The 143505-nt window shown below is 44.8% G+C and overlaps 1 protein-coding gene across 2 annotated transcripts; it reads left to right on the forward strand.

Annotated features, from left to right (window-relative positions):
* Positions 1 to 6206: 6206 nt before the first annotated feature.
* Positions 6207 to 100074, forward strand: LOC147885749 (kinesin-like protein KIN-14I). 2 transcript variants are annotated; one of them, XM_087396117.1, is made up of 25 exons: positions 6207 to 6422; positions 6568 to 7407; positions 10027 to 10113; positions 10521 to 10593; positions 16865 to 16993; positions 17084 to 17322; positions 18206 to 18533; positions 41175 to 41274; positions 67473 to 67654; positions 67848 to 67963; positions 68070 to 68172; positions 86123 to 86275; positions 86386 to 86532; positions 86633 to 86842; positions 87055 to 87219; positions 87312 to 87458; positions 87821 to 87958; positions 91159 to 91353; positions 91466 to 91592; positions 93470 to 93672; positions 93788 to 93970; positions 94079 to 94174; positions 98523 to 98720; positions 98879 to 99150; positions 99252 to 100074. In XM_087396117.1, the coding sequence occupies exons 2-25, from the start codon at positions 7271 to 7273 to the stop codon at positions 99424 to 99426; spliced, it is 3903 nt and encodes a 1300-aa protein (XP_087252243.1). In that variant the 5' UTR covers positions 6207 to 6422; positions 6568 to 7270; the 3' UTR covers positions 99427 to 100074. The 2 variants fall into 2 exon arrangements, with proteins under 2 accessions (XP_087252243.1, XP_087252244.1); XM_087396118.1 differs by lacking the exon at positions 10027 to 10113 and having other exon boundaries at positions 6207 to 7407.
* Positions 100075 to 143505: the final 43431 nt, after the last annotated feature.

A 143505-nucleotide genomic window follows, 5' to 3' on the forward strand; every position in this document is an offset into this window, starting at 1 on the left:
GGAAGTGCTCTCAAAGGTGAGCTCCCTACTATAAAAGTGCACAATGGTATGCTCAACGACACAACCAAGTGGCTTTGTTCATGTGCAGTAGTGGGTGGCCCCTGGCCCCCTGCTATGTTTCTAAAAGGATGGGTAAGAAATTTTTGGACACGTAAAGGTCTAAACATGACAAGTATCCGATTCTCAAGGAATGGGTACATTGTTTTTTAATTCAAAAATCTAGAAATGGCAGCAGAGGTGGTACAGAAAGGCACTTTGATGATTCAAAATCCAGTACTCTTAGTCCAACTCTGGGAGTCTTTCTTTAGCCTAGAGTTTGTGCCTCCCTCAAAATCCCCAATATGGGTGGAATTCCCTGATCTCCCTTTATTGGCCCTTTGTCTCCCTCTAGGACAGTTTCTAGGACTAGAAATAGAGAGGTTCATTAGTCCGAGGAGTAACCCTCAGGCTTGTGTACTGATGGATTTGGTTGTAGAGCCTCCAAACACTATTTGCATTCTGGATGGGGATGGAGCTGAGTTAATCCAAAAAGTGTTTTACAAGAATATTCCCAATTCTTGTTTTGTGTGTGGACTAGGCAGACATTTCATGAAGGACTACCCTTCTAGAGCTAATTGTAGAAAGGAGATGCCAGTTGAGTCACACTAAGAACCTCAACAATCAGAGAGGGTAGAGACAAAGGTCCCAGCAGAAACCCATCAACAAGAAGAGAAATAAGAAAAGACAACAGAAGGACAAAGAGACGCAAGAAAATAGATAGTGGAAGAAGGAGCTTTGGCCAGTGAGGAAAACATGGATGAAAGTTCAGGAGATGAGGAGTTTATGGCCAACATACTAAACTTTGAAACTCAATTGGAGCAGGCGAAGCATGCTGCTCTCTCAGAGGATGGGCAGGAATTCACAGTGGTTAAAGAAGACAAACAATACAACAAGAAAAAAGACTCCTACTCCTAAACTCAGCAAGCTCCTCAAAGAAAATCTTGGCTGAGAGAGGAAAAAGGAGGATGTCCAAAGGATTTGTCTTATCACCTCAAGGCAATCCAATTAATTTCAAGAAGTCAAGAAATAAAAACTCCACCCAATGATGATGAACAAATCACAAGAAAAATTTTCATTTCTTAGCATAAATGTTCAGGAGCTCTCCAACGATCTTACGCCTCTATTAGTTAAAAGATGGTTGAGAACTAATGGCAACTTCTTAGCTCTTCAAGAAGTCAAAATAGGAGGAGCAAGGTTAAGGTGGCAGCTAAGTCAGATAGATGACAAGAGAATGTGGACAACAGAATGTGGATCACAACAAACCACAAAGAAGGAAGAGGGGATGCAACATTGGGTATCATAAATCATTTAGCCCAAGATGTTGGTAATATTAGCACAAATTTTGGTAGCTACGGAGTGGGTGTTGTCTTCACGCATCCAAATCTCTCCTGCCAAGTGTTTTCCATCTACCCTCCTAACTCCACATTGAAATTGTGACTATCCTAAACCAACACAGTGGTTGAAAATGTTTTGTTTTGCTAGTATCTTATTATATATGACTGTATCAAACCAACCCAAGGGGTGAAATTGTTTTCTTTTCCCATAGGTTGATTAGTTTAATTAGACCACATTTTTGCTCATACTGTATTTTGTTTTGTTTTCCTCATAGTAGTGCAAAAAGGGGGCCTGCATGTTGGGTCAGCCAAATGGATTGTATCTCAATTTTATGGATTAGAATCCTGACATTTCAATTGGGTAGAGGAGCTTTGGGCATTGGAAGCCCTGGTACATTAGGAAACTTAAAGACAGGAATGTTGGTTGTTGCCATTTTTGCCAAACACACATAGACTTTGACCTATGCAGGCAAGCTGTGAATGACTTGAGATCTGGTTATATTGGAGCATTGCTTCATGGGGATGGATGCACCCATGTCTACCCAATTAATGTGCAGTCTGCAGGCCACCTCGATCCTCATCATGTGTCACAAGAAAGGCCACTTGGATTCTCATCATGTGTCCCAAACAACCACCGCGCTTGCTTTTGTAAATCCCAAAACATAGATTAACCCCATGCTTGTTTTTAGTATATCCCAAACAACCACCATGCTTGTTTTTAGTCATCTAATCGCATGCCATGGGATCCAATTACATTTTACTTAGTTGCACACAAGGAAAATAGCTCCCACAAATAGGCTGGTTCTCTTTAACTATTGTCAGATTTCAACCACTGGGCTGGTGAAATATTTGAAAATGCATTTGTTTATGGCATCCCCTTTAGGCTGGTTCTCTTTAACTATTGTTAAATTTCAACCACTAGGTTGTGACCACAAATCCACAGATGACCACCGATCCTAAATGAATGAATTGCATACCACTCATCTTGTAATAAAGGAACAAACCACCGCACTGGTGGCAAATTATTATCCTAGTGTGCAACCAACCAGTGCAACCAACCACTGCACTAGCGACCACTTATCCTGACCATTTATCCTGCACTACCGCCTTGCTATCCTAAAACGGATCGTATTGTTGCAAAGTGCTATACTAAAACAGTCCCCTTTAGGCTGGTTCTCTTTATCTATTATCAGAATTCAGCCATCGGGCTTGTGACCACAAATCCTAAATGAATTGCAAGGTATAGAATCATATTGTATTATTGGAAAATGCCCATCAAATTATAAAGTCCAACTTAGGGAAACATTTTTAAATTATAAAGTCCAACTGAGTGAAGCAGTCATAAGAAAATAGAACCTTCAAATCCAACCAAATGCAAAATTTTCAAATTATAACGTCCAGCTGAGTGAGGCAATCATATTCGAGGATGGATAAATGGCGAATTATCACTTTAAAACTGAAGTTATATAGAAAAGCCCAAATTTATAGTCAGCCCCTAAAGTTATTAACCTGGGTAGTATACAACCAAGATTTACTCTTCTGTGTTTCAAAAAGAAACCACCATCGTATCTATGGATGGATAAATACAAAGAGAATCTACTACTTTTTTTTCTTCAAAGAAGACAATTTACTACTTAACTCAAGTTTTATTGAAAAGCTAACTGTATTAGAGGGGTGGTTAGCCCCTAAAAAAGTCTTGGGTAATATATATCCAAGATTCCAAGAGATCAAGTCCGAGAACTTTGAACGACTTTATATTGACACAAGGATTCCAGGACAAGGGCTCGACACTTTGCACAGTGGGAGCCTTCAACAACATGCTTCACAAACTATGGGTTGTTATAATATTGAAGGCCTTCCCACAGTTCCTCGTGCAATATGACCATCTTGTGAATGACACTCTTGGAAACTCTATGTTCCTCCTCCAAGCGATCAATCTCATCTACAACAATCTTGGGTTGCTAAGGGACCCCTTGCAAAATGTCTTCATCAACCTCAGGACAAGTGGCAGAAAAAATGTCATTGCTAATGTGGCTTTCCATCTCTATTCTTTCACTCGAGACTTGTCGGGTTTTTAGCCTACTTTGTTCTCCTGCTATCCAAGCTGTAATTGTTCACATATTCTAATCTGTCAAATAATCCTAACACCAAGTCCAGGTTGTGTAGTCACTTGCAGTAGCTCTCTATGGATATGCAAATTGTATTGGAGACATTGGATTATGTGTGAGAACTTAAGAATGAAGCTCAATGACTACGAGCAAATTTTGATTCCTCTATCTCACTTATCACCTCCATTTGTTCTCCGACTGTGTTAACATACTGTGGGGTCTTTACTCTAATAATGTTCATGTGGTTTGACCAGCAATAAAGGAGCCCTCGTGTTGGCATTCCCAGTCAAATCCACAATGCTCAAATCTACTGGTTTTGGAGATTTCCCTACACAGAGAGTCTCATGAGGCCACTAATGACACTTCTTTTCACATTTTACGTGCTTTCTTAACTACAAAGCTTCATCAAGCTCTTCTGCTACTACACAAGCATGGCACCATGTCCATGTGTTGCTCCATTCTTGTTTGAATTTGTTGCAAAGGCTTTGCCATTGAAAAATGGTGCCTAGACCTCTCATAGACAGGTAGAGGTTCATGTTTTGAACCATAATCCTGCCAAGAAAACTTAGAAACAACGAGGAAATATCTACAAGGGATGGCTTTGGTAAAACTCCTTACACAGTTGGAGCTCCTTGTAGGTTCCTTATTCCATGACGTTTACACCTCAAAAAGTGTTGGGAATACATGAGCCACGACTAGCTTTGAGTTTGCTTGTGTTGCTAGCTTTGTGTTTGATATTTAGAACACGACAATATGTGTTCTCGGCTCTTTGAGCTCAATGCTAGATACCTAACTACCACACCAAAGATCTCCAAGCCTCTTAGGAATCCCTTTATACTCGGTGCTACGTCACTACACTACCTGTTAACATTAAGCATGCTATGCCATCAGAAAGAAGGAGGTCCCAAACACCAGGTCTGCATTGGCCAACCAAACACATGAGCATAGACCCTGGTTGAGCACATCCTTGGAGGCTTGATATAAACGGCTTCGAATGTGCCACATGGCTTCACAAGATTTTAGAGTTTCATAAAACGCTCTAATGCTGGCCAAGTAATGAAGGACAATCGTTTCGACAAAAGACAGAAGCAGAAGAAGAGTCGCACCCTTCATGAAAGCATTGCTATCTGTATCCATAGTGTCTGCAGAAACCTCCATCGCTACAGACTTTATTTACCAAAGGTTTCACAAAATCGTTACCTTAGAAGCATTCGCCACTCCAAGTTAAATAGGGGAGGAGAGATTGTACAAGCTGTACAAATCGCCAACTCCAAACTCTTTGCAAATATTCTATGCAGGGCAAGTCGTTGAGAGAAGCATGTTCTTAGTCAGGAAGAATTAAGAAACATTAAACCGCAGAGAACCTACAGAGCAAGAACACAAAATTCTGCCGTTCTTGCCCATAAATCATAGTTTGCGACTAACTATCTCTGTTCAGATTCAAGAAACTCGTGGGATTCCGACTTTTGCCTATCATTCATTCCATCAATGAAGGGAGTATACATGGCTAAAATAGTGATGGGCAATGAGGAAGTGGTCAACTGGAGCCTCAATAGAGTAATTCCCACAACGAGTAAACAACGAGTGAGTAAACAACGTCGTATGCACTTACCTCCCTGGTCGTTCTACAACAACCTTTTCGTGTGAGCGCCCCTGAGGTCCTCCAGCGAGTAAAAACCATTGCAAGGAGCTGCTGTAGTTGGAAGAGGTTCTTTGCATGGTTCTCAATCACTGTGGAGTTTGAAGGTGAACAAAAGGCATGGCAAAATCGTGGTGGACCACAAAACAAGATTTCGCTAAGATTTGTCGAAGTCGCATGCAGCCTTACGTTAAAAACGATTTAAAGACCTTTGAAATCAACCAATACGAAAATTACACATTAAAAAATTATACAAATTCCCTATTTTCTGCTTTCAAAAACTAAGGACGACGCTAAGGCTACCTAGAGGGCAGGCCAAAAAAAGGCCTCCAGTTTTGTGATTTATTGAGAAAAATGTTTATTTCTTGGAACACACGTGAGGGAAAGGGGGGAGTGGGAGGGCACTTTTATGTGGGGAGGATCCATGGCCAACGAGTGAAGACAAACAAGCTATTGTGATTGGGGATAGTTAACAATTAAATTAAGCTGAATGGGCAGTTTCTTCCACGGCTATTAGTGGACCTTGGGATCCATCCAATTCATATCATCATCATCATCATCATCATCATCATGCGTCCTCATCTTAATATCCAAATCGAGTTTGAATCTCGTTCTGCAGATTGAACAGTTCTGATGTGTGATAACAACTCCTACTACATCGTTGCTTTTCATTTCTTCATCATCATCATCATCATCCGTCTTTGTCTTCTACATCCAAATTTTAGTTTCAATCTCTTTCTGCAGATTGAACAGTTGTGATGTGTGATAAAACCTCCGATTGGCTGATCCATCTTTTCTCTACACTAGGGGAAGAGATGGCAAACTGGGCAGTAAATTTGAATCTCTGTGTGGGGGAATAAGTTGTGTGAGTGTGGGTGTGTGTGTGGGTTGGGAGTGTTGACTGCGATGTGATCTGTGTCCCTCTGTTTCTGCATGCAAATTCCGATGTCTGTGTGGATGTAAACAGTAAAAATTGTGTGGGCGTGCGTGTTGACAGAGGGTGCATTTAAGCTCCTCTTCAAGATCTGTACCATTTGGTTCCTAATTCTGCAATTCTATACTAAAAGCACTCACGAGAGTCATAACTTACAAGCCCTCTGTGGAGGATGATCCAAAGAGATTGTGCATTCAAATCTCTCTGATTCAAGAGTTTGTCGTTGCCCATCTCTTTCTGGATCTCAAGAGGTTGTTTCTGCATTCAATTCTGTGATTCAAATCGAGTATTGTGCCAATCTCTTTGTCTCAAATCTCCTCTCATCATCCTCTGGAGCTCTACCATTTTTGTTGTGTATATTCACTTCTGTAAGTTCTGTTTCGAGATCCCTTCCCAACAATTGTGCTTGTGCTTTCTCGTGCTCACAAAACAAATCTTTCCCCTCCTCTGTTTCTCCTCCCCATTCTCTCTTTTCCTGTGCAACCCATTTTGGGTTTTGTTCTGTTTTTGCAGATTGCGCCTTTTCTTGTCCTGAATTGCCATCCATCGCCCAACCGTTGATCCCGATTCTTCCCACCATCACCTCTGCCGCCCTTGCTTGCATCCTTCTCCTTCATCACCCAAATCCTCAAATAATTCTTCAGCCTCTATATCTCAGCGCATCCTCCGTTCTCGCCTCTGCCGATCTTCTGCTCCATTTCAGCAGAAAACGAGCGCTGCTTCGAATTTGTTCTCTGGGTTCTGCTCCATCGCGATCGCATTTTCTCTGGGGCACTGAAATGATCTTTGCAATCATAGTTCAACCAGAGACAGCGCCAGTCAGTGATTGAAAATCTTGCCAGCCAATGGTTTCCTTCAAATCAAATCATTTCCAAGAACGCATTGCCAACTTGTGCCATCAGCCTCTTTGCAAATCGCCCACTGTCCCGGTGATTCATGAATATGCCGTAATGAGACCTTAACGGAACGAACTCATCACCTTCCCACATGCTCAGGATTTTCATGATCAATGTTCGGTTCTGCAAATATGAATTTTCCGCGGCGTGAGAAATATTCCAGAGTTCAGCCACTGAAACGGTGCGATCCAATATTGCCACACGTAAAGCCTCTTCCCAATCAAAAAACGATGGATTCACAACGATAGCGTAAACATTTCTCCTTCGGCACGTAGTGAAGAGAAGGTAAGCTGCGAAGGTTTTCCTTCGGATATCGCAGCATGGATGCTACAGAAAGTGCTGGTCAGGAGAAGGCTCGAAAGCCGCCTTCCGATTCGAACAACGGTACCCCTGCGCATTCGGGCTCCTCAGTAGCAGCTGATGACGATTCTGACAAGGACAGCATTGACTCTGCGCCGTAAGTATTTATGTCAACAGAAGTCACCCTATTCGGATGCTCCTTTTTCTTTGTTGCGAGAAATTATCACTACCTGATCTGATAATGAAATCTGACGTCCCATTGAATAACCAGAAACTGCAATATCAGATCGATAATATATATTTGAACAAGATGTCCAACCTTTTAAAGCAGGATCTGGTGGTAGTCAATTAGCTAACATTATAAGATGTATGGGAACTGCTTGATCCGTGAAGAGACAGGCTGTGCCAGCAATTCTTCACAGCTGTTTAGCTGAGTGGTTGATTTATGGATCAAAGGCTGATTCGCTACTCCTAGTTGCGTTAGAATGTGCACGTGCACCCATCAAACCGGCTGAACTGTGTTCCAAATTCTAAAAGAAGAAAACAATGTACTGAAAATATAGACGTCATATAGAGACGATTACAGAAGCAAGCCAAGTGTGCCAGGAAGGATCTGGAAGAAGAAATAAACTCCGAAGTCTCAAGGAAGTTGCTTACATATTGAAGGCCAGTCAGAGTGCTACCTCTTGTAAGTTGTGCGCTAGGGATTGTGAAAGTGCCGAAAAGAAACTGCTAATGTACAAGGGCTGAGTAAATGGTCCATGAAAGAAGAACAGATACAACGAAATGTGCGAGCAGGGAGAGTGGGTCCTTTTTGGTGGCTTGAACTCACGTATGATGTTGAGGAACGAATTTGCTACCTCACTATTGAGCTAGAATGCGCTCAATGTGGGCTCTCAGGCTAGATCCAACACTGTGGTAGTATAGGCAGCAGATAATGTGCGACGTCTCTTGCTGACCACACTTTCTTTGCCCGAGTGAGGTCAGACTACAGCTTGTGAGCCTGCCACGTCAAGGATTGCCTGAGTGACATCTGAAAATAGTAGAACATGGAAGAAGTAGGCTCTCGAAAGACTCTGTGGTTCCCGTCTTTCCACAGAGTCTAGAGTGCCCAATATCGAACCCACATGAGAAATAGATTAAACTCTGCTCGCCGTGGGTGAATGTCAAAGATCCAAAAAAAAGTTTAGTTGGAAAGTGAGCCTGGAGGCGCTGCTGAAGAAATAGTAGGTCACGGGTGACAGGTCAATTCCAAAAAAGTTGAAGCAAGGATTCCTTGGGAGCCAAACATTTGTGGCATAGTGCAGGAGCAATATGTCTACGTGCCAAGTGCTGGCCACTCGCCATAGAAAAACTTGTTGGCAAAGTGGAAGTTTGTAGGACCGGAGCTGCTGCAATCTTTTACGCCGCCGTTTGGCATTATGATTTGAAAACCAAAGCTGATTCGCATGATGCGATATCCAAGGAGGATGCATCAAAACCCTGTATAAAATAGCCACTAAGATATCAACCAGGCGTAATGGGCAGGTAGAAGAACCCTAGCGATGCAAGGACCAATCGGGTACCGGCCAAAAGGAGTAAAGCATCTGAGAAAGATAGTGCCAAAGGGGTCGATAAAGCATCCCTAATCCATACTATTTGACCGCCAAAGGAAAAGGGAATAGACTACCGTCATCATGAAGTACATCACCAACAAGTGTAATTCCTTTGGATGAAAGAAAATGCGAGCGCCTAGGTTCTTGCAAAGCAAGCGGTCGATCAAATGCCTTTGACTAGGGCAAGTTCTCAGCGCGCAAGGAATTTCGGTCCAGAGAGTCACGACCATGCCATTTGAGACGTGAGAGAATCTCCTTCCAGGCCAAGAACATTCTAGAAACAAAAGGACAGCCTTTAACCATACCATCAATATAACCTAGAATGAAGTCTCATAGAGTGGGGTGCCAATGCCCAAGAGCAGGAGTGGTCAATTGCAGAAGTAAACGAGACATCATGGCAGCCCAAGGCTGATCACTCTGCAAAAATTGTGCGCGTGCGTGTGGCAAAGGCACACACGCGCGTGCACACTTTTTTTTGGGGTGAAATTTATTTGTTTTAATATTTAAAAAAACAGCCCCTGAGAAAGTGACATGCGGCTACAACATTAGATCTCCTTATATGACAAGAAAGCAGGATAATCAAGATCCCACGGATGCAGGCAGCCGAAGAAGGATTGCCGTAGAGATGCCTGGAAGAAGTGGTACTTAGCCAGGGACGGATCACCAAAGACCCTATGGTTTTGGTCCTTCCATAGAGTCCATAATGCCCTATATCCAATCGTACAAATTTAGATTTTTTGTTGTTCAATATTAAATAATTGAGAATTTTTAGCTTTTGGGGCTTATCCACCCGTGTATACATATACATATACATATACATGTACATGTACATGTACGCATGCATATACATATACATATACATATACATATACATATATGTTTGTGTGTGCATGTGTGCATTTATAATAGAATGCATTAATGGTCAGGACTGGGCCACAAAAGGAGTTTTAGACTGGTTATCAAATTTTTATAGTACCATAAAGATCTTGTTTTGCTATTGCTAGATAGATAGAGCTACCCTGACAATCTATGCTGAAAGGAGAATCTGGTTTGATAGATCATATCAATGGTTCACCCAATGGATTATTTTCTATGTCAAATGAGAGAGAGAGAGAGAGAGAGAGAGAGAGAGAGAGAGAGCTAGCTTTTGTATTCAAAAAACAACTTCCTCATGCTCACAGTGAAAGTGCAGAACGTTCAAATGATTTAAAAAACGTAAGGTATGAAGGTGGCAAAGAGACCATTGATAGTCATGAGGCAGATGAACGGTATGGTTTACTTGGTTTTCAAAGCATAACTGAATATAAAGAACTCATTTATCACGTATTGGTCTGTCGAAGGCCAACATAATTGCATACCCTAATGAGATATGAAGCAGGGATGTGAACTATATTTGTTGTGCTTTAGTGGTTCACCCTAGACTGCTTTTCTTTTTGTTTCACTAGCATGTGGACTGTTTTCTTAATTGGTAAGTAGTAAACTTTCAAATAGACATTCATATTTGCTAATCCACAAAGGGTTGCAAGGAGAGGACACTGGACAACATCCAATTCATGCTTTTGATTACATATATAGGGTTTAGTTTGGAATTTGGATGTAAGTTTGAGATAATTATTGAAACTTAAAGACTAAGTACCTTGCTGAAATAGATTTTCTCATCGCTGACTTCTTGCAGATTGGCAAGCACCTTATCTGCAACATTACCGCCTGAACTTACTGGCATCATTCCCATTTTGGAAAAATTGCAGGTATAGCGACTTGTGTGAACTTTTGTACCTGTGTATTGTCTGCATTAAAGTATTGGACAATTGTACCATTTTGCATGTGGGTTTCAGATATTCAATTGTACTACAATTGAGTTTAATAATAAAGGCATATAAGTGTTTTCAATGTGCTGGCTACTTTGAGAACTTTGATTCATCATTCTGTGTAGAAGCAGAAGCAGTCTTGGGATTCTTTAGATGGTACATAGTTCCAGGTATTTCTAAAGTGGCTACAAATTGCTGGGACATTTGTAGAAGGTGAAAGACCCTACATGTAGTACACCATTGATGAGGTTTATGGGAGCTTCAAAGCCCATTTTCTTTTTGGTTCTTAGGTTTGTCCTATTTTTGAAGGTCATCTGCTCTTAGGTCTCTGTTTACTTTTTATTAGTGCTGCATGAAAGGTAACACTCTGCTACCACTTTTTCGAAAATTTGTCCTCCCAATCACTTTTTAACACACATCTCCTCCTGCCAATTGATTTTGGACTCCATTAACTCTTTCTATTCTTGGTCTCTCTCTCTCTCTCTCTCTCTCTCTCTCTCTCGCTTGTAGTAAAAAAGCCCTCCCCATCCTTGGGCAACAGGATCAGATTTTTTATTTGCGACAGGCAGTGAGAGAGCTACGATTGGAGCTGGCAGAAGTCAAGGCCCGACTTCACATCTTGGAAGGGCCTGGTAAGCAGGCAGTAATTGATGAGGCTGTAAAATCTTGTAAGGATTCCCCCCCTACCCCGCAGCTAGTCTCTACAGTCAAAGATCTTGTTCACACTGAAGTACAAACTGCTAGGAAGGAAGTGTTTGTGGAAGTGGACAACAAAGCAAGTAAGTTTGATATCCAAGCAGAGATTAAAGAACACGAAGCTAGATGTGATAATGCGTTGAAGATCAGAATAGGGGGGCTCCCAAAAGATTGGTACAAAGAGGAGGATACATATAGTGAAATATTGACAAAGATCAAATCAAGTTTGCCCAACATCGAATGGGTGAATGATGATGATGACTCCAGGCCAGCTTCTATTTTGCACTATAGAGGTCATGCAATCCTTACACTGAAGTCAAAAGATATGCGGATCAAGCTTCTTCGACAATCTTACAAGCTGAAGGGCACCAAAATATGGACAGCAGAGGAGCTTACACAAACTCAACTCAAGATTAAGGCAACTGAATTAGCTAAAGTCAGGGCTGCCAGAAAGGATGGAAAATGGGCAGTTTATCGTGAACGGGTAGCACTTATCAGAGAGTTTAAATCAAAACCAAAAGATTCTCAGTCTTAAATTGATGTATGGCTGTTTACTCTTCCAGAATATCATGTAGGTACTCTAAATTATTGGGGTTGCTTTTTGCACTCCTTGGGAGTTGCCATGTGCCCTCCCTAAAGCAGATGTACTAGAGGGTTTCTTGCTGTCCCATAGACCTTTTGGTCTCCAGTGAACGTTAATAGCTTTTCTTTCTTTCTTTCTCTCTCTCTCTCTCTCTCACGCACACACACACACATTTTTTTTTGGTGAAACTAAAAACATTATATTATGAAACATCCATTTTACAACCGGGCAGTGCTCAAGAAAAGAGCCAATGCCCTATCCATCAGAAACAGTAAAAGAAAAGCTAAATGCAAGAAACATCCAAATCTTCCTCATGCAAGGCATCATATAAGGACTGTCGCAATGAGGCCCGGAAGAACTCATAAGGGTACTGAAGAGATGAATTGAGAAATGCATGATTTTGCTGAAGCTAGAGGGTCCATAGGGCCCAGTATCTGATCCAATGAAAGAAAAGAGAATACTGTGACAAAGAAGCTGATAATATGCCAAACATCCAGAAAAACCTCGAGAACCTGTGTGCTGGAAATCTGAGAGATAAAAAATAGGAGATCTTGTCCAGAAGGTCTCTGGAATTTGAACAAAACCACAATAAGTGCTGAATACTCTCAGGAGTATGATGACATCGTGGACAAAGAGGAGAGGCAATCCTTCTTTGAGCCAATTTCACTTCCACTGGAAAAATACCAACAATACATCTCCAGAAAAAGAGTCTCTGCTTTAATGGCATTTTCAACTTCCATATCAATTTCAATTTTCCTTTCCACCAATTTAAAGACTTATTCAGATGCCAAAGAGCATTTGCATGATGAGCAATCCATGGAGGAGGTAAAATCAATCGATATGCCTGTATGGAAGTCAATAGATGCAAAGGCTGAGAAGATAATCCTGGACTTGGAGACTGAAGATGCCAATCTTGAAGCGTGTTTCTTACTTCCAAAGATGGAATCGGAACAAAAGGGAGTAAGAGATTTGCAATAATTTTCCATATGGGTCTATGATGCATCCCAAGATTGTATTTTTGACATGCTGCCGGAAAAGAGAGAATACGCCCCTGAGTATCTACCACATCATCAATGAACCGGATGCCCAAATTCATGAGATTGTAAGCTCTGATTGGTTGTTGTATAGCAAGAGGAGAGTTAAAAACAGCACTTCAGTGAAGGCTTTCCAGTTGAAGAGATGAAGTGATAGAAGTAGGATGGGGAGACCATTTGATGCGACAGAGCACCTACTTCCAATCCAAGGCAGTAGAAAATGGGCAACCAGGTATTTTACTTTGAAACTTGCCAAGTACTACTTCCCATGGATCAACTAGCCAATGCCCATAAGCATTTGTGCGTATGTGGCCACACAAAAATGCCAGCATAATAGACCATGGCTGCTTTTGTTGGAAAAAAACCCTAAGCATAGTGATCTTTCTTGCCAACACATGAAATTTGATGTTTAGAATATTCAAACCTCCATGCATTCTTGGAGAGCAAAGCAGGTCCATTTTGAGCAATCTCAAAGCTTTTTTATGAAGCTTAGTTTTCCAAAAAATCTCCATGGCTTGAGACATAAAAGAAGAGAGATCTCGAGATGACCAATGTAATAAAGGTAGGTAAAACTGGACATAAGCTAAAACAATGGACTAGATAATTCGAAGTCGAACATGCAAAGGCCAAGTGGAGATCTTCCAATATTCGAATTTTGTTGAATACCCAAGACATTTGTTGCTTATTTCTGATTTTCCAGCCAATTGGATAACCCAAATGTCTTACCATGTTCTCCGGAGGAATAATTTGACCTGGCCAAAGGAGAGCATGCCAGTCACAATGCTTGAGAGGCAAGAGTTTTGATTTTTGAAAATTAATATTTAGACCAGCTGCCAACTTAAAATCAGAAAGGGTATCCATCAATAAGCGAAGCTCCAGAGGACAATTCTTTGGCATGAAGAAAGAATCATCTGCATAAGCCTGTGCAATGAAAGGCTGTGAGCCAGGAATCTGAAGCCCCACTAGCTGTCCAATATCAACCAAATGATCCATATAAAGAAGCAAAGGATGTGAAGCAATAGCATAGAGCAAAGCACTGAGAGGGCATCCCTGTCGAACTAACCGTCTCAGAGTCCAAGACTTAGACAAATGATTCCCTATAAAACATTGAGCAGTGAAATCTGAGTAAAGCCAATAAATGACATTAACTATCTTTGGCCCAAAACCAAGTCTAGTCATGATTTGAGAGACATAATCCCACTGTACGGTATCAAATGCCTTTGCCACATCCACCTGCATGACCAATGCATCTTGATCTGAATATTTGGCATATTCCATTGCGATGAGAGTATTGGCGATATTATCATGTATATTCCTTCTTGGAACAAAACCATATTTCCTGGGATGAAGACCATCATGAAGAATATCCTTTATCCGAAGAACCAACATTTTAGCAATAAGTTTATATATAACAGGCATCAAAGTGATGGGCCTCTAGTCAGCCATAGTCTCACATAGGAGTTTTTTGGGCACAAGCTTGACCAGACCATGCTTCCAAGCTGAAGGAAGATGTTGATGCTGCCAGGCTACATTGATGAGCTTCAAGATTGGACCCTTCAATTCAGCCCAGAAGGCTACAGAAAATTCAACCGTCAAACCATCCCAACCAGGGGATTTATGTTTACCCAAATGTTTGAGAGCATCATCCAATTCAATATCTGAAAAAGACACTTCCAGCAATGAAGCTTTTGGCAAAGAAACAATAGGAGTAACAAGATCAATAAATTTGCTCCGAGCCAATTCAACGTGAGGAGTAGGAGAAGATGGCTCATAAAAAAGCAGCTGAAAATGCTCCAAACATTGTTTTTCTAGTTGAGATAAAGTTTGGGTCCAAATACCATCTGATGTTTTGACTCTCACGATAGATTGACTTTGTCGATATGCGTGTAGATTTCGAAAAAAAGATTTTGAGGAACAGCCCTTATCTAGCATAGGCTTAACTCTAGCCCTTGTCTGCCATTTGGAAAGCTTGCGTTTATCATTAGCATCAATTATGGAGGAAGCACAAGACAATGAACTCTGTTCAGAAGCAGAAAGGGACCTTTGATGGCTAATTTGTACCAAGGACTGCTTGTGTGATTTTGCCCACTGAATATGATGCCTGGTTTCTGCCATGTACCATCTTCCATATTCCTTGATGACATTTTGAATGCGGTGTACAAAAGAGTTCCAAGCAAAATCAATATCCTCCTGAGCATGAGATAACAATGGCCTGCAAGCCTCTTTCTCTCTCTCTCTCTCTCTCACACACACACACACGAAATAAAAAAGCCACCCCTCCCCCTCTCTCTCTTTCCTCTATCAACTATCGATCTACTCCATAAAAGTTAAAAAGGCAGCGCTGTGGCAGCGCTGTTGAGCACATCATGTGCTCCATTGTTTTTTCCCACCCTCTTATTTATTATTTAATATTATTTTTAAAATTTAAGTAAGTAAATAAATGAAAGCTAATTAAAAAGCAATGATAATGTTTGTTCCCTTGTGTTTGATTTTGTGTTGCATTTGTTTTCTTATATGTGCATCGGTTTATCTTTGTTTCCTTGTGTTAGCATTTTTATCTGTTTTGTTTTTTACCTTGATTTAACTGTCTCCCTCTCTCTCTCTCTCTCTCTCTCTCTCTCTCTCTCTCGCTCGCTCGCTCGCTCTCGTATTTCTTTTTATTTTTTCCTGCTTTGTTTCTTCCTTCGTATCTTTGAAGTTTTTGTTGTTTGGGTTGGGATTTCAAAGCTCAGTAAGCACTGAGTTTACCTAAGAGATTCCGGAAACTTTTGAAACCCAGATGGCAGCTTATGCGTGGGTACTGATGAGAACATAAGCATAGCTTTGCTTACGAAGTTATTTTTAAAAATTTTCTCATTTACTCATAATTTTGTTTACAAACTCCCTTCTTTCCTTTGTTTTTTTGCTTGTTTAGGACCAAATGTATTTACTGGACCAAGTTTTCCAGCAAGAAGTTGCAAAAGCCCCTGAAGAGCATAGAAGATGTTTTGCTGATGCCTGAAAAGGCTAGCTTTAGCTGTGCGGTTAGGTCCATATTCCTAGTCTACGAGCATGTTACCCTCAGCAGAAAAAGTGTTTTTGCTGGTGGATTAGAGAGATTGAGAGAGTTAGCAGAGCCGGGTAGAAAGGGGGGACCGGGGAGGGGGGAGAAAGTAGAGAGAGACAAAGTGTACATGTCAAATTTACAATGGATACCTGTCCTTTGAAGAGCTCCCAAGGGTTCAAGAGTAGTGGTAAACATCCACATAGAAGATGGAGGGTGTTGAGCTTGTCCAAATGACTGTATCCCTCCTTGATCTGCTGGGAAGCCTTGCTTGCTTCAGGCTTTTTATTGCCTTTTCTGTTAATAGTACCTAGCTCATCATGTTGCTCTCAATTGACATCTTGCTTGTTTTCTTTCACATTACATCATTTTGGGAGCCACTTGGCATAAGCAATTGGTAACCATGAACATTTTGGCTCTTCTTCACACTGCATCTGGTTCAACTGTGCTTGATGATCTCAAAGTCTTATTTTGCAGAGTCATCACCGTATTTTAGGATTTCGGGGATCTTTTTCCATTGTCTAGACTTTTGACTTCATGTAGTGTCTAGTTTTGAACTATGATTCTGTTTTGCTTTTATATGATCGGTCAAAAACTGCTGTAAGCAGCCGAATGGCAACTGTGAATGGGCCAAGCATATAATGCTCACTTGTAAATCTCAGTTTAAGCTTTGCACTTTTTTTGCTGATGGTGCCATACATTGCTTTGCTTATGATGAGAGCGATTATTAATGCAAAGCTTCTGACTGTTCATGAACAAAAGTGGAGCCTTTCAAGGCATGTTTCATGTTGCTCCCGTCTCTTACATTCTCTCAATTTGTATAAATTTAAGACATGAATCATTTTGTCTGTGTAGATTGAGGCATTCCTCAGATCAATGCAAAAACAACTCCAGGGAGGCAGGCGTAGCTTTTTTGGTAAAAAGTCCGTGGCTCCTCAGGGCCGAGACAAGTATTCACTGGAAGACATGCTATGTTTTCAGCGTGTATGGGCTCTCTTCCTGTACTTAACACATTTCTTACTCTCTCTTATAAATGTTGTTTCTACTCTTACTCTTTACTGAAACCCTCTTCAGGAGCCAATTCCAACTTCATTGCTCCGTATGAGCAATGACCTCATGAGCAGAGCTGTCAAGCTTTTCCAGTTGGTTCTCAAATACATGGGCATTGATGGTACCTCAGCCGCAGCTCCAGTGAATTCATCAGAGCAGATGGAGCTTCTTATGAAGCTGTATAAGCATACTTTGAAACGCGTGGAGCTGCGAGATGAATTATTTTTGCAGCTTTCAAAACAAACTCGTCATAATCCTGACAGGTAATCTTTCTGCATGTTTGAGGTGGGAAGTGTATGCTAGGATGCCACCTTACGGAACAGATATGCTATGTATTTCTTTTCAAAAAAGGATCATGACTTGTGAGGATTTGGGACTGTGGCAAGAAGGTAGCTGCATTCATAAATAATGGTGGCATGAATTTATAATGTTGGTTCATGTGATTATATACACAGTTTGCACTTGAATGGGTGCACTTCATTTATGCAAACTTACTGGGTTGTGATTGCATTTTCAAAGCGATTGTAAGTTTTTCATTGAGGAGTGCCAGACAGAGGTAGAAACACATCTGCCTCAGTTTTGCGTGGAAGAAAGGGATGAAAACTCTGAATTATGGAAACTTTGATCAAGTGCAATGGGAGTGGATTTTTACAGTCATACTTTATAAGCAGTTGGAGGCATGAAACTCACTCAAATAGCTTGACTATTCATATTCTTTCAGACGGAATGTCTAGAAAACTAGCAGCCTGACTGTTAAAGAGCCACCATCAACTACTTCTATAAAGTGAGAAGTTTGATTTTGATATCAATGTCAAGGAGAGAATGACTAGTTGGTTGGCTCAGAAATGCTAAGAAAATGCCAAAAGAAGGCCTTTAGTCTTCGATAATAAATTGTCCTTGATTTGTGGCACTTTTGATGTAGCCTTATTGCATTCATCGGAAATTTAGTGCAGTGGATAAATCAAGAATCATGTTTCTTCGTTCTCAGCATCTCAAAATGATGCTGTAGAGGAGACAATGCCGAATATGCTTACCAGTTGGAATGATTTGTGAATTAAGTCCTACTTGTATCGTTTCATATGTTGGTTAAATTGCTTTTATTATCAGGCATTATGTCTGTTTGACGGCACATCGTTCTCAGTACAGGGTCACTTTGCAAAAGGCATGGGAGCTGATGTACCTATGTGCTTCTGCTATGCCTCCTGGAAAGGAAGTTGCTGCTTATCTCTCTGAATACGTCCATGATGTTGCATATTCCCAAGACAGTTATCCTGAAGTACAGAAATTAGCTCTGAACACGTGGAATGCTTTGAAAAGATCTGTGAAAGCTGGTCCTAGGCGTTCTACTCCTGCACAAGAGGAAATAGAGGCTCTAATAGATGGACGGAAGCTTACTACTATAGTATTTTTCCTTGATGAGACTTTTGAAGAGATCACATATGACATGACCACGACTGTTGCTGAAGCTGTTGAGGTAGCCACTTCTTTCCTACCTTTTCTGTGGAAGTAAGGTTCACAAAGAAGCATAAAACTGGTTAATGAATGTTCTTCCTTAAGAAAAGAGAGGCCTCTTGTGCACGACGTGCAGTTGCCTGCCTAAGCTCTTTTCTATGTATATTGATTTTTCAAAGCTGAGTTTATGAGAAAGTGTGGTTTTGTTGTCATGTGCTTAGTTTTAAGAATATTGTTGCTTGTCATAATGTAAAATTTCTGGATGTTGTAGATCATTATCCAAGTATAATGATCGATTTATGCTGTTTTTTGTTTGTCTTTTTTGTGCCCACCTGCTAGGATTTGTCCAGAAGTGCACAATAGAATATATTGCATCTCATTTGTGGTGAGTGAGGGCTTCTATATGGGTGTGCCTGCCTAGAGAGAGGTATAGTCACATAGTTCTTTCTCAGTGAGTTAGCAGGCCTGGTAGAGGCTATTTAGGGCCTGGTATAGGCCATTATATGGGCCAGAGACCAGGCTAAATAATGGCCAGATTAAGGCTAACCCAGGACCCGGACCAGGGTTGGGTCAACCTACTTGACCAGGTTGGGTCAACCCCGCCAGATCTGGTCAGGTTAAGTTGGCCAAGTGACAGACCTGGTTGGTGGGTTGGCTGGCTGGGTTTCCACTATAAACGGGGTTGCCTTGCCACTCTTTAGGTGTTCCACTTTATCCCTACACACACCTCTGGTTGGCACTGTTTTCCAATGCTATAAAGAAAGTCATCTTGCCCCATTCTGTCTCTGTCTCTGTGTCTCTCTCAAGTTTATGCTTCTGCAATCTGCAACATTGACATGGTATCAAAGCAGTAGGTCGTCTAGAAGCTTGGGCTTGATTTGGAGAGTGTTTGGGGCTGATGCAATTTACTGCTGACAGGCATGAACAGTTCGGAGGCTGCTGCTTGCTGAATCCAGGATATTGTTGACTGCCCATATCCCACCCACCCTTAATTGCATCACGCATCATTAAAACCATCGCCTATGTCTTGATTGTGTGGTGATTGCACAAGATAGTGTACTTGTTGGGATAAGTATGATCAAGGGCTTGCTCTATGGCACATGTGTGCATCTAGGGGAGTCACATGTGTGTTTGTGTGTGTTGTAAAGGCACATCAAGTGCTATGATGTGTCTAGTGTGTGACCTAAGTGATGATGTAAGACAAAGGCAATCCCACTGATGTAGGAACTGATTCCCACTGATGTAGGGGCTGATTGCCACTTATGTAGGAAAGGTATTACCTTCTTTCCCTTTCTATAAGAGAGAGTCCTCTCTCTCACAATCATAATAGGGGTTTTCAAAAATCTTCACACACCGCACCATATTTTTGTATAGGTCGTAATGCAAATAACTGTTGCTCATCAGAAGCAGCCTTTTATTTGGCAATCTATCATTTTGAATATCATAGAATGACAGCTATAACCAAAGAGGAGCATGATTTGAATGTAGAAAAGCATAATCAGCCCACATACTACAAGTGAAGGCATCATGTTGATGTGCATTAAACATATACCAACAATCTAATCTAGCTCGATATGTGGACTGCACATTATGCTGAAAAGTATACCCAGGAAGCCAGGACCGTGTCTCTTTCTAGAGGTCAAGAAGACCAAATTGAGAGTGTAGAAGGAGCCATTGTGTTCTCTCAAAGGCAAGCATATGCATGTGTTGTCTCCTGGCTAAGGAGCATTATTGAAATCCCCACAGAGAGAGGCATTTTACCTCCAAGGATACTGCAACATATCCCTCCAAAGCAAAGCTCTGTGATGCGAAGATTGCGGAGTATAAACCGAAGCAAATTCAAAAATCTCTCCGTGCAATAGGCATTGCAAAACAACCCAACGACCATTCCGGTCATTCAAAGGCACAATTGGCTGAAGGGCATGTTTCACAAGAAGGACTACTCTTGAAAAGGAGTTATTATCCCACAAGATGCCTTGTTTGGCCTGCATAACCATGCTGGTTTGCTCCTGCAAGGCCACTATATCAGGCTGCAATCTCTTGACACAGGCCTACATAGTCTTCCATTTCCCCAAATCACATAGACCCTGTACATTATATGTTAGACATTGTATTTTGGCAGCATATTTACAGATTTACAATTATTTATAAACCATCAAACCCAAAGAAGAAATCAAGACTGCATGTGTGTCTTTGGATCCAAAGAATGATCTTGACAGCCAAGCGATAAGAGAGCAACTTCATCTTTTTGGAACAGAGTATGACTGGCAGTGACCACAGCCCAAGTGATGCCCATACTAGAGTTTTCAGTTGGGGTGTGCCCATTGGAGGAAGCACCTGTCCAAGTCTGCTGAGGGGGAACCGGCTGCCGTGCTGAAACAGTTTTCCTTGTGGTTCGCGAACCGCCATTTGAGGATTTTTCTTTTGCTTTTTCTTGAGGCACACGGGGCGTTTATTGTTGGTAGCAGCAACCTTAGCCTTTCCCTTGTCCTGAACAACAGGAATTGGCTTATTGATTTTATTCTTAAGCCTAGAAGTCCCAAGGGATCCTTGTTTTGAATAGGAGAGGGCATAGCTTCAAGGGGCATTTTATGTAAAGCGAGAGGGCATTGCGAAGCCATATGACCAAATTTCTTGCATTCAAAGCAAGCTCCTGCAAAAAGGCCCCATTTGAGTTTATCAAGTGCACTGCCCATTGCCACATTATTCACAATGACTAGATAGGACCATGGCATGGGGACATCCATGTCCCACAAGATGCAAAAGTCATTTGAGTTCCCATTCGGCCTCGGTTGGACGCACCACCTTGCCCAAAGAGGCTGCAATTTTTGGCAATAGTTTTTGCAGGCATTGAGGAGAATCCACCACCTCAAACCGGGCAGCAGTGCCCAATCAAAGAAGGATAATCCCGTGTGGGAGATCTAGGCAAACATGTACCATTTGTTGCCCATAATAAAGGGGGGAATGTATAGAAGCATTTGCTTGTGCTGTTCATCTGTCATAATCACTTTAAAGAACCCTGGGCTGTGTAATGAACTTTTTGAACAAAGCATCCACCCAAAGTGCGTGTTAGCCGGTTACCCACATCTGCAGCAACAACTGGCATACGTCCGAGGAAAAAAAATCACAACATTCTTAGCATATATTCTAACTAGATCAACAATATCATCCACATCCACGATATCCCAACCGAGGGAACGGGGTTTGAAAAATTCCTTTTGGGTGTCTTCAAACCCCTCATGCATAACTTCAAAAACCAGTTGGGTCTCAATTGATGCATTAATGGGGTCCTTCTTGACCCATAGCTTGCTTCATGTTTTATTATGAGCTATTCTTTCTTTGTTGTACGTTGAGTCGTACTGCTATGTAGCCATCTTTACACAGCAAGAAAACCTCTCAAACTGAGCTTTATGTCTCACAGCAACAAGGTGTAAAGACAATAACGACACAGAGAGGCAAAAAAATAGAAAAAGAAAGTAACCACAGAGAGAGGAAAAGGAAAGCCTTGACGTGAAGAACCGAAAACACACAGTAAAAAGAGACGGCAAAAGAGCACAAACACGACGACTGTATGAAGAGGAGAAAGGTGGCGATTATATAGCGTGCCAAGAACGGATTTATGAACAGGAAAACTAAGAGAGGAACAACCAGGGGGATTGGCGGTGGATGCACTGGCGAACATCAAAATGTAGCAAACGACTAAACGCCCCCATGGGCACACACACACACAACCCACGATGAGGGCATGAGAAGATGAGGGAACACACACACTCTTTTTTTAAAAGTGAAAACTTTGAGTGCTTTATATTACAAGATAGCTATCCAGAAAAAAACTGGTAAGCTGAAATAGTACATCAAGCGAAAATGTCCATGCAGGACAAATATAGATCTTGATCTATGCAGTGAGTTTGCAAACAATCGAAGAGCGATTGCTGCAAAGAACGATGGAAGAAAACAAAAGTAGAAAAGATTGGATCACCAAAGACTTTGTGATTCCTAGCTTTCCCGAGAGTCTAGAGTGCCCAGTAACGAACCCTGGTAAAGAACAAATCAAAGTTTGGCCGTTTAGAATAGATCCCAAACAACCATAAATGCTTGCCAAAAAAAGCCTAAGAGAATCTCAATCTCAATTTGTGCCGAAGGATGCCCAAGAAATTATGTGTCTCAGAGCAATGCCAAAAGATATGAGATACAAATTCCACGGGAGCTAAACAGTGATGACAGATAGCGGGAGCAATACGTTTGCAAGATAAAAGCTGTCCAGACGGAACAACCCCAGCAGAACATGTCATAAAAAAACCTGTTGGCGTAATGGAACCTTAGAGTGCCAAATCTGCTTCAATCTGTTTCTCCACCATTTGAGTGGACGGTAAATCTGATTGGCTTTGTCAGACACCCAAGGTGGTGATATCAAAAATTTATATAAAGAAGAGACTGTTATATGAGACAGCTTCAAAGTACGAATGGATGAGTATAAAGGAAGAAGGCTCCAATCCTGAAGCCTATCTTGAAGCTCTAAAAGTGGTACTGGCTGAAATGGTTGGACCATTTGAGTAATGACTTGCCATACTGTTTGATAGTGCATACCCAAACCATATTTTGCAGCAGCCAAAGGGAAGGATAAAAGAGTGCCATCATCATTAATAACATCTGTTGCGACAGTATAAATCCTTTATATATTAAGAAAATAAGAGCATCGAGGCTCCTGCAAAGCCAAGGGAGTAGAAAAAACCCGTGACCGATGGTTGTTCTCAGCTCGCAAAGAGTTACCTTGTAAAGAGTCTCTTCCATTCCACGCCAAGTGTGAAAGAATATGCTTCCAATCTAAAAACATCTGAGAAACCATAGGACAACCTTTGATTTTGCCTTCAATGCAGCCCAAAAGAAAATCCCACTCCGTGGGTTGCCAAAAACCAAATGCAGGAGTGATGTGAACCAGTAACGAACGCATCATAGCAGCTCAAGGCTGATCATCTTGAAGAAATTGAAGCATCATTCTGCCTTTGTGAGCTGAAATGTGCACATGCATATTAAGAATATTCAGCCCTCCATGCAATTTGGGTGAGCATAATCTCTGTACCGGAAGAATCCGCAAGCTTTTCTTACCATGCTTTGACCGTCAGAAAATTTCCATAATGGTGGACATGAAGGAAGACAAATCCTTCTTAGTGAAAAAAATCAATGGCAGATAAAACTGAATACAAGCCACTAAGATAGATTGAACAATGCGAAGACGGACATGCAGCGGCCAAGTAGCCAACTTCCAATATTCCAAAATTTTCATCAATATATTGAAGCATTGGATGTGTGGCTAGAGCATACAAGATAGCACTGAGAGGGCAACCTTGCCGAACATCTAAGTGTCCACGGCTCTGATAAGTCTCCAAATAAAATGCATGCGGCTTTGCTATCCTGATAAAGCCAAAAGATAACATGCTGCAATTTTTGACCAAATCCCAAAGCTTGCATAGTCTGAGCTATAAAGTCCCATTGAATGGTATCAAATGCCTTTGCAATATCTATCGGCAGGATAAGCACATCCTGCTACTTGGCATACTCAATCCCAACATAAGCATTTGCAATGTTATCAGTAATATGGCGTCGTGGAATAAAGCCATACTGAGCTGGATGCAGGCCATCGTGTAAGTATTTCTTTATCCGATCAACCACCATTTTGGTGATGATCTTGTATTTCGCCGGCATCAAAGTAATGGGCCTCCAATCAGCTAATGACTCACAAATGGGCTTCTTGGGAAGAAGTTTGACCAACCCTTTCTTCCAAGAATCCGGCATACATTGAGTTTGCCAAGCAGTATTGATCATATGCAGCAAAGGCATTTTCAGCAGATCCCAAAAAGCCAATAAAAATTCCACCGTGAGACCATCCCAGCCAGGGGATTTCCATCTACCACATGATTTAATAGCATCACTTAGCTCTCATTCAGTGAAAGGAGCTTCCAAATCCAAGGCCTGTGCCGGAGAGACAATTGGAATGACATGCAGTAATAATTTTCCCCTGACTGTAAGAGCCTCTCGTGAAGGTAAATCTGCTTTTCCAAACTGAGAAGAAAAATGTCGAACACAAGCTGCAGCAAGCTGTGCCCTAGAAGAAGTCCAAACACCATCTGATAACAAAGCCCTGCAAATATTTTGAGAATACTTTCTGTAATGCAGCCCTTTAAAAAAGGTTTTGGAGGAGTAGCCTTTATCCAAAAAGGCTCTTTGTCGTGCACGTGTCTCCCATTTGGCTACTTTTCTATTGTCATTGCATTGCATATAATATTTTGCCTGACATAAAATCCGATTTTCCTGATAAGAAAGATTCCTGAGGTGACTCAACTTTGTCAAAGATTGACACTGAGATTTTGCCCGAGCAACATTATCCCTCAAGGTCTTCATGTAGCTTTTGCCTTAACTACTACGAATGATAGCTTGCCTTCGTGTAACAAAGGCTTCCCAAGCAAAATCAATGCCAATGATAGCCTGTCGAGATAGTGGCTGAACCGCATCTTTAACCAGAGTCTTGTATGCTTCATGCTGCAAATAACTGTTGTTGACAATGAGCAATCTTCTGTGAACAAACCTGTCATCAGGTATCTCATGTAGAGCAATCCTCAACCACAAAGGGGCATGATCAGAATGTGTGAACGTGTAATCCACCCATAAATTGATAGTGAGAAAATCATAATGTTGAGGATCGACTCTATACCATCTATCCAATCGAGTCCGAGAAGCAGACTGAGCATTGTGTTGAAAAGTGTAACCAGGTAGCAGAAGCTGTGATTCTTTCCACAAATCAATAAGAGGGAGCTGACTCAATAAAGTAGACCAACACTGAAGCTCAGATGCTAACATATGAGTATGACCTGAGGTATTATCACCTGGTTGAGGAGCATTATTAAAATCTCCACAAATGAATGCATGTTGTTTCCAGGGATAACTTTGCATATCAGCCCAAATTAAATCTCTGCTACGAGAGGATTGTGGCACATAAACTGAAGCAAACTCAAGAACTTCCCTCTGTATAAGACATTGGATTATCAACCATCTACCTTGACGATCATTTAGAGCAACCACTGGTTGTAATTCATGTTTCACCAGGAAAACCACCCTTGAAAAAGTACGTTCTCCTACATAGAAAATATCATAACCAGAAAAATGCCCATAATGACCAGCATACATATGCTGATTATGCTCTAGCAATGCAACTATGTCAGGCTGCATTTGATGCAGATAACCATAAACCAACTTTCATTTCTTGGGATCACAGAGACCTTGTACATTGAGAGTAAGACACTTTATGTATGACAACATAGTTACAAAGTATTTACATTGGAGAACCCAAAAGATCAAGTTTGCATTTCAACCTCAGGATCCGGCTCCCTACCTTGAGATGAAACAATTGTCTGTGGAGAAGATAAAAGAGCAGCCACTTCCTCTTTAGGAAAGAGGGTACGACTGACTGTCACTGCAGCCCATGTAATTCCAATCCTTGAATTTTCTTGAGGAGTGTTCCCACTTGATGACCAACCATTCCAAGTATGTGATGGAAGAGGTCTCCTTGCTGTCATAAATTTTCTTGGACTCTGCCAAGCTTCCTGCAAAGTTTTTACCCTTACTTTCAATTGAGAAGTTGAAGGCATCGAGACAAAAACAGTAGCATTTGATGCAGCAAGAGCTTTCCCCTTATCCTGAGCTGCATTTGCTGGTTTAGGAGGAATGTGTCGATGAGCTAATAGCTGTCCAGATGGAAACACTCCCAAAAGAACTCGTTAAAAGAAAACCTATTGCCGAAGCGGTACTTTATAGGCCCAAAGTTGCTGTAATCTTTTCCTCCACCACTTGGTTGGGTGATGCATTCGCCAAATAGAATCACCTCTCTTTGAAAACCAAGGTCGAGGCAAAAGGATTTTATACAATGCAGGTACAGTAATCTGAGATAGCCTCAAAGGACGAGAAGAGGACCCTGGAGAAGTCAAAGTCCAATCTTTCAGCCGGTCTTGGAGTTCCAAAGGAGGAATCGGAACAAAAGGCGAAAGCATAGAAGTAATTTGTCGCCACAAAGGACAATAATGAGAGCCCAATCCATATGTAGTGGTTGCTAGAGAAAAGGGGAGCACAGTACCAGCATTATGTATAACATCAACAACCGAGGTGATGCCTTTAAACGAGACAAAGTAGGAACGTTGAGGTTCCTGTAAAGCCAAGGGAGGCTGAAAGACTTTCGACTAGTGAATGCTTTCAGCTCTCAAAGAATTCCCAAGCAAAGATTGCCATCCATTCCATTCCAGATGAGAAAGAACATGCTTCCAGTCAAGAAGCAAGCGGGAGACAAAAGATCAGTAGTGAATGCTTTCAGCTCTCAAAGAATTTCCAAGCAAAGATTGCCGTCCATTCCATTCTAGATGAGAAAGAACATGCTTCCAGTCAAGAAGCAAGCGGGAGACAAAAGGGCAGCCAGGTAAAGTGCCATCAGTGAAGCCAAAAAAGAAATCCCAGTGATCGAGTTGCCAATGACCAAACGCAGAAATACTGATATGAGTGATTAGAGTCCTAATCATAAGAGCCCAAGGTTGCTCACCTTGCAGAAATTACAGCAACATTTTCCCCTTGTGGGCAAGAATATGCACATGAATATCCGTGATGTTCAATCCACCATGCATCTTGGTGAAATCTTATATTTTTGTGTGGGAAACCCCAAAAGAGGTAAAAACCCACTAATAAGTACAAAGGAAAAATTTACAAGAAAAGCCTCAGAGCAAAAGTCATAAGGCAGCCAAGTAAATAGTTACATATCAAGCTGGAGGAGGTTCAAACACAACATCCTCCAGCTTCAGATTATTGCTTTGTAAAAAAATGATGCAGTGTAGAAACCACACCATCAATAAAAACAAGCTAAAGGGAAAGGAGCTAGATCAACATCTGTATCCTTCGACGAAAGAGCTGCATCTGATAAAGTAGGACTCAACATTTCAGCTTTACTCCGAGGGTCAACCTGAGAAAGAGCATGTGCAGCATCTTGTATGATCCCCTCTGCAAGGGGCACATCCATATTCTGAGGAGGAGGAGGCTGATGATGCTCAACAGGAGTCAGATCCTGAACTTCTTCAGCAAGAGAAAGATTGGCCTGTGATTTTTCTACCTTCCTCCAGTAATGCTTCGGAGCAGTAAAAGAAGGCTTATCTAGTAAAGCCTTAGCAAAAACTGGAGGAGAAGGAAGAGTAACCTTCACAGCTGAAGGAGGAGCAGGAGGAGTGGTCATGGAAGCAGAAGGGCAAGCACGTGCAAAATGACCAACCTGACGACACCGATAACAAGCTGTTGGAAAAGAAGCAAAATGCAGCCTGATGCGCATTGGATGAGCAAATCCCGGATCAAGATCGAGAGTAGATGGCATGGGCTGCATCATATCCCATAAAATACAGAGGTGAACATCACGGGTAGCCTGCAAGAAACCCTGTCTCGGAACATGGAGAGGCCTCCCCAAAAAAGCTGCAAGAGTAGGAAGATGCTGAAGAAGAGGCACAGGCAGCGCTTTGAGGGTAATCCAAACCGGACAGTGGGTCAGAAGAGAGGCAGACGGATCAAATAAGGGATCCCACGGCATCACATAAGCAAAAAAAACAGCTCCAGGAACACCAGCACGACTGACAAGACGCTCTATCACATCAGTCGAAGAGAAGTGGGCATAGTAAAATCCTTTGCCTAGAAAGACAAAGGAAGAAATACAATCCAGACCCACTGCAACATCAGCCCAATGACGAAGATGAACCCTGCCCATAAAATAGAGACTGACTCCAAATTGCTGAGCCTGTCGAAGACCGGAGACCAAAAGGGCAGAATCCAAGGAACAAACAAGCGGGGAACCCGATGAAGGAACTTTTGTGACAGAGGTAGAGCACAATTGGCGAAGAAGATCCACCTGGAGGGAAGAAGAAGGGTCATCAGAAACATCCAGCTTTGCCGATTTAATTGAAGGCGAGGACAAACCACCATGCTTCCGCCGAAGAAAAACACGAGTAGGAGGAGTAGAGGCAGAAGGAGGTGCTGAGGCAGAGAAAACAAAAGAAGCAGGTGTTGAAGCAGCAGGAAAGGAGGAGGAAGATGAGACTGGAGTAAAAGCCACCGAGGGTTGCAACACAGATACATGAGGCTGCGTAGATAACCGTATAGGTTGTATGGTCGGCCGTACAGCCTGTACGGATGTCCGTACGGCAGGCACTGAAGGAAAAAGAGGCGGAGTAGATGGCTGCAGAGAAGGCTGTACGGAAAGCTATACGGGGATGTGCAGGGAGCACGGGAGCTGTACGGAAGGCTGTACAGGGGCCTGCAGGGTGCACGGAACTTGTATGGAAGGCCGTACAGCCGACGGCAGCTGTACGGAAGGGAAGGTAGGCAGCAAGGACGTCGAGGGTGATTGCACGGACAGAAACGGGGAGGAAGACGAGGCTGGCAGGGCAGAGGAGGTCTCCATCGCACATACCTATTTATCCTATGTTTTGGCAGATACTCATATTCCTCTATTTACAAACACTTTTTTTTGGTGAGAATAATATTTTATTGCTGTGAAATAATTACATTCATAGGTACTCCAAAAGCGGAGTAACTACTACTGAACTGAAGCCATATACATCATGGTCAATCAAATGAGTCTGAAAGCAATCATAAAATGATTGCCGTAGAGATCGTTTGAAAAAAACAAAAGATGGAAAAGTAGGATCACCAAAGACTCTATGATTTCTATCCATCCATAGAGTCCAAAGTGTCCAGTAGCGCACCCAAACAAAAAATAAATCAAAACCCTGTCTAGTTGGATGAAAACCAAATAACCAGAAGAACCTGCCAAAAGTAACAGTAGGAAATTTTGCTCGAAGCCCCTGACGAAAGAGAGCGAGGAAATCACAAGTATGTGGACAGTGCCAGAAAATGTGAGGCACAGATTCAGCAGAATGTAGACATCGGTGGCAAACAGCCGAGGCAATATGTCTCTGCGCGAGTAACTGCCCAGATGGAAAAATGCCAAGTAGGACTCGCCAGAGGAAAACCTGTTGCCGAAGAGGGACTTTATAATGCCAAAGGAGACGCAGCCGCTTTCTCCACCACTTTGATGGGTGATCCATATGCGAAACAGAATTGGCTTTGTCAGAAACCCAAGACGGAGGTAACAACACTTTATACAAAGAAGGCACTGTGATATATGACAACTTCAAAGGACGGGCTGAAGAAGAGGAAGAATGGAGAGTCCAATCCTCAAGCCTATCTTGAAGTTCCAAACGAGGTACCGGCAAGAAAGGTTGAAGCATTTCTGAAATTTTGTGCCATAAAGGACGATAATGAGCTCCCCAACCATACTTGCTAGCAGCCGCAAAAAAAAGATAAAAGAGTGTCATCATCTTGAAGTACATCCGCCACAGAAGCAATACCTTTGAAAGATATAAAATAAGAACTCCTGGGTTCTTGTATAGCCAAAGGAGGGTGGAATACTTTGGACCAATAAATATTCTCAGCCCAACACACACACACACACACACATGTGCGAGAGCGCACGCATGCGCGCGTGCACACACACACAAAACTCTTTTTTGGGGGTGAAATCCATGTAGCATTACATTACAAAGAGCAGCCCTCAGATAGGGAACATGCAATTAAAAAATATCATTGTAAGGTAAGTATGCAAGAGAATCTATTTGATGAGCACATAGAGAATTAGAGAATGATTGCTGCAGTGGCATCTGTATGTGTATGCGCACACACACATTGATGCAAGGAGCTTCTTGCTTTTGCTATCATTCACGGTCCCGGAGTATTGAGAAGAGAGGAGGCCCAATAATATAAGGGCTGGCTGTCCCTTATTCGGATTAAGAAAAATTAAAAATAATTGAATGGTACAAAAGAGAATTATACTTACAAGAAGAGCCCAAAGCCTAATAATTAGTGGAACTGATATTGCATGTGAAAAATTTCAACCAAAATTCTAGAGCAATCATTTTTTGATCAAGAACTACAAGCCTAACCAAAAATAAGAGTTGACAATTTGAAAAATAGAACATCACGATGCAGTCGAAGTCATAGAGTCAAGCATGGGATTTGCTTTAGGAAGAGTGTTGGCTTCTCAAGACAAGGATCTTCTTCGTGACTGTTGATGCATTCCAACATTCACTATAGTTTCTCATACTTCACTTTGTATTTGCGGGTTTCTTATTTGTACCTTGCATGCTTTGCCTCTTAACTATTGACTATGGAGGAAAGGGATTGTATTTTTTGATTAATCAATTACAAGCCGAGCCAAAAATAAGAGTTTGAAAATTGAAAAATAGAACACAACAGCATACAACATCATCTTGCAATTGAAGTGTCATAGTCAAGCATGGATTTGCCTTAGGAATAGTGTCGGGTTCAAGATGGTGATCTTCTTTGTCATTGTTGATAGATTCCAACATGCACTATAGTTCCTCATAATTCTCTTTGTATTTATGGGCCTTCCATGCTTTGCCTCTTAACTATTGAATCTGGAGGGAAGGGATTATATCTCCAATATATGGGCACCTCTGCCCTCTTCCAAGGTAGTACACGTAGCATTAAATTCCTCCATATAAGCTATTTGCTTCTGTGTGAGCACCGTTGTATGTTCCTCTTGCTCATGTAAATGATCCTAAATATAGGCTGATAACAGGTCACCTATCTACTCCTCCAAACTAGCCTTGCCCTTTTCCATATCTGTTTTCTAATTTTGAAGGCGAGTTTGTTTCACCAAAATATTGGATTGTTTGATCAACCAAGCAGCCTTCTCAGTTTGAAGATTGTCCATATCATGCTTATAGCTTGCCAACTAGTGTTGTATGTGCTCCCATAGGGCCTCCACAAGCACCGACACCACCTCACATGGCCTCCACAAGCCTTGCTGTTCTACTCCTCCGTATTGATCGACTTCTCTGGTTGAGGATTAGCATGGTTCACCCTTAGACCTACTCCTCCTACATCTATATACCTTAAGGTGCACTAGGGGTAATGGTAGCCCTTTGGACCATTGCTATAAGTAGTTCACCTACTGAAAGATCTAGAATAAGCTACCATTTGAGATACCTATGTTCCAAGGCATTGTGTCCATGAATTTCACAAAATGTGCACAATGATGTAGAAGTTGTGACCTTGTCTTCTAATTGGCACTGCCAATGACCATGATTAGAGCCCTTGCACTTTGTAGACCTAGAGCATTCCTAACTTGGGCTTTAAAAGATGACATCTCTTGATTGCTCTCTTTTTCTTCAACTTTTTTCTAATTTGCTCCAATTCTCTCTTGAGATGCTGCCATTTAAAAGATACTGTCTCTCTTAGATCCGGGGCTAGGAAGCTATGGTGGCTCGAAGCTCAACTAAGAACACTCCATCTAACAACTTCATTTAAGAACTCTTGCAATTTGACTCATTCCAATAGAGGAAGGCAAGGCTCATGGAACCCTACTTCATGATTGTGTTGCTAGGTGGGGCAAACATCTTTGTGTCTAGCAACTTCAACCGAGTGTACAACTCAAACATACTCTCCCCAACTTCATCATGACAGTAGAAAACTCTTGGATTTGAACTTTTCCAATTTCAAAGTCCAGAGAAACTGATCCTTCAAATTTGGATTGTTTGGGAATGATGATGAGAAAATAGACTGTACCAAACGTATGTTGTTAGCATCCTACAAGGATGGTGGAAAGGTGTGCAAGAAATCTCAATCAAGACATTGAGTTGGGGATGGTAATCTCGACCTCACTAGTGAGTTGAGGATGACGAGCCTAATCTCACCATGGAGTTGGTGAGTTTGGTCTCAACCATTTAGTTTGCATCCATCAGCTCTTGTACATTGGTAGCATTTGGTGACCCCAATCTCACTAGTGAGTTGGGGATGGTGACCCCAATCTCACCATGACTGGAGATGCTGAGTCGTCATCTCTCGATGTGACTTGGTCTCACACTCTTTATAGCAACGGATTGGCTGAATAGTCCCAAGATCCGCTAGATGTTGCCAAAACAATGGCACTCTATTGATCGCACTTTCCCCCCTGCACACCAAGATCCTCCCAAGAACCAATAGTCTCCATCTAGCCATATGACCTCACAAGCACATGTGTCTAGTGAGGTTCTTTTTAGATAAGGAATTTCATCCTTAACAAATTCGGTGCATAGTATTGAATAGCAAAGGCGTGCACACACACACTTTTCCTAGTATAACTATCTTTTGCACTTTATTGTCTTTTTAGACCTTGATCTATTAGTTTCCTTTTTGGTGGGAATTGTTTGGATTTGATTTTAGACATTATGAGCCTTAATATGGGACTTAATGAATCATTGGTGTGTTTTTTTTAGTGGGTATGATAATTCACTCTAGAGGCTTTGGTCCATCCCTGCATTGATTTGACACCTTATGTTGCTTTTGAGCTGGTATTTTTTGACTTTTGCTGAGCTCATATGGTGAGGGCATAGAATAATTTCCAAATCAATGGTCAAGCCCCTTACTAATCCCATGTGACTAATCTAATTTATATTCTACTTGACTTCTAATATCTAATCTAGACAGGATTTTTAAGAATGTGGGCCTACAGGACTACCCACTTGATTTCTAAGTGACAGAAAATTTCTATCAAATCTGAGGGATAGGTTTTACTTCTAGTCAATCCTTGTTGTCTAAACTGGTTCTAAATCTTGATGGACCAAACCATAGGGGCTTGCTTGAAGTTGTACAAGGCTTTCTTGAGTTGGCATAGCAGATGCTCAGTCTTTCTTGCTTAGAACCTTGACGTTGCTTCATGTATACCTTTTCTTGCATGTCTCCATTCCAAGTGGCCCTTTTGACATTGATCTAATGCAGTCGACGAAGATCCATAGTGCAAGCAAGTAGTCGGATGGTGTTCAGCCATGTGATTGGTGCAAAGGCCTCATGAACATCTATGGCCTCTTGCTGAATACCCCTCCAAGCTTGCTTTCTATCTGCCTATAGTGTGAGCATCCTTCAGCTTCACCTTGTACACTCATTGCAGCTTATGATATGCTTGCCTTCAATGGCTTTCCTTAAAGAATGCCACTGCATTCGTCTGCTATACACTCAATGCTTAGACTTCACTGTCTCTTGGAAGTTAACAAGTTCTCTAACTTGATATATGCAACATTTGTTACGCTCTAGCCGAGGTAGCATGACCTCGGAAGAATCAATCGACATTTCCCTTAAAGGATCTATGTTTGTAATTATTTGTTTGCGCTTCATGTAAATGATCGAGAGGGAATTAATGTGAAGGTCCTAGGTGAGGGTTGATAGCACCAGACTAGGTGGATCTAAGGCTAAGGGCCTAATGCAAGGAATGTGCCTAGGGGCAAAGGATTTTAATGCATCCCAAGAGAGGGGTGAAATGTTGCATTAGGAAGGCCCTGTGATGATGACATGTGGCATCTAGATCCATCTAGGGAGATGGGGCTTGTTGAAGCTAGAGAGAGAAGAGAAGTTGTGATTTCACGTATGTTTTGATTCGTAACTCTCTGTCAGCTCGAAAGCTTCAGCAGGATTTGGCTGGGTGGATTAACTTCGGTGCTGCTCCTGTGATCTTCAGTACGAATAGATAGTTTTTGTATTACATTTGGTATCAGAGCACAAGGGAAGAGACCAAGGGAAGGGGTTCGTGAGCTGTGACGAAAGCTACGAACGGTGAATTGAGGGTGTATCACTTGATCGGTGATGGCGGATAATAGGCGTGGAGCGTAGGTGTGGCGACTTGACCACTTGTGACCTTCACGCGATGGACAGATGGGATCGACGATAACGGGCGACGACGAACTTGGAGGGGGCTACCCGTGACGACGAATCGCTATTGGTGGTCGTCCCGCACCGCTATCAGGATTTTGCTGGGGGTTAGGACTATTCGTGGGCTTACTGGTAGCTTGTGAACGGGGAGACCCTTTGACGCTGATAGCCCGTGACTGACGAAATCGTTGATGACCATCCCGTGACTTGGCTGTTGGCGCTGCCGTGATCTACGACGGAAGGTTGGCGCTGCCCGTAGTCTATGATGGAAGCGTGGGGGATCCTGTAGGGCGGTTGACGAAACGCAGGGTAGATGGATGCACGGGTGGTGGGTCGTGTACGTGGAGGCCTATAACGCGATGCGTGATCGCTGAAATCTGGAGCGGAGGACAGGCTAGGAGCGCAGAGGTGACGCAGGACAGCGTGGTGGCTCGTGTGCATCTTCGAGAAGATTTGTGGATGGGCAACCCGTAGCCAGAGAACATCTCGATTAGACAGCTACACCTTGGCAGACAAAGGAAGAGGCCACGCAATCCAAGAAGGCTGTGACGAAATCGTTGATGACCAGGGAGCTCTCTTTGACCTCCATCAATTTCGTGTTTTTTTTTCCTTGAATTAGTCGGTTGGTGCTCTGCTTTCATAGACAGGATCTCGTGAGTGATCAGCATGCATGAGGCTTTGATGTTGTAGCAGGGACAGATTATGCTTGAGGTTATGCCTATGTGCTATAGTTAGAGTTGTTTGCAGGAGCTTCCCTAGGATAGGGAAAAGCACTGTTTGAGATATATGCCTGTGTGAAATGCCTAGTCAGTGTGAATCTGGGATTGCAGGAATTCCCTAGTGTAGGGAATTGTGTCAGAGTGTCAGTACACTGAATTGCGTCAGTTTGTAAATACAGTTTTCTAGCGGTGTTATAAAAAAAAAAAAACACCCATTGGACTGAATGGAAGCAGAAGAAGGGGCTTCCAGGAGGGACCCTGGTGAGTCAGGAGTCCGGCCGACCCAGCAGGTATCGCACCCAATAGCTCATACCTTATCTGGCAGGATTGCATTGCTGGAGGATGCCTTGCAACAGTTGTTAGCGCAGTAGTTACAGGCCAATGCAGGGCAGTCTGAACTTAGGAGAGCGATACACAGTATGTCTGCCAGACCTTCTCGAGAGGAGAAGGGAAAGGCTCCAATGGAACCGGAGTCTAGTGTCCATACGGTCGAGCCTAGGAAGGCTAAAGTGCCAAATATTGCCAATTACAGGCCAAAAAAGTATTCTGGTCGGATGAACGACCGTAGCCCCGATGTCATTGAGACCTGGTTACACAAATGGGACAAGGTGTTCGCCATTTGTGAAATCAGAAATGACATCAAGAAGATCCGTGAGGCCACCCACATGTTTAGTGAGGCAGCAGATCGGTGGTGGATTAAACAACAAAAAGATGGTATAGCATCCACTACCTGGGAGGGGTTTAAAAGAGAGTTCAGGAAACACTTCTTACCTCCTGACGAAGCATCCTGAGCTTGGGATCAATATAGGAACCTTCGTCAGAGAAATTTATCGGTGGCAGAATACACTGATAAATTTCGAGAGAGTGTAATGAAGGTTGACGAACCCCTGCCTCAATCAATTCAAGTGAAAGATTTCATATTTGGATTGAATGATCGAATAAAAATGGAAGTTTGAGCTAAGTACGCGAACACGTTAGATGATGCAATAGCTATAGCCCTGAACTATGAAGATGCCAAGGGCAACAGGCCAAGTGGGTTTGCACAGGTCGGAACCCAGTATGGGTATCCGAAGAAATCTGGGTTTAAGAAGAAATGGATTAGTAGAGGGAGTGGTTCTCAGCCGAGTGGTCAAGCCAAGCAGGCAAAACCAGCTGAAACTCCTAAATCAAGTACCACCATTGGAGTGAAAAGGAAAGTAACCCCAATGGCAGCCCGGGCTTGGTCTAAGTCTCCCTTAAACCCAGAACAAAGGGAAAAAGCGAGGAGAGAAGGCTTATGTTTTGGTTGCCTTCAGCCTCATCAGTGGAAGGATTGTCCACGTAACAAAGATCGTCGGATGGCTGAGATGGTGATCTCGGAATGCGATGTGGAGATGGAGGGAAGTCCCAGAGCGGAAGAGATGCAGATTCAGCTAGCGGGATCTTCTCAGAGGTTAGAACCTTGTTTGTTATGTGTGTCTGTTGCTAAGCTAGTGACGAGTGCACCTGATAAAATCCTATCTAAGCCCGCAGCAACGGGGTATACAGCCTTTAATGATACGGAGTTAATTAAAATGAAAGGGCAAGTGGCCAATCATGATGTCATTGTGTTGTTTGACTCGGCTTCGATTAACTCCAAGCTCGTGAAGAGGCTGAAATTAAAGACAAGTCCATCTGACTATGCGTATACAGTCAAGATGGCAGATGGAAGTTCAACTGAAGTATGGGACCAAAGGGTTACCCAGTTGGAGCTTCGGATTCAGGACTATGCTGAGAAGCTTGATTTTGAAATGACCAAGCTTGCTCATGCAGATATAGCCCTGGGTATGGCATGGCATTCTAGGAAGAATCCAGCCATTGATTGGAAAAAGCACGTATATCAATTCAAGATGAATGATGTGCTTTATGTCTTGCGAGGTGAGAAAGATATACCTCAGGGACCGTTGGTTTCCGTGATGGAAATCCGAAAAGCTCAAGGAGAGTTTTTATTCCTTTGCACAGCATCGGTAGAGCCGGTTGATGATTCTTCGGCTAGCACTGATGTTATGCAAAGTGGTGAGAGATGGCCAAGTTGGCCAATCTCATAACAGAGGAGTTCTCTGAATGTTTTAGGGATGAACTACCTTATGGGTTACCTTCAGAGCGGAATGTTCAGCATAAGATTGAACTGATCTGGGGGGCAGAACCTGTAAATAGACCTCCCTATAGAATGAGTTTTACTGAAGAGGCGGAGGTGCGTAGACAACTGGAAGAATACCTCAAGTTGGGACAGATTCAACCAAGTTTCTCACCTTTTGCTTCGCCAGTGATATTAAAGAAGAAAAAGGATGATACGTTTCGTCTCTGTATAGATTACAGAGCATTGAATAATATCACTGTTAAGCATAGGTATCCGATGGCTCGGATTGATGATTTGCTAGATGCATTACATGGAGCCGTGATTTTCAGCAAGATAGATCTTAAGTGTGGCTACCATCAGATCCGGATTAGAGCCGAGGATGTGCATAAAACCACTTTCAGAAGCAGGTTTGGTCATTATGAGTTTTTGGTAATGCCCTTCAGACTTACCAATGCTCCGGCTACATTCGTCATGCTTATGAACGATTTACTACGTCCGTATATCGGAAAGTTCGTAGTACATTTTATTGACGATATCCTGATATTCAGTAAAAGTATTACTGAGCATCGTGAACACTTAAGAATAGTGTTCACTACTTTGAGGAAAGCCAGTCTTTATGTAAATAAAAAGAAAACTATACTGTGTATGGTTAGGCTTGAATATTTAGGATTCATAATTACTCCAGAGGGGGTAGAAATGGATCAGAAGAAAGTAGCTGCGATACTGACTTGGCCAATCCCTCAGAGTCTGACCGCGCTGCGATCATTCTTGGGGTTTGTCCAGTTTTATGAAAGGCATATCAAAGGATATTCTGAAATAGTATTGCCATTGACTGATCTGACCTCAGATAAAGTACCTTTTATATGGGGACATAATCAACAAGAAAGTTTTAACACCATAAAACAAGCTGTGGTCACAGGACAGGTGTTAAAAATAGTTGATCCCCAGAAACCGTTGTTCCTGGAAACCGATGCAAGTGGCATTGCGGTAGGAGCAGTTCTCCTTCAAGAGGGAAGGCCAGAAGCCTTTGAAAGCAAGAAGCTTTCTCCCTCTCAAAGGAATTGGCCAACTCATGAATTGGAGTTGTATGCTGTTATCCATGCTTTGAAAACATGGAGGCATTATTTGTATGGTTCAGAGTTTTATGTGGATGTGGATCATGATACTCTGAAACATTTTTGTAAACAACTTGACTTGAGGGGCCGCCAAGCTAGGTGGGCAGAGCTCATGCAGGAGTTTAATTTAACGATTCGGTACCGAAGAGGAAAGGATAATAAGGTGGCTGATGCGTTGTCTCGCATTATGCACAACCTGAGTTTCACGGTATTAGAGAGTGCTCTAATGACCGAGATTAGAGAAACTCAAAAAGTGGACGAGTTTGTCCAAAGCTTATGGCCTAAGGCTCATGTGTTAAAACCCGGGGAAAATGAAAAGGATGACCTGGCATCCAGAAAAGGCCAAACATATGCAAGATATACCATAAGGGATGGTATGCTAGAAAGAAATGGCAAGGTTGTAGTACCTAGTCAGAATGATCTCAGGCAGAGAGTCATTCGACAGTGCCATGATAGCCCGTGTGCGGGACATCCAGGGGTCGAGAAGACATATGATCTCGTGAAGCGAGATTTCTTTTGGCCAAAGATGAAAAAGCATATTCATGAATATGTGACACGGTGTTTCTCGTGTCAGGTAAGTAAGGCCGAGCGGGTGAAGCCACTCGGACTTTTACAGCCCTTGGAAGTACCACTAAGTAAGTGGGAGAGCATTTCCATGGACTTTATTGTAGGGCTGCCTACAACACAAGGAGGGTATGATTCTATCCTTGTGGTGGTTGATCGTCTAACCAAGATGGCTCACTTCATTCCGACTAGAGAGTCTGTTAGTGCCCTGCAAGTGGCGGATTTGTTCATTAGACGTATATTTCGTTTGCATGGATTGCCTAGATCCATAGTGTCAGACAGAGATGTCAGATTTACCGGTCATTTTTGGACAGCGGTATTTGAGACACTAAGGACCGAGTTGGGAATGAGTAGTGGGGATCATCTTGAGACGGATGGTCAGACGGAGAGAGTCAACCAGACTTTAGAGGATATGCTGAGAGCATATGTGTCATTGAGGCAACATACGTGGGACAAGTGGTTGCCATTGTTGGAGTTTGCCTACAATGATAGAAAACATTCCTCTACAGGGTTCAGTCCGTTTGAGCTGAACTATGGTTATAGACCAGCAAATCCAACTATAGTTGGAGTACCTTAGAAAGTGCTTAGTGCCGCGAACTTTGTGGTTTAGATGCGGGAGATGCTAGCACTTGCGAGAGCTAATATCCGCCAGGCTATGGATAGAGCCAAGGTGTATGCGGATGAAAACCGGTCTATAAGAGTATTTAAGGAAGGAGAGAAAGTTTTTCTCAGAGTTCCTTCGCACTCGAAGTCGTTGACTTCAGGAGAGTGTGCTAAGTTATCACCTCGATACTGTGGGCCATGGTTAATTCTAAAGAGAATAGGCAAGGTAGCCTATAAATTAGAATTGCCACAGGGGTGTAAGGTGCACCCGGTTTTTCATGTTTCGCGCTTAAAGAAATTTTTACATACAGGTGACTCACTAATCGAAGGTGTGGTTTTGTTTCAGGAGATAGAGGATAATGCGAGGCGCAAACCAACAAGAATCCTGGACCGAGGAACAATGCAAATACGAAATCGGAAGATACCCACGGTGTTGGTTGCATGGCATGGTCAGCCTCTATCCGAAGCTACCTGGGAATCCGTATACCAGTTGCGGAGAGTGTTCCCAGATTTTATCATCGAGGATGCTGATGTCTGAAGAGGGAAGGAATGTTACGCTCTAGCCGAGGTAGCATGACCTCGGAAGAATCAGTCGACATTTCCCTTAAAGGATCTATGTTTGTAATTATTTGTTTGCGCTTCATGTAAATGATCGGGAGGGAATTAATGTCAAGGTCCTAGGTGAGGGTTGATAGCACCAGACTAGGTGGATCTAAGGCTAAGGGCCTAATGCAAGGAATGTGCCTAGGGGCAAAGGATTTTAATGCATCCCAAGAGAGGGGTGAAATGTTGCATTAGGAAGGCCCTGTGATGATGACGTGTGGCATCTAGATCCATCTAGGGAGATGGGGCTTGTTGAAGCTAGAGAGAGAAGAGAAGTTGTGTTTTCACGTATGTTTTGATTCGTAACTCTCTGTCAGCTCGAAAGCTTCAGCAGGATTTGGCTGGGTGGATTAATTTCGGTGCTGCTTCCGTGATCTGCAGTACGAATAGATAGTTTTTGTATTACAACATTTGTACATAGCTTTTTGATTTCTACTCCTAACATTGAGTTATAAATCCAGATATGGCGGGGTAAAACACCTTGAGGATCTCTTTAACAAATGTCATCTCAGGTGGCAGCCATGCTGTGGCTTTGGACTGGAGTGGTTGGGGCATAAAAATCCCAGCCCATGGTCAGCAGTCAGGTTGGCAGTGCAGTAGATCAGACCAGGTTGGCAGATCTGGTTGGCAGGTCAGTGGCAGGGTAAGTGGTTGGCCCTACTTATGGTTAGTCAGGTCTGTCAGGTCGGCTAAAGACCAGGGTCAATCAGCCCTACTACAAGGCTGGTCAGCCAGCAGATTGGGGGGCCTGTAAATAGGACCTAACTAAATAAGTTTTGCATTAGATGCTGGCTACTGGTATGTGCACAGAACTCCTGTGTTAGCATTTTCTGATATTGTCACATTCTTCCCCTCCAGCTACAAGCGACAGCTCCACACTTCCAAGAGTAGAAAGTTCTGATTGGTTGATTTAGGGATTTTCGTATTTACAGTTGTAAAAGCATGCAATGTAACTAGCCCAGAAGACAAATGCACTTGGTTAATCTCATAAGCTATAATATGGACTTTGTCAAATATGGTATTGCTTACTCTAAACATCTCCTTGCTGCTGACTATTTTCTGCAATGTCTGGTTCTATATTGGAATTGTAGATATGGTTCTACAGGGTTTGAGAAGAGAGTACAGGCTTTTTGCTGTCATGATAAATAAGCTATCTTAATATGGTGTGATTTTTTCCCCCCCAGACACTGGCAGGACTGATGAAGCTTTCGTCATATGGTACTTTCAGCCTTTTTGAGAGCAGGAAAACATTAACTGGTTCAAAGGCTGTTGACAGTGGAAATGGTATGGTCTGCCTAACTCATGAGGCAAGCTTATGAATATTGGCATTCTTAATTGCAGGAATTTTGAGTGGATATCAAAATGAGATTTAATCTTCTTACTTGAGTGGTGGCTTGGTTTACAAGTGCATTGGGTTTCAGCAAGTTCTGCTTATTAGGCTTGGTCTAGAGATGACATTTTGAGGTTTGTTTTGTATTGTGTCAGATATGCTGTTCAAAGTATACGGTGTAGATGGCTTCTTTTTTTGCCAATCCTTGTCTTTCGCTAGTTCTAGTGTGGGTAAAAAGTAACTCTAATTATGGTTTGTCAGTGAGTAAGGAAATCCTCTGGCTGGTTTTTGTCTTGGCAAATCCCTTGTTCCCAATACAACAATTGAAAATCTTGTGTGGCATCTGGATTTGATGTACGGCCTTCTTTTCTTACAAGTACATGCAGAACATTTTCCAAACCCCCTGCCCCCAGTTACCAGTCCCCCAGCCCCCAAAAAAGTCCACTTGCTCAAAGAGGTGCTTTATGTACCTAGACAACAAACGTCTCACAGCACTAGACTTAAGATCTGATCAGAGCAAGATGAGAGGTCGTTCCTGATGGACTAAAAAATTGAGAGGCAGAAAGGGTATTTGTTACTCAGAGTCATACAAAGGGCATAAAAGAGAAAGGACAAAGCCATACGAGGTAACTCCAATTAATAATGGAATGTTCACAAGGCGAGGTTGTGGCTTCCGCTTCCTCCATTCTACATATCTTCACCACACTCAACCTCCTCTATTGCATCCTCCTGGCTTCCATTAGAATGGTCTCTCCACCTCCCTCCAGTTGAGTCTGTCTTCTACTCACTGTCAGCAGACTCTCTTCCCACATGGCCTGATGGAGCTCATCTTCCCTTACATGCATTGGCAGCTTCCCCTTTCCCTCTCCAACATAGGATACTCATGCATACTCTAGAGAAGTTGGGTGGTTTGCAATCAACTCCATTGTGTGGTTGATTACCTTGCGATTTCTCACTACTGACTTCTTTGTGGCTTCTCACTGCAGTGCAGTCATGGGTTGCTCACTAGTGTCAGTCCTTGTGGAAGCATGCTTTCCTTGTAAAGGTCAGCAAGCTGGCCTGGGCTCTTCAATTGTTTATCATGGCAGTCCTCATCTCCTTGCCTTCTATGTTCACAAGCCTCGTGTCTTCACTTGGTTAGTAAGGAATCCGCATGCCTTGCCCTTTATCTTGTCTCCATCTCCTCCTTAGGCTGTGTGGTCCATTGCCAAGTTGCACTTTGTCCCAATTGGCTCATTGCTAAGTCATTTGACCTTGTTGGAAAAGTTCCATAGCTCATTGATTTATCCTTATGGTGCTAAAAAAAAAAACAGAATGTAAATGCTTGGAAAATCGACCATACAAGTCAGCTATCCCGAAGGTGCTGGTCCAGGGAAAACAAAACAGAAAAACTGGCTGAAAGAAAACCAGCCTACTTCTCAAGAACCTAGATCACTACCTAGGGAATCTCAGGGATAGGGGCTAACAACGAGGGAGGAGGACTATACGGCCAGCGACTCCCTTGCAGCGTGAAAGTGTAGAAAGTGCCTCCAGGTCACGCCTTGTAGAACTGCTTCCGCCTTTCAGCGGTCACTCTAGAATGCAATGACACTCCCTCCCCAGTGGCGCAAAGGGTGTAGATGATATCGTGGCAGATAGTGATCAGAGTGGCCGTGGGTGGAACACGGTGCTCACCCATTACTAGGCTGCATCCCACAACCTAGATGTTCCACGCTGTGATGTTGGCCACTGTCTCCCACATGCCGTCCTCTAGAGGAGGAGGACAATGCCAAGTGGGTGGGATCGCCTCATGCAACTCAATCCGGTGAATACTCTATCCATTAATCTTGTATGTTGGGGAGACCTCATCGATGTCGAAGGCATGCCCCCCCTTTGTCAACCAAGCCGCCATGCCCTAAGTGAAATCTCGCTTAATACTCTGTATCTGGGTCACAATTTGAAGGGATCCCAGCTAGATTCTTTGAGCACTCGGCAATTCCATAGCTAGTGTGGAATCGTCCTCCTTCTCTACCCCCTTTTTTGTCTGACGGTAACTCAACCATGTTGAAGTCACCTCCAATCACCCATGAATCTGCAATGGGAGCCCAAGAGAGCAAATCCTTCCACATAATGACACGTTCTCCTCTAATGTTGGAGGCATACAGGTTGAGGAAACCAACCTTACGCCCTCCAATCAAGAGAATAATCCACTGAGCCCTAGAGGGGATAATGACTCCGTGTCCAACAACTAAGGGGAGAATCGACTGTGAAACTGAAATAGAAGTGCCTCCCCTAGTGCCCAAGGCAGGCGACCAAAATGTATGGCCCTAAAGCAACTTGCCTGACTTGGCACGATCCCTAGAATCCAGTTTGTGCTCCTGAATAAATAAGACATCAATGGAACCCCCAATAACACCTGGATGAAGCTGATCCCGAATCAGCTGTCTGCGGCGGCGATGTGGGACGCCACCTAGGCCTTGTATGTTCCAACTAACAATCCTCAGGGGAAAAAACCTTGCCACTTGACGAAGAAGCCTTGTCAACAGGAAACCCAATCCACTAGCTCACCAAAAGTAGAGGGCACAAACTCCTCCTCTGGGAGATTTGAAGCATTTGCTAGAGCTGAAAATGAGTTCCTATGAATCAGGCCAGACATCGGAGTGCAAAGGATCCCTTCTGAGGGAAGAGGATCAATAGTATAAACCACCCCCTTCCCCCTATACAAGGGAGGAAGTGAGGACTGCTCAAGATGACCCTGTGTCTGAACGTGAAGCTTCAAGGGGCTTCTCCCTCACATCTCATCTCCTCATTTGAGAATTTTTCTTATATGATCCATTTGTGTGTATGCAGGTTGGTTGCTGAGATGTTAGATTGTGTGCATCTTTCTATCTTTAAGAGAGCATTTTAGCTAGGATTGTCATTTTTTCAATGTAGTAATTCATTGTATGTGCGCGCATGGACACATCTGATTCTACTTGTGTGTGGGAGGGCAGTAGTCGTGTAGCTCCTGTTGGTGTGATTTGTTCATGGTATTAGACCCATTGGTAGACTAGACTTGTAAATCTTAATTTGAGCATCTCTTGTTTTCTATACACATACAAGGGCTAGGGTAGTCATGCTCCTTGAGGGCTCCCTTGTGAATTCATGATAGATATGTATATTTTTTTGTGACGGGAAAATTGTAGAGAAGAAGACTCACAATAAATTTCTTATTGGAGTCTCTTGTTGAATTGCTTTTGCGTAAAGGGGAACTTGCAGAGAGAGATTGAAATGAATCACAAGAGTGAGATGCATGGAAATGATCTTCTTGAATGAAAAAAACAACCATCTTTGCCTCCTCAGATCTTGAGTGCTGCTGGAGTTCCCATGTGAGACCTACATCCAGGCCATAGACTAAGACCGTGTCGACTTGCTATACACAAATCACACACGTATGAGTAGCTATCAAAGGATATCTACCAAAAGAGATCACTGCTTCAATATTTATGTACAACGAGAAAGAAGCTTCCATAAGCTGACAAATCTTGTAGAGAACTGTGACCATTCATATTCTCAGGAGCCAAACAACTATTATTTTGTCCTTTCACTGACGAAGTGCCATAACCTTCAAGTTGATAGAGAAGCCATTCTAGTTGATAGAGGCATAACCTTCAAGCTGATAGAGAAGCTTTTCTAATTTGGGAAGTAGCTCTGTAGGTGAATACATCTATTACCAGCTAGAATGGTCATTTAGGTCTCGGAAACGCTCCATCAAGCTGATGATGCCCCTTGCGATCCATGATACTCAACAATCTGCCCCTCAATCGGATGAAGGAAACAACTTTTAAATTGTCATCATGAAACAACACAAAGGACTTTTCAATTAGTCGAAGTGTCTTTTTGAACATGTCTCCGATTCAGCAAACTGCTGAGACCGCTTGGACTCAAAATACAGGCGTGCAATATCCTAGAGTGCCAGATTGACAATGTCCATCAATATGAATTGGTGGCTCACAGCCTAGAGGAGTTATCACGTGCTCATGAGAGTTTGCTATAAAAGAGTACAAGCAATCTATATACTGCACGGATATGCAATATTTTCGAGCAAAAATTCATGATAAACCATATATTTGGCATCCAGATCAGCTTAATCCAATATTTGAACAATTTCAGTAGGACTATGAAGTACCAAACCACAAAAAGCATCTGATACTTGAACCATAGTTGCACGCCGAAATGGAAATGGCAGGAACGCCGAAAACGGAGTTTTCGGCCCGAGCCGAAACGGCAATATGGTACAATTTATGTGTAAAAATAAATTTATGAGGAGAAAGGGGAGGGAGAGTGTATGAGGAGTAGGAAGAGGAGGACTCAAGCAGTAGGATGGAGAGGAGGAGGAGGAGGAGGAGGAGGAGGAGGAAGAGTATGAGGAGGAGGAGGAGGAGGAGGACTCAAGGAGTAGGATGGAGAGTAAAAGCAGACCAAAAACCCTAAAACAAATCTGTATTCAGCTTTCAAACCCTAAAAACGAATCACTGCTGGTAGAAACGCAGCTTGGATCTTCGATTCACAATAGATAATCACCAAGATAGATTTTGAATTTCATAGATGACAAGGATAAACAACATCTAATAGCTTCATCTGATGAGGAGTAGCAACAGATTTCTTCTGGGAATCAAAATGAACTTAGAGAGGGAGAGAAAGAACATAGATTGCTACTTCCACGCAATATTTTTTCAATATTTCACAAGAACTTTGTGATAGAAATTGGAGAACACAATTGAAATCTGAAAATCAGAAAAGTCATAATTGCAGCACTTATCTCAAACATTCTTCGTGATAGAATAGAGGGAGAGAAGAAGGAGACGCAACATGTGCAACACTAGGGCCCAGAAATAAGGGCTGGACCCCCCCGAAGGTCTTTATTGCAATAGAATAATACTTTGCACAACACTAGACTCTTCGTGATAGAACAGAGGGAGAGAAGAAGGAGAAGCAGGATGTGCAACACTAGGGCCGAGAAATAAGGGCTGGACCCCCCCGAAGGTCTTTATTGCAATAGAGTAATACTTTGTACAATTGGCTCTGAAAAGAGCATGAAGTTGAGTACAACTCTTGAATCAATCTGGGAGGCCTGGGGCCTTTCTTTTATAGACTAGGCCTAGCAAAAAGCCAGGGCTTGCTTTCTAAAAGCTACTTTTACAAAAAAACCAAGCTTTTTTGGCTTTCTTTTTTTTAATTTAAAAAAAAAACAAACAAAAGGCTTTCTTTTTAAATCTGGTGCTTTTGGTGTCTTTTTTATCTTGTGGGCCCTCCTTTTAAAGAGGCACCCCCCTTGTCCGTGCTTTTAGGCCTCGTGGGACTTGCTTTTTGTGCTTTTCTCCACACTCTTGGGTTCTTTTTGCACTCTCTTAAGTCCTACACATTGCACAGACAAGCTCCAACACTTTAACCCATTAGAGGTTAGCGAAGTGCATGCATTCTTAGTTCTTGGACTAATCCTAGTCCCTTGTGGGCGTCCCCACCATTCTCTTTTACTAAGGCAAAGCAAAAGTAAAAAAAAGCTTATTCTAGTTAACAAAGTCAACTTTCTTGACCACCGTCAATGCAATAAAGATACTTCTTTATGTCTTGGGAGAAGTACCAATTTGATGACCAAGAGGAGGGGGAGGAGGATGAGTATGAGGAGGAGGGGGGGAGAGCATGGGGACTCGGGAGGATGAGGGAGAGTATGGGGAGAAAGAGGAGGGAGAAAGAAAGAAAGAAGAAAGCAAGTTTATTAAAGTCTTCGGAAGACCGATGGGTCTATGAGACTGCGAGAAAACCTGAGTACAAAGAGCTGTGGTAGTGGAGCTACTAATATATATATATATATATCAATCTCAGCATCATTGTCAGCATCATCATCATAACCATCATGATCATCATCATCAGCAACAGGACATCAGGATGGATGAGGCTGTGGAAGCGGAGGCATGAGGTCAGCAAAAGAACGTTGTCGCCCCCTCAAGGGTGCAGTTTTGGTACGTCTCCTGGTCGTAGCTCTGCGTCTAACCAAGGTCACTGTGACCCCCGTCGGTCGGCCTCCGACTCTAAACAAGGAGGGGATGTCCCCAAGTGTGATATGTGAGTCAACCCTCTGTCTGAGCTGTCGGGTCATAGGCTCTGGGTCACAATCATGTCAAGGTCTCGCCTCATGGGGGTCTATGTGATCTGGCTAAAAGAACTCCGTGATAGAGCTCTGAGAGGTATCAGTCAAGAGAGAAGTCTGCTCCTGTTTTTGTCCTCGGAGTATCCTATCTCGGCGTCTGAGCATCTCATGAATGAAACCAGCCAAACATCTCTAGTCTGGGTAGGAGAGGACACGAGCCAACATCCCATAACTATCTTTGAAGAGGTAGTAGAAACGCCCTTGGATCTCATAGTAAACAGGACACCTGAAGATGAAATGCCCCTCTGTCTCAACCTCCTGCATGTCACACAGTTTGCATATGTACCTCTCCCTGTGTAACCGCTCTGCTCGGCTGCTCTCGATACGAAGTCTGTGTGAAGAGACCCGGAACTACCCAAGGGAGATCCTTAGCGAGGGGGGTAGGTGAATCAGCATATATCTTGGTGGATCAACGAAACCCTCCACTGTGATATGTAAGAAGTGATCTCTGTAGAAGCCCAGCTTCACTGGAAGATCACTGGGGCCCAACCAAGTCCGGAATGTGTGTAGCTGTAGTAGATCCTCAAGGATAACCTGGTTGACCTCATGTGAGGGGAGAGAAAGGAGCATCCATGCTATACTAGAAAGGGGATAGTCTGTCCATGTGGAGCCCTAGTCCTGCAAACCATCTCTCTGTGCGTGCATACCAACACCTTTGATCTCCCCTTGCTGCAAGTGCCATAGAAGAGGACAATGCTAGCCATGGTATCCTGCTACACCCGGATGTGTAATCCCCATACTCCCTGACTCGGTACAGATATGTAATGACATGAAATGCAGCATCTAGCTGTAATGGGGGTGAGTGAGGGACGGATGGCTTACCACGGATCATCTGTGATAACATGAGAATCTGTAGCCGCTCCACCCTGGCCCACTCTGTATCCGACAAATCTAGCGTCCAGCATGGGCTGCCATACACCTCAACAGGGGACCCCTCAAATGTGAAATGCTCATTGCGCATGACGACGCGGGATGTATTGAAGATCATAACCTTGGTTTTACCCAAGTTGACCTTTAAATCATGAGACTCACAAAAGGACTGTAGTGCGTCAAGGTGTCTCTAGAGCCCCTCTGCTGAGGTAGAAAAGAGAGCCACGTCATCTGCATAAAGTAATATCCGGATCAGCGTGCCCGCGAGAGAGCAACCTACCCCACCCTATGCCTGTATCACAGTCTCGAGCTCGTCGATGTAGAGGCCAAACAAGGTAGGTGATAATGGGCACCCTTGTTTGACCCCGATAGTGCTCATGATCTCGTCTGTCCATCTAGATCCTGTCCAGACTCTGCTTGAAACTCTCTCATAAAGTGCCATGACAGCCCAAATGATCTCCTAGTCGTAACCCAGATCCTGTAGGCGTCGTATGAGACGAGCTCTCGGAATGGTGTCAAACGCTTTGCAGAAGTCCACAAAGCAACAGTAAACCCTTTGCTTCCATGCCCTCTCCTCCTCGATGATACATCTGAGCGTGAGAATGTGGTCCATGGTTCCATGATCCCGCTTGAAACCGGCCTGTCTCGCTGCTCTGAGTCCTCGACATAACTTGGCTAAGATCGGGGCTAGGAGGTTAATCCCATATGCAATGAACTTAGTGCATAGTCCCTTCTGATCCTTCGCTCGGCCATTATGAAGTTTCATTACGGCATCCTTTACCCCCTTCCTAGTGAAGAGGGTGCAGAATGTGGGGTGTGGCATATGTGATAGGTTAGGGGTTGGCTGATTTGGGATATCATAGAGCGTGCGTGCATAATCAGACCACACCTGAGTGTCAGTGAGTGGTGGGGGGGGACCGCCGTCCCTCTAGAAATCTCCACCAGAAGTCCTTAGAGTTGTTATTGAACAAAATGTTCAGTAGCTCCTCCTCGTTCTGACGTACGAAGTTAAGTTTCTTCTTGCGTACCATACGGCGGTACTCGCGTAGCTTCGCTGATTCGCTCCGAAGGCTGTTTTTTGTTTTGAATTTGAGCCCACGGCGTAAAGCCTTACACTCATCATCGTACCAGCTATTACAGGGTACGGTCCTAGGAGGTGGTGGACGGGTGGAGCGGGTGGTGTGGGGAAAGGCGTGAAGAGCAGCCTCGTGTAATGAGCGAGTGACTAGGACAGCACGGTCTTCTAGTAAGGGTATAAAGTCAATGTATGCGAGAAGAATGTACATACGACCAGAGTAAGTAGGTGAGTGATCGCGATCAAAGCGTACATCATGGTAAGTGGAGTAAGAGCTCAACGGGGTAGAAAGTGCTGTGTGGCTGGGGGTAGAAATGCTAAAGAAAAGATAGGTATGGTCAGCCCTGGAGGGAGAGGTGCTACGGTAAAGTCAGTGATGTGAGATGTGAAGGCAGGTGATCCCATGATGTAGTCCACAACACTGAAGCCTCCCCCATGTGGAAAGCAAGTGAAGCCACTTGATGCGGGCCATCTGTCAAGACCATTATAGATAATGAGATCATGCATCTTGCCGTGGTCTAATAGTGCCTACACATAGGATGTGAGCGGTCCTCGTCTGTCAGCCGAAACTCGTATTATACTTGCCTCCTCAAGGTCAATGTCTGGCAGTAGAGTGGAATTATCCTTGAAGTCGAGGAGTGGTGCCTGACGAGCGCGTGTTCTCGCGTTGAAGTCCCCAACTAGGAGGACTTCCCCGTGGCTAGAGAAGTCAACGATGGACCGATAAAGAGCAGCAAATGGGGATGTCTCATCCTCCCCTTGAATATCTTTGGCAAAGTGGGAGGTCTGGAGTTGAGACTAGAGCTGAAGCTGAGGCTGTGGCGGAAGTGGGCCCCGCCTTTGCTTTGCTGTCCACTCCAAGTCCACTGTGGTTGTATCGTGTGTTCACATCTTCGAGTTTCAACTGTGTCTATTTTTTCTGGCGGCTTTAGCTGTACCCTTGCCACCTTTTCCCATTTCGTTTTGATTGATTCGTGTTTGGTGCAGGTCTTATTGCAGGAGTGGGAGCGGGAGCGTGATGAGCTCCCTCTCCATGATGGGAGTTACCCCTAGGGGGGCTGAAAAGAGGCTGAGGGGTGGCGGGGGGGCTGTAGGTAGGCTGAGAGCAGGCGGGGGGGGCTAGTAGGGAAGGGGAGGGTGGGCTGAGTGGTAGAGGGAGTAGCTGAGGGGTCGCGAGGGGGTAGGAGAGGGGGATGGCGGGGAGTTGAGTGGTAGCGGGTGGCTGGAGTGGAGGAGGCGGAGTGGAAGGGGAAGAGGGCGCGCAGAAGAAGGAGCTGCAGCAGGCGGGGGGAGCAGCAGCAGGCGGCGGGTGGTTGAGTGGAGGAGGCAGGGTAGAAGGGGAGGAGGAGGCTGCGCGGAGGGAGCTGCAGCAGTCGGGGCAGCAGAGACGGCGGAGCAGGAGGGGAGGAGGCAGTGCAGTGAGGAGGAAGCGTGTGGAGGAGGGAGCTGAGGGGAGGAGGCAGCGGGTGGAGCGAGCTGCGTGGAGGGGGCTGCGCGGAGGGGGAGCTGAGGGTGGAGGAGGGAGCTGCAGGGAGTAGGCAGCGCGGGGCTGCAGAGCGGAGCAGGGCGGAGCTGTGGAGTGGGAGGGGAGGCTAGCGGGCGGAGCTGCAAGAGGCAAGGGCGGAGCAGCCAGGCAGCGGGAGGAGCAGGGAAGGGAGGAGCAGCAGGAGAAGGAGAGAGAGAGAGAGAGAGAAAGAAGAAAGAAAGAAAGTGTATTATTGTCCACTAAAGGCCAAAATGGGCCCATGGGACATCAAGAACTCTGCGTACAAGATAGCACAAAATCAACGTGCCACAAAGAAGAGGCATCGTCGAATATCATCTAAGTGCTACGTAATACAATGCAAGTGAAAGTACATAATGTCAAATCCGAGCCTAAATACAAAGTAAGCTAGATGCAAGGAAACCGCCCCTGGGTGCAAAATGGGGGGATGAGTACAATATGTCAATGCAAAGATGCAAGTCCAGGTGTCACGGAGTCTGAGAACCAAAATAATACTGGAAATCCTGTCCATCGACTCTGCCTCCTGCTATGAGAGTACAAATCTGAGCAAAAGTGAGGTGAGCGGCTGGTGGGACGAGATCTCCATGAGTAAGTCTCCTCCGAAAAGCTGCCATCATCCTGGATCGTCTGGAGATGAAGCGGCGAGTACGTCCCCTATGTAACAAGATCCTGCGGCGTCTACAAACCATCTCATATGTACATCCACAGGGTGGAGGCATGTGTCCTGTGTGAGCTCTGACCTCCTCGTGCTCCTCCTGATACCTGTCATCTGGTATAGCGTGTGTCTGAGCTCTATCGGGCTGGGCTCTATCACGCTCCGGTCTGTGCTGATGGTCTCTGAGGTAGTGTCGTCGAAGCATAGTGGCCTCCCTGACATAAAGAGCTAGGCAATGCTGATCCTCATAATCCATCACTCGTGAGAGAGGTCCAAAGCCATCCGTGAAGAGACAGTGGAATCTCCCTCTGATCTCATAATATAGCGGGCATCTGCAAATGAAGTGCTCCTCTGACTCCACCTCTCCCATGGTGCAACAAGGGCAGATCGTGGTCTCTCGGCCTGGACGCCGTCCATCCTCCATGCGTCGCATCCTACCAGCCTCTATCTCGAGCTGATGCGAAGAGACTCTAAGCTGGCCAAGGGCAATCCTCAGTGAGTGGGACATGTGGATACCTGTGTAGCCTGGTGGAATGACAAATCCATCCTCTGAGATCCGAAGGAAGTGGTCACGATATGTGTCCATCTTCGTCGGAAGCTGCGTGGGATAAATCCAAGTGCGGTACGTATGAAGCTGCAGCAAGTCTGCTCTCGTGACCTGACTAAGCTCGTGGCGAGTCAACTCGAGATGAGGGGCATCTATGCTGTATCGGAAGGGAGGCAGTCTATCCATGTCTAGTCCAAGAGATGTGAGCCACCTAGTGAGTCTGAAGTACCAGCAATATCGGGCCCCAGGTGCCAACTCCATAGAAGATGCAAGTGCTAACCATGGCAACCGAGCTCTGCCTGCTGCTGAGTCTCCAAACTCCCTAACCCTGTGCAAATACATGACCGACTGAAACGCTGCATCCAATGCAAGGGGAGTAGCTCCAAACTCTGCTAGCATGATCTCGTGCGGAACTGTAGCCTTGGCCCTAATGAGCCGAGAGAACATGATGATCTGTAACCTCTCTACTCGTCTCCAATCTGCAGCGCCAAGGTCTCCTGCCCAGAAAGGAGATGCATACATCGCAGCTGGTCTCACCAATGTGTCAAATAGCAGGGATTTCGTATCGGGATTCTGAAAGTGGGACTGAAAACACTGACGCTCAAGATGAGCCAACGAAGCATACCCTTTACTAATCCTATCTCGTGCTGCATATGTCATGGTAAAGGTCGGTCCCCTGAAAACTGCCCCCAAATAAGTGTACTCTCTAACAAGCTCAATGGGCTGTCCGTCATAAGTAAAGCAAAACTCATCCGTGCTGTAGATACGATCAGAGGTGTTGAAAACCATAACCTTGGTCTTGCCAAGGTTTACGGTCAATCCCCTGTCCTGGCAAAACCTGTGGAGTGCCTCAATATGTGCCTGGAGGCCCTGAGCAGTAGAGGAAATGAGAACCACATCGTCCGCATACAGGAGGATAGGAATGGAGGATCCTGAGAGAGTAGAGCCCACACCGCCTGTCATCTGTACGAACATCTCTAGCTCATCAATATATAGTCCAAAGAGAGTAGGAGAGAGCGAGCAACCCTGCTTCACCCCAATCGTGCTGCATACCTCCTCTGAGAGCCCCTCACGTGTCCGAACCCGACCAGTGACCCTCTCATACAAAGCCATGATAGCCCACTGTGTTTCTCCACTGAAGCCCATCTCGCGAATCCTCTGAAACAATCTGGATCGCGGAGCTGTGTCAAATGCCTTCCTGAAGTCCACGAAGCAACAATAAAGCCGTTGCCTTCGTGACTTCGCCTCCTCTACCAGTGCCCTGAGTGTGAGAATGTGGTCAAGTGTCGAATAATCCCTGCGAAATCCAGCCTGCCCTCTGGCTCTGAGTCCTGTCGTCTCGGCATGGTCATTTATACGGCTTTCCAAAACTGATGCATAGATCTTGGCCATAACGTGGCCAATCATGATGGTCCTGTAATTCGACGGCTCCATAGGGTCCCCCGACTTGTGAATAGGAACTATGGTATTGCCTAACTAGGACTGTGGTAGGCCTGTACAAACAGACTCATTGAAGAGACGGGAGAGAACAAAATCTAAGGTATCAATCCCATGGATTACATACTCCGCTTGCAATCCATCATGATCCTTAGCTCTCCCGTTCTTCAATCGGTGGACTGCTGCACGGACACTCTCTGGTGTGAAGAGACTAGATGAAGCTGGCCTAGGGGAGTGGGATAAATCGATATCTGGCTGATCTGGAACATCGTATAGAGCTGAAGTATATGCAGACCAGACACGTGGATCTGTGAGGGGGCTCTGAGACTTCGAGCGGAGGAATTTTCTCTAGAATTCCTTGGAGTCACAGCTGAAAAGCAAGCATCTCAGCTCCTCCTCATTCCGGGCTAGAAATTGGCGTTTCTTGCGCCTAACCAACCACTTGTAGTCTCTCTTGGTTTCGGCAAGGAGGGGAGACTTCTCCTTGGTCTCAAGGTGAAGTTTCCTGCGGAGTTCCTTACACTCCTCGTCATACCAACCGTTGCAAGGAACAAGACCAACCGGTGGGGGACTAGACGAATGACATGTGGCAGGGAACGACATGTGAGCGGCAGAAACGAGTGAAGTATGTACAAGTTCCCACCGGTCCCGCGTGGATGGTAGAGCATCTAATAGATGAGGACGGAGTAGGCGGCTGAGGTTCTGGCTATATACATCATCGAACTGGTGGTCGAAATGAACCTCATAGTAGGGTTGGCGGTCGTGATAACGAGGGGGAGGTGGGTCATGGGAGACATGAGTCAAAGTAAAGTGGATGAGTGCATGGTCGGCAGAGGGCATGAAGGGGCTAACAGTAAGGCTATGGATGGAAGGGACTAGAGTCGGGGGACCTATGATGTAGTCGATAACGCTAGTACCACGCCCAGAAGCAGAAGAGAATGTAGGCATGGAAGACTGTGGCCACCTGGACAAGCCGTTATAAATGACCATACTGTGCGAGGTGAGGAGCTCCAGTAGCTGACGTCCCTGATCTGTGGGCTGTACTGTGCAGTCTGATGAAGTCCGACAGAGGCTATCATCGTGAAATGCTGGGAGTATGACCGGATCCTCCATGAAGTCATAAGTGAGGGCCTGTCTATCTGAGGTCCTCGCGTTGAAGTCTCCTAAAAGGATGACTTCTCCGCGACGTGAAAAATCTGCAATGTCCGCTGAGAGATCCTCAAATATGGACTGGCCTGGTCCAGTGGAAGAATAGATCGACTGCGCCGGGGGGAAGTAGCAAACTGCAATAAAAAGATCTCGCTGAGGGGCCCTGCGGCAGATGCGTACCCACAAGAATCGAGCATGTGAATCTGCTCTCTCCACTGTGATGATCCGATCGAGATGCTCTCTGTACAAAATGGCCACTCCTCCAGATCCTCTCACTCCAAATGTCCGGGCGTGCTGCCTGAAGGCAGATCTCCATGTATACCCTGTCACTCGTGGCAAAGGTCTCTCTGGACTCTCGTGTGTCTCCGTGAAAAAGATGATCTCTCTCCCAAAGAATGCCCCCCGTAGATTGCCTGGTTGTGCTGTAAAAGAACCATTGCAGTTCCATACAGCGATGCGTAGACTATCTGACGGGTGGTGTGTCCCATGGGCCCTGTCCCGTCAAGCGGACGGGGTAGGAGGTGGAGGTGGAGGTGGGGCTGTATCTGCTGGTCTGCCATCTCTAAGCACTGTGGGAGCACGCCTCAAGGTGCCTGTGATGAGTCTGCCATCCCTAATCACTGCCCACTTGCCCTGAGCTCGGGCTGCATCTCTCTGAGGCATGAGCGCCTTGCGCTCCTCAACCTGTATCTGGGTCAGATCCTCGTCCATGGAAATCTGTGGGTGGTCTCTGAGTGTCCCTCTCCTCCTGAGGGCAGCTAGACGTGCCTGGGCATCTCTGAATCTGATAGTGAGGGGCTGCTCTCTAGTAGGATCCCTCCCGACTCTATATGCTCCTACTATGCCATGATCCTGTACTCCCAATCTCTGAGAGACAAAGGTCACAGCCTGTGTCATCGTGGACTCTGTCGCCGAGGGCAAGATACCACAAATGCGAATGTTGAGGGCCTTTGTGGCCCTCTGTTGTGACTCGGCCAATGTAGCTGATACAGTAGATCTCTGAGGCTGTGATGGTTGACGGCGGACGACATCCACCCACTCTGTGGCTCTCTGGACCTCTGTCTGAAGGGAGGTCAAACGCTCCTCAACCGCTGCTACTGCTGTAGTGGGAGATGTGTCCATGTGCTGAACGCGAGTCTCGATCTGCTGCACTCACTCTGTGTGTCCATGAATCTCTCCAGCAAGAGTCCTATGGGTCGCCTGTAAGACCTGAAGATCTGTCTTAATAGATAAGATCTCCCGATCCTGCTGTGTCACTCGATCAGCAAGAGATGCAACCTGAGCCGTAAGTAGAGAAATGGTCTCGTCCTTCCTGTGAAGCATCTGAAGTGCAGCTCGGAGATGGGTCTCAAAGTGCTGAAGCTCTGGCAGGATGTGGCGGCAAGGACAAACAGTGCAAGGCATGGAAGGAGAAAGAGAGGGAGACAGGGGGAAACCGGTAAGGTGGGTAGCGGGGATGAAGGAGAAGGCTGGAAAGGGGGAGAGAAAGCGGGTACCGGGGAAGAAGAGGAGGGGATGGGTAAAGTCTGTAGAGAGGATGAGGAGGAGGTAACCTCTGGCAAAGTAGGTAAAATAGGCAACAAAGGGGAAGAGGTGACAGAGGGCTGTGAGAGGGAGAGAAAAAAGGGTGGAGAAGGGGTAGGAGAAGAAGGAACCTGAGAGGGGAGGGGTGAAAAAAACTGCGGGTACAAAGTAGCTATGGGCGGAAGATGAGATAATGGAGCTGAAACCGGTGAACCTGCGACTGGGAGTGCGGACACTGCGCTGGGCAGAAGATGAAGCAATGGAGCTGAAACTAGTGTACCTGCGACTGGGAGTGCGGCAAGTGCGGGCAGTGCACTGTCCTTTGTAGAAGATGCGAGTCCTCTTCTACTATAGTGCAGCATCTCGGTCGTGGCGGCCATTGATGTTGCTGCTGTTGTTGCTTCTGTAACATGCTTGACGGTGTCGGCCATTTTTAATTACGAGAAGCCGGCAACATTGAAAAGCGGGAGATGGCGAGCGCTGCCAATGCGCGATGTGAGAGAGAGAGAGAGAGAGAGAGAGAGAGAGAGAGAGAGAGAGAGAGATTTTAAAATTAAAAAGAAAAGTTGGGGTTGGGGCTGCCCCCCAAAAAAAAAAAAAAAAAAGGCGTGTTTGGGCTGAAAAAAAAAAAAAGGGGGGGGGGTCGGGGCTGCAAGTGCGAGGGGGTGAGCAACGGGGAGGGGGGGGCAAGTGCGAGGGGGTGAGCAACGGGGAGGGGGGGGGCTGAGCGACGGATGACGGGGAGGGGGAGGGCTGAGCGACGGGGAGGGGAGGGCTGAGCGACGGAGAGAGGGAGGGAGGGAGGGGGGGGGGAGAGAGAGAGAGAAAGAAAGAAAGAAAGAAAGTGTATTATTGTCCACTAAAGGCCAAAATGGGCCCATGGGACATCAAGAACTCTGCGTACAAGATAGCACAAAATCAACGTGCCACAAAGAAGAGGCATCGTCGAATATCATCTAAGTGCTACGCAATACAATGCAAGTGAAAGTACATACTGTCAAATCCGAGCCTAAATGCAAAGTAAGCTAGATGCAAGGAAACCGCCCCTGGGTGCAAAATGGGGGGATGAGTACAATATGTCAATGCAAAGATACAAGTCCATGTATCACGGAGTCTGAGAACCAAAATAATACTGGAAATCCTGTCCATCGACTCTGCCTCCTGCTATGAGAGTACAAATCTGAGCAAAAGTGAGGTGAGCGGCTGGTGGGGCGAGATCTCCATGAGTAAGTCTCCTCCGAAAAGCTGCCATCATCCTGGATCGTCTGGAGATGAAGCGGCGAGCACGTCCCCTATGTAACAAGATCCTGCGGCGTCTACAAACCATCTCATATGTACATCCACAGGGTGGAGGCATGTGTCCTGTGTGAGCTCTGACCTCCTCGTGCTCCTCCTGATACCTGTCATCTGGTATAGCGTGTGTCTGAGCTCTATCGGGCTGGGTTCTATCACGCTCCGGTCTGTGCTGATGGTCTCTGAGGTAGTGTCGTCGAAGCATAGTGGCCTCCCTGACATAAAGAGCTAGGCAATGCTGATCCTCATAATCCATCACTCGTGAGAGAGGTCCAAAGCCATCCGTGAAGAGACAGTGGAATCTCCCTCTGATCTCATAATATAGCGGGCATCTGCAAATGAAGTGCTCCTCTGACTCCACCTCTCCCATGGTGCAACAAGGGCAGATCGTGGTCTCTCGGCCTGGACGCCGTCCATCCTCCATGCGTCGCATCCTACCAGCCTCTATCTCGAGCTGATGCGAAGAGACTCTAAGCTGGCCAAGGGCAATCCTCAGTGAGTGGGACATGTGGATACCTGTGTAGCCTGGTGGAATGACAAATCCATCCTCTGAGATCCGAAGGAAGTGGTCACGATATGTGGCCATCTTCGTCGGAAGCTGCGTGGGATAAATCCAAGTGCGGTACGTATGAAGCTGCAGCAAGTCTGCTCTCGTGACCTGACTAAGCTCGTGGCGAGTCAACTCGAGATGAGGGGCATCTATGCTGTATCAGAAGGGAGGCAGTCTATCCATGTCTAGTCCAAGAGATGTGAGCCACCTAGTGAGTCTGAAGTACCAGCAGTATGGAGCCCCAGATCGTGCCAACTCCATAGAAGATGCAAGTGCTAACCATGGCAACCGAGCCCTGCCTGCTGCTGAGTCTCCAAACTCCCTAACCCTGTGCAAATACATGACCGACTGAAACGCTGCATCCAATGCAAGGGGAGTAGCTCCAAACTCTGCTAGCATGATCTCGTGCGGAACTGTAGCCTTGGCCCTAATGAGCCGAGAGAACATGATGATCTGTAACCTCTCTACTCGTCTCCAATCTGCAGCGCCAAGGTCTCCTGCCCAGAAAGGAGCTGCATACATCGCAGCTGGTCTCACCAATGTGTCAAATAGCAGGGATTTCGTATCGGGATGCTGAAAGTGGGACTGAAAACACTGACGCTCAAGATGAGCCAACGAAGCATACCCTTTACTAATCCTATCTCGTGCTGCATATGTCATGGTAAAGATCGGTCCCCTGAAAACTGTCCCCAAATAAGTGTACTCTCTAACAAGCTCAATGGGCTGTCCGTCATAAGTGAAGCAAAACTCATCCGTGCTGTAGATACGATCAGAGGTGTTGAAAACCATAACCTTGGTCTTGCCAAGGTTTACGGTCAATCCCCTGTCCTGGCAAAACCTGTGGAGTGCCTCAATATGTGCCTGGAGGCCCTGAGCAGTAGAGGAAATGAGAACCACATCGTCCGCATACAGGAGGATAGGAATGGAGGATCCTGAGAGAGTAGAGCCCACACCGCCTGTCATCTGTACGAACATCTCTAGCTCATCAATATATAGTCCAAAGAGAGTAGGAGAGAGCGGGCAACCCTGCTTCACCCCAATCGTGCTGCATACCTCCTCTGAGAGCCCCTCACGTGTCCGAACCCGACCAGTGACCCTCTCATACAAAGTCATGATAGCCCACTGTGTTTCTCCACTGAAGCCCATCTCGCGAATCCTCTGAAACAATCTGAATCGCGGAACTGTATCAAATGCCTTCCTGAAGTCCACGAAGCAACAATAAAGCCGTTGCCTTCGTGACTTCGCCTCCTCTACCAGTGCCCTGAGTGTGAGAATGTGGTCAAGCGTCGAATGATCCCTGCGAAATCCAGCCTGCCCTCTGGCTCTGAGTCCTGTCGTCTCGGCATGGTCATTTATACGGCTTTCCAAAACTGATGCATAGATCTTGGCCATAACGTGGCCAATCATGATGGTCCTGTAATTCGACGGCTCCATAGGGTCCCCCGACTTGTGGATAGGTACTATGGTATTGCCTAACCAGGACTGTGGTAGGCCTGTACAAACAGACTCATTGAAGAGACGGGAGAGAACAAAAGCTAAGGTATCAATCCCATGGATTACATACTCCGCTTGCAATCCATCATGATCCTTAGCTCTCCCGTTCTTCAATCGGTGGACTGCTGCACGGACACTCTCTGGTGTGAAGAGACTAGATGAAGCTGGCCTAGGGGAGTGGGATAAATCGATATCTGGCTGATCTGGAACATTGTATAGAGCTGAAGTATATGCAGACCAGACACGTGGATCAGCGAGGGGGCTCTGAGACTTCGAGCGGAGGAATTTTCTCCAGAATTCCTTGGAGTCACAGCTGAAAAGCAAGCTTCTCAGCTCCTCCTCATTCCGTGCTAGAAATTGGCGTTTCTTGCGCCTAACCAACCACTTGTAGTCTCTCTTGGTTTCGGCAAGGAGGGGAGACTTCTCCTTGGTCTCAAGGTTAAGTTTCCTGCGGAGTTCCTTACACTCCTCGTCATACCAACCGTTGCAAGGAACAAGACCAACCGGTGGGGGACTAGACGAATGACATGTGGCAGGGAACGACATGTGAGCGGCAGAAACGAGTGAAGTATGTACAAGTTCCCACCGGTCCCGCGTGGATGGTAGAGCATCTAATAGATGAGGACGGAGTAGGCGGCTGAGGTTCTGGCTATATACATCATCGAACTGGTGGTCGAAATGAACCTCATAGTAGGGTTGGCGGTCGTGATAACGAGGGGGAGGTGGGTCATGGGAGACATGAGTCAAAGTAAAGTGGATGAGTGCATGGTCGGCAGAGGGCATGAAGGGGCTAACAGTAAGGCTATGGATGGAAGGGACTAGAGTCGGGGGACCTATGATGTAGTCGATAACGCTAGTACCACGCCCAGAAGCAGAAGAGAATGTAGGCATGGAAGACTGTGGCCACCTTGACAAGCCGTTATAAATGACCATACTGTGCGAGGTGAGGAGCTTCAGTAGCTGACGTCCCTGATCTGTGGGCTGTACTGTGCAGTCTGATGAAGTCCGACAGAGGCTATCATCGTGAAATGCTGGGAGTATGACCGGATCCTCCATGAAGTCATAAGTGAGGGCCTGTCTGTCTGAGGTCCTCGCGTTGAAGTCTCCTAAAAGGATGACTTCTCCGCGACGTGAAAAATCTGCAATGTCCGCTGAGAGATCCTCAAATATGGACTGGCTTGGTCCAGTGGAAGAATAGATCGACTGCGCCGGGGGGAAGTAGCAAACTGCAATAAAAAGATCTCGCTGAGGGGCCCTGCGGCAGATGCGTACCCACAAGAATCGGGCATGTGAATCTGCTCTCTCCACTGTGATGATTCGATCGAGATGCTCTCTGTACAAAATGGCCACTCCTCCAGATCCTCTCACTCCAAATGTCCGGGCGTGCTGCCTGAAGGCAGATCTCCATGTATACCCTGTCACTCGTGGCAAAGGTCTCTCTGGACTCTCGTGTGTCTCCGTGAAAAAGATGATCTCTCTCCCAAAGAATGCCCCCCGTAGATTGCCTGGTTGTGCTGTAAAAGAACCATTGCAGTTCCATACAGCGATGCGTAGACTATCTGACGGGTGGTGTGTCCCATGGGCCCTGTCCCGTCAAGCGGACGGGGTAGGAGGTGGAGGTGGAGGTGGGGCTGTATCTGCTGGTCTGCCATCTCTAAGCACTGTGGGAGCACGCCTCAAGGTGCCTGTGATGAGTCTGCCATCCCTAATCACTGCCCACTTGCCCTGAGCTCGGGCTGCATCTCTCTGAGGCATGAGCGCCTTGCGCTCCTCAACCTGTATCTGAGTCAGATCCTCGTCCATGGAAATCTGTGGGTGGTCTCTGAGTGTCCCTCTCCTCCTGAGGGCAGCTAGACGTGCCTGGGCATCTCTGAATCTGATAATGAGGGGCTGCTCTCTAGTAGGATCCCTCCCGACTCTATATGCTCCTACAATGCCATGATCCTGTACTCCCAATGTCTGAGAGACAAAGGTCACAGCCTGTGTCATCGTGGACTCTGTCGCCGAGGGTAAGATACCACGAATGCGAATGTTGAGGGCCTTTGTGGCCCTCTGCTGTGACTCGACCAATGTAGCTGATACAGTAGATCTCTGAGGCTGTGATGGCTGACGGCGGACGACATCCACCCACTCTGTGGCTCTCTGGACCTCTGTCTGAAGGGAGGTCAAACGCTCCTCAACCGCTGCTATTGCTGTAGTGGGAGATGTATCCATGTGCTGAACGCGAGTCTCGATCTGCTGCACTCGCTCTGTGTGTCCATGAATCTCTCCAGCAAGAGTCCTATGGGTCGCCTGTAAGACCTGAAGATCTGTCCTAATAGATAAGACCTCCCGATCCTGCTGTGTCACTCGATCAGCAAGAGATGCAACCTGAGCCGTAAGTAGAGAAATGGTCTCGTCCTTCCTGTGAAGCATCTGAAGTGCAGCTCGGAGATGGGTCTCAAAGTGCTGAAGCTCTGGCAGGATGTGGCGGCAAGGACAAACAGTGCAAGGCATGGAAGGAGAAAGAGAGGGAGACAGGGGGGAAACCGGTAAGGTGGGTAGCGGGGATGAAGGAGAAGGCTGGAAAGGGGGAGAGAAAACGGGTACCGGGGAAGGAGAGGAGGGGATGGGTAAAGTCTGTAGAGAGGATGAGGAGGAGGTAACCTATGGCAAAGTAGGTAAAATAGGCAACAAAGGGGAAGAGGTGACAGAGGGCTGTGAGAGGGAGAGAAAAAAGGGTGGAGAAGGGGTAGGAGAAGAAGGAACCTGAGAGGGGAGGGGTGAAAAAAACTGCGGGTACAAAGTAGCTATGGGCGGAAGATGAGATAATGGAGCTGAAACCGGTGAACCTGCGACTGGGAGTGCGGGCACTGCGCTGGGCGGAAGATGAGACAATGGAGCTGAAACCAGTGTACCTGCGACTGGGAGTGCGGCAAGTGCGGGCAGTGCGCTGTCCTTTGTAGAACTTGCGAGTCCTCTTCTACTATAGTGCAGCATCTCGGTCGTGGCGGCCATTGATGTTGCTGCTGTTGCTGCTTCTGTAACATGCTTGACGGTGTCGGCCATTTTTAATTACGGGAAGCCGGCAACATTGAAAAGCGGGAGATGGCGAGCGCTGCCAATGCGCGATGTGAGAGAGAGAGAGAGAGAGAGAGAGAGAGAGATTTTAAAATTAAAAAGAAAAGATGGGGTTGGGGCTGCTCCCAAGAGGGGCAAAAAAAAAAAAAAAAAAAAAAAGGTCGGGGCTGCAAGTGGGAGGGGGTGAGCGGGGGGGTGAGCGAGGGGGGGGGGCTGAGCGGGGGGGCTGAGCGAGGGGCTGTGAGGGCTGTGGGGGCTGAGCGGTGGGGGTGTGCGGGGGGTGAGCGGAGGGGTGAGCGGAGGAGTGGGCGGGGGACTGAGCGGAGGGGGGCGGGCTGTGAGGGCTGTGGGGGGTGAGCGGGGGGGTTGGGCGGAGGGGTGAGCGACGAGAGAGAGAGAGGGGGGGCGTCGATGGTAGAGGGGTTACGTTGGCGTAGCGTAGCCACGGCAGTTCCCAACGGAGGGGAGCGTCGATGGTGCAGCCACAGGTGACGTAGCAATAGTAGCCCCACGCAGCAGCAGCTCACAGGTGACAGCCACAGGTGACGTAGCAATAGTAGCCCCACGCAGCAGCAGCTCACAGGTGACGAGAGGGTGAGAGAGAGAGAGCTCCACCCTTAACCTATTGTCGTCTTCCTGTTGCACTTAGCAATGTTAGCACCCTTAGCGAGAGAGAGAGAGAGAGAGAGAGAGAGAGAGAGAGAGAGAGAGTAGGCGCTTAGGAGGAGGAGGGAGATGGAGAGCAAGAGAATGAGGAAAGTAGGAGGATGGAGAGACTGGGGTAGGAGAGTGAAGAGGCCTTTAGACATTTTTCTCCATCAGGTGCATTTGAAGTGTGGAAATTCTTGTGGACTTTTCATCGGTAGTTGTATCTGTAAAGGTAGGGTCCATCCTTCTAGCACTTCTAACAAATTAGGTCTTCTCAATAATTGCCGCCCCTAATACCAATTAAAAAATAAAAAACTGAGATAGCTATTTGTGTAATCAAATGTCACAATCAAGCACAAGATTCAAATGCATAGGAAGCGATCTTATTCAATGAGGAAAACAAGCATCTTGTCTCCTTAGACCTATGGCTCTTGTTGGAGCTTACATGAGAGACCTACAGCCATGCCACAGAATAAGATCTTGTTGGCTTGCTGGCAGCTGTACAGAAACCACACCTATGATTATTGCTCAAAGGAGATCACTGCCTCAATTTATTGATGTATAGGAGGAAGACAATGCCGAAGCACATGATCTCATGGAGAACCGTGACCATCCTTATTCAGATAAGCCAAGCAAATCTATTGATCTGTCCTTAGATGAGACGAAGCACCACAACCTTCAAGCTTATAGGGAGGCAATTCTAGTGGAGCAGATGGCTGAATAGCTGATTTAGTTTTCCTCTATATTTGCATGGGACGTAGCTACATGAGTGACTATCTCTATTACCAGCGGCATGACCATAGAGGCCTCAGAAACAATCCATCAAGCTGATGATGACCCCTAGAAGTTCTTGATACTCCAACTCCCTTATCTCCTACCCTTGCAGAAAAACACGCTACTTCTGTTTTACTGCTACAGCAGCATACTTGCTATCCTTGACCTGTAGACACTATTTTTTTATCTGCTCAAGAGTTGGTATAAACAACAGCTTGAAAAGCATTAATGTGAAGAGAGCTTGGAAGTCCCCACTGAGGAGGAGAAAGTTGGTTGTTACTCACTGTTTGGGAGTGGTTTATCGTGTGTGTTCTTAGCAAGCGTGCAAGATCCACTGGTGGTGGAGTCCCCACACCTTGTGTACGATTCCCTTTGTTGTTCACACTTCTTTGTATTACATAATGCACTGTTGCACTCCTCTCTGGCTCTCCTAGCCCTTGAGGTTGCTGGAACTTATCTTCGTACCCTTTGTGAAAGTCCTATGGGCTTTGTATGTCTCAAGATTATTGATTGTTCTAATTCCAATGATAAAAACATGCTCTATATCTGTGATTTAGTTGTTCTGTGTTGAACTTTTGTCGTCTATGTGCTATATAGTTTTCTGAGCTCCTTGTTTTTTTTTCAAGTTCTTGTGATTAGTTTCCCCAAACCCCACCTCCAAAGAAAACACACACACACACACACACATTTTTTTTGGGGTGAAACCACTGAATTTATAATAAGAAAAACTTTTTACAATGAGAATAGCCTGGAAAACAAACTATTCTGAAAAATCAAAAGCAGTGGGAAAACACCTCTAAAGAAGACACATCTAAGTCATTCTCATGACAAGCATCATACAGAGATACACACACATGCACACCCACACCCACCCACCCGCACACTTTTTTTTTTGTGTGTGGAAATTTTTGTTGCTTTATATTACAGAGTCAATATCCCAAAATGGGATGTGCCAAAATACATCAAGAAAAGATCTCAGTATATAACAAGTATACATCAGAGTCTATGTACTGAGTTTGTAGACAATTATAGAAATATTGCTGCAAGGAGTGCCTGAAAAAAGAGAAAATAGAAAGTAACATCACCAAAGACTATGATTTCTGTCCTTCCATAGAGTCCAGAGTGTCCAGTAGCGAACCCGAATGAAAAACAAATCAAACTTCTGTCTGGGTGGGTGAATCCCAAAAAGCCAGAAAAACTTCTCAAAGGTAGCATTTGGAAATTTGGTTCTCAAACGCTACCCAAGGAAGCCCAGGAAATCACGGGTGTGAGAGCAATGCCAAAGAAGATGAGGCATTGATTCCCGTGGAGCCAAACATCTGGGGCAAATAGCTTGAGCAATGGGTCTACGTGCCAAAAGCTGCCCAGATGGAAGAACTCCAAGCTAGTCGAAGAGGAATTTTAGAATTCCAAATCTCTCGCAGTCTCTTTCGCCACCACTTTGCAGGACGATTCATTTGCCAAAAAAGATGATTCGTTCTCTGTGAAACTCAAGGCAAGGGTAGAAGAACTTTATACAAAGAAGATACAATAATGTGAGACAACCTCAAAGGACAGCATGTCGACCCTGTGGCAAATGAAGATTCCAATCCTGAAGCTGGTCTTCAATCTCTAGTGGCTGTACTAGCTGAAAATACTGAAGCATATGAGTAATAGTTTGCCATATAGGACGATAATGCGTGCCAAGAAGCAACCAAAGGAAAAGAAAGAAGGGTTCCATCATCATGAATAACATCTGCAATTGAGTGGATCCCTTTCAAACTAAGGAAGTATGAACGTCTAGGCTCCTCAAAGCCAACGCACAATCAGCTCGTAGAGAATTTCCTTGCAAGGAATCCCGGCTATGCCATTCCAAATGCAAGAGGATGTGTTTCCAGTCCATCAACATGTTGGATACCAGTGGATAGCCTTTGATCGTACCATCAATTGAACCCAAAAGAAAATCCCATTGAGTGGGCTGCCAATATCCAAAGACAGGGGTGGTGAGTTGTGAGAGCAAATGGTGCATCATGGCAGCCTAAGGCTGGGAACCTTGCATAAATTTTGCCTTTATGAGCAAGAATATGCACATGGATCTTAAGAATATTGAGTCCCCCATGCATCTTTGGCGAACAAAGATGCTGCACCGAAAGCAATCTCAAACTTTTCTTGACATGTCTGGAGCACCAGAAGGTTTCCATAACTATAGACATGAAAGATGTAAGATCTCCCTTGCTGAACATAATCAGAGGCAAGTAAAACTGAATATATGCCATCAAAATGGATTGAACAATTCGTAGCCTGACATGCAATGGCCAAGTGGCTAACTTTTCAAGCTTTTTCTTCAGCTTTGCAAGTATCCAGTGAGACTGTTTGCCAACGAATAATCATCCAACCTAAAGGATAACTGAGATGGCGAACTAGTTGAGTGGGTTGGACAATTTCCCTCGGCCATAAAAGAGAATGCGAGTCTTTGGAATGCAAAGGCAGCAACTTGAATTTCTGGAAATTGACATGAAGACCTATAGCCAAACCATATAAGGATAAGGCATGCATCACGGAGGATAGATTGTGCTCAGTATTCGGAGGAGTAAAAAATAAATCATCAGCATAAGGCTGAGCAATCAAAGTGCTACTTCCAGGAATCTCTAATCCATGCAGCATGTCGGTCGCCACCAGATGATCCATGTATTGAAGCATGTGATGCACGCGCGCGCACACACACATAGAAACGCCTAAGTAGATGCCTGAGTTTGCCTATCTAGGATGGTGTGCCATTTTCAAGATTTCCAATTGCATTTCCCTAACTTACGTCAACATGAGCTAAGAGAATATGACTTCAAGTTGGCATAGTGTCGATTCTGTTTTAGTCTTTATGTAAGCATTTATACTTGAAAATTATGGTTTTTGTTCTCTTGAACATGTGTAGATTCCTGGAGGCTGGATAGTAGTTTGTTTTTGAACATAGTGCTGGTACTGAATGTAGTAGCTATCTTCTATCTTGAACATGTCAATGTCTCAATACACAAGTTTTGTAACTATAGGGGATGTGTTTGTTCTTTTATTAGCCAAACATGGCAACTTATTTTCTTGAAATACAGGTTAATCTGGTAAAGTTTGACTTCTTAAAGTCATATGCATAGGTTATTTCCACATGGCTATGGAATGTTAACTTGCTAATTGGTTAAAAATCAGTGGGCCACATGTGGCATAAAGTGCTGTTGCTTATGGTTGTTATCTTGCATCTTCATGTACATGACCCGAAGGTCATGAGTCATTTGTTTTAGCTGCTTGCCTTTGAGATTTGAGAATTCTATTGCTTGCATTTCTTCCCTCTATGAAATTCGAAATTGATGCAGAATGGCAGACTATTTCAATGTCTATACTTTATTTAGCGGACAATAATTAAAGTTTGGCGTTACAGAAGAGCATATAAGCCTGGACGATAACAAATACCTTGGAGATCTTATTGCTGAATTCAAAGCTTCTAAAGAACGAAACAAGGGTGAAGCTTTGCAGTGCAAGCTACTGTTCAAGAAACGGCTCTTTAGAGAGTCTGATGAAGCCATAACTGAACCTATGTTTGTCCAGCTTACTTACGTACAGGTTGTAATAGAAATAATCTCTTTTCCCAAAGGCAGTGTTATCCATGAGGAATGCCAAGTCTCTGCAGTTTTTGCTGTTGAAAGTCAGTCTTCTATTTCCTTGGGTTAAGCAACATGTAAATTCTCCTGTCTACTTCCATCTATTTTTCACTTAAGCTGCATAACCAGCTAATGGTTCATTTCATGGAATGCAGTCACAGTATGACTATCTCCTTGGAAACTACCCCGTTGGGAGAGATGATGCAGCACAGCTGGCCGCTTTGCAAATATTAGCTGAAATTGGTGCTATCAGTAACCCTGAACTGAGCTCGTAAGTTTTAACAATATAAGTGAAAGTGAGCAAGTCTTCCAAGGAATAGCTCTAGTATAAACTTCCAAAATTGTAAGAAATTTTCTGGAATACTTTGCTCATGCAGGGAATGGTCTGCACTATTAGAACGCTACTTGCCAAAGCAGGTGGCTATAACGCGAACTAAAAAGGATTGGGAGCCTGATATACTTTCACGATATCGAGCTATGGTGCGGTTTGACTGTTTTACCTATTCCTTCTGGAAGTTGCTATGGAGAACAACAATAGAGGCATCTTGTTTGTTGTGCAAATCTGTGGAAAGTTTAAAGATAGTAAACAGTTTCATGTTGCCATTTGGCACACAGTTCTATGCTTCAAGCTTCCTCACTTCGCTTCTTCATAAAGAAGCTTTTCTATAGACCATTTAAAGTGATTTATTGTATTTTGTTTTTTTCCTTCAGGTGAAAGGGCCTGGCTTCCGCAGATTTCAAACTTTTGATAAAAGTGTCCATTTACCTTTGCACAAAATGAAAATAAGACACGTGATTGAGGATGCCTTTGTGTTGGACACATCTCCTTCGATTGAATTGCTCTTGTTTGTGCCGAGAAACTACAAGTGGGGCTAGCTGCCAGTCACTCGTGGGACATATAACCCTTTTTGTATACCAATGTCACGAGTCTCTGGTGGTTAGGAAATTAAGTTTGTACATACCCAGTGGCAGGGTAGTGATATGTAAATTAGATTCAAGAATGGAGTTTCCTTATATTGGTTTGTATATATGTAAGGTCTGGATCTACCCAAGAGATTATGGAATCTTTTTGAAGCCCAAATTGCATCTTATGCTTATGTGCTGATGAGATCATTTTCATTTTTGCATTTTAAGGTTCACCCGCAGAAACAGGCCCCAAAACCACTATACACCCGCCCCCCCCCCCCCCCCCCCCCCTGCCCCCTTCCTCGCGGTGTTCCATAATATTTTCAAGTGTCAAACATTATATTCAAGAATCCTAGCTATACATCAATGGAGAGAGATGCTCGGCTAGTGGGAGATATACCCATTGAACGACCAATGTGGTGTCCTTAGTGGCACCTCATGTCATCATGAGAAGTTAAGAAGGTGCCATAATCCAAGAGCCTAAAAATATAATGGCTATGTGACGCGAGTTCATCACATAACCTATTGTTCTGACCCTTTCTCTTCCCAGAGCAATTCCCGCGAGCATGTCTACTCCATGCATATAATATCTTTGGATGCGCTTTTTCTTAGTGATCCTTATGTGGAGGAAGAGGTGGTGATGTGGGCAGAAATTGCAATGTGAAAGATACGATTGGAGTTCTCAAACTTGTGCACTCCACATATCATCTTTTAAAGACTCTCTCTCTCTCTCTCTCTCTCTCTCTCTCTCTCTCACGTCTCTCTTACATTCCACCCTCTCTCTCCACTCCCCCTCACCTCTAACCTTCTCTGCCTGCTGCCCCTCCACTCCTGCTGCTCCTCCCCACCTGCAGCTCCACCCGTCTCCACTCCCCTGGCGCTGCTCTCCTGCCTGCAGCTCCTCCGCCTGCTGCCCTCTCTCCCCCGCTTTTGCCCGTTTTGCCCCTCCTGTTGGCTCCGCCTTGCGTGTTGCTGCATGCCCCCACCTGCTGTTGCTGCTGCCCGCCTGCAGCTCCCCGCAGCTCCGAGGACAAGCGCTCGTCAGGCACCACTCCTCGACTTCAGTGATGATTCCACTCTACTGCCAGACATTGACCTTGAGGAGGCAGGTATGCTTTGAGTTTCGGCTGACAGACGAGGACTGTTCACATCTTATGGGCAGGCCCTATTAGACCTCGGTAGGATGCATGATCTCATTATCTATAATGGTCTTGACAGATGGCCCGCATCAGGTGGCTTCATGTGCTTTCCACATGGGGGAGGCGTCAGTGTTGTGGACTACATCATGGGATCCCCTGCCTTCACATCTCGCATCACTGACTTTACCGTAGCACCTCTCCCTCTAGGGGTTGATCATACCTATCTTTCTACCCCCTGCCGCACAGCACTTTCTACCCCCATCCCATTGAGTTCTTACTCCACCTACCATGATATACGCTTTGATCGCGATCACTCTCCTACTTACTTTGGCCGTTTGTACATACTTCTCGCATACATTGACTTTATACCCCTATTAGAGGATCGTGCTGCCCTAGTCACTCGCTCACAAGAGCAGCTTTGAGCTCCTGCGAGCTTCCCCTCCCCCTCCGTACCTCTACCTCCCCCTAGCCCTCCTTGTCTCGCCCTCTCCCGCCCCTACCCCTCCGCCCTCACCTCCCCTCACCCCCGCTGCCACCGCGCCCTCCCTCGCCACACCCGCCCCACCTCCGCCTCACCCCTGCCCTCCGTCCTCACCCCCCCCTCGCACCTCCGTCTCTCCCCCCCCCCTCACTGCAGCCCCCCCGCCCTCACCCCCGCCTCGCTCCGCCCCCCCTCGCCACGCTCCACCCCCGCCCCCGCTACCGCTCCGCTCACCCCCACCCCGCTACCCCTTCCGCTCCACCCCGCTACCCCTTCGCTCCACCCCGCCCCTCTACCGTTCCGCTCAACCCCCCGCCTCCCATTCCGTGCCCTCACCCTCGCCTTCCGCCCCCACCCCCTCTCGCCTCTCCGCCCTTCCGATCCACCCCCGCCTTCCTCTCCCGCCTTCACCCCCGCCCCCCCCGCCCATTTGCTCCACCCCGCCCCTCCGTCCCACCCTTCCCCCTGCCCCCCGTCCGTCCTCTCGCCCCACTCCGCCTCTCCCCCGCCCCCGCTTCCGCTCCCGCCTCCTCACCTCACCCGTTCCCCGCCTCCACTCCTCCATCCCGTGCCACCTCCGTTCCTGCCACACCCAGGCTCCACCCTCCCGCTTCTACCCCCCCCTTTTTTGGGTGGTAGCCTCTTCCTCATCGGAAGCCTCGCAGTTTGTCTTGGCGGTATGGCGGCTCCCTGCCCGGAACCGGAGGCCCAGACGGTCCCTCCCTCTCCAGATGCCTACCGCGTCATCCTGAGAGAGCAACAATCATCTCGGGTTCAGGAGGTTGCCAATGACTTTGCCCTCACCTCGGTCTATGGCAGAGTCATTGGACATTCCCCCTCCAGATCAGCCATCAGGGAGGACTGGCTCCAGTCCACTCTCATTCTAGAGGACGGCCATATTGAGGAGGTGGCCCTTATGGGAAGGGGCATCTTTTGGCTTAAACTCTCCAATGCGAAAGTTGCGAGCAACCTGATTGCTGGCTCCCCCACGTCAGTGGATGGAAAGATTATCATGATAGTCCCGTGGTACCGTGGATTCAGCGCAGCAAATTTTGATGCTCGGTTCCGTATACCTCGCCATCCAGTGACGCTAGTTTTTCCTGGTCTTGCTGCTGAGCTGCGGCCGATTGTTAGGGACCTGGGTTCCCACTTTGGCTGGGTTATGCACGATACTTTCGCCGATGCGGTGACTACGGCAGGAGCCCCCCGAGTCCGTGTGGCCGTGGCGGATCCTGCGACTCTCCCGGCAGTGATCGAGATCGTGACAGGTGCCGGCAGCATCACCCAGAGCATGGTAGTCACCGGACAGCCAGGACAGTGTCTGAGGTGTCACGGCTTTGGGCACCTGGCGGCTGTTTGCCCACGCTTCGCCAGCTCTTCTCGGCCTCCCCCGCCCCCCCCCTCTCCGTCCCCTCCCCCCCCCTCCGGGCAGCCACGCCAGGAGGAGCAGAGGCAGCCGGAGCCCGGACCAGAGATAGCTGGCGGCTGGACCGAGGTTAGAAGGAAAAGAGGAAAGAACAAGAAGATTTCTGATAAAGGCAAGGAGGCAGAGGTTACCCAGTCTGCAGCTGCACCTCAGAGACCCGATAGGCAGCCGCCCCAGGGCCATGGGAGAGCCCGCCCTCCACAGCCTCAGGTCCCCCTCTCTTCCTCTCCCCAGCCTCTTCCCATTCAGCCCCAGCCCATCCCCCAACTGCACCCCATACCTCCCGACCCGCAGCTGCAGCCCCCTCCTCGTCCTCCTCAGTCTTCTCCCCCTCCTTCTCAGCCCCAGCTCCCGATGCAGCCCCATCCCTCCCTCCTCCCCGCCTCTTTCAGATCTCCCGCAGAGCTAGCTGCACTGACGGTTCCTCAGCCGAGGGCAGCCCCCGCTCCCCCTTCTCCTCCTCCTCCGCCAGCCGCCCCTGAGGAGTCCGAGCTGCCTATTCCCCAGCCTCCTCCCCCTCCCCCTCCCCCTCCGCTGGCAGGACACCCTGAGTCTACACCACCACCGGAGCAGGCTTCTCCGTCCGCTAGCCCCTCAGTGGCAGACTCTGACGGGCTTCAGCTTCAGGAGAGAGAGCTACCCCGTGACTTTTACAGATCTGGCCCCTGGGACTACTTGGATGTGGCTGACCTCGGGACCTTCCCTGCTTACCTCGACATCAGTATCTTCCTGCTCCGCAAAGGGGCGGATGGGAAGATAGCCGCCTTGGCCCCTAGGGATGGCCCTAGCTTTGCTTTCACGTTCCTTAGCGACGGCACCGAGACTTGGACAGACGACTCGGTTTGGGAGGCTCTCAGGGAGCAGACGCATGCTCAGGTTTGCTCCTGGATAGGCCCGTCCGGTGGGCAGCTTCTCGAGACTCAGTGGTCCGAGGGTGACGTGCGCCTGCGGTGGCGTTGCATCGCCAAACGCTTCAGACTGATTGTGATCCTCAGGCCCCCCCTGTCTTGGATGTCAGAGCCTGGACTCCTCAGAAACTCTGTGCCTTCTATGGGATGTCCACCTCAGAGATCTCGAGCTGGCTCGAGAAAGCTTTCGTTCATGGTACCAAAGGCCTCTCGCCTTTGCTGAAGGTGTTGAAGGACGGGCAGGACGACCCCGCTTCCCCCTCCAAACCTTCCCATAAGCACCATCGCCTCCACTCCGAAATGTCAGCTTCTTCTTCGACTTCGACCGCGAGCAGACAGTTGTTCGCAGCCTCCCAGTCCTCACCATGAGCCTACACCTCGTATCCTGGAATGTGAACGGGTTTCACTCTTCTGGCACCCGTGGTCCTAGGAAGCTCATTTTGAGACAAGAACTTCAGCCAGCAGTGATTGGTCGTTTGGATGTACTTCTGCTCCAGGAGCACAAGCTTTCGGCGGCTCACTCCCGTAGATGCGGAAAGATTCTCCCTGGTCGCTCTCACACTTATTGGGAGCCCTCGATCGGCGCACTGGGGAGGAGTGGTGGTGTCTGTACTTCCGTGGGAGAGCAGCTAGCCCAGGGAGTTTTCGGTCATGGCACGTTGATACCAGGTCGTGCCCTTTGGGTAGGCCTGGAACTGGAGGGCTCCAGAGTTGAATCCTCAACATTTATGCTCCCACAGATCTCCGTTGTAGAGCCACCTTCTGGAGGACACTTACAGGGATTCTCCCAGACATGGATTCCTGGATTGTTGGAGGTGACTTCAACAATCTGGAGACCTTGGAGGACCAGCAGGGCAGAGGACCGGAGTTTACAGGTATGTCTCAGGCAGAGCAGTCCGCTTGGGACTCCTTTATCTTTGCGACAGGAGGAAGGGACTGCTGGCGAGACCCGTCCTTTCGGCGTTGGCACGGGAGCTTGGATTTCTCGTGGGGCTTCCGCAGGGAAGGAGGCAGACTCCTGGAGAGGCTGGATGGATTTTATGTTAGTGACTGGGCCATCAGCAGAGGCGGTCAGGCCGGTATAGTTCCAGGGACGACACTTTCCGACCATGCGCCTGTGCTCCTATCATTAGATTCGGCAGCTCAGGCCCTCCCCCCTCGCTCATGCCGGATTCCCGACTCCATTTTCTCGAGGGAGGACGTGCGCAGCAGTATTTGCAGTCTTTGGGATAGAGATTGGGGCGAGTGCGCGGATCTGGTTGATTCGGTGGCGCAGGCTTTGCAAGAGTCCAGCCAGATCTGCCAGCTCGCAGCCCTACAGGTTCGACAGGAGTGGTGGGGTAGAGAGACAGCTCTTCGGAGGGACCTCGCCTCCATTCAGCGACTCCAGCAGGCATCCCTGGGCTCCGGAGGAGCTTCGGATCTAGGCCCTTCGAGCCAGAGCCCTTCTTGAGGAGACACTCCAGCGTCGCTCAGAGTTTTCCTATCACGCCTCTCTCTCCTTCTGGGCTTGGAAGGGTGACCGGATGTGCAGGGAGTTCTTCAGGACGCATGGCCAGAGTGCTGCAGGTGATCAGCTTCGGAGTCTCAGGACAGCGGAGGGACACATCGTTACGGATCCGGGAGAGGTCTTGGGGTTGGCCACCGACTTCTACAGGACCCTTTTCCAGCAGGAGCCGCTTACTCCTCGTACTCGTCGTGCCCGTGAGGAGGTGTGGAGGCACACTCCTTCCTTGGTCCAGCCTAGCATGCAGGCGACGTTGTTGGCACCGTTTACCACGGATGAGATGCTGGAGGCCTTGATGGCCATCGATGGACAGAAGTGCCCAGGTGAGGATGGGCTATCCCGGGCTTTCTTCACCTCCTTCTGGGACCAGATACATCAGCCCCTCCTAGCAGCTCTTCAGAGGATTTTCAGCAGCGGTTATATGCCAGAGAGCCTCTCCTCGGGATTGATTTACCTCATCCCGAAGGGAGGAGATAGACAGGAGATCCGTCAGTGGCGCCCGATCACTCTCCTTACCACTGCCTACAAAATCCTCGCCAAGATGATCAGCGCCAAAGTTCGGCCTCTACTTCCAGACCTCATTCATGACACTCAGACAGGCTTTGTCCAGGATCGCAGTATCCTGGATAATGTCTTCACCTTTTCAGAGGCGGCGGAGTGGGCTCAGCACAACGGATCACACCTTGCCATCCTACTTCTCGACTTTGAGAAGGCCTACGATCGAGTGGACTGGTCCTTTCTGGAGGGGACTCTGGAGCGGCTAGGTTTCCCAGCAGGTTGGATTCAGGGTATTTCAGCTTTGTACAGGACAGCTTCTAGCAGAGTCATCATTGGAGGCAGGATGGGTGAGCGTTTTAGCTTGGAGAGATCAGTGCGTCAGGGCTGCCCCCTTGCTCCTTACCTGTTTCTTTTCTTCACCGAGGCTATGACTTACTACCTTCGGGCGAGGTCTACATGGATCAGGGGTGTTCGCCTTCCCCTCCGGGAGGACACGGAGCTCTTGGACTCGGAGTACGCGGATGACACAGCCCTGTTTGTCCAGGACGATGAGTTGATGCTGGAGAGGGTGAGGATGGCCCTGGAGGTCTTCTGTTTGGCTGCTGGTGCGAAAATCAACTGGAACAAATCAGTTGGTTTTCTCACAGACCCCGGGGCGCGTTCTCAGTGGGGGAGGTTTTTGGGTTTCAGGTGGATCCCACGGGGACAGACAGCTAGATACCTGGGTTTTCAGGTCGGCCTGGACATCACGCCAGCTCAGCAGTTTCTCCCGGTGCTAGATTCCATCCGGGCTTTCTGGAGCACTGCTAAGCTTTCCCTTGCAGGTCGTGCCTTGGTAGTCAACCAAGTCCTCCTTGCCATGGCTTGGTATGTGGCTTCTTGTTGGTGTTTCTCGAGATCCAGCGTGGCACAGCTTAGGAGGCTGGTTCGAAACTTCCTTTGGTCCGGGGAGGATGGCCTCAGAGATACCAGAGCCAGGGTTGCTTGGCAGACAGTCATTCTTCCGCAGGCTGAGGGAGGCCTGGGGGTCATCGATCCAGAGCTTCAGAGTCAGGCCTTGTTAGGCAAGTTAGTCATGCGCGGTTTGACCCCGGGGGGGCAGACGTGGAAGATGTTACTTCAGCAGGGGGTCGGTTCCTGTGTCCCGCGCCGAGGTGTACACCAGACCTTCCCCAAAAGGCCTACGACCCGAACCCTCTGCCATGGGAGTAGGGGGTCGATGAGCGCATCCTCCCTCCTGAGTCGTCCATCCCCCATAACCGTGAAGAAGGAAATAGAGGAGTCGTCCATCCGTCAGTGGGATGCCACGGGGGGTGAACTGTCCCAGCCAACGGTCGTCACCAGGCATGGGGATCTGAGGCTCAGGTGGAACCAACCAATCAGCTGGGATCGCGCCGTCGATTTTCGAGCGTCTCGCTTGGGCTCCACGGGCACCTCCAGCTGCGTCTGCGAGATCAGCCGTCTCCAAATGTCTGTACGTGTCCCTCCAAACTCGAAGGGACCGGGCTGGCCCCCTCATCCAGCCATCCCACCTGATATGTGATCTCTCCCCCAACTGAAGGCCCTCGGCATCTCTGACCTGATCATTCCAGATAAGCGGCTGGCGATCAATCTCTCTGGGAGGGGAGGGCCTTGTCAGAGCTTGATTGGGACCCAGGAGAGTGGAGTTGGCCAGAGATTGTGACACAGGACAGGGGCCGACCTCCTTCTTTGCCTACAGCACGACTTTGGGCAGACAAGTTCTTGGGAGGATGCAGAGCCGCCCCCCCACCTAGTGGCCCAGCTGGTATACACAGGGTATTTCCAGATTCTTTTTGCAGGCCTTCTGGAAGGCCTTGTGGGAGAGCTGGCGGCCGCGGAAGATCTCCTACTTCCTGTGGCTTCTTGCCCACAAAGATCTTTCGGTGGGGAGCTGGTTGCGACAGATAGGCCAGGACGGACGCTGTCAGATCTGCCATGAGGTTGAGGAGTCACCAAAACACTGCCTGTGGAGCTGCACTCGCGCCCAGGAAGTGTGGAGGTGGACTTTCGGGATTCTCACTCGCGCAGCACCGGAGCTAGGTGTGATCACTTGGGGCGCGTTCTGTTGGTGCAGCACCACACCTGGTCTACATCACTTATTCGAGGCATGCCAGCAGGACCCCACTTTCCTTATCACACAGGGAACGTGGGGGCCGCTCGAGGGTATCCCGCCGCACCTAGCAGAGATTGATACAGGCGTTCAGGAGAGGCAGCCAGTCTGGGAGATTATTAGCAGCATCGCAGGGTGGCACATTTGGACCGCGCGTTGCGCGCAGATCCTCGGTGGCACCTCCTTATCGACTGGCCAGATCATGACTGATATTTGGAGCGAGATTATTCATACCCTCAGAGGCCAGTGGGACCAGATTCAGGGAGATTCCCGGTCCGGTTGGGAGAAGCGGAGACGCTTCCTCCGGGCTTGGGACACACAGGGCCTCTTCTTCGAGCAGACTTTGAGCAGACTTCGCAGGGCCTTCGGTGGCGCTACTCACCACCTCGATGGCTGTTCATTCACACTCGCCTTATCCCGCCGTGAGAGAGTGATTTATTTTGTTACCTTTTAGGGCTGTGTCCGATTTGTGAACGCAGCCCGTCAGCTACAAGCTGACCTTTTGTATCTTGTTTTCAAAGTAATATAATTAGCACTGTTTTTTCGGAAAAAAAAAAGTCACTCGCTCACTACATGAGGCTGCTCTTCACGCCTTGCCCCACAACACCCGCTCCACCCGCCCACCTCCACCTGGGACCATACCTTGTAATAGTTGATACGATGATGAGTGTAAGGCTTTATGCCGTCAGCTCAGATTCGAAACAAAAAACATCCTTTCGAGCGAACCAAAGACGCTATGCAAGTATTGTCGACTGATACGTAGGAAGAAACTTGACTTTATGCGTTGGAACGAGAAGGAGCTACTTAACATTCTGTTCAGTAACAACTCTAAGGACTTTTGGCGGAGATTTCTAGAGGGACGGTCCCCCTTACCACTCACTGACACTCAGGTGTGGTCTGATTATGTAAGCATGCTCTATGATATCACAAATCAGCTAGCCCCTAACCTATCACATATGCCACGCCCCACATCCTGCACCCTCTTCACTAGGGGGGGGCTAAAGGATGCCGTAAATGAAACTTCATAATGGCTGAGCGAAGGATCATGAGGGACTATGCGTTGAGTTCATTGCGTATGGGATTAACCTCCTAGCCCCGATCTTAGCCAAGCTAGTTTGCTTGGGGTTTCCACGCACCTGGATCATTAAAACTATCTTACCCATTCACAAGGCAGGGGATCCTATGAGCCCGGAGAACTAGAGGACCATTATGATTGGACATGTCATGTCCAAGATTTATGCATCAATACTTGATTCTGAGGTCAGCAGATTTGCGGAGTGTCGAGGACTTAGAGGAGCGGGACTTGCCAGTTTCATGCGGGATCATGGGACCATGGACCACATTCTCGTGCTGAGATGTATCATCGAGGAGGCGAGGGCATGGAACCAGAGGGTTTACTGTTGCTTTGTGGATTTTTGCAAGGCATTTGACACCGTTCTGAGAGCCCGCCTCATACGACGCCTACATGATTTGGGTTACGACCAGGAGATCATTTGGGCTGTCATGGCACTTTATGAGCGGATTTCAGGCAGAGTCCGGACAGGATCTGGATGGACAGATGAGTTATGAGCACTATCGGGGTCAAACAAGGGTGTCCATTATCACCTAGCTTGTTTGGCCTCTACTTTGACGAGCTCGAGAGAGTGATGCAATCACAAGGGGGGGTAGGTTGTTCTCTCGCGGGCATGCTGATCCGGATATTGCTTTATGCAGATGATGTGGTTCTCTTGTCTTCCTCAGTAGAGGGACTCTGGAGACAGTCCTTTTGTGAGTCTCATGATTTGAAGGTCAACTTGGGTAAAACCAAGGTTATGATCTTCAATACATCCCGAGTTGTCATGCGCGATGAGCATTTCACATTTGAGGGGTTCCCTGTTGAGGTAGTTTGATCATACAATTATCTGGGGGTCGTCTTTTCCGAGCCCACCTTCACCATGAGACCCGCGATGCAGGCGCGTGTGAGCAGAGGATATGCTTCATTGGCTAGAGTTGAGAGACAGTGCTTCCGCTCTCATTTTTAGGATCCACGGACCAAAGGGTTGCTTTTTGACTCCTTGGTCCGCCCTGCAGGGATGTATGGCAGCCCATGTTGGGGGCCAGATTTATCGGATACAGAGTGGGCCAGGGTGGAGCGGCTACAGGTTCTCATGTTATCACGGATGATCCATGGTAAGCCATCCGTCCCTCACTAGATCATTCGGGCAGAGTTTGGGTCACCCCCATTACAGCTACATGCTGCATTTCAGGTCCTTACATATCTGTATCGAGTCAGGGAGTATGGGGATAACACATACGAGCGTAGGAGGATACCATGGCTAGCACTGTCCTCTTCTATGGCACTTGCAGTAGGGGGAGATAAGAGGTGTTGGTATGCACGCACAGAGAGATGGTTTGCAGGACTAGGGCTCCACATGGACAGACTACCCCCTTTCCAGTACATCATGGATGCTCCTTTCTCTCCCCTCCTATCACATGAGGTCAACTAGGTTATCCGTGAGAATCTACTACAGCTACACACATTCCGGACTTGGTTGGGCCCGAGTGATCTTCCAGTGAAGCTGGGCTTCTACTCTCTCTCTCTCTCCCCCCCGCGCCCCCCTCTGTTGTGTCGCCCTTCCTTCCCTTCTCTACTCCTGGCTAAGCTGAGCTTCATGGCTCAGCCAGGGGGTTAGCAACACCTCTGAGCAGCCACAGTCCCACCGTTTCGCTTGTATGCACTACCCTAGCTGCCGCGAGAGTTCAAAAAAATTGAGAGTTTGGAGTTCATTTGTGCTCCGCTGCCATACCTCAAATCTTAGCAGTTCACCCTAGCTGCCGGCTTCGTTAGTTTGTCATGCCTCCGCTAGAGCTCTAAACTTAGAAGCTCAGTTCGTTCAGCTCAAACTAGAAGCTCAGGCCTGTTGCAGCTCGCCATTACAGCAGAACTGCTGTCGCCATAGCTTGAAGCTGAGAAACTCATCTCGTTTAACTCAAGCTCGAAGCTCAGAAGCCTGCTGCAGCTCGAGACATTGCAGTAGAACTCATCCCCAATCCACATAATAGGTCACCATTGCAATAGAATTCATCCCTAACCCACAGAACAGGTCACATTTCGTAGTTTGACCCCAGCAGGTCAACCTGCATTTTAAGCAGTTTTCAGCTTTTCTAAAGGACACAGCTCTGGCATTCAATTATGGCTGGCAGGAAGTCTTTTACTGAAGTGGCCCCTTGCCTTGCACTAGAATGAACACATAGGTCCTAAGATTGCAACAGCGAATTGGGGATCTTAAAGAAGAAAACCAGTAGCTGGAAACACATATGGCAGAGCTCCAAAAGCGGTTGTTTTCCTTAGAGACTCAAATCAACAAGCAACTCAGCTCTGATTCAAATACGCGAGTGACCTCCCGCATTGTCACCTCTAGGCATTGAAAATCAGAGTGGGGGATTACCTATGGATTTGTATCAAGCAGAAGCGACATTGGATGAAAGCTATGAATATATAAAGACAAAACCACCAAGCTTTGTTTGGCTAGAGGGCGACCTCATTTAGAATTCATTTACATGGTATTGATGTGGAACATCCTTTGAGGTAGTAGCTCGAAGTGGACAGTTCCTTGCAAAGTGACCACACTGCTTGCAATGATAGTAGGCATCTAGGAAAGTCCCGAAGCTAACAACAATGACCATTTCCCAGCCCTTCGGGGTTGGAAGTTCAAGTTGCATTGGTGGTTCCTTCCACCTGCCCTACAGATGCGGTGGGGGAAGCTCTCTTTGCTTGGACCAACAAGAGATATAATATACGACCCAATGTTCCTGTAATTGCTCAAGCAATATATCACTGATGTTGGGGAAGTGAACCCCTACAGGGCATCCACGGAGCAACACCTCGTCTGCAGAAAAGGTTGCACTCCATGGAAGTGAATAACCCAGTTCCCTCGAAAACCAACGGAACAAGAGAGAAGCCAATCTTGCTCAGCGGAGGTGGCAACCAAGGCCTAGAAAAACCTCGTCCAATGAGCACAAGTTGCACTTCCCTTGAAAAGAATTGGTGAACCATCGTACAAACTCCTCTTCAGAAGTAATTTTGCCCATGAATAATAGGAAAAAGGCACAGACGTGTAAACATTGAATTCCTTGCATAGGCGTTTTGGAGGTATATTAACCTTTGCTTTATGAACTCTAGGCAAAGTGGAGGCTAGTCCAATTGCTACCCACTTCATGGCGTTGATCTCTCGAAGGTCTCTCTGAAGACACATGAACGATATTTCATCGTGCCTTCGTCACAATCCATATGGCAAGCTTTATCTACATGAGTCTTGAACCAATGAAACTTCCATTAGATCTTGACGTAGGGATTTGGATATTAGGAGCATTGCCGTAATTATCTGCAACAGCAAAAAGGGAGTGGCGACACTCGGGAGGCATGCGCATAGGTCAAGTGCCATGACAGCCCAAATGATCTCCTGGTGTCGGAGGAGGCGGGCTCTCGAAACCGTATCAAATGCTTTGTGGAAATCCACAAAGCAACAGTAAACCCTCTACTTCTGTGCCCTCGCCTCCTTGATGATAGACCTGAGCGTGAGAATGTGATCCAAGGTTCCATGATCATGTCGGAATCTAGCCTGTCCTGCTGCTCTAAGTCCTTGACACTCTGCAAATCAACTGACCTGAGAATCAAGCACTTGTCCAATCATAATGGTCCTGTAATTCTCTGGGCTCATGGGATCCCCTACCTTGTGGATGGGTGAAATAGTGTTAATGGTCCAGGTGTGTGGAACCCAAACAAACAGGCTTTGCTAAGATCGAGGCTACGAGGTTAATCCCATATGCAATGGACTCCGTACATAGCCCCTCATGGTCCTTCGCTCGGCCATTATGACGTTTCATTATGGCATCCTTCACTCCTCCGTAAGTGAAGAGGGTGCAGGATGTGGGGTGTGGCACATGTGAGAGATCAGGAACTAGCTGATTTGGGAGTTATACTAGAATTGAGTGTTAGTGAGTGATGAGGGGGACCGTCCCTCTAGAAATCTCCGCCAAAAGTCCTTAGAGTTGTTACTAAACAAAATGTTCAGTAGTTCCTCCTCGTTCCGACGAACAAAATCTAGTTTCTTTCTACGTACCAGTTGGACGATATTTGCGTAGCATCTTTATAAAGAGCTGCAAATGGAGATGTCTCAGCCTCATCTCAAATATCTCTAGCAAAGTGGGAGGTCTCAGGAGGGAAGTAGCATACTGCAACAAATAGATCTCGGCTGTCCATGTGTCGGATCCGGATCCAAAGAAACTTGGAATGTGCATCTCTGTGCTCTACTTAGATGGTCCCCAAAAGGGTGGATCTTTAAAGAACTGTTGCTCCTCCTAACCCTCGTACTTCCCCCTGTGTCCCTCGCCTCATCTCTGTAAGCAGACTCCCATGTGTAGCCGATGACTACTGGTAGTGGGCGCTCTGGACTCTGATGTGTTTCTGTGTAAAAGACTATATCTGCGACCTGTATAGGATTCCGAGAAGTTCCCTGGTTGTGACCATAATATACCATTACAATTCCAAATGATGCAGGATAAGGTCTCGGAGATTTGAGTGGGGGTTGATGCCCGGCGGGGTCCTGTAAGAAGTCGTCCATCTCGTACCACTGCCCACTTCCCATCCTTGCGGGCCTGATTTCGCCTGCTGCAACAATCCATGGAGATCGCTGGTTGATCTCGTAGGACTGACTTGTGCCGTAAAGCCGAAAGTAATGCCTGAGCGTCATGGAACCGTATGATTAGGGGTTGCTCTTGGTTGGGGTCCCTCCTCACCGGCCACGCCCTCTCGATCCTGTGCTCAGCTACACCCAGAGTAGTGGCCATGAAGGTTGTCAACCTGTCGCATCTATCATCGGTGTAGCCTCAGTGCATGGGATCCCACGGAATTTGATGTTGAGAGCCTTACTGGCTCTCTGTTGCTGCTCCATGAGGGTAGCGGAAACGGTTGCCTTGCAGGTTTGTGTTTGGCTACGTCGACCCATCTAGAAGTCTCCTCAATTACAGATTGCATGCTTGCAATCTGTGCCTCAACAACTGGAGTGCTCCCTGGGACTGTGCGTATGGCTGTGACCTCCTGTCGGAGTTGTGAGATATCCTGTTTGAGTCCCTGAATGAGATCAGCCTGCTTCCGAATGGTGCGAGTCTGCTCCCGTATGACGCGGCCCTGCTCCTCAGTGAAGCTGAATTCCTCCTATGCGAAGTGTGTCAGCTCCATCTCGCGCTCACGGATACTGTGTACCTCCATAAGCAAGGTCTTCTAGGCCTCTGTTGGTTGAGCTGTCCGTGTCCTAGTTGAAACTGGAAGGGCTGTTGCACAAAAGTATGAGGATGAGGCCGAAAAGTGGGTGGTGACTGGGTGAGCTGGTAAGATATGGAGATGATAGTGGCATGGATGAGGCGATCCCAACGGGGTGTGGGAGCGCAGGCTGACTGAGAGGGAGAGGGGAGAGAAAGGTTGAGGCGTAATACAGAGCAGTGTGTGACACCTCCGAAGTAGGCGTCATAAGCGGTGAGAGAGTTGTAATGGGAGAGGAAAGGAGGGGTGAAATTTTTGACAACCCCTCTATCCCGGGGAGAGGGAAGAGGCTGATGTCATGGGTATGTCGCCGAGCAGTAACTGTAGCTGGGGATGTAGAGGCTGTAGTTGAAACTGAGGCTGAAGCTGAAGATGAGGATGTAGCGGGGGCTGAAACTGAAGTTGAAGGGATGAAACCCGCAATGAGCGCTGACCTCGGTCAACCTGTGTGGTTCATTGTGGTCTCCTTGCAGTAGCTCCCAGTGAAGCTCAACTTCTACAGGACTCATTGCCTACATATCTCAAAAGAGGGGTCTATTGACCCACCAGGATATAGGCGGATTCATCTACTCCATTCAATGAGAGATCTTTATTAGGCAGTTTCGGGTCTCTTCACATAGACTCCGTATTGAGATTGGCCAGGCAAAGGGTTTACCCAGGGAGAGACGCATATGCACCTTATGTGGCCTACAGGAGATTGAGCCTAAGGAGCATTTCATTTTCAGATGCCCAATTACTATGATATTTGGTGGCACTTCTATTGTCTATTTAGAGATAGCTCCGGGTTGTCCCGCTTCCTCTCTTTTCCAGATCAAAAAATGCTTGGCCATGTTCATTCACGAGGCAGTCAGGCATCGTGAGCGCCTACTTCGATCGCAGAGACACGAGCAATAAACATCTCTGCCGTCTCTACCTCGCCCTCTCGCAGCCCCCGCAGCTCCCCCTCATGCAGCCCCTCCACCTCTCCGCCCGGCTGCCTCCATTGCTCCGCCGCCTTCAGCTCCTCCGGTTGCCACCCTCCGCCTGCATCCCCTCCTGCCCTGCCTTTCTCCGCCCTGCTCGCTTGGCTCCTGCCCCACCTTGCTCTGCCCTACGCCACCCCACCTTGCTCCGCCTTGCTCTGTTGCTCCTGCCTCTGCCGCCCCCTACTGCCCTTGCTACAGCTGGTCGCCGCCCCTCCCGCCTGGTTGCCTCCTCCCCGCTAGATGGCATCCACCCCCTGTGCCTCTAGCCTCCCCCCCCCCCGGGCGCAACTAGCCTCCGTCCCGCGCAACTAACCTACCCGCCCCCCCGCGCAGCAACTAACCTATCCCCGCACCCCCTCGTCCTCTACATCGAACCACCCCCCCGCCACCTCTTCATCGAATCCCCATCCCCCTCCCCGCATAGGCCCAGGGTCCAGCCCTGAGTGTGCCTCTTGTAGGGGGGCCTCGTGCTCCCGCTTCCACTCCTACACTAGGACCTGTACAAGGACATAGAAGTCAGTCCAAGAAATGGGAAAAGGCGATAAAGAGACAAACAAAACCAAGAAAGGCGACAAAAAAAAACAGCAAACACAACTGAAACTTGAGATGTGAACACGCGCAACCGAAGCGGACTTTGGGTTGACAGCAAAGCAAAGGCGGGATCCACATGAGCCTCAACTTCAGCCTCAGTCTCTGCTTCTACTTCTCCTTCAGCCCCTGTATCAGCTATGAGATCTTGACAGCGCTGATTGCCATGGCTAGCCGTGAGTCCTAATTTCATCTATGACACTAGAGGAGAGGAAGATCAGAGGAGCTGGTATGCTCAGACTCGCAGATGGTTTGTAGGCTTGGGATTACACATGGCCGACTGTCACCGTTTCAATATAGCTTGGAGGCTCCATCCATTCAGAGGTGAACCAGTTCGCAGAGAAGATCTATTGCAGCACCACACATCTAGGGCTTGATTAGCACCGACTAAGATTTCGGTTAAATTCAGCTTCTACAGAGATCACTCCTTATGGATCTCAGAGGCGTTTATTGAATTTCCGGGCTACACCTAGATTCATCTCCCACATGCATTGAGGATTTCGATTGGACAATTTTGGGTATCTTCACATAGGCTATGAGTTGAGACAGGGTGGGAAGAGGGCATCCCATGTGAGAGATGGATCTGCACTCTCTGTGATATGCAGGAGATCAAGACAGAGGATCATTTTGCATTCACATGTCTTGTGTACTATGAGATTGGTGGACAACATCACTGTCTTTTATGTAGTGGTTCTGGCCCACTAAGAGAGTTTTTGGCACATCCTAATTAGAGACCCGTGGCGGCTTTCCTTCTTGAGACCGAGAGGCATAGAGATCAGTTCATACAAGCTCAGAGGAGAGCACAGGAGGTACCGTCAGAGCCTAGTCAGAGGATGATTATTGACTTTTTCTCCGGTGACCTGAGCCAGGGGAAGCATGTGACTATTTACATAGCAGAGAGCTAGATTGCACGACCCGACAGATTCTATATTGAGTGGACACTCACACCTCCCTACTCTTTAACATGGGGAAACAGACCATGGGAGTGACAGTGGCACTTGTTAGACGACAAGCTTCCTATAGTAGCAAGCTACACAGGAGGAGGGAGGGACTCGGACAACAGTCTAGATTGCAGCGATCCATCAATGATTTTCTTCCCCGAGGTCACCAGCCCTCACCAGATCCAGAGCCACTGTCAAACGAGATCATCTTGTCTATACTCAGCTGACCAGTGGAGCTAGTCCCATACCAACATACGTAGGTCCAGTCAGTTGGATGGACAGCTGATTGGGCGGTTGACATCCAGTGGCATCCCAATGGTTTCCCTTTACAATTTAGTTTCTCTATCTCATAGAGACATTGCGATGTATTTATTTATTGTCTTGTTTAGGCAACAGCCGTTGGGTATTGCTGCTTGTGTTTCGTGGCTACATTGTATCTGTTTTTTTTTCCAGTCTCATAGACCCTTCGTCTTTTGTAGACGTTAATCAGATTTCTTTCTTTCTTTCTTTCTGCCTTTGTCATTTCCCATTTCTATTTGTCTTTTGCAATCATATAGTAGTTGGATACTCTACCTTTGCAAAGTTTTAAATTTATCAGAGTGTGTCTAAGGTATATGGATGTTCATTTTGAAATAATAGGCACATTTGTCCAAAGATGATGCAAGGCAGCAGCTTTTGCGAATCTTGCGTTCCCTTCCATTTGGGAATTCTGTGTTCTTTAATGTTCGGAAAATTGAAGATCCAATCGGTCTCTTGCCGGGGCGTATCATCCTGGGCATAAATAAGCGTGGGGTATGTATGTGCTTGTAACATTGAGATTTATATAAGCGTAGCTTCACTTCAGGGCTTCCTTTAGTCTCAAATAGATTTAATGGAATCTTGACCTTGATTGGGAATTTCAGGTGCATTTCTTTCGTCCAGTTCCAAAGGAGTATTTACATTCAGCTGAGCTCAGAGATATCATGCAATTTGGGAGCAGTAATACAGCCGTCTTCTTTAAGATGCGTGTGGCAGGTGTATTGCATGTGTTCCAGTTTGAAACGAAACAGGTCAAGCTTGAAACCTTTCCATTAGTTATTGTCCTATGAGACTTGCTTCATCTTTATTCTTCATTTTTTTACTCAAGCAGTCAGCGTCTTTAAATTGCAGGGGGAAGACATTTGTGTAGCTCTTCAAACACACATAAATGATGTGATGCTGCGTCGTTATTCAAGAACCCGTGCAGGAGCAAACATTACTGCATCAAACAGCGCGGACGCTTCTGCCTCAAGTGCCAAGCCACCTGGAATGGAGGTTTATGAGAAGCATGTACAAGAGATGTCAAAGCTTTTAGAAGAATCTCAGAAGAAGATAGACCAGGTGAAGCAAAGGTGACTTGAACTAGCATCAAAGTGTGATTCAGAAATTTGTGTTATGTATTATGATTATTGCAAGGTTTGTGTCATGCTAGATAGCTTGTGCTGCGTGCATGCCACTCAGTACATTTTTGTGGTTTCTGTTGTCACTGGGCTTTGTTCCTACTATATTTTCTACATTCCTCTATTAAGAAATGCTTTGCTTTCTTTGTATAGCTTGCAGAGGAGTTGCGTGGAAAAGAGAAGAAAGAAAGGGAGGTGCGGGAAGAACTGGAAGGGCTCAAGGACACTCTTTGTGCTGAAAAAACAATAGTCACTGAGCTCACAGAAGAGCGGGAAAGACTACGCAAGTTGTTGGAAGAAAAAGAGTCTGCCCTTCTGGTAGGGCTCTGCTATGCAAATGGGTGATCACATCAATTTATGTGAGATTCTGTTTGAAAGTCGGAATTTAAATAACTGTTCTAAAAACACAGGTTGCACAGACCACAGCCATTGATGCTGACAATAGCTCTTCAAAGAAGCCTGGAGCTGCACGTGGGCCTCTTTCAAGTAGGCGAGACCGGGACCTTCCACCTGCAGAAAAGGACAAATCTTCACAGATCCGCAACCTTGAGGCACAGGTTGAGCCTTATAGCATAACACCTTTGCTCTATTAGACATTTAATCAAAAGGGTAGGCGAGGCTTAATTGGGCCTACTTCCATCCATTACGCTTTGGGTTCTTTTGTCATCGTCTCTTTTGCCTTGCTATTTCAAAGTTTCGATAAACACACAAATATAGTACATATTCAGATCATGTCCCACATTAGAGCTCAAGGCTGTTGAAACAAGAAAAACTTTGCGGGAAGGACTATTAACTCTGCAAAACGTTTAGGTCCTTGAACAATCATCTTCTATTTGCTGTTTTTCTACTTTCATGAAGACCATTACTAAATGGTGTTTTTATAACAGGGACATCTAACTACAATAGGATGGTTTTTCAGGTTAATGCACTACGCATTGATTTAAAATCACGGACTGATGAGCTTCGAACATTGGAGGAGAGTGCCAAAAAGCTAGCAAGTGAAAAGCAGCTACTTGAACAGAAAGTTAATCGTCTAGAGAAGAATAAAAGCGATGAAGTAAGCCAATTTGATTTGTAAAATTTTGATAGTTGAATGGATAAAGAGTGATAAAAATCCTGAAACTGTGTTTCTTGTGTATGGCATCCCTCTCATTGGTTTGATTTTGCATTTGGAATCCAAGAGAGGAAATTAAGCAGCCTAGTGTACATGACATTAGTCTTTGAACATTCACAGATTGAAAGAAGGTTTGAATTTTGATTCACAGTATATCTTTGCTCTTTAAAGAGATAGTAAGTCTATGAATCACTTAGGTTGCATGTTGAACATGGTTATGTGAGTTGCAGGCACCAAGCTCATCAGCAATTGGGGTACCGTCCCATATTGAGACAAATCTGAAATAAGTATGCAACAAAGTGATGCTTGTGGGCATTGAAGGATTTTTCCCTTTATGAAGTAATTTGAGACAAATCTGAAATAAGTATGAAACATAGTTATGCTTGTGGCATTAAAGGATTTTCCCCTTTATGAACTAATTTAGCTTAGTCACCATAAAACATCTTCCTAGCATCTTGGAACATGATTCCAAGATGTTCCCAGTGAGCGTTTGCCTAAACTCAAGGCCTTTTAAAACTGGTTTCTTTATTGTAGACTTCTTGGGGCAGTAAGTCCAAGGATTGACTAAGAAATAGCTTCCCTAAATCTCACTGTGATACAGAGTCTTTAGGCATTTGAAAAGGGTGCTGCTGCATTTCTACTACTGGCTGCTTAATGTCAAACACTTCTCTTCTCATGGAATTCCCTCAATGCACCATCTTCTGTAACATCTCAAAAGGTGTGGACATGATCTGGGCAAGGTAGGGCTATACATTCCAAATAAATCGCTGCTTGCAGTAGCATTTAGATTTCTTGCTTGGTCTGCTTATTCTCTAGAAGTTGTTTGCTAGACATGGTCCTATTGCATCTCTACCCCACCATGGGTTTCACATGATTTGAAACTCACAGTGGCTGAAGTTCTTGCTTGGGCCTTTCTCTCATTTCTGTACAGGTGTCCATACCGCATCTCTTCAGGCCTCATGGACTCAGAGCATAGTCCGCTGACCTCCTGTAGCAAAACTTTAGTGCATTGCTGGTCAATTACAACCCCATATCATGTCCAAGTACCAACGTTTGAATAGCCATTAGTATCGACCTCGAATCTTGTAGTATCTAGGGCATCTCATCACCATATGCTCCATCATCTCTACCTCATGCATGTCAAAATGGTACATAGCCTCGGGCTCGATGATGGGCTGTGATGCTGGCCACCATCTCCCTACCCCATGCATGTCAAAATGGTACATAGTCTCGGGTTCGGTGATGGGCTGTGACGCTGGCCATCGTCTTTCAGACGCCATCCTCTAGAGAGAAGTCAGGTCTCTGGCGAGAGGGAGGGACCGAATGCTTAATATCCAATTGAGTGACACTCAGACCGTCTATCTTGTAGGCTGGAGAGACCATCTCGATGGGGAAATCATGTCATCCCTTTGGCAACCAATTTACCATGTCCCAGGTGATGTTCTATGCGATGTGTCACAGCTTGGTCACCGTCCTAAGGGAGCACTCCTAATCCTCTTAGCCCTTGGATAACTTCATAGATTGTGAGCTATCGTCTCAAGATCCCTGGCGTCACAACAACATTGATAGACTTCATTTATCCTCATTTGCTCCAACTAGGTCCCTATGGCAACCCTCCATGAGATAGAGCTAGCAGTAGGAGATCTCCCTTAGGTGGAAGCTAGCCAGAGGCGGGCCTAGGTCCTGCTATGGACCGCATACTGCAGCTGTTGTTCAAGCCGATAACACCCCCATGAGGGGGTCCATGCCGACGCCTCCAATTTGAACCCGTCTACCAGTGCAGGTGGTTTAGGAGAAGGCACCTCTGGCACATGCTCTGTGTACCCTACCTTAGATGGCTAGGATAACTCGCTAGGGTCACACCGCACCTCACGGAAAGGTCTTCCGTCTTATAACCAAAGGACCTAGCTAGAGTGGTCATGCTGTTATGGAAAAGTTTTGGTGTCGAGGGTCCAATTCTCCCCTTTGCATACTCTCTGGCAGCGACAGTTCGATGCAGCTCTCTATTGATATTCTTGCCTTAGACATCAGCCCTTGGTGTGGATTCCCCCTTCAGTGGTCCCACTCCTTAGCTTTTATTGTATTTGGGTTTTTTCAGTCTTATAGACCCTTTGGTCTTTTGAAGATATTCATAAACTTTCTTTCTTTCTCTCTTATATTTTCTCTAAATTCAGAAGAGGCTGCATTTGAATCTATATATCAACTAGCCTAACTGATCTAGAGCATTGCGACGACAAGGTGTGAAGTGTCCATCTTCTTTTGGTTTGCCTCAATTGGCTTCTTCAATACATATATGTAAGAGGTGACCTTTCATCGCATACCTCTTTTGTCTTAAGTATGCGACCTTTTATTTGTTTTTCTCCAGACTCAGGGTTAAGTTCTTCAAGCTGTAATTGTACTGAGCTCCTTCATGCAGGAACATAGTTTATATAAATTTCTAACCTGCTTCAGGTGAGGGACCCTCTTGTAGGAAAGGAAAGGGTTTCATCTTGTGGAAATGAACAAAGGGACATCTGTCTGCTCCCTTTGTTGCAGTCTTTTTCTGTTAGAAACTCAGTTAGGGAGCTCGTTTTTCCTGTTTGGGACTCCTAGAGATTCTTAGCTAGGATCATAGCAGAGGACCATTTCAGGCATAATGAAGGCCGAACGGTTTGCTGCAATTAATGATACATGTGATTTTTATCGGTTGTGAGCATGTGGATTTGCATTGCCTTGCTTAATCAAGGGATTCAATTTGGATATTGAAAGAATGAAATGTAAGTACAGTTTTATATTTGGATCATTGATGATTTGTATGATAACATAGGTTTGGGAAACATGCTAACAAGATTGTCGCCAGTCCAGCCTGTTTTTGGAAATATTCACATTTCATGGTAATTAAAGCTTCAACACAGCTGCCTCACTTCTCAGCCACTAAACTTGGCGCGTATGTTTTCTGGGTTTATGTGCGCTTTTCTGCGTCTGTAAGTGATTTGTGTTTTACAAGAATTGGCACTTTAAGCTTTTTGATGGCCTTATAAACTTCCCAGACATGCCAAAGTTGTCCCATTAAGAGAGCAGTGTTTGTATGTGTTTTGGAATTGGTGGAGGCACATTCTGTAACTAGGTTTTCCGCAGCTCTAATCTTTATTATCTGAAAATAGGCCAGAGCACTAGAGCATAAGTTTGAACAGGAGCGAGACAGTCTGAGAGGCCGTGTTGCTGATTTGGAAAGGAAGCTCACAGAGCGTACACAAGAATTGAGCTTAGCAGGCTCCGCACTTGCCCATCGTAATTCTGAACTTGAAGCTTTGCAAGGAAGCTTAAAGGAATTAGAGGAACTTCGGGAGATGAAGGAGGTATTTCCCTTTCTTCTTTATTCACTTTGTATTGATGGGCAAGATGTGAAATCCCGCATAATCTCATTCTGAATCATGTCACAGTTCATGGACTCTTTTGTTTGTATGATAGGACATTGATAGGAAGAATGAACAAACAGCTGCTATCTTAAAGAGGCAGGCAGATCAGTTAGCAGAGCTTGAGGTACTTTACAAGGAGGAACAGATACTGCGGAAGCGATATTTCAACATGATGGAAGGTAACTGGGACAGGGCCTTATGCTGTGGTTTCAACATGATCTAAATTATGGAATTTGTGAGATGTTAATCTCTCTGGTTCCCACCTATTTTGTGTGTGTCAATATAAACAATTTACACTATTGTATTATTCAAGTTCTGTGGTGTATGGTCAAATTATAACCCAACTCTTTCTTTTATGGCTCGGGATTCAACTCTTTCTTTTATGGCTATAGAGTGGCTTCTGCTAACATTGCCAAAGGTTCTTTCTCATGATATGAAGTAATAGTTTGGAATGCAACCTGTAATTGTGCTCTTACTGTGGAGACCACATGGGGATTCAAATATAAGACTAGTCAAGATCATTCTATTGAGGCTCCCAAACTGTACATGCTGTGGAGAAAACATGGGGATTCAAATATAAGACTAGTCAAGATCATTCTATTCAGGCTCCCAAACTGTACATGCTGGTATTCTGGTTTGGACTTTAAAACCACTCCTAAGTATTTGTTAGATGGCCCAGTTCAGGTTGCTGCTTCTGAGAACAGTGTTGGAAAAACATTAATATATTAAGGCAAGAATTAGGTAGAAGGGTTAGAGGCACTTTCTCCCTTATCTAAGGTCCCCCCCCCCTTTAGGTTGAGTTTAGGTGTGTGTGGGTTTTAACCCTAGTTCAGGTTGCCCTAGTGTTTGTCATGTTGATAACCCTTGTACTCTCTTATTCTTCATGCTTGCAACTTCAGATCTTGTTTTTCTTGACAGCTGCTCACTCCACTCTCAATCGTCTGCCCATTTCTCACATTTGGTATCAGAGCAGGCTGTCTTAGCCTCCCACACATCTCTCCCAGCCCCAGGAGACCTAGTATGTCGGAGAGAGATTGTATGGAGGAGAGATAAGCTTGATCTATTATCCTACACTTCAAAGTGTCACATATTTTTTCACCAAGGCTCAGAGACCTAGAGAAATGTTTGAAGGTTTCCGCAAAGCTTTGGGTATCCTTCCGTTTGGTACATGAGATCACACCTTGTTCATCAGGGCGTTGTCACTGTAGGAGGGTGTTGGAAATATTGGTGTATTAAGGCAGTGCCAATGTAATAACTAAGGGTTAGGGGCACTTTTTCCCCTACCTAAGGTTTTTTGTGTTGACAACCCTGTACTCTCTTATTCTTCATTTTTGCAACTTTCAGGTCTCGCTCTTTTTAACAACTGCTCACTCCACTCTCAATCCTCCCCCCATTTCTCAGAGAAAGAATGTCTATGCAGCCTAGCATATGCAATGCTGAAAACATTAACCTGTAGAGAGATAGATTGACAGCTAGTGACTCTCATAAGAAGGACAGGGCTGCTACATACTGCTGCAAATCCTTCTTAGTAAAGGAAAAATACAAACGAGACATGCTATAACAGACCCAGGAGATAGTCCTGATGCCAGTTATTGTGGGAATGCATGAATTAAAGGGAAGGCCATCTATATATACTTTGGACTGCTGCATTCACACATTATTTTTCACCTTTTCCTTCAAGCTTATAGACTCTTGTCTGCCTTCTCTGAAGATCTTCCTTTTCCAGATATTCCTTGGTTGAAGTCACATTTTTGTGCCCTTGTCATTACTAATGAAGGCTTATCCACCCTTTGCTTGCCTGATATTATAGGAAGGGAGCTGACAAACCTTTGTGGATTAAAATTGTTAACTTAGACAGTCTCTGAGTTGACAGGCATTGTAGAATACTGGCTCAATTGTAGCTAGTGAAAAAAGGTGCTGGCTATGAACTGGAAATGTAGACTGTGGTGTTGCTGATGTGTAAGCCATAAAAGTTGTCCTAACATCAGAACTGTTAATCCTTCCTATATATATATATATATATATATTAGTAAACTGATGGTATATTTTCTTGCAGATATGAAAGGGAAAATCAGAGTTTTTGCTCGATGGAGACCACTAAGTGACAAAGAAAGGACTGAAAATCAGAAAATGATTCTTACATCACCAGATGAGTTTACTTTAGAACATCCATGGAAAGATGATAAGCCCAAACAGTTCCAATTTGATCGGGTATTTGATGATTACAGCACGCAAGAACAAATATTTGAGGATACAAAGGTATATGGCATTATATTCTCTTCTGTTAGTGTATTCTTTTCATATAAATTGATAAAATTCATTGGATGATATCATACAGACATGATCGTTGACTTCTTTCTTGAGTTTTATGCAGTACCTGGTCCAATCAGCAGTTGATGGATTCAATGTTTGCATATTTGCTTATGGTCAAACTGGCTCTGGCAAGACTTTCACAATTTATGGTTCAGAAAACAATCCAGGACTCACACCAAGGGCAACTCAGGAGCTTTTCAATATCCTAAAAAGAGATAGCAATAAATTTTCTTTTTCGTTGAAGGTAACTCTTAGCACTTTCTGTTGAGTGTGCAAATGTTCTACCTAAACAGCTAGGTCTAGCTATTTTTGGCCCAAGTTACAGGGCTTATGTTCTGTGTTCATAATACAGGCTTACATGATTGAGCTTTACCAAGATACTCTTGTGGACTTACTTTTGCCCAAAAATGCAAAACGTCAGAAGCTTGAGGTCAAAAAGGACTCAAAGGTAAATTGATCCTGTTGCCGCTTTGGACTTTTGCTTTGGGATTCTTGCAGGAAATGCAAATATATGAGATCTACTTCTTTACCTGGATTTTCTTAAAGGGAACAAACTGCATTTGTGTTTAGCAAATGCTCTTTAGATGCACCACTACATTCTATGCTAACCAATGTATGGAAAGTAAAAGAACCTCACCAAATTAACTGCTTTATGCAAGATCTCAAAGAGAAAAAGTTAAGCCATTGAATATGCCGATTGGAAATGGAACACGGAATACCTTGATGTCTTTGATAAAGTCCATTGGATGCTCAGAGCAAGGCAAGAACCAATTATTTCTCTTCCACTGAAGGGAAAATCTGAATGAATCCTTGTTGTTGGCAGATCAAGCATCTATTCCTAGAAGCATCCATTTCTAGTGTCTCCTAGATACTCGGCATTTTCTGTTTCATCCTTTTGACCTCAGACTCTGACCTATATATGAATTTTTTGTGCTTTTTCTGTATGACTCACAAAGTCATTGGATGAATTGCTGGATAGATTTTTCATTGCAGTCAATGAATGTATTTTATGTGCCTTCGATTGATGGTTCAAATTTAATGTCTGCCAAATGTCATCGAACCGAAATAGCCCAAGAAGACGCGCATAGTGCTTTCACGGCCTAGACTAGAAATACATAAAGTTTCGAAATAATGGGGGAGCCTCGAGGAAGTGGCTTATCTCTAGCACCGATACGTGGTGAACTGTTATTATGAGTCATGTCTCTTATAAAACACTTGAGGCCCCAAAAGAAAAAGCCAAGCTACTGAGCCCCAGATCATTAAGAAAGGAGAAGGCATATAGATTCTCAATAAGCTAGCAATCCCTTTCCAAATGATCCTCTCCTGTCATAGGCAATGCTGAATAGACTCCACAACAGAAAGGCAATGAATGCAAGTAGTGTCTGCCCCAAACACGGACCTCCATGGGATCATGGAAATCTCCCCATGAATAGAAAGCCAAAAGAAAAGAGTGAATTTTCTATTCTTGAGGGATTCCCACAGTCTCTTCCAAAAAGATCTGCAAGTCAGCATAAATTTGAAAATTATCCCAATGAGGAGCTCTGGTGGGCTTCCAGCCTCTAAGGCTGACTTGAAACTTCTTGGCATTACTGACCACATAATGAAGGAAGGAGAGTCTCTTCTCTTGGTTCCTGCATCAACCCATTCCCACTCCATGGGATATATTTTGAGCATTATTAACTTTCATCAAAGCTTTAGAGGTGAAGGGCAGACTCAGCCATCACGAAGGCTTAGCACTACTTAAGGAGAAGGTTGAAGCTATTCCACATTCTCTTCCTCCAAGATAAAATTGTTTCATTTTAGTCCTCCTAGACAAAATGTCTCTAAGCAAAAGAGATTAGCAAAGGAAGGTAATAGGTCAAATCAGTGCTAAATCATGCCCTTGCTCATGTCAATCCGTCATTAATCAAAACGTTGAGAGGTCTAACAATAGACATACCCCCCCAGTCCTTTATTCCAAGGCACGCGATTAGAGATATGGACTTCCAAGGCTGAAGGTCGACTTTTGCTCCTGTGGAATCCTTGGACCTTTTTTTTCGTATTTCCTGCTAGCTTCTACTTCTGCAAAATCTGAATCTCAGAGTTCTGCAAATGCGAAAATTTCCATTTCTATGGAGTTTTCTGATTCCACTTCTGCAAATGGAGGCAGCTGTATTTTAAATGCTTGGATTGACACATTCAAAATAGCTGGAACAAATGGGATGTGGCACTTGGTTCTGTACGGCAATGCTGATGCTACTATCTAAGTCCTTTTTGGCGGGTTGGATGTATAGTCAAGCATTTGATACTTTCACTCTAAAGAAATCTATGCACCAAGGATGCTCTCTTTCCTTGCTGCTGTATGCTATCGCTATGGATGCTTTGAATGGCTTCATGAGGGATGATTGAAGGCATCATCTTTCCTGGAGGTTGAACCTGTGATCTGCTAGCTATTTGCAGATGACATAACATTACGCTCAAAATCATGAAATTTTGACTGAGAAATGTGAAAGTGCTTCAAAACTTTTGTGAGACTTCGAATTCTCAGGTTAACTAGAAGCAACCTCGCACAAGACAAAAGGGAACTATTGGCCCCATTAGATATTGACTCAAGTTTTCTACCCGATTCAAGATAGATGTTTAAATTATTGCGCATTCCTATTGGTTTCAATGGTAATGTGTCTAAAAGATGGATTGGGTGCTTAACAATGTCAAGGTTAAGGGGTGCAATTCTGGCAGGGACATAAATTAAGTCAACCACACCATTCTCCACTTGGTAATCTATTTTTAAGACTTGATGGAAGCCCTCTGCTCGTAGGATAAGTAAGATTTTGGCATAGTGCACAACATTTTCGTTTTGGGAAAAAGAAAACTGGGCTTTTGCATTTGTGCAATATATTGCACTTAATCTCAACAAGAGAGTATCGTGCTGTGTCAAGAGAGTTGCAAGTTTTGTTCTCACTATGATTTCAGTTTGATCAAGTTTTGATCACAAAATGACTTCTATATGTGACCAAATGATTAATGATGCACACAAGTTGGAAGAGTCATCCAACTAACTGGAAGCAGAAGGTTCAAAATTGCCACTTAGCTCTTGACTTTTGAGAAACTCTGCATGACACTCAAAAGAAGCCATAGACAGGTGCTAAGGGAATAGGAGATTGTGTGAAAACGACAAATAAAAGACTTGCAATCATAAGTCTCTCTGTACGGAGAGCATCTTATTTCCCAGATTGAGGCAATATTCATCCCTGATACCACTTGGAAAGCCGTGAAAGACTTGTATGCGGCAAAGAATAGTGAAGATCATAGTAGGTAATCTCAGCTATGTTTGATAGACGTTATGGTTTTCAACCTTGGCATCACTGTCATGAGGTCGAATCTGCACTTGTTTTAAGAGGAGAAGGTCCTGTATTCGTTTAGATATAAGTGTGCCTTGTTGTCTAATGCCATTGGCCTTGTGGCTCAATACATTTCCTACTGTGGTACTGCTTGCATTTAGTTATGCATAAGTGCCCTAACCATATGCATCTATACTTGGTGTTTTATCTATGTCATATATTTGATTTGCAAAACTAAATGGAGATAAATCACTGCTGGTTTTGAGCATAGGAACTTCTAGAGCGTCCCTTTTGCACCAATGTTGTAGCACAGACCTCCCAATTATAAAATTTAATGTAACTGTTGAGTAAATCTTTAGTAGCGTTTGAGACAATGGCGATATCTCAAAGCACTTGAAAGGTAAGTGTGCCATGCTAGTCCCCCTTCAGAATCACATTTTCTATAGGGAGGCAAACCCTCACTAGTAGAGAATTTGTCAATGGTGATGACATCAAAAGTAAGTTGTTCTTGTGGGCCCGCAACACGGTCCAAGAGAAGACAGCTCTCTTGCTTGAATTTGAGGTCCCAAGTTTTGGAAAGGAATGATCCTGAAAGAATCCCTTTCGGTGTTGCTACAGATCACTGTTTTCCTCAATGAAGGGCCAGTCTTCAGCATCTTTCTTCCAAGTATACTTTAATAATACCACGAAAATTTCTCCGTCAGTGGACAATGATACTTTGGGCAATTCATTGAGGACAATGCCCTACTTAATACACTTCTCCCAAGGAGTTAACCCTATGAAAGTGCCAAGTCCAGGGACTGCTCCCTCAAAGAGACCTCCGAATACTCCATATCCTAGTAAGGGATGGGTGATTGGCTGTATCAAGGCGTCAGTGGGGGGGTGATTCTGCCATCAATGTGGTTCATTTTTATGAATCTGACAGAATTGGTTATTCTTCTCTTGCAAGTATAGAAGATATCAAAGGGGACGAGGTGTGTGACTAAGGGGCTCTCCATTTAAGGTGACAAGTCATATGGTCTGTCTCATGCAATGATGCCATGGTTCAAAGCATAGTGAGCTGCTATCACCTTTTTTAAGCTGATATTGGATCCATCTAGTTTCCTTACATGTGTTTCATTGTAGGACTTTGAATTCTTTGTCTGCTAAATATGTCGTTTGGAAATGGTCGCTAATTCTGTGTTCCACCTTGAAGCTTAAAATGTGGGAAGTGAATTTGTGCATGCTGCCTGCCTGCAAATAGGGAGTCAGTCTTGTGTGCGTTTTTTTTAGGTACTTTTTTCCTATATTGCACACCAGAACATTTTAAATGCATATTGTAGAGATGTTTATAAGGATTTGACAGTTTTCTGAATCCATTCTTCTATCATACATTCTATTTCTCCCAATCTTGTAATTCATTCACCTCTCACAAGCATTCCTACAACCAATACAGCCAGCCAATTTATTCCCATTTGTTTGTATGTGTTCTTACAGGGTATGGTGCTTGTTGAAAACAGTACACTTGTTTCAATCTCAACTTTGGATGAACTGGAAGCAATCGTGATGAAAGGGCTAGACAGACGCCATATTTCAGGCACTCAGATGAATGCAGAGAGTTCACGTTCCCACCTTGTTCTTTCTATAGTTATTGAGAGCACAAACCGTCAAACACAGGTTCAAGTGAAGGGAAAGGTAAAGTTCCTACATCTGCATATCAACACTTTTCTTCAGACCCTTGATGTGCTCTCTTTCATTTTTAGATCACCTCTTGCAAATGTGGAGACAGCTAAATATATTCCAACGAGAAGATGCTATGCTTGCATTGTTTATGTTTCTTCTGTCTGTTGCAGCTGAGTTTTGTTGACTTGGCTGGTTCTGAGCGGATTAAGAAATCAGGCTCTAGTGGGGAGCAGCTGAAGGAGGCACAAAGCATTAACAAGTCCCTATCAGCACTTGGTGATGTAATCAGTGCATTGGCAACAGAGGAACAACATATTCCATACCGAAATCACAAGCTTACAATGTTAATGAGTGATTCGCTTGGGGGCAATGCGAAAACGCTGATGTTCGTAAATATCTCCCCTGCGGAATCAAACCTGGATGAGACCTACAATTCTCTTGGGTACAATTCCTAGCACTTGAACCTTCAGTTTCAAAAAGGAGAATTGCATGTTTATTGGATCCAGAACTTTGAATTTATTGGCTTTCCTTGTTATGCCTCAGTTATGCATCACGTGTGCGAGCCATCACTAATGATGCTACCAAAAACATATCATCAAAGGAAGTAGTACGTCTGAAGAAGCTAGTCACTTATTGGAAGGAGCAGGCTGGCAAAAGGCCAGAGGAGGAAGACCTTGAGGAGATCCAGGATGAGCGTCACATAAAGGAAAAGGTGTAAGCATGTGAGAGATTTCAACAACATAGTCGTTGTGCACGAGTGTGAGTCAAAGAAGCTTCTCGGCATGCAGAAGCTGCACGGCCACTGTTTGTCACATGATTGCTTATAGCAGGAATATCAATCTAAAGGCATTTTTGTGATGCTTGTACAAAGTATTCGAAGCTACCATACATCTGAGACGATTTGGTTTATGCGGTGTGGCTAATCGATCCCTTGGTCCTCTCAAGATCAAGCAGCTCCCAAGCATGGGTTCGTTGGCTCTTGAAGCATTTTATTCATAGTTCTTCACAAATTTGTAAGATGCATGGTCTCTATTTGAGGCCCACGATCAAGGCTCTTGAATTTACATTATTTGATAATTTTATTTTGTGCAAAGCTTTGTGAAGAACTCTCTGGTCAGGAAAGCCAGTGTGGTATCCTGGCATTAAATAAGAAACAGGGAAGTTGTACCTTGGATGCAAAATTTTTAATCCACAGAGAAATGATGAGGGTGCTGATTGATTCAAGCAAGCATGATCACTCCAATTACATAGGAAACTTTCAAGAGCGAGTCTCCATTCACAATATTTCAGATTTCACGAAGTTAAGAAGAGACATATCTATCTCAGAAGAAATAGAATGGCATGTGTTGGGGACCATGAAGAAGCAACTTGTGGCAGTTCAATGAGCTAGCTTTGGTGCTCTTTAAATGTTGAAAATGTGGGAATTATAGTTTCTCATCTCCCTGTGTCTTCTGTCACACAGACTCACATATTTTCATCTAATGATAGATCGTAGATGGTGACCTAAGATGGCAGGTTTCAAGCATTGGAATTTATAAGTCCCCTCGCAATTAGAGATTTCAAGTGCTAAAACCTTTAAAGTTCTAGGAGGAGACAATCATTAATGAGAAATTTTAAGCAGTCTTGATTAAATAGTATATTTATTTTTGATTTGCAAGGACCATGCCTGCCTTTGATTCTAATTTTTAAATATTAGACACCTGAATATTAAACACTGAATGGATACATCATCTTTATTTCGTGATGTTTGTCCCCTTGTCAGAATAACGCCATGCTTGCCTTTGATTCTAATTTAAAAAATAAATTCATAGCTGGTGTTAGAAACACTCAATGGATATATTATCTCTATCTAGTGATTTCATGCTCCCTTCAACTAATTATCAGTAGTACTCCTTCCATACTCTTCCTTCTTTGGCAACCAAATGTTTCAGATAACATTACCCTCTTTCTTTGGTGTATGTTTGGTGTTTTGTCAGATAGGCTTGCCTCTTCTTGCACCTTCTCATTTGAGTATGATCCTCATGCGTAGAGGTCGTGTGCTGCGCTGTACTTATAACTTTTTGGGAAAGCATATGTACATTCCTTAGTGCTAAATGCTTGTCAGCAGAATCGTTTGACTACTTATAGACTTTGTCAGTTCATCAATATATGGCAACAAGAAGGACATAGAGATAAATATTTAAATAGATGACAAAGTGTATACAAAAACTTAAATGGGAGTCCAAACTCACATGCCAAAGAGGAAATTCTCTGCTTTTTTGTGCAAGATGGTAAAAGAAATACACAAATTGGGAAAATTTCACTGCCAGAATCCCTTCACGGCATGCATATGTTTGTTGCACCTCTTAATTTGGTCAATAAAACATTAGTTGTGCTGCTCATTGACCGTCTTGCTTGCATTGGCACCTCTCTCGTCTCTTCACCATGGTACACTAGCTTTCAAGCTAAGCCATTGAGATTAAGAGGTCATTACTAAAGTTAGGACATCTTATATTGCATTGGAGTAGTTGTGAGTTGTCCTTTGAGTTACCATGCATAATTCAAGGCAATGAAGCATATACATATACAGGTGAAGTCACAATGCTTCTTGTGTGGAGTGTTTTTCTACATTGTTTGATGTTTGTAATGTTGTGTCGGGATTTGCTGTTGCATTATCCATAGTGTGTCACTATTTTAGACTAGCTAGTTGAAGCTTGACACCATTTTTAAGCCATATCTTCATTTTATTGAGAAATTGTTCATGTGAAACTCATATTGAGAGCTGGTCATAATATGTGTGTGTGTGTGTGTGTGAGAGAGAGAGAGAGAGAGAGAGAGAGAGAGAGAGGGTTAAGGGTCTTGATGTGATGCATGAGTGCTTTGAAGATACAAGGAAGGATTAAAAGGATCCCGCCTCTATGGTGGGCATCTTGGTTGAGGTTGATGAGATTGTAGATCCTATTAGGAAATACACAAAAAATGCAGCTGTTATCTTTTCCCCAGGTTGGATGTCTATTAAAGTTGATGTGGAAAGGATTGATGGGGATTGTGGGAGGATGCTTTTGTGCTAGAAGGTTCATTATACAGTCGGATTCTTTGAAGTAATCATGAAAGATGAACAACATAAGCTATGCTAGAAAGTGAATCATACAGCCAAGGGGGTTCTTTGAACTAATTATGAAGGATGAACAACATAAGCAAATGCTTTTGGAGCATTCTCCTCTCTATTATGGGCAGCTAATGGTATATGTATTACCTTGGTCTCCCACACATGATTATCCCAAGTGCTGTTCAGGATAAATGGAAGGCTAAAGTCCCTTCGGATGGCAATGATAATACCCTCTATAGCCCAAGCAAAAGGTGAACTTGGTTTGGAATCTCCAACGAGAATAGTCTCAGCTAGGAGGTATCTTCCATGTCGTACATGCATTGATGCATCATCTAATGATCATGCCCTTGTTGAGAATCCCCATAGACTCAGTCGGGAGGCCTCTTCCATCTTGTACTTGGATTGGTGTATCATCTAATGGTCATGCCCCCGCTGAGAATTCTAGTATGGGCATTCCTTGGTCTATAGTGATTGCAAGGCAAGCCGTACTCTATTGGGTTGTAGTGATAGCGAGTCGTATTCTTTTCTCGAAAGATGTTCTCCTTTTATTGCCTGGTCCACAGGATTTGGTGTCTCCTCAGGATGACATGCAGTCTTGATTTGTCTTTTTGGGTGATCTAGTATGTACATATGTGTAAATTTGTAAATATGCTGGCAAAAATAAAATGTTTGAGCTACAATGTATAGGGGATATTGACCTAAAAAAATGAAAGATTATATGGGCATATGTCAAGAGACTGTAGCTTGGTATAGTGGCCTTACATGAACATAATCAACATGGTTATGTAGTTTGGATAGGACACTTTGTAGGATATGATGTTTTCTATGTGGGTGACAATACTTTTGTCTATAGAATTTCTTGGTAAACATGCTTTTCAGCCTATGGTGGCTTTCAACGATTGAGATGGTTTAATGGATTGTTTTGCAATGTCTTTTGCAAGGAGAGATATATGAGTTTGCCTCAGTCTATGCCTTGCAATCATCGCATAGAAGAGCATTGATTTGCTAGCCTGTGCTTCAGTATCCTTCGGGGCAAAAATGCTTTTCTCTATGAGGATTTCAATAATGCTTTGCAGTCAGGAGACAATACGTCTGGTCATACGCATATGCTTGCCTCAGAGGGAGTGTAGCGGACTCATCTACTTTTCCTTTTTGGTCTTGGTTACCTTTGGAAAGAGGCTTGTTCAGCATAATGTCAAGTTTTCTTATCGTCCGGTGTGGATCCTTGTTGTATGCTTCATGCACATCAGTATGATGCATTTACTTGTAATATGTGGGCTGATTAAGCTCTCTTGTATTCGAATCATGCTCCACTTTGGTTGCAGTTGTCTTGTAATGATTCTAGAATGATGGATAGCGTGACTAAGACAAGGCAGAGGGCTTTCATTTTGGTAAGGGATGTTCCTCCAAGGAGTTTCATAAAGGATTAGAGGCAAAGTGAAAATGTTTGCAGGGTTAAAAATGTGGATGGTAATTGGACACATTTGAAGGCACAACTTGCTTGGGCTTGTGTTAAACACTTTCAGAGGGTGAGAAGTTATGGTTAAGTTTTATAGAGTTGTACATAATTTTTCCAATTGCACTATTTGTGCATATTTTATTGTTTTTCTTTTCTATCACCTTCGTTGCAACTTTTCATTTTTAGAAAATCTAAAAATACCAATTTAAGATGGGTGCATTGTACCAATCCTTAGAGGATAAAATAAGGTTGATGGGACAAAGAATATGTTCTCATTATCTTTCATTTTAATGTAGTATATGGTAAGTCACCTATTGTGCACACCTCTCTCTCACTCTCCATCTTCTTAACATAAATAACACTAACCATTATAGGAAGAATTAGTTGCGAATGGTACAACTAATGCTATTTTTGCCAACTGGGAGAAGGCACAACACACAACCACTTGTTGGGTGTGACATGGTGGCCAACTTGAAATTCGAAAGTGAAATCTATGTTTGCTCTAGGTTTTCCTAGAGAATTCTCACATGTTGAGCTAAAGTATAACTAGATTTGCTACAGGCAGCCTTTCCATGGTGGAGCACGTAACTACTAACTCAAAATTGAAGCTAAATCTTAGTATTTTATCAAATTTTAAAGGAAAAAGTGAATGAGTAAAATGGTTGACATGAGACGCAACACAGGGTTCATTAGTAGCCTTGGCATGTGAAGCTTTGGAGAGCCTTGCAACGACCTTATGCTCTGCTCTCACAACTTACTACAAGGTTGGAGAGGCACACAACGCTGGCTAAGTGGAGAGTGAGAATATTGTGTGCTCTACTTCGGACTTCCTCTAATGATAGTTATCTTTTTGTGCTGTCCACAGTTTATTGAACGATCTGAAAATGTTGGAATCATCCCTCTCAAGGACACACACAGATCCTCTAAGGCTCACATTAGCAAGTTAGTTTTTGAGATATTGTCTCTAAGCCTTTAAAGAAATCGCCAAAAGATGACCTGAATTTGAATTTTTAAGAAAGGTAGATGAGTGAAAGAGAGGAGAGAAAAGAGGTGAAAAGGTGTATGTGTGTGTGTGTGTGTGTGTGTGTGTGGTGGATGGGCCATTAAATAAAAGTGGGGACATGCCTATTTTGGCAAGAGTAATATAAATGTGGTGTCATACAAGAGACATAGAGAGAGGAGTACCTAACAAAAGACAACAGATTTAGGGTAAAAGACAAAAGCATTTAGGACCTCCACAAGCAAACAAAAACCTTAAACCCTAAACACATACCCTAAACACATTAGAAGCCCTTAAACTTCTACTAACCCACATTTAAACCTCATACTAGCCATAATTTGCAAGGTCAAATTGACCAAATGAACTAACTTCAAAACTATGGCCCTGATTAGCAACTCACTAACCAAATCATCCCTTAAGATCCTTGCAGGGCCAAAAACGGGTAGACATTGGCCATGAGAGACGAGTCAATCTCCGAGAGAAACTACAAAATGGAGGCCATGTCCACTTCCATCGAGCTCTCGAACTTGCCTTGCAACGGCGGGAACGTTGTTTTGTCTTTGATTGAGTATGTTGGTTGTAATCCGGTCATGGGCTGCGTCTCTACTTCTAACCATGCTGTATAGAAGCTTGTTAGGAATGCCCATGATCAACCTGATGCCAGAGCCCGCAAATGTGTCGACCACCTCAGCGTCTTGTTTTGTCCTACCTCCTCGGTCTCAAATTCTTCCGCAATTCCTTTCATTTTCACTATTTTGGATCTTCTTGGATATGCCCAGTATAATGAACTTGCATCAGTTTTACTTTCAATACATTTTCTCGATTTTGTAAAATCTACAAAATTTTGGGCAATTTATTACGGCACGAAGCCTAGGGAGAAGTTTGCGCTTTTGGAACTCTCCTGGCATCGCAATTTCGTTACACAACTTCAAAGAGTTCAAAGGACTGTCTGCCTCTATCTTCCTGTCTTGACATATTTTTCAATGCAACTACCTTCTCCTAGTGTGCAATGCTTTCTTCTCATCATCAAGGAGAACAATGATCATTCCTTCACGATGATTCACACTCTAGACTTGTTTGTTGAAAGCGATGCAACAGTTGCACGCACTAAACTTTTGGGGCCAATGTTAAGATTCCTAGCGACAGCGAGGGACCCAGCTGGTTGAATAGAATACAATAGATGCATCGGAAAGCCGGGCACAGTGTAGATTTTTGTCAAAAGATTGAGTGGCCATTGCCTACCATGAAATTCCTACAATTTCAATTTGAATCCCCCCACCCCGATTATCAGCACTCACTTAGCGCGTGGAAGCCAAGTCTCTCCATTAAGCTCGCCTCTTCTACCCTCCCAAAGAGTCTTAATGTTGGCTCCAAATCGAGTGTGTCGATTCTTCTACCAGACTTCAAATTGACGCTGGAAAGGACATATAATTTTTCTGATGCGAATCAAAATAACACATCATCGAGAGAAGCTTCCCGTGCCTCATGTGCAAGGCTAAATACTTCGTGGTAGTTCGCATAACTGTCATGTGCAGACATGCGTACACCTTCACTAGGCACTGGCAGGCACTACTGAGCTTTTTCTGGTCTTAACATTAAAAAGGTCCTTTAAGGATTTTGCAGGCTGGTGGAGGATCGGGCCTCTGTGGGTCTCGATTGTTCCTTTTAAATTCGCTTATTGTAGACAGAAGCATACTCGTGCACTTCATGAATCAACTATCTTTAGCCACCCTCATCGTCTTTTATTCTACAAAGAAATTTGCTTTTCTTGTAGTACTGCTTAGCAAAGTTAGAGCATCGAGTTGTAAACGCTGCTTAGTCCAGCATATTGGAAGTCGCTAACCTTTTCTTATAAGAGTCTCTAGTTCTCTTTTAATATATTACAATCGCACCCCGGCAAACCACTCTACCACATTCTAAAACGAACCTCTTGCTTATCATAGAGCAAATATATCAGATCACCGACACATGGTTGATTCTTGCGATTCATAAAGGCCCAAACGATACGCATTGGAAAGCTTTCCCTATTTGTCTGCTTCGATCCCTTCCAAGCATCTTGTAAACTTGCGAAGCAGCTATGCGGATATATATGTTGTACAAGAAGATACCAAAGGCAGACAACTTTGGAAAAAAGATTCTATTGATATGTGGTGGGGCTTACGCTCCAAATTCATGTTTCAACACAAAAGGATTTTGTAGAAGAATCAAATGTGAAAGTTGTTGAAAAGAGAAAACAAGACAGACACGTTCAGAAAGAGTAGCACATTGAAGAACACTTAAAATTTGCTTAGCAAAACGCTCCTACTAGTAGAGCAAAGAGGGCAGATGGCAACTCACCTACGCATTGCAGTAGGATATTTCCTATGCTTTTCAAAACTTCAAAGTTCAAAGCATCGTTCTTGGCAATTTTGAAGGTCCCTAAGAGGGAAAAGGGGTCTTATACCATGCTGCTTTCAAAATTGCCTTGAAGCCTTATGCCCTATGGCACCTTTATGGCCTCAAGGGTACTCGCTCTAATTTTTGGGGTGCTAGCCCACCTAGTGTCTTTACGGCGACAAACAGCCTAGGGGAAAAGTTTTCATTTTTTGAGCTCTCGTTGAGCCACTTGCAACAATCATGGGCATTGATTTCAAGCAAATCTAACAGTGTGAAAAGCAAGGTGCAAAAGCATACTTACGCTTTTTATCAAAAGGATGGGAGAAAAGCATAGAAGTGCTTTTGGCATAAATATATATAATTCGTAACAAGCACATGATTGTCAGCATTCTCTGTGTCTTCAAGCAATAATGGAGAAGTTTGGTTGCTTGCAGTGTCAGTGCAGAGATTTTGAGGTAAGATTCTCTCCCAATCGATGTGCGTTCGATTTTTTATATATATAGATTTGAGGTTTCGAGACAATTGACTGATTAGAGCTCTATGGGAATGATGATGATCGATCTGTCTATCTATCTATCACTCTTCACGTCAAACAAAGGCCTTGAAGAGATGAAGGCTAGCGTGGCACGCCAAAAAACACGTGTGAGGGTGGGAGGAAGCCAAAAAGAGAGAGGCGAAAAGAATGAATAAAAAGGGTGCTTTTTCGGTTTTGGTGTAAGCCCAAAAAAGCAAAGGGGGACGGTATAGGAATGAGCCTCCTTAGAAAAACGGGCTACAACGGTGGAGGTCTTGGGAGAAACGAGAATGGCGACGCAAAAACGTCGGTTTGGGTTATCACGGCGACCAGCAGAAGCTTGCACCATCACAATTCATCTGGGTTCAACCGTCAGTCCTGTCCAGCCTCGCACTGGAGCCCCAGGAGCTTGCATCAGGATCGATGTTCAATCCAACGCCGGTGCTTCCATCGACGGAAGCTTTCTTGGATGACATTTTAAGCATGCAGTGGGATCCCCGACATCCTCAGAACGTTTTGGCTTTCTTGGAGGCCTCGGAGAGACTCCTGCCCCCCAGCTCGCTTGAGCTTGCCCTCGCGCACCTCATCATGCCCAAGCTCACAGCTGCAGTGGTCTCCTGGGAACCCAGAATAGAAGCTGTCCCCATCCACACATGGCTGCTCCCATGGCTGCCCTGGTTGGGTCAACAACGCATGGAGCCTCTCCACGCTCCTATCCTCCTCAAGATTAGGGAAGCACTGCGCGCTTGGCATCCCAGCGATCCCTCAGCTCATGCCTTGATCTCTCCCTGGCAGACAGCGTTCGATGCACGCAGCTGGGAGCAGCTGCTACTCACCTCCATCGTCCCAAAGCTGAGGAGTTCTTTGCAAGAACTGGTGATAAATCCCCACCAGCAACAGCAGCAGCAGCTAGATCTGTTTCAGCGGGTGATGGCATGGGCGACTGTCATGCCTGTTGCTCATATGGAATCCATCCTTGAGGCCGACTTCTTTCCCAATTGGCAATGCGCTCTGCTCCACTGGCTGTCATCTCCTCATCCAGATCTGGACCAAGTGACGCTTTGGTATGTGGGATGGAAGTCTTTATTCACTACAGACTCGCTAGCCTGTAAGAAGATCAGCTGCCAGTTTAGGATTGCAGATGAATGGATTGATCAAGCTAAAGAGGCCAGATTGGCTCCTCCTCAGTAAACGCCCATTGCAGATCCTGCAACGAGCTATGGAGATACAAGGATGGATCAAGCTACAGAGGCCGAATTGGCTCCTACTTTATATGAGCATTAAGCTCCCCAAAACCAAAACGGTCTTAATCTCTATCAGCCAAACCGAAGATTCAAGGAAAGGTAAGCTGGGGTGGCCTCTTGACAGGGAAGCAGAGAAGATGTAGCCTATCTTACAACAATTTTAATATAGAAATTCTCTAGTCTAGCCAGCAATAGGGAGTCTGGAGCTTAGCCAACAAGGCAAGTAAACTGAAAACAATGCCTGCCATATCGATCTAATTGGAATGTAGGCTTCATCAAGCTGGATTTTAGGAAATCTTACAAGGAGAGTGAAAGATCCTCTGATGGGAGCAATGGAGCAGCAGATAAGGTTCTTACAAGAGGCCAATTCGGTGTATTGTCATTCTCTACTAAACAAATTCTCTTGAGAAAGGTATTAGCAAAGGCTTTAACAGTAACCTTACAACAGATCGAATTGGGTGCTGGGATCCCTAATAGTCAATACAACAATGGCTATTGCTTTTCTGATTAGGACTTTGATCGAGTTATTGTGCACTTGATGGAGTTGTAAAACTTCTTCCTTGGAAGATAGCAATTTCTTCTCCATCATCAGAGTAGAAACATTGTGAATGTGCTTTGATAGCATTAGAATGGTGCGACTTAGTAGTTCTTTATTAAATTTTGGACTACTTGTGATGGGTGCATTGGGTGTGTGAGTCATGTGAACATTAACTATGTGCTAGTGTTTGTCTCGTGTATTGCCATCATGTATTGTGAATCTGTTGTTCACAAGGTTACGAAATGAGCTACCCAATAAGCAATCCATGGCAATGTAAATGTTTCCAATGGATGGAGGGTTGATTCAAAAAACCCAACTTTCAGTATCAATCCGATACCTATGGTGGTGTGATATGCATTGCAATGTTTACTTTCTATGTGTTTGTTGTTTGCATTACTCTGCGGGAATGTGGTGTCACAAGTGTAGCATCGTTGTGTGTTTTACATTCTTGTGCTTATTGTTTGGTGTGCAGCTTGCATGAAATGCGTAAGTTTGTGAGGTCAATGGCATTGAACCAAAAGTCAAGGAAGGGCTATGCTTCCAAAGAGCCACTCTAGTCATATCTAGGGTGGCCAAATGGATGCTACATTTGTTATAAAGGCCATGATTTGAAAACCAAAAGTAGGGTCACGGATTGGCTACCTATGCTTAGGTTGTCAAAAGTAAAGCAAGCCTCTTTCTCTTTTCTAGCTTGATTCCCCCTTGCCTAGCTATGCTTTGGCATGATTTGAAGCTCTTGGACACTTGGGTTTCGTATAATTTTAGTTGAAATGACTTCAAAGTTGTTTTGTACTACTTTATGTATGTAAGGTCATCAGAAAATTGTAGCGAGTACTTTCACCACTTATTTCCTAAAATGCATTTGTTCAGCCCATACGTAAAGGGAAGAGCAAATGTGTTGAAGCCATGCTCCCTCCAAAGGTATTTTTGTAGTTTCTTGGCATTACTAGTGCCATCTAATTGATTTTAGTTAGAGATGGTATAAGCCTCATTTGAGGATAAATTCTTTCAATCCTCATTAAGCATGCCTACTTCCTATGCAGTCAATAAGCCACTAGCATGCTCCCATAGTTGAATTGGGTGTGATGAATGCATTTTACAAAATAAAGGATGATTTTAGTCAAGATTAAGGGTTGTGTATAGAAGTATAAAATCCAAGGTAGCTTACTGAAAGGGAGGTGTCACCAAAAAAATGCCTAAAAATATTCCTTGATCTTTCAACAAGGGGTCATAAGGTGAAATTGGGAATGTCTAGGTAGGAAAACTACACTCAATTTTATATACTATTGCAAACAATGTTATTAGGGACCTTCAAACCATGCTAGTGGCAACCACCTCTAATGGGAATGCACCATTTAGCTTTGATTGTGGAGCATAGAATCTTTATAAGGACTGCTCCGATGCGAATGCCACCTAGAACTACATATGAACCTAAAGCCAGCATTAATTTGCTGAGTGTAGGAAGAGGCCGAGTATCTTTGGCATCCTTGAATATGATCACTAGGGCCCAAGCCAAAGCCTTTAGTAAGGAACTCTATAAGCACACCAAAAGGGATAAGGCTAGTACATCTCAGCCTAGAGAGGCACCCGACAAGAGTGCAGCTAAAATGGAAAGAGGTTCAGATAAGATGATTATTCAAAGTGGGTACGATGAGGACACAACCACCTTGTCTACCTCATCCGCTTCTAGTTGTACACTCTTGGCTTTGATAACCAATTTAATCAACCACCAAAAGGTAGGGACGATACTTGGGGAGTGTTGACCTATAGGAAACCTACGACCCCAAAGGGACAGGGAGAATACCTAGACCTTGTCATTGAGAAACAACATCTTGCCGATGCACAACAATTGGTGCACGACTACCAAGAAAGATTTGAGAAATGGCTCAAGGCAAGTAAAGGAACAAACACCATCCACCCCAATTACCAAACTATGAATAGAGCCTCCAAAGCCTCCAATGTGCTCGAAAGAGTGGTTGAGGATAGTACATAAGGTTCATCAGCAAGATGCTCACTTCTAAGGCATAAAGATGTTTGATGAGGACCCTACATGGCACTAAGCAAAGGAAGAGGAGAACATGTCCTTCTATGAGTTTGAAGAGACGTAGTCACGGTGAACCAATTACACAACCGTAGGATGTGACTAGACTAGCTGCATTCCTATTCTTGCTAACGCCAAAATTCCCATTGCAAATCCGTTGCGGGAAAACCTTGTTGTATGTGGAGCCTAATCTTTCTTTTGGAGATTGTATTTTGGTTGTGCTTTGGACCCTGGCATGTTTATACGCATTCTATTAAGGGGTTAGGAGTGGGCAATGCCTCCCTAGGACTGTCATCGGGGGGTCCCAAGGGAGGTTGGCAACATGCATTGGGCCCCCCTTGATGGGTTTTGGGAGTAGCATCCCCGAAGCCAAAAATATATGAAAATTGGTGCATGAGTTGTGTGGTCGAAATTGGGCAGTGTTGACCTATAGGAAACCTACGACCCCAAAGGGACAGGGAGAATACCTAGACCTTGTCATTGAGGAACAACATCTTGCCGATGCACAACAATTAGTGCATGACTACCAAGAAAGATTTGAGAAATGGCTCAAGGAAAGTAAAGGAACAAACACCATCCACCCCAATTACCAAACTATGAATAGAGCCTCCAAAGCCTCCAATGTGCTTGAAAGAGTGGCTAAGGAAGGTACATAAGGTTCATTAGCAAGATGCTCACTTCTAAGGCATAAAGATGTTTGATGAGGACCCTGCATGGCACTAAGCAAAGGAAGAGGAGAACATGTCCTTCTACGAGTTTGAAGAGACATAGTCACGGTGAACCAATTACACAACCGTAGGATGTGACTAGACTAGTTGCATTCCTATTCACTAACATCAAAATTCCCTTTGCAAATCCGTTGCGGGAAAACCTTGTTGTATGTGGAGCTTGATCTTTCTTTTGGAGATTGTATTTTGGTTGTGATTTGGACCCTGGCATGTTTATACCCATTCTATTAAGGGGGGTTAGGGGTAGGCAACGCCTCCCTAGGACTGTCATTGGGGGGTCCCAAGGGGGGTTGGCAACATGCATTGGGCCCCCCTTGATGGGTTTTGGGAGTAGCATCCCCAAAGCCAAAAATATATGAAAATTAGTGCATGAGTTATGTGGTCAAAATTTTAAGATCAGGGTGTGGCTCACATAGCATGAGAGCAGTGGATATACTACTTGTACCTTACATCTTCTCACTGGTAGGATAAGAAAACTACAGGACTATCTATTTCTCTATGGGCATAGCCCACATTGGGTACATACATTGGTTTCTCTCTTTCTCTTCCATTTTATGTCCTTTTTGTATAGTGTATTCTATGTATTCCGCATATATTGGCTTCTCTCTTTCTCTTCCATTTTGTGCTCTTTCTATATAGTGTATTTTACATATTGGTTTCTCTCTTTCTCTTCCATATTGTGCTCTTTTTGTATATTGTATTCTACGCTCTTTCTGTATTCTATGCATTCTGCTTTTTGCATTGTTGCCCCGTTATCACCTTGTTCCTGACTACTACTAGCATCAAAGCATTTGTTTAAGCAATAGTCATTTGAATCGTTTGGAACAAGGTTCTTGGTTCGAGTGGGAGCAATGATGGAAGTAGGCAAGTTCAAAAATTGAGAGGTTCAATGGCAAAAAATACCAACATTAGAAGATTCAAATTGGAGGAATTTTGTATCCCATTGGAGACCCATCACTCTTTTGGGCACACTTTACAAAATCCTTGCCTAGGCGATCAGCATCCGACTACAGCCCCTTCTTCCAGACCTGATCCATGATACTCAGACAGGCTTTGTGCATGGCAGGAGCATTTTTGATAATATCTTTTCCTTTTGGGAAGCCACAGAGTGGGCTATGCAGAGTGGGCAGAGGCTAGCAGTTTTACTCTTGGACTTCGAGAAAGCCTATGACAGAGTAGATTGGGGTTTTCTTGAGGGCACTCTTCTACGGTTTGGATTTTCAGATGCTTGGATCAGAGGTGTGGCCTCCCTTTACAGATCAGCCCACAGCCAGGTTTTGATTGGTGGGGTAAGGGGTGACAGGTTTCAGATTTCCAGATCAGTTCATCAGGGATGCCCTTTAGCCCCCTTCCTCTTTCTTTTTGTGGCAGAAGCTATGAGTATCTTCCTTAGATCTCAGGCTGAGCTTTTTGGGCTGAGACTGCCCTTGAGACAGGAGCAGGAGCTTTTTGACTGTGAGTTGGCTGATGACACTGCTATTTTTATTCAGGCCTCCTTGCAGTCACTTGTTTCTTTCCGGACAGCCTTGGATATTTTTTGCTTAGCTGCAGGGGCACACATTAACTGGCATAAATCCTTTGGCTTTTGGATCAGTGATGAGGACACTCCAGGCTGGGGTGTTGACATTGGTTTTTCCTGGATTCAGAGGGGTGTTCCTATCAGGTATTTGGGATGCCAGGTAGGATTGGACATCTCTCCAGCTCAGCAGTTTGCCCCAGTACTAGAAAGTATAAGGAAAAAGCTCCTATTCTGGAGCTCTGCCAAACTCGACCTTGCATCTAGAGTTGTGGTAGTGAATCAGGTTCTCTTGGCCACCTCCTGGTTCGTGTGTTCTTGCTGGTGCCGGTCTAGGGATTGCATCACTCAGCTCATCAGACCAGTCAGGAATTTTTTATGGAGTGGACTTGATGGCACAGCAGATGTTGCAGCAAGGGTGGCCTGGGAGACCATTATTCTCCCTACATGTGAAGGGGGCCTTAATGTCATTGACCCGGACTTGCAGTGCAGGGCATTGCTTTGTAAGGTGGTGGTGAGGGGACTCATGCCTGGGCAGGAACCTTGGAAGGATTTCTTTTTTGGACGCATTCAGGCTTGCACACCAACCTTGGGAGATGATTGGGTAGACAGCCCTCGCTGGATTTTCACATCAGCCCCTCTCAGATCTCCTGCCTCTCCTCTCATGATTGCCATCCTGAAAGCTTGGGGGAGCTTCAGGAACACTCTTCGAAGGATTCCTCCTTCTACCGTCGAAGAGATTGATAGGCAGCCGATCATTTGGAATGATAGTATTCTTGACGAGCATGCCAGACCATTGGGCACTTCCCATTACATGCAGTGGTCTAAATGGGAGAGAGGCCCCGCCTACACAGTAGGCACTTGGAAATCTTTTATCAGGCTACCTGTGGATCAGAGACTGCAGTCCGTGAGTCACCTCAGAGGGGTAGCACGCAGGATTCAGCAGATAGATGCAGCCATCCCGGTGGAATGGACAGTTGAGCTGCCTATTACTTCCACCACTTGGATGGGAGCTTTTTCGCGGACATCAGTTCCTTTACAGGTGATCGCTCTCCGAGGTCTCGGGGAAGACGCTCTGGTATTTGATGTTGGGGATGGAGGTTTACTTTCTACATCCAGGGATGGCATTCTTCTTGAGGTTGCCTTTCAGCCTGTCAGGATTGCTGGTTTTGTGGACCTTGGAGCGGGCCTGCAGTGGTACTTAGACCCCGACCCTCTGCTCTTGGCCTTGGGATCCTGGAGGTTGTGGTTATATGGAGGTGCACCTATCAGGTGCTTGCAGTGGGACCCAGGAGAGTGGGAATGGATAGATCATGGGCACCGAGAGAGGGGGATTCCCTTCTTTCGTTTCACGGTTGGTAATGCCAGGAGGTTTCAGCTGAACAGTAGGGGTTGGATTCCCTCCAGAACCCCCCATTGGGAAAGCTTCTTCATCACCGCAGACTTGCGTAGAAATTTCTGGAGGAGGCTCTGGAAATCCCTCAGAAATAGAAAGATCACTCTTTTCTTTTGGCTTTCTATTCATGGAGGGATTGCAGTGAACCTGTGGAGATCACGTTTTGGGGCTGATCCCACTTGTCCTCGTTGTCACTCTGCAGAGGAGTCAGTGCGACATTGCCTTTGGGACTGCAGTCAGGCGAGGACTGTTTGGAAAGGGGTTGCTCGGATACTCAGCATCTTTCACACATCCCCTTTCTTCATGACTTGGGGCTCGGTCGCATGGTTATCTCTTACCGGGCCCCAGGTGTTTTATGAGGGTGAGCCTTCTTCTTGGGCACTCTCGGTCCGCCGGCATATGATAGAGCCCTGCTCTCTACAGGATGTACCACTTACTCCTTTCAGAGCTTCTCATGTTTTAGTGGACACCTCTTGGGAGATTTTGGCTAGCATTTCCTCTTGGCACATTTGGAGAGCCAGATGTACTGAGGCCTTGGATGGCACCCAGATACACCCATTACAGGTGTTCACGGGTATTTGGACTGACACGGTTCACACTTTGATAGCCATATGGGCTAGCATGCAGGGTTCTTCACGGGCAGCCTCTTCTAGAAGGACTATTTTTCTTCGAGTTTGGAGGGGTTCTCCCTTTTTCTCGGAGGCTTCTACCGGATTGAGATGGCACTTTCAGCCTCAATCCTTTCTTTTTTGCTCTTGAGCTTTTCGTGCATTGCATGATGTATCCCGTATGGAGCTTGCTCTAACGGTTTTTCTTTAATACTTAATAGAAGTCTCTTTTTGCAAAAAAAAAAAATTGGAGGATTATCTGTATGGGAGCAATGACGGAAGCAGGCAAGATCAAAATCGAGAGGTTCAATGGAAGATGCAAATTTGAGGATTATATGTACCAGAAAAACCTTTTCTTACCATTAGGTGGGATCACAAAGAAGCTTGCAAGTATGTCAATCAAAGACTGGGAAATTCTTGACAGAAAGGTACTAGGGACAATACGACTATGTTTGGCAGTATCAGTGGCTTTGAACGTTCTTGAATAGAAGACAAAAAAGGACTTGATGAGCATGATGGATACATTGTATATGAGCTTCTACCAAGGTATTTCTTATGAAGTGTCTATTCAATCTATAGATGTCAGAAGGTGGACCTATAGTTGATCATGTGAATCGGTTCAATAAGCCAACCAAGGTCTGTAGTAGTAAACTTTGACAATGAGGCTATGAGTAACTCTATTTCTTGGTCAAACACTTTAAAGTTTGATGATGTCGTTGGTGTTCTCCTTAGCGGGGCAATGAAACAAAAAGCATAGGTGAAGCATTAGGTAATGATTGACTCATGAGAATAGGGGAAAATAAAGGGAGAGAGAAAAGAACCCAGGAAATTGTGACAAGTCAAGAAGAAGTAGATCCAAATCCAAAGGGAACGTGAAGTGCTAGCATTGCGGGAAGAAAGGACACTTGAAGAAAGATTATTGGTTGCAAAAGAAAAAGGAAGGTAGGAAGAAAATGTAGTAGGTATTGTGTTGCAAGATGCCTTAAGTCTCTTATTGGATACCATCATTGATGCACGGGTAGTGGACTTAGGGGCTTCATTTCATGCTACACTTCATAAGAAATATTTTGTACTTGCATAAGGCTAGAAATAAATCCCTCTTAGAAATCCAACTTGCATGTTCTACATGCAAGTTCTACATACAATTCCTACATGCAAGTCCTACATGCGAGTTCTACATGCAAGTCCTACATGCGATTTCTACATGCGAGTTGTACATGCAACTCCTACATGCGAGTTCTACATGCAACTCCTACATGTGAGTTCTACATGCAACTCCTACATGCAACTCCTACATGCGAGTTCTACATGCAACTCCTACATGCAACTCCTACATGTGAGTTCTACATGCAACTTCTATATGCAAGTTCTACATGTAGAGAGAGAATGTCTTACAATTCCTACATGCAGAGAGAGAAGCTCTCCAACTTGTATAAATACCCCATAATGGAATGAAGCCCACACTCTTTGGGGCATTGTGTTGAGTTCTACTTTGGTATTCCAAGCAATTGTCTCAAGTGTCCATGCTTCCTTGCACTCCATGTCCAAAAGCATGTCCTAACCTTGCAACTCCTCCTCCCCTCTCCTCCAACCTTGCAACCCATCCTCTCCCTCTCTTCCTCCCTCCTCCTCCTCCCTCTTCCTCCTCCTCCTCCCTCCTCCTCCTCCTCTTCCTCCCTCCTCCTCCTCTCTCCTCCTCCTCCTCCCCTCTCCTCCTCCCTTCTTCTCCTCCCTCCTCCTCCTCCTCCTCCTCCTCCTCCTCCTCCTCCTCCTCCTCCTCCTCCCTCCTCTCTCTTCTTTCCCCCATGCTCTTACACCTTCTTCCTCTCCCACTCCTATGCTCCCCCTAAACCCTTAGTTCTCAACCCTTAATCTCCATGATCTACAAGGGAGATGAGTTCTCCACCATGTACTCTACTCTAAACCTTGGAATCTCTTCTAAACTCTGGGACCTCCTTCTAACCCTTGGTACCTCCTTCTAAACCTTGAACCTCCTTCTAAACCTTGGAACCTCCTTCTAAACCTTGGAACTCCTTCTAACCCTGGAACCTCTTCTAAACCCTAGAACCTCCCCCTAATGCCTTGTGTATTTCAAATTGACAAAGAGCCCCAATTCTATACAAACAATGGTCCGTGTGCATAGAGAATATCCTGCAAACATGTCAAACATCTTTTCAGCAACAAAAAATTTTAATAAAGCAAGTGCTAAATATTATGATAGTGATAAGATTACCATGCAAGCATAATGTGTGACTCCCCGTATGCTTAAACTCCTCATATGCTTCACCATTAATTGCATAAACTCTTTCACAACCATACTAAACCTTTCATAATACATCTTATCAATTCGAACCTGGCAAAGCAATTTTATCAATGCATTTACCTTTGTCCATACTTTAGCTCTCAAATTTGCTACTTGAAGATCTGAATCCTTATTGGCTATGCATTCACACAATGCTTTGTAGTATTCCCAACCCAAGCTACTTTGAGATAATGTATGTTTGTATGTGTCAAGATTGTGGTTAGATATATATCTAGTGTGCATAAAGAAGCTTGGGACATCATTCACAAATTATTTGGTACAATCATGGAGGCAAGGAAAATTCAACTCAAACATTAGCTCCATGAAATAGAATCATCACAAACTATGTGGTTGAGATAAGGCAAATTATGGGAGGCTTTGTTCTCTCTCTTTTTCCCCCCCTTAAATTATGGAAGGCTTAGTCTCTATGAATTTCAATGTGGAAGATGACAATTTGGTGTTTATCACCTTGAACAGTTTAGGCCCTCAATACAAATCATTGGCCAATTCTATTTTTGTGCCAGGCACTATGCTTGATTTTGAGGAGTTGGTTGCATTATGCATGATGAGAGAGGTAAAGCTTGGGTTCAAAGGCTTCACAAGTAGTGGAAGAGATACATTTTTTTATCACTAGGGTGGTAGAGGTAATTTTAGAGGGTGGAGTGGACCCCAGAGAGACCATGAGAGAGCCTCATATGCCCATCAAAACACTATGGATAGAAATGAGTTTGTCAAAAGAGAAACATGGGTATATGCCAAGAGGAAGCGTGAGAGCCACACCCCATAGTAGAGGAAGGGCTCTCCTATTTCACAAGCTAGAAATTACCACTTTTGTGGTAAGTGTGGGCACTATGAGTGAGATTGTTATGCAAAGCATAATGTCACAAATAGAGGGCATGGTGGAAGACCACAATACAATCATTATTTTGTGGAAGAGAGTATGCACATGACCATGGATATGGCACGCACCTCTTTAGTATGGAGCATGTTATGAGCAGCATGCAAGAGCCTTCATTTAGTGATGACTGGTTCATAGATTCAGGAGCCATGAGTCATATGATGCATCATGGTGAGTGGTTCATTAACAAGGATGAGATGCCCAGTGAGGAGTTTGTTGCCTATGGGGGATGATACCATGCACAAAATTACTCATATTGGTGATATTCCCTTGAGGGATAAGTATGGTGTGGAGAATACATTGGGAGATGTTTTATATGCACCCACAATCACAAAAAATCTTCCTTCCTACCAAAGGTCAAAATAGAGACGTTTGATGCAAGAAAACCCTATTTACGGCAAGGTATGTATGCCAGTAGTGCCGCTAAACAAGACCAAGAGGTTGAATTTTGGCACAAAAGGGTTGTACACCATGATATTGCCTAAGTATATGGCTACAAAGTTCTGTAGATATTCACAAAAGATATCATTCATCATTTGTTCGAATTTCACATGAGCATTTTTGAGTCCAAGAGGGTGTACTAAGTACTTAATGGCCATATCTAGTTTAGGAAGCCATCTTATAGGCATCTTCCTTAGTTGCCCATATCTAGTGGTAACTGGTACAGAGGTTAATCTTTGTAAAATAGGTAGCTCCATGGAGCCTACCATCTGCTCTAGGGAGGGTATATTGGTTCATAATATAAATATACTCAACGTTTTATAGTTAACACATTCTCCAACTTTCATTTTTTGGGTGCTTCAATGGTAGTAGACAATCCTAATTTCTCCCAATAGTAGATGTTCCAACAACAAATGAGATATCTGATCTTCTTCCATTTGGCTCATCCTATAAGGCACCATGCTTATAGGATAATCTCTTGCAATTAGCTCCATCAGATGATCTACCTAATGGGTAGTAAACCAAGTAGCAACTCGGATGGAAATGCATTAGCATACCAATTGTTAGGATCTAACACTAAACATAGTGCAAACATAATCAGCCAAATGTAATAAATATCACCTTCAAGCATAGAGACTAGAGTTCCAACTCACACAAAGCCTATGCCCATAGCTCTGGTTGGCATCCCATACCACTAGAACTTGCTCCAAGGAATTATTAGCATAGTATCTCATAATCTACCACGTAGAAGGTAGGAGACTAGGCTCAAGATCTAGACCTGACCATCGAAATGTGTGTGCACATTGAATTCCAATACAATATCCTTGGCCACTCTTATACAGAAGAGCATACCTCTTCATGGAAAGCATCCTAGTAGTTAAATATAGACAAGTTACCCTTTGCTATTGTTCAAGTCGTCCAATCCCACATTAGCATGCCTCCCTTGATCTTGGGGCCTGTAATAAGTCTACTAATTCGAGGATTAGTGTCTAGGTATATAACAACATAGATGGCTTGGTAAGCATGAAAAGGGGAAGCCCTAGTGGATAGCAATATTCTACTGTACAACCTAGAAAAAGGGAAAATATGGTGGAGCTAGCCTTCGATAGGGAAAGAAAAATTTGCCATGATGGATGGATGATGGATCTGTGATTCAAACACAAGAAGGATCATGTACTACTCACATGGTATATGATATGTTGCCCATATGGTATCCTCTGTCTTTCCCTCATCACCCCTCGTATGACTCACGCCCATGCTCCTCATTCTGGTGCTTACATATGGGGAGTTTTGTTAGAATATGTGAAAATCACAAGTGCATGAAGGTATAAGTGCTAATAGGGAAAGGGCTAAATGGGATTTACCTTGGAATGTGTGGAAAAATGAACAACGGATTAGTCCCACATATGAAGCCAGTAGCCCAATTTCAAGGCATATAAATTCTTGATTATAGATACCTTGGATCCACTTTTGGGTATGAGCCTCAAGGGTAGGGCACTCTCAATACACGGCTCTGCTAGTAATTACCACATGTCACAATGTCAACATGGTATCAGAGCCATAGGCTCAATTATTTGTGAGAAGACGTGCAAGATTGAAGCATGTCACCACACGCGGTAGTAGGGCACAGTCTAGGCAACCGAGATTTGATAATACAGATGGCACTATACAATATATTGCAGCATGGATGATGCTCGAGGAAGCCACACGGACTTATTGACAGTAACAAGATGGTAAAGAAAAAGGTTACTGATGCTCAAAGCTCATAGCCCAAACAATAGATTACAACAAAAATCCATGCAAGAAAAGCCATGTAGGAATACACCAAACTATCATAGCAAGGTTGCAAACAAGGATTGCAAGAAATAACAGTTGTAATACACTGACAAGCTAGAGATGCAAGCAAATGGCAGAACGTAAAGGAATCTAATCGCTAGGTAGACACTCATGCAAAAACTATGATAACAACTAATGCACGTGAGCACAATATCCTAGCAAAGAAGCTTGATATAAAGCAATAAACAAGAGTGACAATGCTCTAGTGATGAGTCCAAAAGACTACAAGCATGAGCAAACTGTGACATGCGACACAAACAAAGGATAGATGCATAGCTCATGTAGATGGTGATAACCACGTAGGAAACATGGCACAAGACACTTGGAAGAGAAATATGGATGAGCCTGGTGGGCAGTAGGCTGAACTGCAAACAATGCAAAAAATGGACATATATGTCAAGGACACTATTTGACCTTGAAGGTCTCTTCTCAAGGACAAAAATGAAGTGTGAAATTTAAACTCCTCCAAGAAGATAATTCCGATCCATGCTGATTAATCAATATGCAACCAAGGATACTAGCACAAGATTGAAGCTACGAAAGGACCATGGAGCACATGCCTCAGAGAATGGACCAAATGCATGCAAGAGCCATGCAGCATGATGCCAATGACAAATTAGAGCATATTGATTACAAATCATGATTGAGTGGGGTTGTTAAAATGTGTGCAATCAAAACCCAAATCATGCCATGAGGGGGGTTGTTAAAATGTGTGCAACCATGAGTGCATGCAGGTGCAAGTATTAATAGGGAGAGAGATAAATGGAACAAAGACATGTGGCAAAATGTAAAAGGGCTTAATCCCATATACGGAGTGGGTAGCCCAATGTCAATCCATATAAATCCTTTGAGATAGAAACCTCAAACTCCTTGGATCCACTTTTGGGGATGAGGCTCCTAAGAGTAGCTAGGTGGCTAAGGGTTCAGGTATCCTCAATGCATAGATCCACTAGGTAATGCCAAATGTCGAAATGTTGACATGTTGATTTTACTTTTCAAGAGGAAGTGGCTCAAATACTCTCCACTCATTCATTGACCCTCTCAAAGCAAATACTCTCTCTCTCTCTCTCTCTCTCACACACACACACACACACACACACACACACACACACACACACATGCACACAAACATGCACACACACACGAACATGCACACGCACATGTACACATGCACATGCACATGCACATGCACACACACACACATGCACACACACACACATGCATGCACACACACAATTAATTTCATAATATTAATAGAGTATATTACAATTTTATGTTTTTTTTTTGAAATTTGAAGAAAAAAGTTGTAAATCCTCGTGAAATTTTAGTTTGTTCTCATAAAAGTTTCAAATCTTGGAGAATATTATAAACCTTTATTTTTATTAGGGCATACAAACTTTCGACTCCAATATAAAAGTTTTGCTTCTTAACGAAACTAGGAGGAAAAAATAATCCATGATGTTAGTGCTACTACCAACATGTCATTGTAATTAGGTCCAGATCTCGAAGAATTTTCACAAGAGGAGGACGTCATAATAACGGTCGTGGATCTACTTTTCCTCTCTAAGAAGTAGTGGATGTATTCACTCCACCCTCTAATACCCTTAGCAGTGTGGTTCTAATAATTGGGGATAGTACTCTGGCTTCAGGACGAGGAGGAGGAGGAGGAGGAGAGGACAAAAACCAACAAATAGATGACGATACAGAAGATCATGGAGAGCAATCAAATCCTCAGAGTCAGCAGCCTGAGGCACCCTACATGAATACAAATATTGCTTAGCGTGGAAGTACATTGACATGAAGGGTGTGCCACATGAGGTTGTGCGATATACACAAATATAGCACCCGTACGATAAAAGAATTACATGCTTTGGTTTTCAAGTAACGATATCATCATTATTCATCTTATAGTAAGAGCACAAGCATTGCAAGTTTTGTTTTTCATTATGTAAAGTAAATCAATCTAATTCCTTCTCAAACTTATTGTCTACTTTCCATCCCACTTAGCAAACTTTTAATGCTCTTCTCTGTCCTCTATCTCTATTATTTCTTTATTATTAGCCTTGACCAAGGAGATGATAAGATGGTCTAGACCCTAGAGAACACAATCAGGTTCATTCCTCCTTGCCTTTGCTGTTTGGAAGATAGTGTTGCCATCCAACTATCAAAGGGGGGATTTTTCAAACCCACCATTTTGAAATCGAGACTGGTTTTGATGGGACTTCTGTCATGACCCACCCTTCCAATGGACACACCCTCAACTTTACAATGAATCTTCCTTGCAATTTAGGCAATAGATGGGGGAAAAGCACTAACATGGAAGGATTCTCAAATCAAAACTGACTTTGATGGGACTTCTGTCATAACCCACCCTTCCAATGGACACACCCTCAACTTTACAATGAATCCTCCTTGCAATTTAGGAAATAGATGGCGCAAAGCTAGCTCAATATAAGATTTTCTTGATGGACATTGTCAATGAGGCTTGTCTAGACTTTCCTCATTACAAGGAGGGCCAAGAAAAGACATTGCTAGACTTCCTTGATGTAATAATTTCCCTTTTTCTCTATTCCTCAAATCCCAAATATGCATTGAGCTAGCAAGGATCAGGACAATCGGATGCTTTCTCTTAACACCTCGTGACCTTTGAAACAAATTTGGAATAACATGTATGGGAATAGTTGACTGCATTTAGCATAAAGCATTTGAAGCGAATATTAAGCCCAATGGGCATGTCGCCGCATACTTGCTCTCGCCACCATAAGCCAGCCATAAACGACAAACTTGGAAATTTTTAGTCCTGCAAGCTGCATCTGCCGCTGGTCGATGATATTCGGGGGCATCAAGAGAGCACTTCGTTCTTTCAATCATTCAATTTTGTTCATTTTTGTGATTGAAAACGAGTAACTCCACTGATAAAAATAGTTGCGCAATGTTCTTGCTGTGCCGCTAGGCAGTATCAACGTCCCCACATGAGCTCCCAACCCTCATTGTAACTTGGTATTTATCTTCTTGAAAATAATTGGTGGAAGTAAGGCAAGATTTACATTTGTCTGCCTATAAGTCCAAAAATGGGATCTAACAAGAAATGGATTTTCCATGAATGGCCTTCAGAGATGGCCCGCAAGCTTGTCCGCCTGGCCTACAAGTGCCAAAATGGGATCTCAACCAATGCTATTCAAGAACCGGTGGTGCTTAGTCATGGACGAGAAATGAATTTTCCATGAACTACAGAAGGCTGACTGTGAGGATTTCCTATGAATGGCCTTGGGAGGCCATGAGGGAGCTTGTCTGCTTGGCCTACAATTGCAAAAATGGGATCTAAACTAACAATATTCGAGAGCTGGTGCACATATTTTAATGGAGGAGCAAACCAAAAAGGAGGAAATAAGCTAGATGATGCTACTGCTACCTACCTAGCTAAAGAATGGCATGATGAGTAAGTTGATTAGAGCCAAGGTCACATGCACTTATTGGTTTTCTTCCCAATCCTCAGCCTTGTGCTACTTATATAGAAATGCATGGATAAAAAATGAACACAAATTGACCAATACAAGTTTCCTTAGAAAAGGCTTTTACATCTCTCATTTTGAGAAAGTTAACATGGCTCGAAATTCCCTTAATCAAGGACTTTGGGTGACTAAAAACCAATTCAAGAGGTCAAGGTAAATGGGAATACTTTCAAGAACAAGTTGGAAAAAGTGGATTGTAGGAGAACAAGATCTCATTTTTTGAGATGAAAAAAGTGGTTATATATTATTCATAAGATCTTACAACAAGTAGCTTCCATTTCTCACACGAGAGTTATAAAAATTGTTTAGATAGTTCATATCTAGTTCAGAAACAACAAAGTTGAGATAAGGGTATCAAATAACATAAGAGGTCACAAGCTAGATCTACAAAGGATCTACACTATTTCCCAACATTTCGTTACAAGTAGATGAAAATTTTGCTCCTTGTACCTTTGACATCTTCTACAAATCCCATCACCCTTCCTAATAGAATCTCCTCTACAATTAGTCTAGACAACTTTGTGTGAAATAAGCCAAAGCAAAGTGGACATTTTCTCAGGAATAGTCTTGGTCCAAATTTTAGTAAACCTAGACTTCCATTAGAGTCTATTGTTTGCTAATTTCCACCTAGTATTTAGCACTCCAAAAACTCCCTCAATGTCATTAGAGAGACTAAATAAGGAGGAAAAAAGAGATGCTCCAACCTAGATGAACTCTCTTCTGTATACCAATATGGACCCCCTTTCCATTGGGTCTAGTCATTCCATAACCCCAATCTACCCATGGCTAGCTCAAAATCCTAATTAATAAGGTTGAATTCCCTTCTAATCTAAGGCCCATACTTCCTTTTTTTTTTCCATTTGTGCAAGCCCTTTTTTAAGCCCTTTTTTAACAAGAGCCTGGCCTTGTCTATGTCTTTATCATTCATTGAGTATATTCTCTTTAAAGATTTTAAAGACCCAAGTAGAATCAATTCCATAAAGAAGCCTCACAAGGAAAAATAATCTAGCTTTTTCATGAATGACTTCCACTGAGGGTCTCCTTTTATGAAGCAAGGTTCACAGTTACACAAGGTAGAAAGCATTAGATCTTTTCACTTGGGGGCCCTCAAGGATCTTACCAAGAAAAAGTTCCTTAAGAGAAATTGAGCCCAATCAAGTCCAAGGCAAAGTGAATACTTTTATTATCTAGGAGGTGCTAGTTTTAATGCAACTTGCTCTATGTTAACCACTACCAACCCTCCTTCCTCCTTGGGCCTTGTGTAGAATGACCACTTGACCTTGAGATCCTTTTCTCACCTCCCCAAAGAAAGGATGTGCACATTCTAATAATCTTTTCAAGCATTTCTTTAGAGGAAGCCTATCTTTAGAGGAAGCCTATCTGGAGAGACACAAAATGGCAATAAGATACTTGCAATTGTCAAACCATTCTCCTCCTAGCTAAGGTAGCTTAGAACCCTCTCCATTTATACCTTTCTAGGAACCATTTCCACCTATCCTTCATATTTATCTCAAAGCCCATTTCTAGAAGTTTAAACATGGTTTCTTTAGGAATCTTGTGGCATTCCCAATAGCTTCAATCCCTCTTGATCCTCACCACTAAGAGTAGCATATCTTATTTTAATGTGATTAATACGTAATCTTAAAGCCTTACAGAATGTATTTAAGAATTCTATAGCTCCCCTAACATTCTTGGGGAGTGTTCCTAGGAGTGAAATTCATATTATCTACAAACTATTGATTTACAAGTTGTTTCCTTGTAGGTAGTCCAATAGCTTTGATGTTTGTTGTCTCTGTGCCAACGTGGACTTAGGTAGAACAGAATGTGTGTGTAGAGTAGTGGCAAAGCTCCAGCCACTCCATCGACCACCACCCTACTCCCATCCTCACATGGTAAGTTACTTCGAGCCCATCTCGTAGCAGCGATAACCTAGCCATCCACCCACTGTCCATTGGTCCTCAACAATGCCGTTACATCGAGAAAGACTTGGAGAGTGTTCAGGTGACCACCTATTCCTCCCTTTGGATTTTCGTCAAAGTTTTCCGTCTGTCAAGTTTTTTTTCTTTTTTCTTTTTCCCTCCCCTCCACCACCATCCCCTCCATTCCCCCCCCCCCCCCTCTGTTTTTCCCCCTCCCTCCATTCTCCCCCCCTCCTCCATCTCCACCACCTCCCCCTACACCACCCCCTCCCCCCCTCCATCTGCACCACCCTCTCCCCCCCTCCATCTCCACCACCCCTTTTCCTCACCCCCTTCCCTCCACCCCTCCCCCTCCACCCCCTCCCCTCCCCCCTCCATCTCCACCACCCCCTTCCCTCCACACCTCCCCCTCCATCACAACCCCCTTCCCTCCACCCCTCCCCATTTCCACCACCTCTTTCTTCCCTCCCCCCACCCCCCCTCCATCTCCACCACCCCCTCCCCCCCTCCATCTCCATCACCCCCTTCCACCACCACCACCCCCCCTCCACCACCACCCCCTCCCCCTTCCCCCCCCCTCCATCTCCACCACCACCCCCTCCACCACTCCCTCACCCCCTTCACCACCCCCTTCCCCCCCCCCATCACCCCCTCTCTCTACCTCTTCTCTCTCTCTTTCCCCCCCCTCTCTGTCTCTTTCCTCTCTCTCTCTCTTTCCCCTCGCCCTCCCTCTTCTCTCTCTCTCTCTCTCTCTCTCTTCCCCCCTCTCTCTCTTTCCCCCCCTCTCTCTCTCTCCCTCTCTCTCTTTCTCTTTCCCTCCCCCTCTCTCTTTCTCTCTCTCTCTCTCTTCCCCCCTTCTCTCTCTCTCTCTCTCTCTCTCTCTCTCTCTATCTCTCTCTTTCCCTCCCCCCCCCTCTCTCTCTCTCTCTCTACCCCTCTCTCTCTCTCTCTCTCTCTCTCTCTCTCTCTCTCTCTCTCTCTCTCTCTCTCTCTCTCTCTCTTTCTCTCTCTCTCTCTCTGTACCCCCCCTCACCGGTTGCTCCCTACACAAAACTAACCTAACTAACCTACCTACTAAGCAAGGGCCTTAAGGCCCTTGCTGTTGCCAAGGGCCAGTGCCCGCCACCCAAGCGACACCTACGTGTAGCACCAGCCCCAAGGCGGTGTGCCAGCGGTGCCCGCCCAATGCCACCCCTCCGCCCCTCACACACCCCTCTGTCCCTCCACAGTACCACAGCGCCCCCCTCTGCCCCGCTACCCCTCACACGCCCCTCACCCGCCGCTCCACTCTCCCCTCCCCTCCCCTTTGTGCAAACCCCCCCCCCCCCCCCCCCCCCAGCCACCGCTGTGCGGAATCCCCCCCCCCCCCCAACGATAATTTTTTTTAATTTTTATATTAAAAAAAACCCTAACTTACCCATAAATTTAACCCTAGGTTAGTTAAACCTAGGTTAGGTTAGGTTAGTCTAACTTAGGTTAGTTTAACCTCGATTAGTGACTAATAGCTAGATTAGTCTAACTAACCTTTAGATAGTAATTAATAGTAGTTAGTAAGAGTAGTTAGATTAACCTCCCAGTTACAGTAGTTGGGAGGATATAATTAGTTTATCTAACTAGAATTATCTTGGTTCAACCCTCAGTTGGACTTAAAGTCCATTCACACCACTCTTAAGACAACCTACTTTAACCCCTCATAACTCATCAGTTTGGGACCCAAACTGGACCCCGTTTGAACCCAGATTTCACACACAAAAACACCATGCTACGAGGTATTTTTCTAGCCCACTGCACACCATTTTAGCATCCCTAGCACTCGCTCATTCGTGCCCCCGTGTGAGTCTCATTTCATAAAAATTCACTCGTATCTTCATGCCGTGACCTCCGATTAACGATCCGTCTACACCGCCGTAGTTCCCTACACATGTAGGACAATCTTAGGCACATTATTAACATGACGGTCCCTACACAAACTAACACCACTCTAACCATCCCAACAAAACTACATCCACACTCGCACTTGCGGCAGAGACACCCTTTGCAAATCTCGCCCAATCTGCATGCACCTATGTTCCGACTAACACCTCTGACTCCAACGCTCACCAAATTTGCATACAACTCCACTGCAACCACCGCCCTTGACAATCCTCTACCCTGAATCCCCCCCTGAGATTCAATCACTCCCTTTAACTCCTCCTCGCCACAACATGGTTGGACGCCGTCGCAACAATGAAGGGGATATCGACCTTAATGCAGAGGCTGACAATTTCTTTAATCAAAGAAATAATAACAAGCAGGGCAAACACCCCTTGGGAAAATTGGAACTTCCCAAATATAATGGTAGGGGAGATCCAGCCGGATTCCTCTAGCATTTTGATGCCGCATGCCGAGTAGGTGGAGATCAATCCCATGAAACCAAGGTGGCTTGGTTTCCCATGGCCTTAACTGATGAAGCGTCTGAATGGTACCTAGACCTTCTAGTGGAAGAGCATGCCACATGGGACCTACTTCAAATAGATTTTAAATGACGCTTTCAAATGGAGAGGCTACAAGATGATCCCTCTCTCCAACTAAGCAAGACTGAACAAGGCCAGCGAGAAGATGTATGCATGTACCTGGGTAAGATGAAAATATTAATCACCAAATGTGACCCACGCCCAGATGCAAAGTACCTCACGGCATAGTTCATTGTTGTAGGAATAAGAAAGAAAATATGAAAGGATATGAAAAAGATTAGCAATTGCTATGAAACTTTTAGTATTGCTCATGCGGTAGCCATTGACATCGAGGATGGCATGACTGAGTCAGATACTAGTAGTGATGATGACATATCTAGTACATGAGATAAGCACTCAAAAAAGGGCAAATCAACGGCCACTGCTGAAACATCAAATGAAGATTGCCTAGAGGCCATGACAATGAAGCTGAAAGAAGACATGATGCAGGACATGGAACAAAAACTTCACTTGTCTCAATTGGCCAACTCAGACATATCCACGGCAAGAAAATGTCTAGTGTCCACACTGCATGGCCAATCATATAGCAAATGAGTGTCTGGTCCTAAGAGCCAGGATCATTGCACAAGCAAATCCATCACCAAGGTTGTGGTGCCATATCTACGTCATTGGTGACCATGATGAAAATAGTTGCATCTTCAACATGCACAACAACCTGCCTCGACCTCAACAATACCAAGCGGCACCCATGCTAGTGTATAGGAAACCGGCACTTGCATAAGCACCCCAAGCTCCAAGGCTAAATCATGTTCCCGTTTGGACACAAGTCCCACAAACACTTAGGAATCCGAATCCATGACCATATCCAAGAGCACCAAACCCAGCTCCTCAGGCAGTTCCAATACATCAATTACAAGCCGAGGAAGTAGACTTGTCATTTGACTATGAAACAGAGTACCCAATGTACTATGTAGAAGGTGCAGAGGGTCTAATACCAGTTTATGCAAATCAAGTATGTCCCAACACATATTGAGCACCAATCAAGTGCTACAGTTGTAGCGAAAATCACTGGATCACAGAGTGCCCTCATTGTGGTAGCCCTGCTACTTTCCAACCACTCTACAGAGATTGTGGCATAGGACATGCTTGTATGGATTGTCCCATGAAAAATAAGGTCTGACAACAAACAAAGGATAAGCTTGACGTCCCAATCGGCATCATTGGGGTGGACCATCAAAGTCTGGGTCCGGCAAGTGTAGTATCAAAACTTGTACATGTAATTACACGCCAACAGAAAGAGGCTACCAAGGACCCTAACATTCCAATCCAACCAAAGCGACTTCTTAAAAAGGAAGCACAAGTGCCTCCACCTCCACCAAGAAATGAGCAGTTGAGCTCATCCACATCAACTCCTGAGCCTCAAATAAAAGAAGCTCCATACCCCAATGCAAAGGTGGAGAAGGCTCGTTTTCAAGCACTTCAACCATGGGTACAAAAGGAACAAGCTCAAGACCCAATCCATGACTTGGCCCCACAAAGTATTGATACTCTACTCGAACCTTTGTTCCAACAATAGACTCCACAACATAATGTACCACCACATCAACTTGAAGGAGCCGCACTCTCTAGCATCCTAAGTTGCCTTGTGTCAATTCCCATCGGAATCCTCCTATGGAATTGTCCCAATCTCTGGGAGAGTCTCAAAGGATGGATTGAACTTGCAAATCCCCCTCCACCTATGAACGACATTGAAGATATCCCTGTGTAGATGGGTGAGAGAGATAACATATGTAACATTATTGTGCCTTTGATCCACAAGGCATCTAATGAAGTCCAAGCCATAGTGGATGGTGGAGTAGGTGTAAATGTCCTATCAAAGGAGCTCTACAAAGAATGGGGTCTCCCACCAATGCAAAAGGCTAATTTTAGCATACACCTTGCCGATGATTCACGGGCTAAACCCTTGGGAATAGTGAATGGCGTGTCCACAAAGATCGTAGGAGTCCGCTTTTCCCTACAATTGACAATCTTGGATCTCCCCAAAAAATCCTATCAAATCTTATTGGGACGTCCTTGGTTATGGGAAGCATCAGTCCTCCATGACTGGGAAGCTGATAGACTGACAATCCAGAATCGTGACATTGTAGTCAGGGTGAATGTGGGAACATGAGCTATAAAACCAATTATGCCTAGAGCATTGGATGACACATCTTCCACGACAATCTTAAGCAAATCAGCTCCCCTGCAACAGCATGCCATAGTAGGTGACTCACAAAGCTATGTCAATAACTGGATATAAACATTGGAAATGATCAATAACTGCCATTCATTAGACCCCATCTTCTCACAGATAGATGCTAAGGCGCTACAGGTAGATCCTCCACTCACACATGAAGAATCAATCAATCTAGAGATGCCATTCTTTATGGCTGACCTCGAGTGGGGGATAATGAACTTGAACAAGGTACCCATACCAATGATGACTTAGATTTTCCTTGGGACCTTGAACCTAAGGCTGAGAATGCTGAAATTGAAGAACAAATCTTTGATATAATGACTTAGCCATTCTGCATGCCCTAATGGTAGTCGAACTCCCAAAAGTTGAACCAAAGTTGAATAATAGCAGAAGATCCCGCAAGAAAGCTACAGGAGGAACTCGCAAAAAAGCTAAGGCCGAGCACTTCAATGAATTCGAACGAGTCCAAACAAGGATTGTTGAATTGTACCTTGCAAAGCCAACTCACTCAACATTGGAACCACCGCCTCTTGAATGGTCCCGTGAGGGACTGGAAGGAGTATGCACAGCAAATGAACCCTTACTTGGAAACACCTTACCAGTGGAAAAGTCCCCACAGTTTCCAACGTAAGAAGTTTCGAAAATATAAGCCACATGTGTGGATGAAGTTCGATCAAGAGACTTCAGAAAAAGAAAGTCAAAAAGAGCCTAACAAATTGGTAAATGCAACTATGCCACCTGGTACACATGGCACATGTTAGGCTAGTTCAACACCATCAGAGGCAGATCTTTGAGAAGTGCTAGAATACTTCAAGAATTACACAAGTGGCAGTGCACCAATAGTAATGCCAAGACCACTAAGGGAATCTGAAGTTCAAGAAACCGATAGCATTGGAGAAACTCCAATCTATGAGGGATCGGCAAAAACATGCACAATAAACCTCGCCCTTGAAGGGGAGGAAGAAAAACTGGTTTTCATTGGGAAACAACTTCAACAAGAAGATGAAACCAAACTCAAAGCACTCCTAATGGAATACTGTGACTGCCTAGCATGGTCATACAAAGAGATGAAAGGAATTTCACCTGATGTGGTAGTACACACGATACCTATAAGGGAAGGTGCTCACCCTAAGGTATGTGGACCTTATCGCACAAATCCTAAGTATGGCACCATGGTTTATGCTGATGAGCTACAAAACTCCTAGATGCCAAATTCATCTACGAGATAGAGCACATTCATTGGGTTTCACCCATCGTCATTGTGCCTTAACACAACAATAAGCTCAAAATATGCATAAACTTAAAAAATGTGAATCCTGCCACAATTAGGGATCACTATCCCCTACCCTTAACAGAAACACTATTGGAAAAGGTGGCAGGTTCAGAAATATATAGCTTCTTGGATGGCTTCAGTGGCTATAACCCAGTGCAAATTGCTCCTAAAGACCAATCAAAAATAGCATTTGCTACAGAATGGGATATTTTTGCATATAGAGTCATGCCATTTGGCCTTTGTAATGCCCCAACCACATTCCAACGAGTCATGTTCACAGCTTTTAGGTCTATTTCTGAATAAGTTTTTACAGGTGTTCTTGGATGATTTGTGCATCCATTTAAACAAAAAAGACTACTCGAAATCTCTTGAAGCAGTACTAATCAAATGTAGGGAGTATGGCATCTCCCTAAATCCAACAAAATGCTAGTTTATGGTCACCCACGGAGTTGTTTTGGGACACATCGTCTCTCAACGTGAGATTGCAAAATTGACATGGACAAAATCAAAATCATCATGGAATTGCCTCCTCCTACAAATTCCAAAGGTGTACAAGTCTTTATGGGACATGCCGGCTATTATAGAAGATTTATATTGCGGTATGCCATGATAGCTAGACCACTTTACAAATTAGTGGAATTCTTATGGACCGAAGAGTGCGACCAAGCCTTTGAGCTTTTAAAGTGGTGCCTAATCACAGCACCCATCCTTATATCTCCCAATTGGGATATTGATTTTCATGTTCATACTGATGGATCCAAGTATGTAATTGGGAGTGCGCTTTGTCAACCTGGTGAACATAAGAAAGACTACCCATTCTACTTCACAAGTCGACAACTCAATGATGCAGAGATCAACTATACCACCACAGAAAGAGAAGCCCTAGCAATGGTGTATAGTGTAAAGAAATTTTGGCACTATCTACTGGCAAATGATTTTGTCTTCTAGACTGACCATCAAGCATTGCTTTATCTTATGAACCGTCCATGTACGATAGGAAGAATAACCAGATGGCTTCTCTTGCTTCAAGAATTCAACTTCAAAATAGTGATCCCGAAAGGGTGCCCAACACTACATTGCCGATCACATGCCTCGTGTCAAATTGAGAGAAGAAGCCACTGGAGTAGAAGATGACTTACCAGATGCCACACTATTTCAAATAGATGCTGTTCCAGAGTGGTGTGGAGATATCATTGGGTACTTGATGGTGGTAGGAAGACCACCCCCTGAAATGAAAGTAGTAGATGCCAGAAAATTGATTCTAAAGGCTGCACCCTATCAACTCATTGCAGGACAACTGTACAAGATGGGCAAGGACCAGATATTAAGAAGATGTGTAATGCCTCATGAGATCATGCCAATCTTGAGTGAAGTCCATGAAGGCATTGCAGGAGGACACTTCCAAGGGGAAGCCACAGTAAGAAAAGTTCTCCTCGCAGGCTACTAGTGGCCAACACTATGGGAAGATGCCTATGAATATGTAAAAGGCTGTGATGTATGCCAACAGACTATTAAACCACAACACAAAGACTTCAATCCCCTAACAATAGTTGTTGCACAAAAACCATTTGAAAAACAGTGGATTGACTATGTGGGTCCCATACATCCAGTAGCAGCAAAAGGAACACAGACATGCTACATCATTGTGGCCATTGATTACTTCACAAAATGGGCTGAAGCTAAAGCAATTAGAAAGGCAGATGCTAGAAGCACAGCAAGATTCTTATACGAAAATGTGATCACCCGATTTGGATGCCCCATTGAAATTGTGTTGGATAGAGGCACACATTTTGTCAATGAGGTAATCCAAGAACTCTTGTGTGGCTTCATGGTAATCCATAGAAAAAGCACACCCTACTACCCCCAAGGGAATGGATAGGCCGAATCCACCAACAAAATAATATGCATTATCCTCACCAAGGTAGTAGAACCACAACATTCTGATTGGGCAGAGAAATTGAATGTAGCCTTATGGGCATATAGAACCACACTCAAGGTTAGTATAAGGAACACACCTTTTCAATTGGTGTACAACCTTGAAGCTGTGGTCCCACTAGAATTTGTAATTCCAAGTCTACTCATAGCAGTAGAGGAACGCATGGGAGACCATGAATCCTTGAACGAAAGGCTCTATCAGTTGGAGAAGCATAAAAAGACAAGACTAGTCACCTACCATGCCATGACAACAGAAAAATGCAGAAGAAAGGCATGGTTTGACAGAAATTTAAAAGCTAAAGACATCAAGGAAGGCGACTTAGTCCTGTTATACAATGCCAAAGTACACAAGGGGAAACTAAAGTATCTAGGTCAAGGACCATACCGAGTATGAAAGATGAATCCCATCGGAGTTGTACTGCTAGAAACATTGGATGGAGTCCAATTCAACACAATAATAAATAAGAGCTGACTAAAGCACTACTACATCAACACGCAAGCCATCCTTGACAAAAACGAAGATTTGGGAAACCAAGTCTTCCTTAGTTAGGATTAGATTGTATCACTAGCACTCACTTGGATATGTACGTCTTCGCACATATAGGTAGCATTAATCGATTTTAACCTAGGGCTTAGAAGTGATGCCTGAGTTCTAGCTGCCCTATGAAAATCCCAGCAACAAAAAAAGCATATAGTTAGTCCCTACCTAGCTACTAGGTCATGCGTACTCACACGCTTTCGCTTAGCCACATAGATGATTGCATGAATAATTATACCACACACTTTCATTCCACACTCTCAAAGCATGTATAAAACTAAGATCTCTCTCTCTCTCACACACACACACAGAAAGGTCATACCGGCATGCCAACCAATCTAATGATCAATGGTACACCACATGCATATGGATGCATGTTCAGAAAAGATGATGCCACTAAAGAGGATGCACAAAAAGAGCCCACCGCCTCAACCATGAGACCCCCTCCAGAGTTTGCAGCCATCTACATCCTCTCAACCACGGCGACCATAGGCATTCGTGGTCTAGAGCGATAGCTCCGAAGAGGATTCAGTGCATGACCAAGAAGAACAAATGCCACCCCAATCACCACTGACCTACATAGCCATTGATGGGGCCCAGTCACTGGAACTTATTTGGCCACCCACATTGACTTATGCTCTTTCCCAAGAAGCAACAACTTACTTAGAGCAAGGGGGTCTAGGCAGTTTGCATGAGAGCCTAAAATCTTTGGAGGATAGTCCTACAATGACCACATACATCAAGGACTTTCTCCATTCTTACCACTTTAGCAATGCAAAGGTTGGCAAGTACAGTACAATCACTATACATCAAAGCCCACTAAACATTATCCTCGACAGTACAATCATTCAAACGACTTTCTCACTGCCAACACAAGGTGCCAAATACCCTAAACGGCCTGTCGATGCAAAGTTTCTCGAAGTATAGTCTCTCCTCACCAAGGACACACTATTCCATAGGGATGCCATATTGCTTCGCACAATCCTTAACCATTGCCTCAAGGAAGCAGCACAATTCCTATCCACAACCCTGGGGGTTAAGTGCAACAAGAATCAATCCCTTCCACTCCGCACATTTGATTTGTTGAGTAGGAAGCTAAAACAAGACTGGGTCCAGGACTTAGTCATCTTCTTTACAAAGAAACTAGATGGTTCTTAAGGCCAAAAATGTAAAATTCCACACTTATTGGCCATAATCATCAAAAAAGAACTACAAGAAAGAGAAATGACTCTGCCTCAGTCACCAAAACCAATTGAGGAGTTGGACATACCCTTGTCACCAGTATGGGAGCTGTCACAAACTTCTCCTACTATCACAGTGATAAGTGCAGATGCCTTAGTAGAAATACCTATTTTGGAGGTCGGGATTGAGGAATTGCCCCAAGAGATGCTACAGCTCAATGCACAACTGCAACCAATATATCTCCAACAGCAGCAGCAACCAAAGCTCAAGGCAAGATCGGCACCAGAACTTGAGGAAAGATTGGCACTTGATCAGCACTAGAACCGCCCATCGACGCCATGCCAGTCGATGAGCCACAAGGGGAGCTAGTGCCAGATCAACAGTATGACTATTGTACACAAGAGACTAAAATACCATTGGAACAACCTCTCCCAAGTACTACAGAATCATCGGGATGGCTACATGGGCACCACTTGTATCAGTAGTATTTCCAGACCTCATCATCGTCTGTCATTCTCCATCAAGCTAGCCAAATGATCCAAATGTCAGAACTATTCACTAGCTTGGCCAAGGAAGAATATGCAAGAGAATTGGCTAGATAGACTGCAACAAAAATCGAAGACCAATTCCAGGAAATCGCCATAGAGGTCAAGGCACTTCGGGTGCAGATAGATGAGAAGGAGAGAGAAGAAGTGCGCATGAACCAAGCTCTCCAAGCTCAAGAGAAGGCAGTGAGGGATGTGACTCCAACCTCCACCAAAGTCAAACATAGCTGGCAGCAGCAATACAAGCAATGGCATTCCTACATACCTACTATAACTCCTTGACATCTGCACATGCTGAACAAATGGAGGTAGTGGCAGAAGCTTGACTCACTCTAATTCACAAAGAAGAAGAGCTCCAGGATTGCAAAGACAAGCTTGAAGACATGAAACAATCTTTGGTAGTACGTGCCTTCAGCATTGACGAGCTTACAAGGGAATGCAGAATCTTAAAGGACCAACTTGCTACTGCTCAAGAGGCCAGCACTTCACAAGCACAAGTCTTGGACCAATGGTCCAATACCACTGAAGACATTCCTCAACAGGCAAAGGTCACCTTGCAAAATGAGAAAGCTTAAGGAGGCATATACAACCATCTACCAGCAATACAAAGAAAAATGAATGAGATGCACTCCCAAAAGATAATCATCTCTAAGCTTGAACTCCAATTGCTAATGCACAACGAGGCATTGGAAGACAACACCAATGAAGCCCCACTACATTGCACAATGGTGGTGTACCAAGAGCTTGTGGCTGCTCTACAAGTGGAAGATCACCTCAACGCACGTGTGCTTATCCAATGGAAGCAACTCCAAATCGGGATCATATCTGCTCATCCAACAATCAACTGGGAATATTCCATAGGGACCAAAACCTTGCGCATAATTTGCCAAGACTTGTTCGAAGATGAGAAAAATATCTTCTGCCTGTCTACACATGCTGGGTTTATAGCACTCAGGACGGATGCTTTCGTTGCATATGTATGCCTCATGGGTAGTCCTCCCCTCAGGGTTATTGCAGGTTTGTTGCCATTGCTACAAAGGCCATTACTATTGTTTGCAAGGCATGACATAACCGACATCCCACCCATGCAGCTGATGATCCCATCGCACTAGCAAAAAGAAGTGTTGGAAGATGACAGGGCCTATCTCCCGACTTCCCATATCTAACCACTCTTTTTGCCAACCTCATAACCTCACTTACCCTTGCTGCTACCACCCTCTTAACCTTCCCGAGCTCCATCCTAACATCTATTCCCTCCATCGTCTCTTTGCTCATGCCTCTCACCATTTTCAACTAACCCAACAGTCACAAACTTATGAGCCCCTCACACCTAGCTTCTTCCCCTCCCTTGCTAATCCTACACTTGAGGATTACCAAGATGCTCTAACCATTTGACTAGTCCTTCCCCCCCTCCCCTTTGCTCCCCCTTTCGCAACTAACACTCTTCCATATTTCTCCCCCATGTCCCCAGATTCTCTCCCTACCCTGTCATCACCTCCGACACTCCTTGTGCTTCCATCAGTAGAAAATGACACAGTATTGGATTTTGAATATCAAGATTCCCTACGTCTCTCACTGGAACATGACTCGAGGTCCTAAGCTACACGTATACTACAAACAATAACCCCGATATATCTGTAGGTGACAAAAAGCCTCGGAACCCTGCATACTGAGAACACCCTGCTCTTCCTACGATAGCCATGGGAAAGAGCCAACAATGTTTCCTTCCTCTACTCACTTGTGCGACAACTAGCCCCAAGAGTCAAAAGCTATAGCAAATAGAAGGGGAGCTAAAAGACAACCCTACCTGATAGACATTTAGAGGTTGAAGGAATACATTCATATAAATCTTTTCTATGGCATTAGTAAGAAGGACCTTGACTTAAGAGACATACATTGGACCTAAGACCATGTCCTGCAGATTATTGGATTTGAAATTTACGTTCTAGCCTATAATATGCCCTATCAAAATTCAATTTTAAGAATCATATGTCCTAGCTTGTGTCTTTTGCATATTCACAACCTTCCTAGATATTCACAATGGCTTCCAGCCAATGTTTTCCCTTTATTAAATCTTTCTACTCTTGGAGTATCCAAGTGTTTATTCTTCTTTGTATTTTGAAAGCTAGTGCTTTGGCAAAGATCTCGTAACTGTTGTTAAACATGGTGAGAGATCTCCAATTTCTTAGCTCCTTCTTGTTGCCCTTTTTTGGAATGATTTGTCCATTACCTTGACAAGGTGATTGTTGATTAGGACACCCTCTTTCCATACTAGAGGGCGATAAATATCAACCAACTCCCAAAAAATCTTATATAACTCTATTGGAAGTCCATCTTCTCTGGGGGTCTTACCATCTGCCATTACATCAACAACCTCTTTGAGCTCTTTTCATGTTAAGGTGTATTCTAGGAAGACATTGTCAAAATTATTTTAAAAATGTTCTTGAATTATATGCATATTTTACGCAAAGGATGCTTGGTTTGAGAATCACATTATTTTAGTAGAATAATTTCATGATTGGGTCTTTTTCACCTGATGAGTTTAAAGGTCTGTGTTTTTCAATCTTTCTAGAGCACCAGTCTCTATAGTAGATTTTGGTCTCACTTAATTTGACCTATTCTTGTAATCTGAATATAGTTCTTCCAGCTTTTCTATGATGCACTTTATATGGTTCATTCTTATCACTCTAATTTTAGCTCTGTTTTTCTCAGCATTTTTTAGCAGATTTTGAGTGCTTTTAACTAGATTTGCTAGGAGACAGAGGTAGGCCTTGGTTTTGGGGTGGGGATCCACATTGCATTTGACTTATTCTACACACTCTTCAAATGGAATAGTTGGGGTTGTGCCTTGAACCATGAAGGTTTTCTTTTTCCCAACCCAAAATCACATACAATAGAAAAAGAGTTGTGACCAAAAGAGTGTATTGATGATAGGCTAAGTGATTTGCTTAGCAAATCTTGAGAAAGGTAAATTTGCCAAGTCTAGCCTCCCACATATTCTCTCCACCCTATCTATATAGTCTCAATGGCTATTAAAGTCAGCTAATTGAAGAGAATATTTTTACCATTCATGTATTTTTGCACCTTTGATAATAACAAGTCCTTTGCCCAACCATTTGTCCAATTTGTCTTCCACCATGTTGAAATCCCCCAAGATGAAGGTATTGCCCCGTATCATTGAGAGAGATTCCCATGTATGGATTCTTCTTTGGGCACTAGTAAAGGCATATACTGACACTATTGTAAACTACATTCCTTTCATAACACATTGCAAAGCTATCCATCGTTGTTCACCATCATGCTATCTTTGAGTTGCAACCGTAATAGAAAGTTTAGGGAGAGAGAGCTTGACTTCTTAGAGAGCTAGAAAGGTCAGGGAGAATTAGTGAGTCCACACACATCTAGTGTGAGGCAAGCTGACTTACCTCTTTTTTTTGTCCGTTTTTAGCCCTTGGGTTGGGGGCTTTGCTTGGACAGGTTATCCCTTAATTTGGGACAGTCTCCTTTTGTTATGCATAATAGCCAACAATTCCCCTTCAATGAAATCCTCTTACAATGCTCAACTATAGCTATACAAGATACTAGCTAATGCACTAGAATTGGCAACAAAATGAAAGCAATGTATTGGAAGTAGTTATCAATCTTAAGAGAATAGGTGCCCCTATTACTTAATTAGTTCGGGGAGGGGGGAGTGGTATATGATTGCAAAATATTTAAGCATAAAGGGGAGAGGGGGGGGCAATAATTAGTCTCAAGTGAGGGAGGGAGAGAGGTTGAATTAAATTAAAAGGGGGGGGGGGGGGGGGGGGCATTAAAGAGGGATGGACATGTGAGATTGGGGAAGGGGAGGACCACTTATGAAAGGGATTAAAGAGGAAAGGACATCCCAAAGGGGGAGGGGGATGAGGGAGGATTTCTAATACTATTACAAGGAAAGAGGCATTTAATATTAATAGCCTAGTGGTAGGGCTCATGCTTTGGAAAAGGAAGGTTTTGGGTTGACATTTTGGTTTTGGGTTCTTGAACGTTTGGGAAAGCCCACTCGGTAGAGCCCTACCGAGGTACTTCAAACCCTCTGGTGTCCTAGTTTAAATGCTAGGGACCGCATTTCTTGAAGGATTCTCCTTACAGAGATCATACCCCCGCCGCTCCAACCATGACCAACCCCACACCCTTGTGTGCGGGGTGTGGGACTGAGCATCTATTCCAGGACCGTCCCACGAGGAGACCGACCACCCTAATCATCCTGCCAAAGAGCACCAACCTTAATCTTCTTAGCATCAAACAAGCCCAAGTGGCCACAGTGCCCCTACAAGTCATCATGAGGATGCAAGCTAAGGCATTAGGCAAAGCAATGAAGAAGCTTGCAAGGAAGGGTAAAGGACCCCTATCGCTCGGCCCCGAGATCCCTCAACACCCCCTAACCAAGTCCAAGAAGACCATTTGGGTGGGTGACGGCTCCGACCAGGTGCTTATCCAGGACGGTTCTGATGAGGAGACAGCCACTCTCGCCACCTTGCCCTCCTATAAGGAGACCTATCTTGACCCGGTTTTGGAAAAGCAATACGTAAAAGATGCTCAGAACTTGGTACGGGATTGCCAAGTGAAGTTCGAGCATCGGCTCAAGGCAAGTAGAGGGTCACATACTATTCATCCAGCCCACTTAATGGGCCACCGAGGGGCAAAATCGCTCAAGGTTCCAGAGAGAGTGGAAGAAGAGGAGCACCTCAACCTCGATTAGTCAGAGGCTCTGAATCTGATGCAGAAGATGTTCCAGGATGAACCAATGCTGCAAAACCTCCAGGAGGAAGGAGACTTGTACAGCTTCGAGGACCTGTTGTCCATGGAAGAAGATGCTTCACAAGAACCCTACGATAGCGCCCGATTGGTTGCCTTCCTATCGACAAAGGTAAAAATGATGATCGCTTCCCTGTTAGGAGGAAACCCCATCCTATGGCGTGATCTATCTAATTGGATGAATAGACCGCTCTTGCCTCCAATTCCTATCAGCCCTAAGCCCAACCACTCGTTGCCGAAAAAGGGACAGAACCTACCCAAGGTTCCCATCAACAAGCTAGGCCAATACTTCGAGGGTGACGACACGGTATAGGTCAATTAAATCATGAATAAATTAAGCCATAGAGAAACATAGGTTAATTAAAGTATTAAAAAATTTAAGCCATAGATAAACATAGTTTAATTAAGCCTCCATGCACCCAAACTAATTAATTAATTGAATTTGGTAGGAGAGGTGCATAAGAGACTAGGCAAGATGTATGCTTTATAAAGGTGGACCTAACAACAAGGCATATGATGGGCTCCATTGGGACTTCCTTCTTCAATCCTTGATAGATATGGGGATGGGGGTGGAGTTTACATCATGAAGTTAAGAATGGCGACATCAAAGGCATACGAATTCTAATGAATCTTAGCTGGTTAAATCAACAATTTGCAGATGACATGATGCTTACACCTAGAAACACAAGAGAGGATGTGTTAGGACTTTTATAGCTTGTCTTGGGATCTTCTACTTTGGGTCTCTTATCAATCATGTGAAGATAGCCTACTCTCCCCTTCTAACAAGCCACCATCCTTTTCTACAAGCCATAGGATGCTAGAAGATTAAGCAGGGAGCAATATTCAAAGAATTAGGCATTCCTAGAATCTCAATGAAACAAAGACGGCATTGATTATTACAAAAATTCCAAAGAAAGGAAGGAGTGGAAAGGCTTTCAAGCTAGCTTGGTTGCAAGGAAGATGGCCCTCAAATCATTGTATCTACCCCATGGTCATTTATTCTCTCCCTCCCAAAAAGGCAATGTATGTAGGTGTCTTTAATGAGGAGGATCCACTCTAAGAGAAAGATCTCTCATCAATTGAACTATTGACAGACAGGAGGGTGGACTAGCAATTATTAATATACAGGTTGTTGCCCATCAAGTTTGCTCTCCTATTAGCAAGAACATCTACACTAATGGGTAATGATGCTAAAGCCTATTATATTTGCTAGCAAGCCCAACTGTTCTCTTGAATATGTAAACTTTTCTCTTTAATAGATGCAAACAATCGTCAATAAATAAAAAATTTAAGGATTTAATAGAAACTTCAATTAAGGGCAAGAGAATATAATGTCATGGGCATATGCTAATTTGTGAGCTAGTTTTGAGTAAGAGAACTCAATCTTGTACCCCAACATAAGTGAAGAAAGATAATCAAAGAGTTTAAACATTATATACTTATACACAAAAGATCTATAGCTTATTAAGTTAGAGAAAATGGGGAGAAAATTTAGAATTGTAGAGCAAACTCCATTACCCATACTACAAGGATGGCTAATGAAGAGAACAAGTGTTATTAGTAATTTCCTCAAGAGAGAATTGGTGAACAAATTTGCAATAGTGTCTAAGCAAATTCGCCTACTTATAGCAACCACTCATATTATCCTAATAAACATTCCAATGAATGACTTCAAAGTATTCAATAGCTCGCATGATGTATCACAAACAACATTAAAACACAGCATGATGGACAATCTCTGTTTACGCCAAAAATGTGTGAATTTTTTGACATGATAAAGGATGCCTAGCTCTCCAACTATTATGTGTGCTACAATCACATAGCCAATCTACCATGAGCAAAGGATCAAATGAATGATACATAGCCAGATTTATAAAACCAAGCATACATTACTAAAGCTGAATTGTATAGCATAAAGGAAGCTAAAGGGAAATTATGCACTTGGCAAAGCTCGATCGGATTAGATGGAAGCTTGGCAAAGCCCAAACATATTAGCATGCCCAACGCACCAAAATTGGCATATAAGGAAATATCACCGCCACATAGATGAGGATAATCTCAACCTTTCTATATGGCACTCGTTTCCCAAATAAGAGGCCCAAATTGATTGTAATTTATGACCTTGTGTTAATTATGATACTTGATCAATCAAGGATCATATATACCAACACGAGCACATAAGCTCATCAAACTTAACACAATGCCTTTCACAAACCATGTGTTGTGTTATTGAGGCAAACTTATGTGCTAAAAGTAGTTATGAGCTTTATCATATTTCAGTAAAGCGTGAGACTTATAAATTCAAAAGTACTCATTTAAATTAAAGCATGAGACTTATGAATTAATACATAGGATACATGTCAATGATTGCTCCCTTACTGTAACAAAATTCACTTGGAGTAGGTAGCTCATCTAACCTCTT

Source organism: Dipteris shenzhenensis, chromosome 25 (genome assembly GCF_047967505.1).
Source record: "Dipteris shenzhenensis isolate YYH24624 ecotype China chromosome 25, Dip_SZ_1.0, whole genome shotgun sequence".
Classification (NCBI taxonomy): domain Eukaryota; kingdom Viridiplantae; phylum Streptophyta; class Polypodiopsida; order Gleicheniales; family Dipteridaceae; genus Dipteris; species Dipteris shenzhenensis.

Bases quoted from the DNA above. Each gene is read 5' to 3' on its own strand.
- LOC147885749 (XM_087396117.1), top strand. From the start codon at position 7,271: ATGGATGCTACAGAAAGTGCTGGTCAGGAGAAGGCTCGAAAGCCGCCT. The intron at 16,994-17,083 runs GTATGGGCTCTC...AACCCTCTTCAG, and splicing joins ACATGCTATGTTTTCAGCGT to GAGCCAATTCCAACTTCATT. The intron at 67,964-68,069 runs GTAAGTTTTAAC...TTGCTCATGCAG, and splicing joins AGTAACCCTGAACTGAGCTC to GGAATGGTCTGCACTATTAG.